This window comes from Talpa occidentalis, unplaced genomic scaffold (assembly GCF_014898055.3).
Source record: "Talpa occidentalis isolate TD23 unplaced genomic scaffold, MPIMG_talOcc4v2.1 talOcc4.2, whole genome shotgun sequence".
In the NCBI taxonomy this organism is placed as follows: Eukaryota; Metazoa; Chordata; class Mammalia; order Eulipotyphla; family Talpidae; genus Talpa; species Talpa occidentalis.
Window position 1 is genome coordinate 55,927,358 of NW_023602073.1, and position 140,268 is coordinate 56,067,625.

At 48.8% G+C, this 140,268-nt stretch overlaps 5 protein-coding genes across 13 annotated transcripts; 4 read left to right on the forward strand and 1 right to left on the reverse strand.

Moving 5' to 3' along the window:
- Window positions 1-10,867: 10,867 nt before the first annotated feature.
- Window positions 10,868-25,365, forward strand: KIFC1 (kinesin family member C1). The gene is given in 13 exon segments (XM_037518700.2): window positions 10,868-10,876; window positions 11,963-12,118; window positions 12,121-12,243; window positions 18,236-18,376; window positions 18,542-18,641; window positions 19,165-19,218; window positions 19,335-19,385; window positions 19,587-19,987; window positions 20,554-21,333; window positions 21,911-22,201; window positions 22,291-22,364; window positions 22,498-22,573; window positions 25,174-25,365. Coding segments are annotated over 13 exon segments (2,301 nt in total). The 3' UTR covers window positions 25,219-25,365.
- Window positions 25,366-26,286: 921 nt separating this feature from the next.
- On the forward strand, window positions 26,287-31,381 carry PHF1 (PHD finger protein 1). 3 transcript variants are annotated; one of them, XM_054698722.1, is made up of 15 exons: window positions 26,288-26,486; window positions 27,226-27,402; window positions 27,490-27,571; window positions 27,683-27,778; window positions 28,168-28,268; window positions 28,362-28,510; window positions 28,689-28,784; window positions 28,995-29,063; window positions 29,198-29,321; window positions 29,434-29,501; window positions 29,657-29,761; window positions 29,886-30,075; window positions 30,164-30,258; window positions 30,519-30,596; window positions 30,754-31,381. In XM_054698722.1, the coding sequence occupies exons 2-15, from the start codon at window positions 27,244-27,246 to the stop codon at window positions 31,037-31,039; spliced, it is 1,698 nt and encodes a 565-aa protein (XP_054554697.1). In that variant the 5' UTR covers window positions 26,288-26,486; window positions 27,226-27,243; the 3' UTR covers window positions 31,040-31,381. The 3 variants fall into 3 exon arrangements, with proteins under 3 accessions (XP_054554698.1, XP_054554697.1, XP_037375422.1); XM_037519525.2 differs by having other exon boundaries at window positions 26,289-26,486; window positions 30,516-30,596; XM_054698723.1 differs by lacking the exons at window positions 30,519-30,596; window positions 30,754-31,381 and having other exon boundaries at window positions 26,287-26,486; window positions 29,897-30,075; window positions 30,164-30,234.
- Window positions 31,382-31,452: 71 nt separating this feature from the next.
- On the reverse strand, window positions 31,453-32,986 carry CUTA (cutA divalent cation tolerance homolog). 3 transcript variants are annotated; one of them, XM_037519527.2, is made up of 6 exons: window positions 32,788-32,986; window positions 32,316-32,524; window positions 32,116-32,175; window positions 31,979-32,024; window positions 31,810-31,859; window positions 31,453-31,693 (listed from the first exon to the last, which is right to left on the reverse strand). In XM_037519527.2, exons 1-6 carry the CDS (start codon window positions 32,827-32,829, stop codon window positions 31,567-31,569), a joined length of 534 nt encoding a protein of 177 aa, XP_037375424.1. In that variant the 5' UTR covers window positions 32,830-32,986; the 3' UTR covers window positions 31,453-31,566. The 3 variants fall into 3 exon arrangements, with proteins under 3 accessions (XP_037375424.1, XP_037375423.1, XP_037375425.1); XM_037519528.2 differs by having other exon boundaries at window positions 31,454-31,693; window positions 32,923-32,984; XM_037519526.2 differs by lacking the exon at window positions 31,810-31,859 and having other exon boundaries at window positions 31,453-31,674; window positions 32,788-32,943.
- A 1,854-nt stretch (window positions 32,987-34,840) lies between these two features.
- Window positions 34,841-66,246, forward strand: SYNGAP1 (synaptic Ras GTPase activating protein 1). 5 transcript variants are annotated; one of them, XR_008553199.1, is made up of 21 exons: window positions 35,027-35,108; window positions 38,276-38,397; window positions 40,524-40,629; window positions 46,704-46,795; window positions 47,227-47,348; window positions 49,119-49,272; window positions 49,493-49,591; window positions 51,094-51,720; window positions 51,854-51,998; window positions 52,211-52,355; window positions 53,825-54,061; window positions 54,205-54,406; window positions 54,527-54,705; window positions 55,311-55,352; window positions 55,741-56,815; window positions 57,530-57,703; window positions 59,177-59,388; window positions 60,526-60,616; window positions 61,470-61,549; window positions 62,830-62,942; window positions 64,305-64,342. XR_008553199.1 is itself a non-coding variant. In XM_037519530.2 (19 exons), the coding sequence occupies exons 1-19, from the start codon at window positions 35,042-35,044 to the stop codon at window positions 64,449-64,451; spliced, it is 4,038 nt and encodes a 1,345-aa protein (XP_037375427.1). In that variant the 5' UTR covers window positions 34,841-35,041; the 3' UTR covers window positions 64,452-66,246. The 5 variants fall into 5 exon arrangements, 3 of the variants coding, with proteins under 3 accessions (XP_037375427.1, XP_054554701.1, XP_054554700.1); XR_008553198.1 differs by lacking the exon at window positions 64,305-64,342 and having other exon boundaries at window positions 62,830-64,174; XM_037519530.2 differs by lacking the exons at window positions 61,470-61,549; window positions 62,830-62,942 and having other exon boundaries at window positions 34,841-35,108; window positions 64,305-66,246.
- A 1,067-nt stretch (window positions 66,247-67,313) lies between these two features.
- On the forward strand, window positions 67,314-70,788 carry ZBTB9 (zinc finger and BTB domain containing 9). The gene has a single exon (XM_037520865.2). It carries the CDS (start codon window positions 67,404-67,406, stop codon window positions 68,787-68,789), a length of 1,386 nt encoding a protein of 461 aa, XP_037376762.1. The 5' UTR covers window positions 67,314-67,403; the 3' UTR covers window positions 68,790-70,788.
- Window positions 70,789-140,268: the final 69,480 nt, after the last annotated feature.

Below are 140,268 nucleotides of genomic sequence, written 5' to 3' on the forward strand. Positions count from 1 at the left end.
TCCAGTTTTGTTGCTGTTACAGTCTGGCAAGTAAGGCAAAGATGCGAAGCTGGTGGCTCACTGAGCTGTGTGAGTGTGGCCATTTGTTAGGTTGTTTGGCCACTGAAGCTTCTGTTTGAGTGTCGCTTGTCTGGTGCTGCACTACGTCATCTTGGCAGCTCCGGGGAGCATCTCCTGTTGTATCTTCTACTTGCGTTTTTGATTTTGCTCCTTTAGTCCCAAACTTGGGTCCCTCTGTCCCTTTGCTGTGGTTTCCTACCAGAAGGTGCCTTAGACCTGTGGCAGGCTTTTAGGCCTCAGTGGTCCTGCTTTGGGCCAACCCTGTTTGGCTGGTCTTTACTCACAGGGCATGGGTAACTGGGTGTTTAATAGAAAATTATTTTAAACTGTATTTCTTTTTATTTATTTATTTTTAAAGATTTATTTATTTATACAAGCACAGTCAGAAGCGCGGGAGGGTGAGAGAATTCACCAGAGCCAGAGCGGGGAGCAGAGCAGGCAGAAGGACCGAAGTACACTGCTGAGGGGAGCAGCGGGCGGCAGGAGAGGTCTGCGTGCCATGTGGGACATTCCTCCGGTGGCCGGGAAGCAGCCGGGGATGGAACCGGTGCTGCAGAGGCTGCGAGCAGCTTCAGCGCTCAACCGCTGCGCCACCGGGGAGGCCCTAAACTGTATTTCTTTTTCTTCTCGCTATTGCACACTGAAGGGTAAATGGTTTTCAGGCTTTTCTGCTGTCCCACATTAGGATTGCCCTGCCTGAGGGGCACCTGCAGTTGTTACATTGTTGTGTTGTTTTCTTCTGTGGGCCATGGGAGTAGTATTGATACAGTCACCAGGAGAAGGAGAAGCAGAAGCAGAAGGGAGGCAGAAGCGAGAAGGGGAGAAAGAAGGCCAGAAGAGAGAGAGAGAAGCCCGGAGTGAAGACTTGCCAGGCGCTAGGAGGCTTGCTGGCCTCCTGGCCTCCTGGCATCCCCGCCTGCCATGTACTTGGTTGCTGCAATACATGTAAAGCTCAATAAAAGCCTGAGAAAACCCACTGAGGGCTCTGGGACTTCTCCTTTACCCAGTCTGCTCAGATCATAGATATCCCACTCTGTGCCAATCCTGCCACTACAATTTCTTTTTCTTCTCTCTGTTGCACACTAATTGTGTTAAAGTTCTTTCCTATTGAAGATCTCGCATACCAGAGTATGTTTTGTCTTGATGCAGTGGATGGCAGAATCTATTTAGAGCAGACAGGTTTGGGGGTCTCCGGGTACCTACCCCTCACCCTGCCCTATAACAGGAACACTCTGTGAAGAGCTGAGGCCTTCCTCTCCAAAGTAAATCACAGGGTCCCCTCCCCAAAACTGTGAAAGTGAATAGGTAGCAGACTGGTGTCTATGGCAGTGTATGCCTGTGGGCGCAGGATAGGCACAGAGCAGGATATCTAGGATCCCAGCAGAACTGGTAAAGGAGGAGTCCTGGAGTCTTCAGTGGGTTTCTCAGGCTTTTATTGAGCTTTACATGTACTGCGGCAAACAGGTGCACAGCAGGCAGGGGTACCAGGGGGCCAGGATGCTGGCAGGCCTCCAAGCCCTCAGCAAGTCTTCACTCTGGGCTTCTCTGGCTTCTTTCTCTCCTCTCTCCTGCTTCTGTTTCTCTTGGTGACTATATCAATACTCCTCCCATGGCCCACAGAAGTAAATAAGATAGTTTGCAATAATGTAACAACTATAGGTGCCCCATCAGGCAGGGGCAATTTTAATGGTGGGAGAGCAGAAAAGCCTGAAAAACCATTTACCCTACAATGCCTTAGTTGTGTTATTGTTAGGGGGAAAGGATGTCCTGAGTGAATTCCATACAAGCTTTGTGGATGCCACCCCCACTCCATCAAGACACTGGGAACTACAAATCCCAGGATCCCCAAATGGAAGTTGCAAGTGTTATAGGACAGGGAGAGGGGCACCCCAGACCCCCGCAAACTTGCCTATTCTAAATGGGTTCTGCCATCCGCCGCATCAACACAAAACATATGACACTTTAATGGGAAGGGACTTTAATAAAAACTAGGAAACAATACAGGTAAGGCAAAGAGTCTAGTTTCTAAATGAAGCACCCAAAGTTACCCGTCCCCTCGTGGGTAAAACTCCATCCATATGGGGTCGGCCCAGAGCAAGGCCCCAAAGCCTGCCACAAGTCTAAAGCATCTTCCAGTGGGGACCCACAGAAAAGGGTCACAAACAACCGGACAAGCCCGGAAGGAAAAGAGCAAAATCAACATCCAGATAAAAGCTGCCATTGTCACCTCCCCACGGGTCTCACCCACATCTGTGTCACCCAGTCCACGACCAAAAGACAAGCTCAGTTTCTTCACATGTCTCTAGGCTCCATGAGCCTCCTCCAGGTCTCCTGGCTCTATCCTGCTTCCTTCCTCAGTCTCTTCTGCAGCTTCTCCTCTTCCTGCTCAGCTCCACCCTCCCTTGGGTGGGGCAGGGAACCTCCCCCTTTCCTGGGGACCACCCTGTTGCACAAGGACCTAAGGTGGAGTTAAGCAGCCATTTTCTCTGTTTGTAAATAAAAAACAGCCATGTTAGTGGGGCCTGGGACACTTGGCTCTTGCTGTTGGCTAGGCAGGTTTGGTCTTGGTGGGTCATTTGGGATTCCAAGTTGGCAGAACGGGTAGAATGCATTTAAGAATTTATCTCCCTCTTTTCTCCTTGAGTTGTACATTTCCTCATTCCCCTTCCCTTGTAAATAAACCTTTTGTTAACCTCTTGTGTGTGCCTACAGTATAAGTTCCTTTAAGCACTCTGGTGAGGACCCACAGTCAGGCAAGCCAATTTAGAGCGGGGCTTGCCTTATAACTTTGTCAAATGCAACTTGAGATGAAGGGACTTGCCACTATTGTGGATTTAGAAAGGGATTTAGTAATATACCCTGCATGCCATGGTATTGTTAGGGGAAAAGGATGTCCTGAGCTAATTCCATGCAGGCTTTGTGGACTCCACCCCGACTCCAGACCAAAGCCATCAAGACAATGGGAAAGACAAATCCCATCACCACCAAAGGGAAGGTGGCTGGGACCTGTGGGTGGAGTTAAGCAGCCAGGTTTGGTATAAAAACCAAACACGTGGGCCTTGGGGGGCTCGCTCTCTCGCTCGCCTCCTGGCTTCACGGCTCCTGGCTTGCGGCCAGCTCTCAGAGTACCATTTGGGATTCCAGATCGGTGGATCGGGTAGGACGCATTTAAAACTTTGTCTCCCACTTTTCTCCCTGAGTTGTACATTTCGTCACTTGCCCTTCCCTTGTAAATAAACCTTTTTTTAGCCTTTCGTGTGTGTCTGCAATAGAGTATTGATAAGTCCTTTTAAGTGTGCAGGTGAGGACCCACAGTCAGGCACCCCATTTTGTATTGGGGCTGCCCTATAACAGTTTCATTACTAAATTAAAAAAAAAAAAAAAACTGAGCCCTCAATCCTTGCCCAGCAGGCAAGTTTGGGAGGCTTGAATAGATAAAGGGAATGGAAGGAACTGCCATGGGAACTGATCTGTTAAGTTAATGATCTGTATCATGAGTCAGGACACACCCAAGATTAGTCACCCTAACCAAATCACTCATGCCTGGGGTTTAACAGAGAGCCTTTGGACCTCCCTCTCTCTATGCCCATGGCCCCTCTGACACCCGCCACGCAGCAACATATTTTAATAAATCCCTCTTTTCTGTTTTCTATTCTGTCTCTGGTGAATTCTTTCACCCCCATGCCTCTGGTCTATGCTCTGATTCTTTCCTGCAACACTGCACATAGCCCATACAATTGTCCAGTATGGCCAGTAAGAAAACCTGAAGGACTGTGGAGAATGACTCCGTTATTAAGAACTAAATAAAGTGACACCACACACTACATGTCGTGGCTTGCAATATAGCTGATCTAAATAAAATTTTAGCAGCTCTAGGGTTATAGCATAATGTCTTGGTCTTGTCTAATGCTTTCTTTAGCATCCCTTTGGATGTCTCAGCTTAACATCAACTGGCCTTTTACTAGAAGGGAGGAAGGAGACTTTTCTTATGCTCCCACAAGAGCATTTACACAGTCTCACTATTTGCCACAGTCTAGTGGCTAGAGTTCTGGAAAGGTGGTTGGATCTCCCCTGGTGACTATTTCTTTTTCTTTTTAGATTTATTTTTTATTTATACAATAGCTGGACTACAGGCCATGGGCGTGGGAGGGTGAGAGGATTCACCAGAGACAGAGTGGGGAGCAGAACAGGCAGAGAATGAACGAAAGCACTGCTAAGGGAAGCAGTGGGCACGACAGGAGAGGTCTGCCGTGCCATGTGGCAATCTCTCTGGCTGGTCGGGAATCAAACCTGTGCTTCAGAGACTATGAACAGCCTCAGAGTGCTGCACTCAACCCACTGCGCCACCAGGGAGGCCCAACAATATTTCTTTATATAGATGATACAATGTGAACCTGGGATGATTTGTCTTTACTGAGGCTACCATTAACCTGCAAGAGTTCCTAGCTCAATGAGGATAGGCAGTGAAAGCCAACAAGATCCAGGGACCAGGACCATCAGTAATATTCTTGGGGGTTGTCTGGTCAGTCAGGACTAAGGTCAGGACAGCTGACATATTAGAGTTTGATCCCCTGCCAGGGAGGTGACCCACATGGCACAACAGACCTCTCCTGTATCGCCCTCTGCTTCCCTCAGCAGTGTATTTCAGTCAATCCACCTGTTCTGCTCCCCACTCTGTCTCTGGTGAATCCTCTCATCCTCCCCCCTACCTCTGGCCTACACCCCAGCTCTTGTATGCATAAATAAATAAATCTTTAAAAAAAAAAGAGAGACATTTTGAAGAAAACAGCATTGACTGTTCTCTCTGGGGGTAGACACAACAATTGAATAAAGCTTTCAGAATGCCCTAGTGTAGGGTAAATGATTTTCTGGCTTTTCTGTCCTCCCCGCATTAGGATTGCCCTGCCTGATGGGGCACCTGTATTTTGTTTCATTGTTATAAGTTATGTTGTTTACTTCTGTAGGCCATGACAGCAGTATTGAGATATTGGCCAAGGAAGCAGAGGCAGGAGAAAGAACGCCAGAGAGCCCAGAGTAAAGACTTGACAGGGACTTGCCCTGGCACCCCTGCCTGCTGTGTACCTGGTTGCTGCACTATGTGTAAAAGCTCAATAAAAGCCTGAGAAATGGGCCTCCCTGGTGGCGCAGCGGTTGAGCGCTGGGTTGCGAAGCTACCCGCGGCCTCTATGGCGCCGGTTCGATCCCCGGTTGCTCCCCGGCCACCAGAGGAGGGTCCCACATGGCGCGCAGATCTCTCCTGCCGCCCGCTGCTCCCCTCAGCAGTGTACTTCGGTCCTTCTGCCTGCTCTGCTCCCCGCTCTGGCTCTGGTGAATTCTCTCACCCTCCCGCGCTTCTGACTGTACCCAGTGCTTGTATAAACAAAAAAATAAATAAATAAATAAATAAACATGCGTCTATATTTAAAAAAAAAAAAAAAAAAAAGCCTGAGAAAGCCACCGAGGGCTCCAGGACTCTGCTGGGGCCACATTTACACCTGGTCTGCCAAATCATAGAAAACCTGCTCTGTACCATCCAGCCCCTACGCCAAGTTTGGCCCCAATAACTGCCTCATATCAGCATATGACAAACTCCAGAGTTCTTCCGGGCCTAACCACAGGCAGTTAGGGTTCAATTTTCAATAAATGGACTTGAGCTCTTTATTTCAGATGAGAGGCTAGGGTTGAGATTGCCTGTAGCACCAGTTCTGCTGCCTCAGATCGTGGGCTGATCCTCTCTAGCCATCTTCTCCTCCACTTGAGGTCTCGTCCCACCACTCCTGGACCTTGTCCACCTCCTGTGCTACCATGATGCCTTCAGCGTTGTAACAGGTTCAGTCTGCTACTCAATCCCTCCTGAGTCTTTGGAGAGCGCCACACCCATCTGCATCAGATCCATCCTGCCAACTACACCAATTGTAGGGGCAGGATGAGCACAGAGCAAGTTTCTATGATTTGTGCAGACTGGGTAAAGGAGAGTCCTAGAGCCCTTGGTGGCTTTCTCAATCTTTTATTGAGCATTTGCATGTAGTACAGCAACCAGGTACATGGTAGTCAGTGGTGCCAGGGGGCCAGGAGGCCGGTAGGCCTCCAAGCACCCCAGCAAGTCTTAACTCTGGGCTTCTCTGGTGTTCTTTCTCCGTTCTCCCTCCTGCCTCTGCTTCTCCTGGTGAATACCTCCATACTGCTGCTATGGCCCACAGAAATACACAACATAACTTACAACAATGTTACAAATGCAGTTACCCCATCAGCCGGGGTAATCCTAATAGCAGGAGGGCAGAAAAGCCTGAAAACCATTTATCCTATATTGCCACATACTTTATCGTTAAGTGTCACACATTTACACCGAGGCCTAGCCTGGAACTTTTTCTCCACTGGTTGGGTATTTTACTTCTCTGGGATGTAGAGAAGGAGGCATAGGTGTGTTTTACAACCATGTGTTACAGATGCAAACATACAACCCCCACATCACCATGTCACTAAAAACTGACATGCAGAAAGGAATAAGGTATGGTATTCACTCCCTGGGAAATATCAAAATTAATAACACTGATTTTGGGGTTTGGGGCATAGAGACTGTAACTATCTTATTGCATGGAGAAGACTTACCTATTCTGGTTTCCACTAAACACTTGTCTTATTGTCCTTAATTTCATTCTCCTTCTGTTACATCATCACTGTCACAGGTGTATCTTCCTTCGAAGGGCCCAGACCTATGCTGAAATACACAACTGATCCAACTATTGGATTTTCAGTTCTTTCTTTCATCCAGAGCTGTAGCATGGCCCTGACTGTGAGACCCTTCATCTATTTAGAGTGGGGGAATTAGGCCTAAGACCCATTATTAGCATTTTCTATCATAATTTTTATTATTTTTTTTCTGGTATTTACTATTGTGGCCTAAACCTACAAATTATTTGCTCCTTGCTAGCAAGCTCTGGTGAAGCATGGAGCACCGGCAGTAACATTGTACAGGCAGCCTTTCAGCCCCAATCACCATCTTCTAGTAAATAGCCAAAATGACCTCCACAAAAGAGGAAAGGCACCTGCTGTTTTCTAGGCTGTTTAGAAAACATGGAGTTGTTCCTGTGGCCACATACATTTGAATTCCTGAGAACCATGATGTTATAGACATCCAGGTGACTGGCACTGTTCAAAAAGGAGTGCCAAGTAGCAAAATGGGAAGAGTCTACAATGTTACCAGCATGCAGTTGTTGTAAACAACAAGGGCAAAATTCTTGCCAAGAGAATAAATATTCCTATTGAGCATATTAAGCATTTAACAGCCCAGGCAGCTCCCTGAAACATGTGAAAGAAAATGATTAGAAAAAAGGAAGCCAGGGCCTCCCTGGTGCAAGGGGTTAAATGTCAGCACTATGAAGCTACTACCAGCCACTGTGGCATGAGTTTGATCCCCAGCCAGGGAGCTGTCTGACATGGCTCAGCAGACCTCTCCTGTCTTGCCCACTGCTCCCCTCAGCAGTGTGTTTCAGTGGATCCTCCTGTTCTGCTCCCCGCTCTGTCTCTGGGGAATTCTCTCATTTTCCCCCTACTCCGCACCTCTGGCCTACACCCGGGTTCTTGTATGCATAAATAAATAAATCTTCAAAAAAAAAAAAAAAAAAGGAAGCCAAAGAGAAAGGTACTTGGGAAGGAGCCTGGTTGTTGGGCCCCAGCCCCTATGACTTCATGGCAGGATAGGTGTGAAAGAAAAAGAAAAACCTCTGAACTGTTTAAAAAAAAAAGAGTCATACAGGCAGAAGATGGCAGGGGTGCACTGCAGGGTAACCAAAGTGACTCTATTTTGTAACAACACCATCTTAAGCCCATGACTGGTAATTGCCCTCCTGGGAAGACAATTTACCCCTCGTTTCTTGCATATGTATTAACCTGTACTCATGGTCTCTATTCAGTTCAATCTTAGTAGAACTAAGGCACATGTGACATATCCCCTGGGGATATCTGGGGTTGTTATTCTTATAAAGAGTTTTCACACTCTTATGTGTGTTAGGTTATAAGAAAGTATAAGACCCCTGTCAGGGTAGGTGGCATGGCTCCTGCCTCAACCTAAAGTCCTGTTCACCTGCCCAGTGCTGAGGACCCACAGAGGTAAGTTGCCCTTAATAATCTTGATGTATAATTAATGGATGTGCCTGTTTCATTCTTCAGACTCAAATTACTTTCTCTATTTGCGGAATTTATTTGTTCCTGCAGCCACATACAATTATATTCACACATGTATATGTATGTAGTGTGCATATTTTTTCTATATTATATGCTTTCTGGGACTTGGCTATAAAATTGTTTTTTAAAAACAGCACTATAAGCTAAGATTGACTAGCAAAGGGGTAGGCAGGAGAAAAGGAATCTACCAGAAAAGCTAGGGAGAGAAGGAGGAAGAGGGGATGTGGAATTCAGAAATGTGATTCCCAAGGTAAGAACTTTTTCTTGCTTGCAGGAGGGGGGAGGTCTCTGGGGAAGACAAAGGGACCACAAGGATTGTCCCACTCAGCCTTCTCGTGACACGGACATGTATCATCAAGGGCCAGGCATCAAGGACTGCAACATCCCTTTATCCTAACACTAAGACTTTGGAGAGAATTGATGTCTTTACAATATCAAATCTTTTTCTGTTAGTACATAATATATATTTTCATTAATTTAGAATTTTTTAATGTCTATCAATAAGGTTTTCTCATTTTCTCCAAAAAGATTGCAGATCTATTGTTAAATTTATTCCAGAGGACTTGTGTTGCAATTGCCAATGGTATTTTTTTTAAATTTTATTGAGGTTTATCATAAAGTGCACAAATGAGATTTATAATAAATAGACTTTTATATGTATATATTCATGTAACTAAATGGTACATTTTAAAAAGCTAGGCATTATTACTAATGTTTGCAGATGATAAAACTATAATACATTTGGGGCCTCCCCGGTGGCGCAGCGGTTGAGCGCTGGGTTGCGAAGCTGCCCGCAGCGTCTGCGGCGCCGGTTCGATCCCCCGGCTGCTCCCCGGCCACCAGAGGAGGGTCCCACATGGCGCGCAGACCTCTCCTGCCGCCCGCTGCTCCCTCAGCAGTGTACTTCGGTCCTTCTGCCTGCTCTGCTCCCCGCTCTGGCTCTGGTGAATTCTCTCACCCTCCCGTGCTTCTGACTGTATCCAGTGCATGTATAAACAAAAAACAAACAAACAAATAAATAAATAAGCATGCCTCTATTAAAAAAAAAAACAAAAAAAAAAAAAAAACAAAAAACTATAATACATTTGTATATTGATTTTTTCTATATTAATTTTATATAGACAAACTCCTTATACTCATCAATTCCATCCTGACTTTTTTTGGGGGTTGCTACGTGTACAATAATTTCATCTGTGAATACTGACATTCTTGCTTCTTTTCAATCTTTATGTATTTATTGTTCATTGGACTAGCTAAAATTCCATTATTGTATTGACTAGGATTACTGAGAGTACACAGCCTTGCCTGTTCCTCAGTCTTAACTGGAATGCTTTCAACATTTCACCATTATTGAGATGTGCTTTACAGAACTTTTAAAGATGTCCTTTAACAGGTCATGGGTCTTTAAAAAAAAAAAAGAACAACTATCAATGGGGGCCTCCCTGGTGGTGCAAGGGGTTAAATCTCAGCACTATGAAGCTATGCGCAGCCACCGCAGGACTAGTTGGATCCCTGAGCAGGGAGCTAACCCACATGGCACAGCAGACCTCTGCTGTCTCACCGGCTGCTCCCCTCAGCAGTGTATTTTAGTCAATCTGCCTGATCTGTTCACCACTCTGTCTCTGGTGAATCCTCTCACCCCCCCACCCCATACCTCTGGCCTATACCCCAGCTCTTGTATGCATAAATAAAATAAATCTTTAAAAAATCCTATCAATGTATGTTGACTATTTTCAGCTGTTTTTCTGCATCAATTGAGATGAACACCCCTTTCCCTTTAATTTAATGGGTTTATATTTCTCCTAGTCTAATATTTATTTTCTAACTTTGTAAATGTCTTCTGTTATACATATCTTTTCAGGTTTCCCTTGTCAGCTTTCCCTCTTTACGCATACATTAAATGTTAGTCTTCTCTAGTTTCTACCTTTACTCCTCTTGTCACTCTTTTTTTCAAGCTCCTACTTTTTTGTAGGTCTCCTAAGATTAAAAAAAAAAAATAGTTTGGAGATAACAGGGTTTTCAGATACTGTGTCTCCCCACAATCTGTTCAAGCAGGCTTGAATCCAAGTCAAAGCACTGACAGATTGGTGGCTTGAGTTCTGTTCTGTCAAGCTGCAATTATGCACCAAGACAGATCCCTTAGGGTCCTGCCTTTGAATGGCAAATAAAATCTCTGTCCTGAGCCTCCCTGGTGGCACAAGGGGCTAAGCACCGCACGAAGGAGCAACCCATGGCCTCTGGGTCGTAAGTTTGATGCGGCGTGAGTTCTATCCCCGGCCGGCGAGGGAGCAACCCACATGGCCTGGCAGACCTCTCCTGACAAACCCGCTGCTCCCCTCAGCAGTGTATTACATTCAGTCTGCCTGTTCTGTTCCCAGCTCTGTCTCTGGTGATTCCTCTCACCCCCACCCCCCACCCCCGCCTCTCACATCTGGTCTGTACTCTGGTCTTGTATGCATAAATAAATAAATCTTTAACAAATTAAAAAAAAAAATCCTCTGTCCTGCCCACCCTCAGGATTGGTTGGAAACTCAGAAGAATAAATATGGTAGAATAAAACTCTCAAATTATTCACAGGTAAGAAATCGTTCTTGTTACCAGGATTGTTAGGGGTGGTGCGATAATGGAGATGGTTTGGATTTTGAAGATGATGGAATCTAGATCCACTTCCAAACCAGCAGTGTGACCTTGCACTTGTTACTTAACATTCAAATCCCATCTCTTATCTAGCGTCGCAGATAAAATCGGCAAAGCCCTTGACAGAGTAAGAGTTCAGTGAATTTAGTGATTTTTTTTTTTTTTAGAGATTTATTTATTTATGTACACAAGAGCTGTGGTACAGGCCAGATGTGCAGGAGGGTGAGAGGATTCACCAGAGCCAGAGCGGGGAGCAGAACAGGCAGACTGAGGAAATACACTGCTGAGGGGAGCAGTGGGCGAGACAGGACCGGTCTGCCGCGCCACGTGGGTTTCTCTGGGCTGCGGACAGCTTCATAGCGCGGTGCTTAACCCCTTGCGCCACCAGGGAGGCCCGAATTTAGTGATTAAGCGAGGAAATGCACGCGCATATGATCTGAAAAGCATGAAACACTCCATTAACCAAAGCAGTAAACCTTCCGCGCTCAAACATCCTAAGCCAGTTCCCCAGTAACAGCTTCAGGTACGTAAAAAAGTGGATGAAAAGGACTAAAACATTCTCTCCCCCTATTCCGCAAAGCCCAGCGCCAGGATTCCACGGACGCCAAGTTGCGCCCAAGGGCCCCAGGTGTGGAGAGAGCCGCCGGAGTGACGGGCACGCCCAGAGGCAGGCACGCTCCGGCCGCCTGGGGGCTCCAGCTCCCGCTTCCGGGACCGGCCGCGCCGGGCGGGGAGACGCCGCGCCGGAGTCGCTCCCAGGGGTGCCTCCGGGCCCCCCGAGTGCGCTCCCCACTGCGGTCGCTAGGGGCGCTTGCCCTCTTCTCGCCCTGCACGGGTTCTCGCTGGCGCACGCGCGATTCCTTCCTCCAACTTCCCCGCCCCCCAGCCAGCGACGTGCCTGCGGCGCGTTCCCGTCATTTTTTGACAGCGCGCGCGACAGCGGCGAGGCGAGCGGAAGTCCAGCGCGGCCGCGGCCAGAGGAGGGGCGGGGCCGAGGGGGAAACGCGGAGCCGGAAGTGTAAGTAACTAGCCTGCCTCCCTGCGGGCGCGGGGGAAGCGGGAACCCCGAGCCTCCCGGCAGGCGGGGTGTGGCCTCGGGAGGCGGAGGGCGCTGCGATTGGCCCTCGGCGGTGGCGACGGCGACGATTGGCCCCGGCTGGCGGAGCGGGTGAGTAGGTGGTGGCAGTTGAAATTCAAAAGTGGCGGGTGTGGCGCGGCGCTGGTGGCGGCCGGGGCCCGGAGCGCGCGCGATTTGCGTCGCCAGCGGGCGAAAGAACGCCGGTCCTGGGAATCCCGCTGCCCCGGCCTCTTGCACTGCACCCCCCTGACGTGTGTAGGTCCGAGCTGGACATGGATCCGCAGGTGAGTAGGGACGGCGCGCGTGTCCTGCCGCGGGCACCCGGGGTCACCCCCGTGCTGACGAGTCCCCTGCGCCCGGCCGGTCTTGGTCCTGCCTGCCTGGAGGGCGAAGGTGGAAAGGGGTGAGGGAGCGAGAATGGAGAAGGTGGGGAGCAGCCGGAGATCGGAGGGCAAGTCAGTTGATCCAATTCTGGGACTCGAGAGTCCCCACCCCCTTCCTCACTTTCCTGTTTCTGGGAGTTCCCATTTGAATTCCCAGGCTGACACGTCCCGGCCTCTCCGTTCCTACTCACGATTGCAGTTTGTGATTGAGAAGGGAGAGCTCTGAGATGAGCTGTACCACTGGGAAAATGGTATCTGAGGCCAAATCCCTGCCCGAAATATCTTTTGTCTCCTCATTGCTCAGGGTGTAGGAGGAGGAGAGACGATAGGGGGTAATCTAGACTGAAGGACTGCTCATTTTCTCTCCTTTCCCAGGTTTTGCAGGAACATGGGACAGGTTGACTTAGTTTCTTCTCTAGAACAATTTTCCTAAGAGTTGTACAGAAAAGCTGAGATGGAACGAGCAAGGGGGAAAGTTGTGGGAAGGGACATCAGATCATGGAGAATCTGGGATTGTTGATCCCACTGCTTGTAGGGGCCATTGTGAGCACTTCGACTTTTAGCCTGAAAGAGCTAGGGATCACTGGATGATTTTAAGCAGAGAAATAAGACTTGTTTTATATTTTAGGGGATTATTCAAACTGCTGCATTGAGATTATACTGTAAGGGCCAAGAATAAAAATAAAGAGAATAGTTAGGAATGTGGCAGATTTTCTGGACTTTTGCACTATTGAGCAGGGGCTGTCCTGTGCATTATCTGATATTTAGCAGTTTCAGTTTTCCTGGCCTCTGCCTACTAGATGCCTGTGGCAATCCCCCCATAAGCATAACAAAATGCTTCCTGATATTATCAGCTGTCCCCTGAGGAATAAAATCACCCCCAGTTGAGAATTAGTGGAATATGATGGTCTATGTGAGAGAGGATGGTGACTTGAATCAACATAGTAGCAGTGGAAGTTGTAACAAAGGATCTGATTCTGGATACTTTTTGAAGATAAAATCAGCTGATAAGGTGTAGAGGACTGAAAACTGGGTGTTGTGGCTTCAGCAACTGAACAATGGTAACTGACATGGAGAAAACCCTAAGAAGAGCAAATTTGAAGGCAATTGCATATCAGGAGGTCAGTTTGGGTGAGTTAAATTTGATGTGTTTATTAGACTTTCAAATAGAGACTTCTGGTGGTTCCATACAAGTTCAGGAGCGAGATGTGGGCCTGAGATAAACATTCAGGACTTGTTAGCATGTGAAGTCCATGGGAGTGGACTGGAATGTAGATAGAGAATAGGAATGCCACCATTTAGAGAGATGAGGAGGTAGGAAAACCAAGAGGATGGTCTCCTGGAAGTTAAATGAAGAAAGTGTATTAAGGAAGAGGGAGTGATGAGTATCAAATGCTGCTGTTGGATCAAGAAACAAGATGAAGATTTGAGTTAGCAACAGGTGGTTACTTGTGACCTTGAGAGCAGTTTTGATGGAGTGATGGGATGGAAACCTGATGGGGATAGGGTTAGGCGAGAAATAGCATACAGTAAATACTATATGAAGAACATTTTTGAAGAACATTTTGCTGCAAAGGTCATCAAAGAAAAACAGTAGTAGCTGGCAGGGAAAGCTGAATCAAGAGACTCGAGGTTGGATACTGATAGAAGTGATCCAGTAGAGGATAGAAAATTTGATAATATAGAGGAGAGAAGGAAGAATTGCTGGAGCATTGTTCCTGAGTAGAGAAGTTGGGATCTGATGCATAGGTGGGGTACAGGGGGGAGTGGTGTTGCTTTAGGAGGACATCCATCTCTGATCTTCTGAAGTGGGCTGGGGACAGGGAGGGGTTGGTGAATATCTGTTGTATAGAAGGTTAAGTGCTTATGCTTCTCATTGTGGAAAGTTGGAAGTCACCATGTATAGCTTTATAGATGGGAGAAAAATAAGTTCTCTTTGGAGTTGTTTTGAATAAACCAAACTTTGAATACATTTTCTGAACTCACACAAATTCTGGGGAGATGGGTCATTAGTAGATCCACTCTGGTAGTGCAGATAGAACAAAGAGCATAGTTTATTTAAAAAATTGGTGTCTGGGCCTCCCCGGTGGTGCAGTAGGTTGAGCGCAGTGCTGTGAAGCTGTCTGCAGCCTCTGCAGCACGGGTTCGATTTCCGGCCAGCCAGGAAGATACCCACATGGCACAGCAGACCTCTCCTTTCTCGCCTACTGCTACCCTCAGCAGTATCTTCGGTCTGTCTGCCTGTTCTGCTCCCTGCTCTATCTCTGGTGAATTCTCTCACCTTCCCGTTCCTCTGGCCTGTACCCCAGGTCTTGTATAAATAAAATAAATCTTTAAAAAAATAAAGAAAGAATTGGTGTCTGACCTTGGAATAATGAAAAACTTGCCTTTCACGCTACATTTGGTTAAATTATAGTAGATGTTCTTTGTACACGTTTCTGCAGGTGGAAGAAAAAAAATGCCACCACTTTTCTTTTTTCCTTCTCATTTGTTTAGAAATCAGTGATTTGGATATATCACAGTTGATTTAAGTATTTCCTTTGTGGTGGACTTTTAATTTCATTCCTTTAAAAATGTATCCTGTAGTGGCAGACATTGAGTAGAAGCCATTGTACTGGGCACTCTGGATATGGAGTTGTGAACAGAACAGACGTGTCCTTATGATGCTCATGACCTAACGTCAGGAAAGAAAATAAACTAAAAATTTTAAAACCAGGGTATTAAGTTGTTTCCATTTTCTCTCTAGTGACATTCTGTGAACATCCTTGACTGTACCTCATTGTTTCACAGATAGCTCAACTTACTTTCCCAAAGCTGAATTTAGCATCTCTTAAAAAAAAAAAAAGACCCTTTGGGTAATCTCAGAACTCTCTGTATTATTTCTTACAACTGCATGTGAATCTTCAATGCTTGTTAAATGAAACTTTAGTTAAAAAGCAAAAGAAAACAAAACCATGGCAGGGATCTTGGAGTTAGCATGCCCTCTACCTACTGCCCCATACCAGCTCCCTGAAGATCTGGTCTTGGTTTCACATAATCCAGCCACTCTTCATCTTCACTGCCTGACCTCTTAAATTGATTTCTTTTTTTTTTAAATTTTTTATTTATTTATTTTTTTTTAATAGAGGCATGTTTTTCTTTATTTATTTGTTTGCTTGTTTGTTTGTTTTTTTGTTTATACATGCACTGAGTACAGTCAGAAGCGCAGGAGGGTGAGAGAATTCACCAGAGCCAGAGCGGGGAGCAGAGCAGGCAGAAGGACCTACACTGCTGAGGGGAGCAGCGGGCGGCAGGAGAGGTCTGCGCGCCATGTGGGACCCTCCTCCGGTGGCCGGGGAGCAGCCGGGGATCGGGGATCGAACCGGCACTGCAGAGGCCGCGGGCAGCTTCGCAACCCAGCGCTCTACCGCTGCGCCACCGGGGAGGCCCTTAAATTGATTTCTATTAAGCCCTCAGACTCCTAAACAGCTCTCATGAGTTGTGTGGGAATTAAGCTCTAATGCCCTAAGGCATCCTTCTTATCCATCCAGTGAATATATACATTCTCGGGAGAATTGAGATTTGAGAACTAAGATAATTGTGTGTAGAGATTAATTATTTTACAGTACCCCTGCTTGGAAAGACAACCCTAGTGAAAGGTTCGGCGCGGTAAAGAAAGGAGAGCCAGGCTACATTTCTCAAAGGGAGGGAAAGTTTATTGCGCCCCGGGCGGACCTCACAGACCCAAGGCGGGGGTCAGTGGAGTCGCGCCCGTTGTTAGGGGGAAGCAGGGTTTTATAGGGCGAGGAGAGGTCAGGTGGGTAGTTGGGCTCGTATGGCGGGAAAAGTTTGTAGGGCAGGTAGAGGTTCTTTGTCTGAGATGAGACTCAGTAGGGGGAGGGGGGAGGCTCATTGTCTGAGTCCTCCAGGCGGGTATCTGCATTCCTGCCCCCCAGGTGGGCTTCCTGGTTGGCTCCTGCATTCAGGCCTCCTGCATGGACCTTTCACCTAGAAAGCAAACTTTGGGAAGCCAGAGACTTTATGTTCATTACTCTTGCCCCAGCACCTAGAATGTCTGGTACAGAGACAGAGTAAATGTTCAACAAATCTTTGTGCCACAAACCTTGTTGCATGGGTGAATGAAGGGATGATGCAGTCTTTCTGTCTGTGATAGCCCTGATCGACTTCCATTTATTCTAAACATTGTTCACAGCTCACTTTCACTACACATCTGGCTATATTATTCTCCTGAAGGTCAGAGAGAGATTGACCTTGGAATTAAGTTACTGCAGTCAGAAGTTGAGCTATATACATGGTGCTTTCCTGATGGTGGGATAGGAATAAGGTCACCAGATGTCCCAGTTTGTGTAGGATTGACCTTGTTTTAGCACTGAAAGTCCTGTGTCCCAAGAAATTCCTCAACCTGGGCAAACCAGACTGATTGGTCATCTAAAATAGGGGCTGGGCATCATCCCGAGGCACTGAATTGGGCTGCTTAAGGAGAGGCTCTCTCTTTCCCACCCCACTACCTCATACCTGTAGCTTGGAGGTTTTCGAGGTCATGCTATTTCCTATTCTTCCCCCTGCTTGCCAGCCTACTTCCAGCTCATTATTCTTTGTAGTAGGTTCTTTTGTATATTTTCACATGCTTGATCAGAAATTGTACCCAACTCTCCGTGTATGCAGCATTGAGGCATAGCCTAGCACCAAAGCCCTACCAAGCAGGGAGGTCTATGATTGAAAACATGGCCTCCAGAAACAGACTATCTAGTCTAGCCTGGCTCTCTGCCTTTTACTCACTTCTGACCTTAAATAAGCTATTTTACCTCTTAGTTCCTTCCTTCCCTCATGACAAAATGAGGCTAATAATAGCACCGCCTCAGTGGGCTGCTCTGAGAATTAAGTAAATGGATACAGATTTAAAATGCTTCTACATTTTCACTTCTGGCTTATTTTGCTCAGGAGTGAGGCTATTACACAGAGGACATAGATATAGGTTGTTATAGGTTGGCAGCGTATCTCAGGGTGAGAAAGTGCTACTCTGGTGTATTGTAACAGCTCCTGAGGCCTAGAAGTTGAGGCTGTGTAGCACTGGAAGCTGAGGCAGCCTCCGGAACTTTGGGAAGAATTCTGTACTTGCTATGGGAACTTCATCAGCCTGCCAAGATGGCAATGCCAGCGGCCAAAAGGGCAAATATTTGACTTCCACCTGCAATAAATCAGATTTTAAATGTAGAAATTTGCCATTCAAAGTCACAATGGAAGACATATAGATATATTCTGGAAAGATGGACCTGTGGTGAAATCAGTAGGGAACACATCAGAAAAGAAAACAGCTTCTAAGAAGCCATCTTTGACGCCCCACGAACCATGTCATCACCATGGGAATTCAATATTTGTAACAACTGCCTTTTAGTTTTGTACTAATAATGCCAACAGGGCATTTCAGGACACAAACAAGAAGGAAGAATAGTTGAAATTTCTCAAGGAGAAATAGGGCATAAACACAAAAGCCCCTCACCTGGTCTTTAACCTTATCTGTCTGTCTGCACTCTCCCATGTTTAAGATCTTCAGCTCTAGCGAAAAGGACCCATTGGTTTCCCAGCCATGATCAGTGCATATTTGAATTTTTGCCTTTTAAGAGGTCTGTCCATTTCTCTTTGCTTATTTAAGTGCTACCCTAAAAGTAGTACTTTAGGGAATTTAGTCGAACCCTAATATAGTGCATTACATCCCACTTCTCTGGGCTTTTCATTACCATGTGATCTGTGAGCTCTGGTTTGTGGCATTAGAGGTACGCAGTTCACACTAGTTGGTAGTCATGTTGACATTTAGTCTGGAGATATCTGGAAGGGGAGTTCTTGGGATGTTCGGACATCAAGGTATTTGTCTTAAGGGTTTCTCTTTTTCCAGCCGAGATCGCCCTTGCTGGAAGTAAAGGGGAACATAGAACTGAAGAAACCCCTGATCAAGGCGCCTTCCCGGTTGCCTCTCTCAGGACACAGGCTTAAGAGGGGGCCTAAACAGATGGAGGATGCCTTGGAGCCTGAGAAGGTGAGCTGGGTTTGGAAAGTGGTGTGTGTGTGTAGAGCGAGAACTAATCAGGGAAGGTAAAGCGCTCTGTGTGTGTGTGTGTGTGTGTGTGTGTGTGTGTGTGTGTGTGTAGAGCGAGAACTAATCAGGGAAGGTAACTATGACCTTATCCTTGTCTTTTCTCAGAAAAGGACACGAGGACTGGGCACAGCAACTAGAACTGCCACATCTTGCCCCAGAGCATCTATCCTCACCACAGTGCCACAGACACAAGGCCAGACCACAGGTGGGCTCTGGGGGTGGACAGAGAGCAAGGATATGGAAATCCAGTGCTCATTTCCTTCAATTTTACCTTATTTTGACTAGGTAATAAGTTTCACTAGGCTCAAAATTCTTAAGGTACAAATTTGTTATACAGTGAAAGGTCTCCTTCCTGGTAACTTCCACCAACTAATTACTTTCCCTCTGTGGGAGCACTTGTCCTTCCAGGGATACTGCGGATATTCAGACAAATCTGGACATGTGTTCCAGTATTTTTAATACAAATGGTAGTGTACTTTACACATAATTCTGCTCCTCTACTCTTTTTGCTATCTTGTTCCAACTTGTTTCCTGGCATGCTGAGTAATTTCAGGCCCCAAGAAGGGCATCTCTGAGCCAGCTGATTTGGGAGAAGAAGGGAGTTCTCTTATTTCTAATCAAAAAAAGCAACTCCCCTACTACAGCCCTGCAAGAATGCAGCCAGTAGAGTGCATCCTTCTACAGTTGAGTGATCCTTCTACTTTTTCCTCTCTCCCATCTTCCAGCAGCTCCAAAACTTCCCAAGAAGACAGGACCTCGATGTTCCACAGCTGTTGCTACAGGTAACAGCACTAAGGAGCTGAGCTGAGCAGGGATTTGGGAGTGTGTACAGGGAGAATGATGGAGGTGGAAGGACACGGGTGCTATCATTCCTTATGTCAACTTCCCAATTGTCTAGTGTTGAAGAATCAGAAGCCAGGCCCTGCTGTACCTGCTCAGAAGCCAGGCAGTAAGTGACAGACATAACCATTGGGTGAGAGACTGGGATAGGGAAGAGGAGTTGGTGACTATCTAGAAAAGTCCATTTGTTCTCTTCCTCTTTCGAGGGGAAGGAGATGTAGCATTAGGTGTGGAGGCCCCCAAGGCTAGGAGGGAGGAGATAGCCATAGCCATGACTTCCCTGACCCTCATCCTTCTGTGCCCACCTTAGCAGCTGCTGCTCCTTCCGTGCCAGGAGGAAAGAGACCCAGCAAACGTCCAGCCTGGGACTTAAAGGGCCAGTTATGTGACTTAAATGCAGAGCTGAAATCCTGTCATGAGAGAACTCAGACTTTGGACCGGGAGAACCAAAAGCTGCGGGATCAGCTCAGGGTGGCCCAGCAACAGGCCACTACACTGGGGACTGAGCGCAGGACACTGGAAGAGGAGCTGATCAGGGTGCGGGCCCAGGCTGAACAGGGCCAACAGGAGCTGCGGAACTTGAATGCCCGGGTCCTGGAGCTGGAAGAACGTCTGGGCACGCAGGAGCACTTGGTGCAAGAGCTCCAGAATGAACAGTTGGGATTGCAGGAGGAGCGGAGGAGACTGACTGCCCGGCTGGAGGAGCAGGAGGTAAATGGAAGATTCTCCTTTCCAAGTTGTCCTGCAGTCTCTTTGGGCTTAGCCCTGACCGCCTCCCTCTAGCACCTCTGTCTTCTAACCGTCTGTACCCCAGGACACTCCCTGCTCTGTCTTGCTTTTTGCCCCACTTCTTATCCTTGACTCCGTTTTCGTAGTTTCCTCCTGGATCCCTTTTATATCCCTCCCTATGTCTTTCTCTTCTCTATCAACAATCCCATGGCATTCTTTCCTTCGAGTGTCCATTTGACTCTTGCCCTGCACCAACTAGATTGAATTAGTTTCTCAAGTCACTTCAATTCTCGCTTCAGGGCATTTTGCACATGTGCTTTGCTCTTCGTGGAATGCTATTTCTGTATTTCCTCATGCCCTTGGTTTGCTCTGGACTTTTCATTATCGGCCCAAACATCATCTTCTTTGTGCCCCTTCTGGATATTCCAAGTAGTCCCTATCCTAGTACCATGATTCCTTGGGGGCAGACAACCTCCCCCTACCACCCCATCATGACTTGTTCTCATTCTTGGTTATATCACAACCTCTGTGTCTGTTCTGTCCTTCAGAGGAGGCTGCAGGCATCAGAAGCTGCTCTCTCTAGCAGCCAAGCGGAGGTGGCATCTCTGCGGCAGGAGACTGCAGCCCAGGCTGCCTTACTGACTGAGAGGGGAGACCGTCTCCATGGGCTAGAGATGGAGCGCCGGCGCCTACACAACCAGCTCCAGGAGCTCAAAGGCAACATCCGTGTATTCTGCCGGGTGCGCCCTGTCCTTCCGGGGGAGCCCACCCCCCTCCCTGGCTTCCTCTTGTTTCCCTCTGGCCCTGGTGGACCCTCTGATCCTCCAACCCGCCTCAGCCTCTCCCGGTCTGATGACCGGCGTGGGACCCTGAGTGGGGCTCCAGCCCCCCCCACCCGCCATGACTTCTCCTTTGACCGGGTATTCCCACCAGGAAGTGGACAGGATGAAGTGTTTGAGGAGATTGCCATGCTTGTCCAGTCAGCCCTGGATGGTTACCCAGTATGCATCTTTGCCTATGGCCAGACAGGCAGCGGCAAGACCTTCACAATGGAGGGTGGGCCTGGGGCAGACCCCCAAGGGGAAGGGCTGATCCCTCGGGCCCTGCGGCACCTCTTCTCTGTGGCCCATGAACTGAGCGGCCAGGGCTGGACCTACAGCTTTGTGGCAAGCTATGTGGAGATCTACAACGAGACTGTCCGAGACCTGCTGGCCACTGGGACCCGAAAGGGCCAGGGGGGTGAGTGCGAGATTCGCCGGGCAGGACCAGGGAGCGAGGAGCTGACTGTCACTAATGCCCGATACGTTCCTGTCTCCTGTGAGAAAGAGGTAAGCACTGATGGGCACTGGGACTGGAAAATGGGGAGGGGTGAACACTGACACCAGATGGGAGTAGATGGGAGCGGGAGAGAGTTGAAGGCTGAAGGAAGGATAGGGTAAGTTGCCACGTTCAGGTTTTGTCTGATGGGCTACAAGGACTGCCTTGGTAGGAGCCGGGAGTGGAGAGAGTGTTGCATCTGCTGAAGGGGGAGGTCTCTGGCCTCCAGGCTGTTCCTCTTTTCACTGGGCACACCGATCAGGGCCTTTATGCTTACTGTCTCCTCTGCTGGAATGTTCTTCTCCTGGAATGGCTTGTCCCTCACTTGCCCTGTAAGATCTTAAAGCAATAAGGCTGCCCTGGCCATTCTGTCTAAAATTGCAAACCTCACCCATCCTCACACATGCCTTATTTTTCCATTTTATCTTACTCTTTAGTACTCTCAGACATACAGCACATTTTCCTTATTTTGTCTCTTCACTAGCCAGAAAGCAAGCTCTAAGAGGGCTGACTTTTGTTCATTGCTGTAACTGACGTCACTCTGTACTGACCTTCTGGCCTTTATCCCTTGTTGCTCTCCACCCCCAGGTGGAGGCCCTGCTTCATCTGGCCCGCCAGAACCGGGCTGTGGCCAGCACAGCCAAGAACGAGCGGTCATCACGAAGCCACAGCGTGTTCCAGCTGCAGATCTCTGGGGAGCACAGTGGACGAGGCCTGCAGTGTATGGCCCCCCTCAGTCTTGTGGACCTGGCTGGGAGCGAGCGGCTCGATCCTGGCTTAGCCCTTGGCCCTGGGGAACGAGAACGCCTTCGGGAAACACAGGCCATTAACAGCAGCCTGTCCACACTGGGGCTGGTCATCATGGCCTTGAGCAACAAGGTGGGAATCGGGTGAAGGGCAGGTGTGACCTGGGGCTGGCCACACTGAGCCCTGTCCTGTCTGATCACCTGTCCTCTTCAACCCTTTAGGAGTCCCACGTGCCTTACCGGAACAGCAAGCTCACCTACCTGCTGCAGAATTCTCTGGGCGGCAGCGCTAAGATGTGGGTGGGAGGGCTCTGGTGGGGGGACTATGATGTTGGGTTCCGTGGTGGGAAAGGGGAAATATTAGAGACCTGGTCCTGACTCTGCCCGGTCACTGATGCTGGGGTTTGACCCCATCTTCTCTCTCCACAGGCTCATGTTTGTGAACATTTCCCCCCTAGAAGAGAACTTCTCTGAGTCCCTCAACTCCCTACGTTTTGCCTCCAAGGTGTGTTTACCACCAAGCCCAGGCCCTTTCAGGACCCCTGAGTGGTTGGCTTCTCCACCCTGGCCCCCTCTGTCTTCTAGGTCAGGGGGCACATTCATCCAGAAAGGATTGATATTTGCCAGGCATCTTGGGCACTACCCACTTAGATCCATTTTTCAACTCTTTTGCGACTTTTTAATTGTTTTAGAAAATAAGTAGTTTAAGGTTAAAAAAAAAAAAGCTATACCCAGCACAATGAAGTTTTCTTACTACCTCTGTCCACTTCATCCTCCCCACCTGCCCTAGTAGAGGAAGTCATTTCTATCACTTATCTTTTTACTTATTCTTTCCATTGTTCTTTTTTACAAATACAAGCAATATGCATGCTTATTTCCCTCCTTCTTATAGAAAAGACACCTCTCTGCCTCACATGTATTTTTCTGTGTTTTGTTTTGCTTAACAATACAGCCCCAAGATTACTTCCCACCAGGAGGTAGAAATCATTGTTATTTTTACGTCCTTCCAGGACTCCATTCTGTGAATGCAGCAAAGTTTATCCACCAGTTCCCTCTACTGGACACTTGGATGGCTTCCACCTTCTTTCTATTACAGACAAGGCCATGTCGTCTAACTTTGTATATAAGTGATTTTGTATTTGTTTAGTTATATCTAACCGACTAGGGAGAGAGTTCTTGAAATGGGATTATGGACCAAAGGAGACTTAGAGGTTTTTCAGACCATTTCATATTGTCAATTTGGGCTCTAAACCTCACAAAGGTCAGTTGTGACTATGGTGATTTCTCCAGGAGACTTAAGCTCCTCCTTCCATTGGAATCAAATCAGAAAATTTCTTTCCTGTCTTCTCTGGAGGGTAATTTTTTCTCTGGTTACTCCTTTTCCTGAGGGGAAAACCCTACCATGGATTTGGCTTTATACAGGGTCTCTCCTAAGGTAACCCTCCAATCAGACCTGGTTGCTGCCATGGAAGTAGTCAGCTATCTTAGCACCTTGCCGTATTCTTCGCCTTTGATCAGCATTTTCCTGCTCTCCTGCAAGTTTTCGTTGTATCAACAGCATTAGCATCTAACGACATGAGTTCTTTAATATGCTCGTACCCAGTTTACCTTAAATTTCACCTGATTGTCTTAAAAATATCTTGTATATCAGTTTTGTTCCCATCAAGAGTGAAGCAAGAGCCACCCACCTTACTTGATTAAGATGTCTCTTAAGTTTGCTTTAATCTATTATAACCCCACCCCCTTTAATGCTTTTGTTGAAGAAATTGCCTCATTTGTTCTTTTTTTTTTTTTTTTTTAAAGATTTATTTATTTATTTATTTATGCAAGCACTGGGTACAGTCAGAAGCTCGGGAGGGTGAGAGAATTCACCAGAGCCAGAGCAGGGAGCAGAGCAGGCGGAAGGACTGAAGTACACTGCTGAGGGGAGCAGCGGGCGGCAGGAGAGGTCTGCGCGCCATGTAGGACCCTCCTCTGGTGGCCGGGGAGCAGCCGGGGATCGAACCAGCGCCTCAGAGTTCCGCAGGCAGCTTCGCAACCCAGCGATCAACCGCTGCGCCACCGGGGAGGCCCTCATTTGTTCTTAATAACATACCACAGTCTGGATTTTAACTAGTTGATTTCTCTCCCCGCATCTTTTGTCATCTGGTAGTTTGATTTAGAAGCTTGATTAGACTTGAATTAGATTCAGCTCTTTAAGAAAACTTAGGTGATGCAGTATACTTTCAGTAAGCACCTACTATCTAGTTGTTCCCATTTTTAATATAAAAATTGATCATTTGGTTTGGATGTTGTCAGCCTGATCTATCCATTTAAAAACTCCCTATTGACTTTACTATCTAGTGATTTTATTAATGATCATACCTGGATCTTTCACTTCATTAGGGAATTTCAAATTGGTGGTTTTCTAATTTTCTTGGTCATTCTACATTTATTAGTCATTGATTTCTTCTTTAAAGAACTTCCCTTTGAAATCTGTTTAGTTCATCTGAATTTCAGTCCCTATCGGAAAGGCAGATTAATGCTGGATTCTTTATCAATTTTTCACTATTATAAGTTGATGTCCTGGCAGCTTCCAAACTTGACCTGTTAAATGTTTATCTGGGGGATATCACTTTACAGATACTTAGGTTTTTGACATATAATCCTTTCCATTGTTAATTCTTCCCAGCTCAAATTTTTCCTGTTGCCAGTGAGCTCCTTCAAGTTGACTCGATGTCCTTTAGATAGGACCCCTGTATTCTTTATTCCATATTGATCTTGTACATTTCCTGCCCTAGACTTGGGATCATTCATTTTTTTCAAGAAGCATTATTCCCTAAATGATTGTTAATATTTTATTGGCTTATTACGTAGTTAAGCGGTGGGAGGGCTCTGGCGTCTCTAGTCCATGCTCCTGTGTGGGGCTTCTGTCCTTTCTTGTGCTTTTTCATTTCTGCCAGAGCTACTGTGCCATAACAGACCTCTTTAACCTAACACCAGAGCCTTTATTTCAGTATACGCTGAGGGGCAGCCCTATTATTGGGGGTTAGGCGGGGAGGCGATTTTGGGGAAGCTTGTTTGGTTATTCTGAAAACTTTACCCTGTCTAATCCCCTGCCCGCAGGTGAACCAGTGTGTTATTGGTACCGCGCAGGCCAACAGAAAATGAAGATGGTCCAGATCCTCTGAATATGGGTGTGGGGGGGAGGTGCTGAGGGATGCTTCCTTGGGAGGGGGGGCGCTGTATTTACCTGGGCTTATCAGATGAAGTTTTATTGTTTTTTTTTTTCCTAAATAAAGATTGAATTAGCAGCTGCCAAAGGAAGCAGGTTTTTTTCTTATCTGTGTAAAGGTGGGAACTGTGGATCTGTCCACCCTGCTAAGCACTTTGTTTCTGCGGGGCGAGGGACTTAAGGCTGCCCCGGCCCCGGGCAGATACCCCCTTGAGTGGGTGCGGGGAGTGCGGGGAGTGCGGGAACGCGAGCCCAGAGCCGAGGCCAGCACACCCGCCCATGCACCGCTGGCAGTTTCCTCCCGCCCTTTCCCTGCCTTCCCTTTCGAACCGCCGAGGCTGATGCCCCCGCTGCCCATTGGCCGGCCGGGCGGCGTCACGGCCCCGCTGACGGCCCTCCAGCCCGCGCGCCCGCCGGCCCCCGCGCGCCCACGGCCGGCGCCCGCGGAGGAGGGGCTCGTTCCTCCCAGGTGCCGCGGGCGGGAGGGGTCACGCGTGCGCAGAAGTGCGGCGCTGGGCCGGGGCAACTCGTCGGGGGAGGGCGGGGCCGGGGGCAAAGACGGGGGCGGGGCATCGAGGGAGGAGGGTGTGGCGGGGGCAAAAGGAGGGTGAATGGAGGGCGGGGTCGTGAGCCGGGGCGGGGGGCGGGACTTGGAGTGACCCTGGCGGGGGCAGTTAACGGATGTGGCATGGGGCTGGGGGCCAGTCCAGAGGCGGGCTGGCGGGGTGGGGATTCCCTCCTGCCCCGAGGGCGGGTCTCCCTACCCAGGCGGGGGCTGCGGGGATTCCCTCTCTCGCGGGGTCTGACTGTCCGCCCGCCCCAGCCGCAGGGAGGCTGCCTTTAGCTCGGCGCCCTCCAGGCCTCTCGGAGGTGAGGGAGGTGGGGTGAGGTGGTGCCCGCCCCCCCACCCGGCTCCTCCTTCCCCCCAAGTCCTCCCCTCCCACCACCCTCCCCCCGAGCCGGTTTGTCCCCCTCCCCTCCCCTCCCCTCCTTCCCCCAGCCGCCTCCTCCTGCCGCTGCCGCTGCTTTGGCTGCTGCGTCATACGCCCCAGAGCCGCCGGGACGGAGGGGCTGGGCCTGGGGACCTCCCCAGCCTCTGCCTGCACGCCCCCCGACGCCCAGACGTGCTCTCCCCGCGCGGGGGGTTCGCCTCGGTCTCCCACGTCTGCCTCTGCCCAGCTCCCGGCGGCCCCAGCTGTCACTGGTAAGGAGGCGGCGGGAGGCGCCCGTGGGGGGGCAGGGAGCCGGGGGTCGGCGCGCAGGGCGCGGGCGGGAGAGCCTCGCGGTGCTGACATCGGGCCGGGTTGGGCCGACTCAAGTCCCTCTCGGACTCGCCGCGGTCTTGGGGAGTAAAGACTGGGACTGGGACACGCCCCCCTCCCGGGGCACTCAGGGAAGTTATCTAACCCCAAGGCAGTGAACCCCGAATTTGAGGGTGACCTGACGTAACCTGGTGCCAGGATGATTGTTCTGAATGGGACACGCGGGCCTGGGGAGGCAGCCGTTTCTACTCTAGAAAACATTTCTAGAAAAGCTCCCAAAACACATATCTGGGTAACAGAACACGCCAATTATGACACCTCTAAACAGCAGAAGGTGACAGTAGAAACTGAGTGTTAACCTGTGCTTCTGCAATCATCATTTCTGCTAAAACCTCAAGGCCAGGATATAATATCCCAGGAGAGCTCTGGAACCTTGAAAACTAGAGAACTAGATTGGGGGGTTGGGGGATGTACAGAAGAGGAGAGCAAGTCTGCAGAGTTGGAAGAGCTGGAGTTCAGAACCTCTTTAAGGGGTTCTGAGTGGTTTCCTTTCCAGGTGTCTCAGGGATTTGGAGAACTGGGGGTGCAGCTGCTTGAGTCCTTGGCAGAAAAATAGGCAAAGAAAATTGGGATAGTTTCTCAGCATTCATAACGTTATTCTTTCACCCCATTTCTGTCTAGGCCCCCCCCCAGGATGCAATGGCACAGCCCCCCCGGCTGAGCCGCTCTGGTGCCCCTTCATTTTGGGACCCAGCTTCCCCTACTCCCACCTCAGGCACCAGGCCTCGACTTTGGGAAGGTCAAGATGTGCTGGCCAGATGGACGGATGGGCTACTATATTTGGGGACTATCAAGAAGGTAAGACCTTTGACCTCTGACCTGTCACCTTTCTCCCATCCCCTTTGTTCTGGTTCCCATTTCATCCTCTGTGCTCTCCCATTCTAGGTGGACAGTGCTCGGGAGGTGTGTCTGGTCCAGTTTGAGGATGATTCCCAGTTTCTGGTTCTATGGAAAGACATCAGCCCTGGTAAGAAAGACCCTAGAGGCCTGAGTATGCATCCCATGGAAAACAGAAGTCTGACTTGGGGGACAGAAAGGAGCTTAAGAACAGGCCCCATGACCCTGTGTTCCTTCACAGCCGCCCTCCCCGGGGAGGAACTCCTCTGTTGTGTCTGCCGCTCTGAGACTGTGGTCCCTGGGAACCGGCTGGTCAGCTGTGAGAAGTGTCGCCACGGTGAGAGGGGCAGGACGCCTAAATGATCCAGGCTGCCTCTGGCCCTTCCCCTCAGCACTAGTCCTTATGCCATCTGTTCTGGCCCGAGTCCCCCCTGCTGCTGCTCTGGCCAGTAACTTCACCGCTTCCAGCACAGGGAAAGGCAACCATGGGATGGGGACGTGTGTGTATTGCAGGCAGAAGGTGGTTCAGGTACATCCTTTCTAACCAGGGGCCAATTCCAAAACCTCTGAGAGTCTCAGTTCTTGCATGTGTAAGAAAGTCATACACCCACCCCAGCAAGGCCATGGTCAAGAACTGTGCAGTGGATACAACTCTTCTATCCCAACACCTAGTGCGCACGGGGGTGTGCAGCGTGTAAGCGGTCTACCTATATTATCATTATTCAGCTTATCACCAGGACTGCCACGTTCCAAGGGCCCCAGCCCCCGGAGAGGGAGAGGGCACATCCTGGGTCTGCCGCCAGTGTGTCTTTGCCATCGCCACCAAGGTACAGGCGCCCTCCTGTGGGAAGCTCTCCCCTATAGCCTCCTCCAAACCCTTCTCTGCTCCCCTCTAAGGCTCCTGCTTGTTCTCTCTGCAGAGGGGGGGTGCGCTGAAGAAGGGCCCCTATGCCCGGGCCATGCTGAGCATGAAGCTCTCTCTGCCCTATGGACTAAAGGGGCTGGACTGGGATGCTGGACATCTGAGCAACCGGCAGCAGAGCTACTGTTACTGTGGTGGCCCTGGGGAGTGAGTAGTGAAGGGCTGGGGGTAAGGAATGAGTGATGTGGCAGGGGTTTTCCCAGGGAATGCAGGAGGAAGAACAGGGTGAGGGGAGTACTGCAGGGATGGGAGGAGGTAAGGAGCTGGGTATGGGCAGTTAAGGGGAGGAGTGTCCCGAGGCCACTAGTCCTGTGTTTACACTCAGGTGGAACCTGAAAATGCTGCAGTGTCAGAGCTGCCTGCAGTGGTTCCATGAAGCCTGCACCCAGTGTCTGAGCAAGCCCCTCCTTTACGGGGACAGGTGAGTCCAGGGGAGCCTCTCTGGGAGCCCAGGGGGCCAGTTTGCTCTGCTGCACACTCTCAGTTCCCTTTCGCCCATCTGTCTCTGACCCACTCTCTTGCCAGTCTCTGAAGCCGTCCTCGCCTGTCGCCCCATTCTTGTTTGAGTCCTCCACGGTGTGGGGTGGTTTTCGTGCATGAGGTGTATTCTCTTCCTCTTGCCCATGTCCAGGTTCTATGAGTTTGAATGCTGTGTGTGTCGGGGAGGCCCTGAGAAGGTCAGGAGGCTGCAGCTGCGCTGGTGAGCTGGGTCAGGCATGACCCCAGTGTATCTCCTCTCCCAATACTCCGTACCCGACGCACCCCAGCCTCTCACCCAGGGACTCTCCTGGCTTTTGTAATGCTTCCCAGACTGACAACTCTATGTGTCCACAGGGTGGATGTGGCCCATCTTGTCCTCTATCACCTCAGTGTTTGCTGCAAGAAAAAATACTTTGATTTTGACCGTGAGATACTCCCCTTCACTGCTGAGAATTGGGACAGTTTGCTTCTTGGGGAGGTAAGGGGTAGTGAAGCTTTGGGGGTTAGTGTGGAATAGGAAGATGTGAAGCAAAGGAGATGGGAGGCCTCACTGCTTCCTAGATTGCATTGTCCTTCCTCCCCTCCCCCAGCTCTCAGACACTCCCAAGGGAGAACGTTCTTCCAAGCTCCTCTCTGCTCTCAATGGCCACAAAGACCGGTGAGTTGAACGGAGGCCCCCAAAGAGATGGAGACGTGGGTGTGAAGCCTGGGAAGGGCTGGAACCCCAGGGAAGATAATCTCTGCAAGTTTGAGTGATGGCATGAGAGGGGGTCTCTCCGCAGCACGGATCCTGTGTCACTTCTCTCATTCCAGTTTCATTTCGGGGAGGGAGATCAAGAAGAGGAAATGCTTGTTTGGTCTTCATGCTCGGATACCGCCCCCTGTGGAGTCCCCTACTGGAGACGGAGTCCCCACCAGGTCACTGGTCCAGGAGGGATGGGGAAATTCTCAGGGCAATAATCTGGGGGTAAACTTAATGGAGATGGGGAGGTCTTTGGGGGCATCAGGGAGGGGGCTGGGGGGATAAGGAGGCCTCTTACAGCTTCCCTTCAGGGCAGGGCCCTGGGGGAGGGGTCTCACGTCCCCTGGGGAAGCGCCGGAGGCCGGAACCAGAGCCCCTGAGGAGGAGACAGAAGGGGAAAATGGAGGAGCTGGGGCCACCCTCAGCAGTGTGCAATCAGCCGGAGCCCCAGGACCAGAGGGAGCGGGCTCGTCTGCAGAGGGCACTGCAGGTACAGGAGCAGGGGGATCCCCATGGGGCAAAAGGTGGTGGGGGAAGGAGTCAAGAATTCTCTCTCAGTCTTTTGCTCCTCTTTCTAGGCCTCAGTGTCTCCACCACCCTCCAGCCCTAACCAGAGTTACCAGGGCAGCAGCGGCTACAACTTCCGGCCCACAGATGCCCGCTGCCTGCCCAGGTCAGTACTCCTCCACCCTCCAACCAGATAGGCTCCCTTGGAACCTGCAATTGTTTCCAGCCTCTGGACTTTATCACTCAGAATTCTCACCCTTTGGCTACACAATTCTTATTCTAGAAACTTCTAGAACCAATGTCTGGTCCCCAGTATTCCGGGGATGGCTGTTCCTTAGGGGTAGCGTTTGAGCTCTGCCCTTCTCAGGGGGAGAGGGTCTTGTTTCCTGCTTCAGGTCCTGACTTTCCCTTCTTCAACCTCAGCAGTCCCATCCGGATGTTTGCTTCCTTCCACCCCTCTGCCAGCACCGCAGGGACCTCTGGGGATGGTGAACCCCCAGATAGGTGAGATTCTGCCCTTTTACCTGTAACGCCCCCCTTGCCTCTGTGTTCTTAAATCCTCAGCCTCGAACCATTTCTTGCTTCCTCTGATCCACACGTGGCCTCCATTGCCTGTCAGTCCTTTTTTGCATCTGGACTCACAGTTGTCTTCTCTCCCTAGGTCACCCCTGGAACTTCACATTGGTTTCCCCACAGACATCCCTAAAAGTGCCCCTCACTCGATGACTGCCTCATCTTCCTCAGTCCCAGCCCCCTCCCCAAGTCTTCCTAGACGTTCAGCACCCCCTTCCCCCCTATGCCGTAGTTTGTCTCCTGGAACTGGGGGAGTCCGAGGTGGGGTTGGCTACCTGTCCCGAGGGGACCCCGTCCGGGTCCTTGCTCGGAGAGTACGGCCTGATGGCTCTGTGCAGTACCTGGTTGAGTGGGGAGGTGGGGGCATCTTCTGAAGAGCCTGCCCCTGCCCATCTCTCCATTCACACACACCGGCACTTTCAATACCCTGACCTCTGACCTCACCTACAGCTGGGATGTACCTGGCGAGGTAGGGAGTAATTCTCCCTACTGTCCAGGCTGGAATCCAGATGGGGAGTTGGGGAAGAGACTCTCTTCTCTACTCCCTTCATGATTCCTGACCCCTCCCCCATCCCTTTTCCCATTTCTTTTGATGTTATTTTGTTACAGCTTTTTAAATATTTTTTAAGATTATTTAACCCCTGGGGACAGAGACTGAGGGGGGGGGGGAATGATAAAGGATCCCAGACTCTATGATTGAAATAAAGATACATAAATAAATTTAGTAGCTCTGAGTTCATTCTGAAAGATGAAGACACAGGGACTGGAAACAGTCTCATCTTCCCCACCAATTCACAGACGTGCAATGAAAAAGGCAAAAGGAGAGAGAACCAAAGATAACATTTATTAGGGGCCATCACCTGGAAGTCGGGGGGCATGGACACGGCAGACGCAGGGCTCATCATGGCAGGACTGTGTTGGAGTCAGAAACTGACTCTGTAACCTGGCGCACCCAATGCAGGTACGGGGAGTTCCCCTGCTCCACGGGCAATGCGATCACCTCGGCCACCTCGTAAGGGTGCACAGAACTGTGGAAAGGATGGGGGGAGCACCCGAAGATTGACCCAAAGAAGGCCACGCCCTCAGACTGCCCAGCAAGTCCCACCTCCACAATAGGTACCCTCACCCATCTACAAGTTCTTACCGAACAAAATCTGTCAACGCGGGAACCAAGGAACTCTGGGTCTTAATCATCTAAGGGACAAAGAAACATGGCTAACTACTAGGTGGGGTTGATTTTAGGATCACCGATGAGGGACGAGGGACAAGGGTCAGGGAACTGAGGTTTTCTGGGGTTGGGGAGTGTTTCTCACCATCAGCACCTCACTGTCTTCCTCAATCTTTCCTTTCCACTCATAGCTGTAAAGGTTAGGAGAGTGTGTTTCCCCAAGGAAAAAGGCTGCCAGTCAGCCCCGAGTGTGAGGTGAACCCCCCAACTCCTATGACTCACATGGATGTTATCTGAGGAATGAGGTTGACACAGGCTGCCAGCCGCTTCTCCACCACAGCCCTGGAGGTGAAGAGACAGCCCATTCAGAGCGCTCCATGACCCGGATTTTTGCACTGGAGGCCCAGACTCAGGCTGGCAGGAAGCAACAGCTCCGCCCCCAACTCTCCACGCTCATCCTTGCGCCACACCGAGGTCCCCACCTGGCAATCTCCTTAGCGACCTTCTCATTGGGGCAGGTGACAAAGGCTGCAGACACCGAGCCGGGAACATAGCCGGAGCCCGAGGCCGGTGAGGGCTGGGGCGGAGGGCTTCCTGAGGCCATGGACAGCAGGGCTCGGGGTAGCAATAGAAGGCGGGAGGTCACAGGCAGCAGCGCCGGCATCCAAAGAAGCGACAAGAGCAGAGCGGCCTGAGAGCAAGAGGTGAAATCGGTGTTTCCCACAAACACCCCAGGAAACTTGCACCCCGGGAAGACTTCGCTTGGACACTCAGGTTCTGCCCTCCCTCTTCGGCATCCTCAAGGAAAAGGTCCTTGAAGCTCTGAGAGAAACTTGAAAAATTAAGGCAAAGGCATGATTTTCACTCGCTCTTCGGGGGCCCAACCTCTGAGAATTGGGGTACGGGTAGCGGTCGGGCCTTTGAGGACCGGAAGGGGCGGGGCCGGTCACTCACCCCTCCGCTGAGCAGGAGTACGGGAGCCCGTCCCCCTCTCATGCAGCCTGCGCAGGTAGAGGAGGGCTGAATACCAAGCGCCACAAGTGAGGCGGAGAAAGAAACCCACACCCAGGCAGAACGGCCTCTTCTTACCTGGGCGGCAACCACGTGATAAGAAACCAGCGCGCACCACGTGACGGCCGAAACCCGACCACCCCAGAGCCAGCCAATCGTGGCCCTCACGTGGCTCCGCTTGCCCCGCCTCCTGGTGAGGAGGAGCGAGGGGGGGTTGGACCAATCAACAAACGGCTCTGCAGACGTGCCTGGAAATGGCACGCCCAATGCCGTGTAAACCGGAAACGGCCCATTGCAGACTTGAGAGGCGCTGCGGCTTTCCACTGTCACGTGAGGGGGCCGGGTCCTCCCCGGGCGGCTGTAGCTCAATGAGCGACGCGAAGCAGCCAATCGCCGGCCTGTCCCGCACGCCACGTGACGAGCGAGAGCTGGCGCTAGGGAAGGGGGGCTGGAGACCCCGCCGAGTCGATGCGTCAGGTTGTGGAGTTGGGCATCATCTTTAAGCCCCAAAATGTGCCTGTTGACAGGCTCTGTTCTCGAGGCCCTAAAGAGTGGGAGGGTCAGAGGAGATTAAACCTCAGGGAGTGAAGAGAGCGCCCCCTGCCATTTTGGTTAGCACCCATGTTTGCTGGATTTGGGAATGAACCAAGATAGCTGAGAAGCCAGTTGTCCCTGGGTAGGGGGAGGTGACTGGGCAAGCACGGCCATGGCAAGATGATGGCTGGTCATGGAAGATGCGCCCTGTCAATGGCATAGAGGGTGATGAAAATGGGTCTGAGGGCGCCTCAGATTTCTTTAAGCTCCTGAGCTGGAAACAGACCGGTGAATCCGGGGAAAGGAGAAATGAGGGCTTGTGGTTGGGGATATGGCGAGAACTCCGGGAAGTAGTGATGGCAGTTTGTCATTTATCCCTTCCTGTTTCATTCTCCAGGACAGGTCTACTACCCCTCAGTCTTGGGTCTCCTTCCCTTAACCCATCCCCCTAGGAGCCAGGACCTGCCCTACATTACTTCCCTAGGGCCCAAGCACATCCTCTGACCCAAAAAATGGAGAGAGGGGCCAATGAGAGGAGATAGAGGTGGGACAAAGCAGCAGCGAAGAAGGCTCTTGTGCACCCCCTACCCAGTATTCCCCCTTCCTCCAAGGGCTTTTACAGGCTGATGTGAGTTCTCTCATACCTACCTGTCTGGGGTTGGGGACTCCTGGGAGACCTCTGTCTTTGGTTTGGGAGTTTGTCTCTGAGATAGATCTCTGTGGGGTCTCTCAGTATTTACATTGGAATCTTTCTCAGGACTGAGTTTCCTTTTTACTTTGGGGAGGGGTTCTGGGTCCTTCTCCGAGGTCTGTCAACCTCTTGAGTTTTGTGTGTGTGTGGGGGGTCTTCTGAATTTTCCATCCTTGGGATCAGTCTTCTTTCTCTCCCTCCCCCCAAGTATGGAGTTTATCTGTCTCTGGATCTGCAATTTCTTTTCTCTGAGATCTAAATCTGGGGTCTCTAAGATTCCTCTCTGCGTTTGAGTTCTCGAAGACCGAATTCCAAATCTGGGTTCTTTCTGAGTCTGGGTCTCATCTTTTTCTTTGGGTCTAGGTCTCAAGTCTTGGTCCCTGGAATCACCACCTGAATCTTGTGTCTCAGATTTCTGTGGTGATGGAGAACCTTCTTGAGCCTGGAAGCTCAGATTTTCACCTTTGACCTCTGGGGAGGACTTGGGGTATTTCTGACACTGGGGCGTTTTTTCCTCTAAATTTTGGGTTTGTGCCTGAGATTACCCCCCCTCCTCCGGGGGAGGGGGACGTGTCTTCCTCTGTGGGTCTGGGGTCTCAGTCTCTGGGCCGGTGGGCTGCATCTGCACAACTGCGCTCTTTCTCTTGGGTGTGTTTGAGTCAGGGGTCTCCTTCTCTGTGATGCTCACCGAGTAGGGGTGGGGGCTGCAGTGTCTCTCTCTCCTCCTCCTCCGGCTCTCTCCTCTCTCGCTCGCTCCCCCGCCCCCCTCTCTCTCTCTCCCGGCTGCCGCTGCTGCCGTTGGCTCCTATTCTCCTCCTCCTCCTCCTCTCTCCTCCTCTCTGCTCCTCTCAGCTCCTCTCTCCTCCTCTCTCCTCCTCCTCCTCCTCCTCCACCTCCTCCTCCTTCTCCCCCTCTCTCTCCCCCTCTTTCTTCTCTTTCTCCCCCGTCCCCCCGCCCCCTCCCCCAGGCCTGATGAGCAGGTCTCGCGCCTCCATCCATCGGGGGAGCATCCCCGCGATGTCCTATGCCCCCTTCAGAGGTACGGTGGTGAGGGGAGGGGGAGGGCCAGATGGGGGGGCATGAGGGGGAGGGGCGGGGGGGGGTGGGGGGCAGAGCTGGGGCCAGGGAGGGAGCAGCTGAAATGGAGGGAGAGAGGCGGACCGGGAAGGCAGGGATGGGAGCTATAGGAAAGGAGGGATGAGAGGCCAGAGGATAGTGATAGATGGGGGTCGGGGGGCCAGGAAAGGGTCCTTGACGGTGGGCTGGTAGGAAGATGCTGAAGGGAGGGAAAGAGATCGCCAGAGAGGGTGGGAAGGTAGAAGGACAGGGTGGGGGAAGAGATGCAGAAATAATTTGGAGGTGGGAGCTGAGAGAGAGAGATGAGGAAAATATACAGGAAATAGAAAGACTGTGTCTTAGGAAAGGGGCTACAAGGGGGAGAATGAAACCATAGGGGTGAGAAGAGAAGCCAAGAAGACGGGGGTTAGAATACGGGGGGGGGGGGCTCAGAGTGGTAGGGGGTTGAAAAAGAGAGGAAGATGGAGGGAGAGAAGAAGGGGCCAGATGGAGAGAGAGGGAGGCAGTGGGGGGGGGGGACGGAGGGTCCAGATGGAGGGAAGAGAGGAGAGTGAGGGAATGGGTTGGGGGAGGAGAGACCAGGGCAGGGGGAGGGCCAAAATATCTATGTTTGTTGAGGGGTAGGGGGGAGGTGGGCAATACAAGTAAGATTGAGTGATGGGAATGGAGGGGCAGGTTAGAACCCTGCCCCAGACTCTAACCCTCATTAAGGCCCTTGACCAGTGAAATATGCGCGCCTGGGATCTTATCTGCTTCTTTCACTTCATCACTTTTACCCCCTCCCCCACCTCCAATCCTTATTTCCATTACCCCTCCCTCCTCTGGTGTCCATCACCTATATCTTTCCCCCCATATGGTGTCCGTTCCTTATATGAGTCCCCCTCTGTCCTTCCCCTATATCCGTCCCCTCTCTGGGGTCCATTCTCTCTCCCTCCTTCTCTTCTATCTGGAAGCTCCCCTGTATCTCTACCACTCCTCCACCCCCTCCTTCTTGATCCCCTGTTCTGGTTCCCCTGTTAAGTCCACCTCATTTCCTCTGCCCCATGTCCAGGAACTTATCATTTCTGCTTCCTTTTCTCTTAGATCCATCCCTGTTATTTGTCCCCTGGCCCACCCTCTATTCTCCACAACGTTCCCCATATCTTGTTACTAGTCTGTCCTACCCATGTTCCCTTAATAATCCAACTCTTATCACCCCTTCCATTTCTGTTTCCTCTGCTTCCTGGAGTGTTGGACATCTGGGGTGCACAGACACAGTTGTTGATGGCTGAAACTGGGCCTTCACCAGGTCCTCATCTGATCCCTGTGGGATTTCTCATCCTAGTAAATCTCCTTTCTCAGCTGTGTTCCTCTGTCTCTTGCATCTGCCTCCTAGAATCGTCCTTATTTAAGTCTAGACAATATGTGTGTATGTGTGTGTCCAGAGTTGCTTCTAAGTTAAGTTCCCTGTGTCCTTCCCTGCTCCCAGAAGGAAGGTACCTACTTCTCCAAGTCTAATCTGCCTCCCTGTGGCTGCAGTTTAAACCAGCCTCTCCCATAATGAACATGTGTATTGATAAATTTCTCCTCTGGGGTTGCTCAGAGTCTGAGTGGTGGACATGTTGCCTGCAGTGTCTGCAGCCTCAGAGCCTAGATACTGGTGATCTCCTATCAAGAGGGTACTGGTTATGGCATTGAGATAGTGAGAGTTTCAAAGTGCTGAGTGTCTAGTTAACTAAATTCTGGGTGTTCATTTCTGACTCCAGCCTGCAGGTTGGCTAAGTTGAAGGACCTGCTTATAGACAGAAAGGGACTAGATTTTTTAGCCTCTGTGGGGCATTCAGTTGCAATGAAACTCGAAGACATGGCACTTGCCCTGCATATAGCTATGTTTAATTATTCTGGAAAGATGACAGATTTTGGTTTGTCTTCCTCTACACACTCTCTCACTCTGATACGTTGAGCCGAATTTTTATCATTGTTGTCAATTTGACTTTTCTTCCAAAGGGCTTGTCCCCTGCATTCCTGTGATGGAGTGTGACATCAATATTAAAGGAGGGACAGTTTGCAGGGATGGGGGCAAAAGAAGAATAGCCAGGTTGGGGAAGAGAGACCCTGGGAGATGTCTCTGAGCATGGGTGACCCTTAGTCTACTTCCTCTTCTGGAAGTTTTGTCCCAATCCCCAGGTTGAGTCTTTGGAGGCCCCCCTCTATGTCACGAACCTGGATCTTTCATTCTTCCCTCCCTTCTTTCCTTGTCAGGCTCCCCACTGTGCCTGGTGAGGTTCCTAACCTATGGCGTTGGTGTCCATCCTGTCCATGGAGACTAGGTGGGGAGGGGGGCAGCATAGAATCTTTGCTCTCTGGGCATGGAGTGGGGGAAGCAATCAGTTCTGTCACTATTCATTCAAACAAGGGCATATTCCCTACCTCCTCCCTCCCTGGCTCCTCCACAGCCAGATGCTGACAGGATCCATCCTCCCCCTACCACCAGAAGAACTAGAACTTTCCTTAGAGGATGAGCAGGGTTGGGCTAGGGGAGGAGGGGGTGGGGGGTGGAGAAGAGGCAGGAGGGGAGGCCCTCTCCTGTCTCTGATTCTGTGAACAGGTAAGCTTCCTCGTTTCCTTTACTCCAGATGTTTGGCTCACAGCATCTCATGACCCAAATGTTCCTGCCCCAGCCCCATCCTTCTTCCTCACAGTCTTGTAGCTTCCCTGCTACTCTTGCAGATGGGTGCTGCCACCTTCCAAGACCTTGTTTTCTGCAGTTATTTGGATGCCCTCCCTCTGTGTGTTTTTCTTCTGCCAATGGTGCCATACCCTCCACCTCTTAATTTTTCTGAAGTGGATGGAGAGCACCTTCATCTTTTTCTGCCCCCAAACTTGTACACTTTCTGTTATGCTATAATTCCCCTCCCTGAGCCACCCCCTCTGTATTTATTCCCCCAAGTCTGCAGAGCCCCTGTGATGTGATCCCCCCCCAGATATAGAGGCTTATCTTTTGTTCCTTTTACCAGGTGCTTCAGCCTCATCTGTGAGTTCCTCAAGGCGGGTAGAGTCTCCTCCCACTTTTATGGACTCTTTTGTCATTTTAGGCCTCCCAACTGCCTAGAGTTTCCCTTACTGTTTCTGTGTGTCTCTGTCCCCCAGATGTACGGGGACCCCCTATGCACCGAACCCAATACGTTCATTCCCCATATGATCGTCCTGGTTGGAACCCTCGGTTCTGCATCATCTCGGGGAACCAGCTTCTCATGCTGGATGAGGATGAGGTGAGCAGGGGAAAAGAGAAGCTGGGGAAAAGACCTCTGGGTCCCGTGGGAGAATGTAGGAAGATAGATGGAGAGAATCCTCAGTGAAGGGGTGAGAGACAGAGAAGGCACAGACGAGAGAAACTCTTGTAAGCAATGGGAAGAAGGTGGCCACTGATACTCCGGTTGGGATGTGATAAAAGGGGCATGCTCGCCTCTGCTGGGGGGATCTCTGAAGCCATGTAGTGTTTGGGGGGCAATGTGGTTCTGAAGATTTGGGAGTGTCTCCTTTCACCTGATTATGTTGTGGGATAGGTTAGAATGGGAAAGCAAAACTAAAGGGCTTGGAGAAGGGTGAAAAAATGGGGATCACTTTGGGGGATCACCTCCAAAATGATCCTCAGGACCCCTCTCTTCCCCCACTGAGCAAGACTCATCACTCCCAGGCCTTCTTCCCAGAGTGCAGGGAGGGCAAACTGACAGACTCTGAGAACTAGTAAGGGAGAGTGGGCTCTTTGGGTAACTTGGGGAGGGGGTAAGGGGAAGGGGGGGTGCTGGAGGGAACTGGGAGAAATAAGAGGTCAGTGGGCCTTGGCGTGAATGAGCAGTGCCTGGGTTTAGAGAGAACTGAGAAGACTTTTCACCCAGGATTGGTTGGACATTAGGAAGGACTGTAAGAGAGGAGATGGCTGGGGATGAGGTAACGGTAGGGGTGTGGTTAAAGGAGGAGGCGGGAGGAGACTGGGACCGAGAAAGAAAGTGGTGGTGGGCATGTGAAAGATTAGAGCCAGAAGTGTGGGTCAGCAGAGGAGGTTCCATCAGAGGAAACGGGATTCAAATGTGAGGGGTGGATGCATGCCCAGAGGTGTGATTCAGGGAGTGGGGGTGGCTTTGGAGACTGCATTTACAGAGTAATAGGGTAGCTGATGAGGGATGATGTTCCCCCAAAAGCTGTTGGGGAGGGTGTGGTGAGGCAGGGCTGGAATTGGAGTTGGGACTAACCAGGGCTTCTAGCGACCAAGTGAGTGTCACCAGGAACCAGGGTTTCTGGGGGACAAGTCAGTGTGTGGAGAGACCTTCCCAGCCACAGAGTAAAGTCTAGGTGGCCAGCAGAGGCCACGGTAACTTTAAAGGGAGAAGTGGTTTGGGAGTCTTACGTTTTAGTTTTAGGCACTGGGGGGCTTTTGAGTGATTCACTAGTGATTACTAGCCTTGCCCTAGGATTTGGGTTCTGTAGGATGAACTGGGGGAAACCAACAGGAGTGGGCACTGTTGTGAGGAAGAGGAGGACAATGGTGAGGAGAGGTCCAGGGGACGCGTGGCCAGCAAGCTGAGGGGCATCAGTAGTAGCCAGAGGTGGGCGCAGGGATCCTGAAGAGTTGGGGGGAGATGGATGGAGTTGGGGAACTGAGCAGTGTGCGGTGCCACAGGGAGTTTGCATTGGATGGGCAGTGGAACTCTGGGGTAGGGACTGGTGGAGGGGGCTGGGGCCCCAGTAGAGGTGGGGATGGGGAAGGAGGTAAAGGGGTAATTGGGGGTGAGGCTTAGAGAGGGGTCAGGGCTACAGGGAAGGGATAGGTTGAGTGGGGGAGGGGCGCGGGAAGGCGATGAAAGGTGGGGGGAGGTGACCAGGCCCTCGGGGAGGTGGGGAGGTTGGGTCCCAGGCTGGCCGCAAGCCGGGCCGTGGGAGGGAGACAAGCTGTGGATCCTGATTATAAATGCAGCTTCTGCTACCCCCGTGACAGGCACGGAGGGAGGGAAGGGGGTGAGGGAGGTGGGAGGTTGGGAGGAAAGCAGGGAGAATGGAGGAAGTGAAGGTCAAGGGGAAAGTGGATTCAGGGAGTAGCCAAGCCCCGAGGGGTTGGGGAAGAGCTGAGTGGGGCTGGGGGGGGGCGTGCTCTGGACCGGGTTTCAAAAGCGAGGGAGGGGGGAAAGGGGAGGGTGGCTTGGAGGGAGCCAGGAAGAGGGGCCGGGGGAGAGAGGGAAGGAGGCTTCGACTCGCCCAGCGACGCGGGCAGGGTGTGGAGGGGCCGGGGCCTACGGCGGGCGGCCCGGCGGAAAGGGAGGCGCCCCCTCCCTCGGTGGGGGAGGGGACGAGGAGGGCCGGCCCGGGCCAGTGAGGTCTGACACACCCCCGCATCCCCTAGATACACCCCCTTCTGATCCGGGACCGGAGGAGCGAGTCCAGCCGCAACAAACTGCTGAGACGCACGGTCTCCGTGCCGGTGGAGGGGCGGCCCCACGGCGAGCATGGTACGGCGGCCGAGCAGGTTCTCGAGCCCCGAACAGTCGCGGGGAGAGGGCCGAAGGGGGACCGGGCTGCAGGGGCGGCGGGGAGCCGGGGAGCCGAGGGAGCTGTCAGGGGGTGGGAGGGGGCGGACACCAGGTCTCGCACCCCGGGAGCGGGAGCCCGGGAGGAGAAGGCGCCCTCCTCTGGGGTGTGCCGCGGGGCGAGGCGCTGTGGGTGAGAAGCCCAGTTGGGTCCTTGCTCGCTCGCGCTCCCTTTTTCCTCTCCAGCAGCGAAGTTTGACTGCTTTCCTGGCGCTTGCAAAAAATAGTCTCCTTAGATCTTTCGCTTCCTGTCCGAGTGTTCCTGTCCCTGCCCCTCCCGGGCATGGGTCTGGGATTTTGGCGTTAATGACCCAGTTTCTGTCCTCCCCCCAGACCTCTGCCCCACCCCCGCGCTCTGGATTCTTCTTCCAGACCTTCTGGACTGTGGAAGTCCCTCTTTTCTTGTCCCCCCTTTTTCCTTCTCATGGACTGCTTCTATTTTCTGCGATTGTATCACCCCCTTTCTTTTTCCTCCCCTATTTCTTTTATCTCCTCCTCTTGATTCCTGTCTTTCCCTCTGCTCCCGGTGGAACTCCATCAGACCCCCATCTCTTTCTGTCTGTCTGTAAAGCTATCTGCTCAGTTTGTCTCTCCAACTCTCTCCCTCTCTCCATCTGTCTCTTCCCCTCCCTCCCTCTTTCTGCCCCCCCTCCACCCCCCTCTTTAGTCATTTAAAAAAAGATTTTTGTCTTCCTGAGAAGTTCGCTTAAAAGGTTTCCATGGGAACGGTGAGGGGAGATGAAGGCAGAGAACAGAGATCTGCAGCCAAGGTGCAGCGAGATGCCCTCAGCCCCCGGAAACCCCCTTGTCACTGCCCCCTACCACTGCATCCCCCCTCCAGGACCAGTGATCCAGACCTTCCATTAGGCCCCCCGACCCCTGGTGACACCCCTTCCATCAGCGCCCTCTCCCCTTAGGGGTCCTAACATCCAGTGGTTCCTTTCAGCCTCTTCTTGAGAGGCCCAAGCGTCCCCGCCCTTGGGGGCCAGCTCTGAGACCCTGGGTGGGTGGCGGGTGCTGTGGTGGGAGCACATCTGTGTGAGGCAAAACCAGTTGGTGGTGTGGCGTGTACAAAGTGTGTGATGTCTGTCACATCTGTGTGTGTCGTGTCCGTGTCTGGAAACGTTTGCGTGTACACGTGTACACATGTGCACGCCTGTGTGTCCAGGCCAGAATGGTCACATACTCACGGAGCATGGCTGTCCTATGTCCTGCGGTTGGCTGGATCTGCTCTCATAGTCACCGTCTTTCCCCTTAGCCCAAGGACTCAGGGTGCAGGGGCTCCGGCACGGATCGCCTGTGTTTTGGGTGGGGGTACCCATGTGTGTGCACTTGGGGCTGGTATGTGGAGCCTGTGTTGGGGCCGCTAGGGGTTGAGTCCAGGAGCGTGTGTGCGCGCACATATGTAGGTCTCTCTATATGTATGTATATATGGGGGAGGGTGTCGTGCAGGAGGTGAAAGTTGATAGCCGGCGACGTTTGGGGCTCTCAGGGGGCGCACGGAATGCGTAGAGAGCAGGGAGGATGCGCAGGGGTCGCGAGGGTCCCCGGGGCCTGGGGGCCGGGGCCGCGAAGGCGCGTGCCGAGGCCGTGGCCGCCGGAGCCCAGGAGAGGTCGCCGGACCTCGGAGGGGCACTGGCGTTCCGGCTCCTCCTCTGCTGGGTGGAGCCGCCGCCCCTCGCTGCCGCCGCGGCTTCTGGTGGTGGGGGTCCTGCTCCGGAGGGGATGGTAGGAGGCCCGGCGGCTTTTGGGGGTCCCTTCGCCCCCCTCCCCCGTCTCTCTCGCTGTCTCCGGGCGACGGGGCTCGTGACAGAGGCGGCCACGGCAGCAGCGGTCGCCTAGCAACGGCGGCGGGGCCCGGGCAACGGCGGCAGCGGCGGGAGCGGCGGCGGAGGGAGCCGTTCCCGCGGCCGTCACCGCGCGGCCGTCCCGGCCGTCCCGGGCCCCGCCGCCGCCCCCACCGCGCCGGGCGCGCGAGCCGGGCCGCGCCGCCCCCTCTCCCGCCGCACCCGCCCCTCCCCCGCGCGGGGGGAGCCCCTCCCCCACCGGGGACACCCCCGACCCCAGGGGGCGGCGCGAGGTAAGGGCGGGGCCGGCGGGCGGGGCGCGCGTGGGGCGCGCGTGGGGCGGGGGCGCGCGTGTGCGGGGGCGCGGGGGGTGGGGAGGCCGCGGCGGCGGCGGCAGCTGCTCCCTCCGCATGTTCTCGCTGCATCTTCCGAGTGGGGGGAGTTATGGTAACCGGAGGGGGGCGTCGGAGGTCGGAGGGTGGGGGTCGGGGACCGGCCGCGGGGCGAGCGCGCGGGGGCGGCCGGCGCGGGGTGGTCTTGCCGCCCCTCGGTGGAGGCGGCAGCCGGTGTGTCCTCGTGTGTGCCCCTGTCCGTGCCCGGGTCCCCTGTGTGTCAGTGCCATGTGCACATGGGACACAGTTCCTCATGCACACATGTGCAGCCAGCCGCGTGCAAGCCTGTCCTGTCTCCTCCTGTCTCTTCCCGGTCCTGCCTGGGGGGCTCGGGATCAGCTGTGGGCCAGTCCGTGCCGCTACTGAGACATGTCACCTCTGACCCTTGAGCATGCATGTCCCTGTCTGGGGCTCACCTCCCGGCCTGTCCTGTGTGTGGGGATGTGTGGCAGCGCGAGCAGGATTTTGTGTCCCTGGTGGCAGGTGTGTGTCTTTGCATGTGTGTTCCATCGTTGGCCTGGGTATCTGTGTCAGTCCCAGCATGGGTGTCCAGGGTGTGTCTGGATGTGGGTGGTGTGCAAGTGGGGGCAGAGAGTAAATGTGTGTGAGAGTGTTCCTTGGAATCCTATCATGTCATCGAATACCTTTGAGCTAAGCAGCTGTGACCCCCTGCTTGGTCAGGGACAGGAGCCAGAGAAGCTGAAAAGGGAAAGAGTGGGATAAAGAGGAAAAGTAAGGAGAAAGGGGGAGAGGAGGAATGAGAGAGGCTTGGAGGGAGGGAAGAGAGCCAGAGAGAAAGGAAGGTTAGCTGGAGAATCAAATGTGGGAAATAGTTCAGCCAGATTTAGAAAAGAGAGGATGAGGGAGCTTAGATGGGGAGGAAGGGGCTTAGGAGCGGTGGGGGGAGGGGGAGAGAGTGGAGTTGGGCCTTTGGGTAAAGAGATCTCTGAGAGAAGAAAGGGGCAAGGTGGAAGAGGGCACCAGGTTGGTGTAGGCTGCAGGCGCTGTAGGAAGGCCACTCAGGCGTGGAGACTGGCTCACGTGAGGTCTGTCACTTCAGGGACTGTCATTAGAGGTTCCTGTCCCCAGCATAGTTTTGCCCCCCATTTCTCTGCTTTCTGTGCCACTCTGTCCCTCATCCTGCTCTGGCAGCCTCCCTCCCCTGCTCCCCTTGAGAATGCCAGCTGGGTGTGACAAGGAAGAAAGCCCAAAGGGAAGGTTAGGGATTTGGGGGGTTCGTGGGGAGGGGGGAGATTCTGTGGGTGATGGCATGATTAGAGAGGTTGGAGAGGCGGTAGTCAAACCCTTGCTCTGTGTGTGTGTGTGTGCGTGTGTGAGTGCGGTTGTGTGTGTACACAGGGTGTGTACATGTGTGGGTGTGTGCACAATGCCTGTGTTACGGGTCTGTGTAGGTGGCTGTTATGTGTGTGCATGCGTGTATACATCGTGCAGGGATGGGACAAGGAGACTCAGGATCACAGTGTATGCTTATCAGGTTTGCTCTGTGTGTACACACGGGTGTGTGCTGTTTTCTGTGCATGTCACTGCATGCAGCACTAATAGCAGGATGTCCTGTGTTTCTGTCACTCTGCCCCCTTTTCTTATGTGTTTCTGCTTTTCTTTCCCTTGCGGCAGTCTCTGCAAGCGTCTGTGTATGTGGCCTCTGTGTACCTGTGACTTATGTGTGAGTTCATGGATCTTAGTTCCTGGTAATATGTGTAAGATTATACTACTGCCAAGAAGCAAGTGAAGCAATTAGCAAATTTGTACTCCTTCTGTTAATTTTTGAGTTCCAAAGCAAAATTTTGGTGGATTTAAAGTTAGACTTTGTCTTTATTAGAAGAACTTGCATGTGATAATAGTGACTAAGCCAGGATCCTTGGAATGAGAGTGAAGCAGCCATACCTGAGAAATGCAGAGAGTAGGAGAATGCTATTCTGAGCCTTCAGATGCATTGTTGAGTGTGTAACAGAAAAATAATGAGCACATTTGCTCCCGAATTTTCTTTATGCTGGTAATGGTCATGGAGCCTGTGTTGGCATCAGGGAAGGGCTGGGGGGAAAGCGGTTGTCCTGAGAAAAGTGGATGTGGTTGGACATTTCATGTGAATGAAAGATGCTTGTTCTTTTGGAATCTGGGGATTCTTGGATGTGGTGGGGATTGTGTTCTACTCAAGTATGTGTCTTAGAGGTTCACCTGGCTGCCCCTGTGTGGGGGCCATGTGTGTGTTTCAGGGTTAAATGTCCATTTCTGTAGTGTGCTGCCCGTGTGATTTCCCAAGACAGCTCTTATGTGGGTGTCTGGGTCCAAGTATGTACTCCTCTGTTGCAGTGTTCACATGTGCCTAAGCATGTACCCCATGAGGTTTGGGGCTCTCAGGGTCTCAGAATGTGGATCCATTGCACCCCTGTGCTCACAGTTGTCTGTATGTCTCATAAGCACCTTGACCCCAATTTATTTTTGTATTGTGGTTCTCATATAAATGCACCCCCCCCCCGCCCCCCAACAGCTCACTGTGTGTTTCTGTGCTCTATATATCATGTTCCTTAGGGACTGGCAAGGAATCCTGTGTCATATATGTCAGGGGATCCACATTTTTGCGTGCAGAACTCTTAATACCTAGGTTTTAGAGGTAAAGAGAAGCTGGGGGTTGATTGTAGGGCAATTTGCTGGCAGTTTGCAATTCTGGAAGCAGACAGTAAAAAATGGAGCTGTTCCTTGTTCAGGAACTGAGAGGGTTAACAGGCAGCTCTTCCGGTCCACCCCCCCCTCCAGCCTGTAGCTTCTTGTTGCCATGGAGATGGTAGCCCCGCCCCTGATGCAGCACCTGCCCCCCCATTGGCTGCAGTGGTGACTGTGGTGCTGAGGGGGGAGCCCAGGCCTGGGCAGCCATTCTGGAGCTGGAACCGGAGCTTGGCATCCCCCCACTTTCATTCTCCTCTAGCCCCTCGGCCCCTCTAAATTCCCTGGCAGCAGAGCCTCAGCTTCCTTCCTCAGAGCTGCCACCACTCTAGGCTCTTGGCAGTCCCAGCTTCATCCGCATTCACCTCCCCTCCTCCTCCTCTCCCTGCCCTCACTTGGGAGTTCCCCCAACCTCCACTGCCCATCCTCCCCACTCCCTGCCCACTCCCCTGCATTCTTCTCTTGTCCCCCCCTCCCTCTGAGTTCCTGCCACTGCAGTGCACGTGGAGCCGGGTCCTTTATCTCCCCTCCCCCCATCTGTCCCTTCCTTGAATGTCTGTCCCCAGGATTCTTTCCTAGTCACTCCTCACTGGTCCTTCCAAACTTCCCCCTCCAACCCAGGGAGGGGGTCATGGGAGGCAGCCTGGGCCCTCCAGACAGACAGACAGGTTCTAGGAGGGGGGAAGCTGGTGGAAGATGTGCCCAGCTGAGGAGAGAGGAGAGCTGGCCTTCGGGCAATGACCTTTAACCCAACTCCCCTCCCCCAGCTTGCCTAGCTCCTTCCTGGGGGGGTGGGCATCGAGGGCCCAACTTCCTAGGCTCTTTGGCGTCCTTTATTACGGGGGTTTCACTGACCGTCTCAGCCATGCGCCTTTGCTGACTGCCAGCCTCAGTCATGGGCCTAAGGCCACCTACCCCGTCCCCCTCAGGGGGCTCCGGCTCAGGTTCCTTGCCCCCTCCTTCCCACCGCCAGCCTCTCAGCCGCCGCTGCTCTTCCTGCTGCTTTCCGGGGGGTAGGTGAGGCTGGAGCTGAGGGGCAGAGGGAGGTGGGCAGCTGTGCTGGGGCCAAGGGTGGACACCTGGTCTAACAGCGACCCCTTCCCAACTTCCCTTGTGGCCCTTTCCTCCCCTCCAGAATACCACTTGGGTCGCTCGAGGAGGAAGAGCGTCCCAGGGGGGAAGCAGTACAGCATGGAGGCCGCCCCCGCTGCGCCCTTCCGGCCCTCGGTGAGTGAGTGAAGGCAGGCGCCTGCCAGATGTGGCTCAGCTGGGTCCCCTCCCCTCTAGCCCCAGCTGGAGTCCCAGGATTCAGAGAAAGGGGGCAGGAGGGGGAGCAATTGAGAGAGAAAGAGTGTGAGAGTGTGTGTGAGAGTGTGTGTATGTCTCCCCACCTCTTTGGTTTCCCCCTTCTTGGCTCTGCCCCCCTGCTTCTCAGACCAGCCCTCCCACCTTCTCCAAGCTGGTGTGTGTGTTTGTGTGTGCACTCGCACCCGTGGGAGCACAGGAAGACAAACTGGTAGCGGGGCTCCTATCCCCTTTCCTCGCCTCTGGAGACTTCCCTTTCCCCCACCTCACCTTTCTTCAGGGACTCTACCCCTGAGGGGTGAGTAGGTAGAATTAACCTTGCCCCAACCCACCCCTCTCCCCCCCCCCCCCAGCAAGGCTTCCTGAGCCGGAGGCTAAAAAGCTCCATCAAACGCACAAAGTCACAACCCAAACTTGACCGGACCAGTAGCTTTCGCCAGATCCTGCCTCGCTTCCGAAGTGCTGACCATGACCGGTACAGGGGCTGGGGGGTGGGGGGAGGGCAGGGTGAGTTGCATGAGATATAGGGGGCTCTGGGGTGAGATGGGGAGGTTTGGGGATTATCTGAATGCAGAGGTTGAAGGCCTCTGGTTGGTTGAGGGATGTGTGGGGCTGGGGACCATACTGAGAAGAGGAAGCAGGGGGAGGACAGCAGAGGCAGGAAAGGAACAAAGGTGAAGCCAAGGAGGGACTCTTCAGGCTGGCATCAGGATGGGCTCCAGCTCAGTATTAAAGGAGCTGGACAGAAGACTAGAGAAGGAGTGATGAAGCCTGGGAGGAAGATTTAAAAGAATTTGGGGAAGGGGTGGTAGGTTGCCGGGAGAGGCACAGTGTGATGCAGGTGGAGGGGCAGCTTGAAAGGCAGCAGGTTGGCAGGGGCCGGCAGGTACTGCTGGATGAAGGAGGGCACAGCATAGAGCAGGAAAGAGAAAGGAGAGGCTGGCACAGGTAGTCAGGCTGACAGAAAGGGGAGGGGAGGCTGTAGGGTTAATCCATGGACTGAAGCATGAGGAAGAAACATTCAGAGAGGGCCAGAGGGTCTCCGAGGCCGGGTTTGAAGATCTCTGATCTGTTGTCTGCTCTTGGGGTCCTTCTCAGGGTTCCCCCCTCCCCCAATCACTTCCCAGGTCGATTCCCGTTCCTTCCTTTCCCCCCATGTCTGGCCGCCCCCAGGATTGGGCAGGTAGGGAGGTTGGGCTAGGTGAGTCACACCTTCCCCTGCCCCCCTCCCCTGTCGCCAGAGCTGGATTTGGGGCCAGCGGGGGGTGAGGGCCTGGTATTCCTGGCCGCGGGGGCGGGGGGCCGGGGGAGCGTCGCGCTGACGGCAACAGAGCCCGAATGACGGGGCTGCTATAAATAGCTTCATGGAGGCTCCCACACCCGAGCTCCCCCTCCCGCTTTCCTACTGCTCGCTACTCTTCATCCCCTAGCCACCTCCATGCCTCTGGCTCACCACCTCGTTCCCCCTGCCCTGTGCCCCGTCCTCCATCATCCTCAGCCCCTCGCTCCGGGCTCTCCAGCACGGCCCGGCCCGTATTCCCTCACCCTCGGCCCTCTCGCCGGTTGCCCCTCCTCACCCTCCCCCACACAGCTTTACCTCCCCATCCCTCGTCTTCCCCAGGCCCCATTTTTAGTCTCCGGCCTTCATTCTCAGTCTTTCCTGCCCACAGCTTTCTCTTATTTCTTATGATTTTTACTCACTCTTTTGTGATTCTGCTAAAACTTTTCCTCTCACTTCACTCCTTCTTTCAGTCATTAAGTGTGTTTTAGGCACTAGCTGTAAGGCTGGCCCAGGGAAGTACCTCACCTTCTTTGTACTTTCGGTTCTTTACCTCTGTGCTCCTCCTTTTATTGAGGTTCTGGTTTGGGGAACCACCTAGAAGCCCCACCTAGAAGTATTCCAGGCCCACCTTGTGTTGTTTTTTTTTTTTTTTTTTACTGTCATGGTCCATCTCAGGGTTGAGATATTTCTAGGTGTTTCCACTCCAGACAACCCCTCCTATGTGAACTGGGGTGGGGGAGGAGGGTGTTTCTTACAGGGTTCTGGTGTCTCTCACATCCCTCATGTCCTTTTCCAGGGTAGCCTGGGTTTCTTTGTGTCTGTTTCTTGCTGGGAGGGGTGTTAGGGGTGTTCAGGAGACTCTTCCCCCAAGTTTCCACCCTAGAGCCAGGTTGATGACGCAGAGCCCTGGGTGTGTAAGAAGAGTGGAGGGCCCTGATCCCTTCTGAACCTTCCATCTGCCAGGGCCCGGCTGATGCAGAGTTTTAAAGAGTCACACTCTCACGAGTCCTTGCTGAGTCCTAGCAGTGCGGCTGAGGCCTTGGAGCTCAACTTGGATGAAGATTCCATTATCAAGCCTGTGCACAGCTCCATCCTGGGCCAAGAATTCTGTTTTGAGGTACTAGGTCTAGTGGGCAGGGGTGATGGAGGGTAAGGGCAGAAGGACCTGTAGAAAGCGGCACTGGTGGGGATTTAAAGGAATCAGAAGCCTCTGGGCCTTGTGGAAAGGAGACTAGAGGACTGGCATGGAAGGGGTGATGGTGGAGTCTCCGGTCCTTAAGAGTCACCTCCTTTCCTCCGGTCCTAGAGCCTCATCTCAACTCCACACCCCTCTCTAGGTAACAACGTCGTCAGGAACAAAATGTTTTGCTTGTCGTTCTGCGGCAGAAAGGGACAAATGGATCGAGAATCTACAACGAGCAGTAAAACCTAACAAGGTATTGGAAATAAAGGGGACACAGTATGGGCAAGGCAAAGTTTAAGGGGAAGCTAGGGACCAGGTATATGTGCTGCTGAAGCAAACACTGTAGGGACCTAGGGAGGACAATGAACTAGAGGAGGGGAGGTTTGGGTGAGGAGGGGACCTGAATGAGCAGGAGGTGACCACATTTCTCTGAGTCCCCAGTTCCTTTTCCCTTTCTACCTTATGATCTGTCTCTACCATGGCTATCAGAGAGCGTTGATAGGGCGCTGGGAGTCCTGGCCAATCTTCCCTGCTGCAGGAAAGTTTCACTGATTGTCTTGACAGGGGGTGGCCCAGCTCCTGCTTACAGTGTTTCTGTAGAACACAGTTGTCAGGTAGTCATGGCTCTCAACCAACCTTGGTTTCTTCTGTGAAATTGGTGGGGATGGAGTTGGGACTAGATGATCTCTAAGGTCCCCATGGCTCAGACATTCTCTGAGTCTATTCCCTGCCAAGACTTCTACTTCCCAGGAGAAATGTTCCCAGTTTTGTCAGCTATTCTCTGCAGTCCAGTTTCTACTAAACTCGCAGTCTTGATGATCCCCCTCTGGGGAACCCTTCTTTATTAACGTCCTTCCTAAAGAATTAATCCAAGATGCTAGATGCAATCTAACTAACCCATGCAGAGTCCAGACAGGTTCCTCCTTTCAGCACCCTGTATCATCACCTGAAACTCACATGAGCTTGTGGTCAACTGTGTCCTCCAGGCTCTGTTCACACTAATAATTTAGCCTCATCCATCCCATATTATGCAGTTTTCTTTCTCATTTCAATTCTGATTGTCTTTGAAGGACTTCCCAGTCCTCTCCTTGATACTTTTGTTATTTTACTCTAGCATTTACAATCTTTCCCAGTACTGAATCTGTGTCTGAGGTGTGACCTGCCCTTCTGTGTTAGTTTCCTAGGGTTGCTGTAACAAATCACCACAAATTGGGTCACTTAGATAGCCCTGTGTATCTGCTCATAGTTCAGGACAGCAGAAGTCCAAAATCAAGGTGTGTTGGCAGGGCTTTGGTGCTTCTGAAGCTCTAGGAAGAATTCTTGTCTTTCCTTGCCTCTTCATAGCTTCTGGTGACGGCCAGCGATCTGTGGCATTTCTTGACCTGTAGCTGCATCTGTCTAGTTTCACTTCCACCTCTACATAGCCATCTTCTGTGTGTCTGATCCCTAAATCTCCCTCTCCATGTAAAGGGCAGTGATTGGATTTAGGGTCCACTCTTCTCCCGTGTGACCTCACCTTAATATGATTGCATCTGCAACGACTTTATTTCCCAATACGGTCACATTCACAGGCTCTGAACAGACATGAATTTGGTGGGGGGCAGGAGGGAGTCACTAGTCAGTCCAGTACATACATCCTCTACCTATGATTGCTGTCTCATAGAGCATCTCTCACTTTGTCACTCTCTCTCCTCTTTTGGTGTCTGCCTCTCTGCCCCGTCACCTTTATCCACTGTGCCCACCCCACCATGCCAGGACAACAGCCGCCGGGTGGACAACGTGTTGAAGCTATGGATCATAGAGGCCCGGGAGCTGCCACCCAAGAAGCGGTACTATTGTGAGCTCTGCCTGGATGACATGCTGTATGCGCGGACCACCTCCAAGCCCCGGTCAGCCTCAGGGGACACCGTCTTCTGGGGTGAACACTTCGAGTTTAACAACCTGCCAGCTGTCCGTGCCCTGCGGCTGCATCTGTACCGTGACTCAGACAAAAAGCGCAAGAAGGACAAGGCGGGCTATGTCGGCCTGGTGACTGTGCCTGTGGCTACCCTGGCTGGGCGCCACTTCACAGAGCAGTGGTACCCCGTAACCCTGCCAACAGGAAGTGGGGGCTCTGGGGGGATGGGGGGCTCAGGTGGGGGAGGAGGCTCGGGGGGTGGTTCAGGGGGCAAGGGCAAAGGAGGCTGCCCAGCTGTGCGACTGAAAGCACGTTACCAGACGATGAGTATCCTGCCCATGGAGCTGTATAAGGAGTTTGCAGAGTATGTTACCAACCATTATCGGATGCTGTGTGCAGTGTTGGAGCCCGCCCTGAATGTCAAGGGCAAGGAGGAGGTTGCCAGTGCCCTGGTGCATATCCTGCAGAGTACAGGCAAGGCCAAGGTGAGCACTGTAGCCTCAGGAAAAGTTCACCTGGGAGGGCACTCGCTTGGGAGAGTTGGTGAGGATAGGACACTTCTGCCTTCGTGAGCTTGAGTTGTACAGAGATTGACCCTTGGATTTTCCTGGGTCCCAGGACTTCCTTTCAGACATGGCCATGTCGGAGGTGGACCGGTTCATGGAACGTGAGCACCTCATATTCCGCGAGAACACGCTCGCCACTAAAGCCATAGAAGAGTACATGAGACTGATTGGTCAGAAATACCTCAAAGATGCCATTGGTATGGCCCACCCTCAGGTCATCTTCTTCCCAAACCTACCAGATGTCCACCCTAACCCCAGACCCCGCAACTCCAGACCCCAAGTCCTCCCCTTCTCAGCTTGGTACTGACTCCTGCCTCCAACCACCCGATTCTGAGATTCCCTCAACCCAGGCGGCCCCTGTCCCTGCCCTCGGAGAGTATGACCACCCCTTGTTGTACTCCCACCCCAGGGGAGTTCATCCGTGCTTTGTACGAGTCTGAGGAGAACTGTGAGGTGGACCCCATCAAGTGCACAGCGTCCAGTCTGGCAGAGCACCAGGCCAACCTGCGAATGTGCTGTGAGTTGGCCCTGTGCAAGGTGGTCAACTCCCATTGGTGAGACTGGGAACGCTGGGTTGGGGGGCTTGGGTTGGGGGAGTCGTGTGTTCATCTGTTCATCCATCTGTCCATCCTCAAAGAGGACTGAGTACCAACTATGGGCAGAGTGTTATGGAGCAGACAGACAGGGATGGGGCCTGAGCAGTGTCCTCAGAGGGCCTCCACCGGAATGAATAGGGACAAGTTGCATACACACAAAGCCATAGAACAGCTGCAGTATGTGTTATGCGCCAAGTATGCAAGTATATGGGCCTCCCTTTTCCCCTCTCCCCGCCATTCAATATAAGGTCAGAGCAGACAGCTTTGGTTGAGGTCATGGAAGGCTTCATGGATGAGGTGCCCCTGGGCTTTGAAGTCGGGTCATGCTATATGGATGTTGTGGGCAATGAAGACATTTCAGAAGAAGACTGCGGGACAGGAACATACACGCAGGTTGAAACCCAGGGGCAGCGGTTAGCACAGGCTTAATGGAGCGCATGGCTCGTAATGGAAAGTGGTAGATGGTGTCTAGACAGGAATTGGAGTTAGAATCTGCGAGGCCTCCACGGGCAGGTTAAGGAGTTTATTGGTAGGAATGTTGCTGGTGCCCGGAAGTGTCGTGATTGAGAGATTAATCCCTAAGTAGAGTTGGGGAGGGGATGACTTGAGCAGGGAGAAGGAAGCCCAGGTTTGGGGGCAGTGGGGAGGGCTACTGTGATGGGACATGCGCGGAAGTCAGATTCTGCAATCAGGATGGCGGCAGGAAAAGTAGAGGAGGCTGCTGCAAGGACCTCTGAGAAAAGGACCAGCTGGAGTTGTCAACTGATTGTAAAGGAGGGGGTGTGTCTGCAGGGAGTCTGGGATGATGCACGAGTTTGGGAGACCTGCGGCCTCATTGACAGAACCAGGGAAGTCAGGAGGAGCCCGTGGTGGTGTGGGGGCGATGGTGAGCTCCACTTTACAGAGTCAGAGTTTAAGGTGTCAATGGGACATTGACGTGGAACAGAGAGTGGGGGAGTGACATCTGAGCCATTCCAGGGACTGGGGATCATGCCTGGGCACCTCCATCCCCATTTCCCTGGAATCCAGAAGAGTTGGGGGGTCCGAGCTCCCTGTAACTCAAGTGACCCTCCATCTCTCTCCCATCTCTGTCTCTCCCTGGTGTCTGTTTTTCTTCTCCTCCTCTCCTTGCCTCTCTCACACACCCCTCTGTCTTTCTCCTGCGTGTCTCTCTCCCCTCACCTTCTCTCCCTCTCCATTTCTCTCCCCCTGATCTGTCTGGCCCCTCTGTCATAGCCCTCTTCTTCTAGCAGCCTCCCGTCTTCCTCCTGCAGTCCCGCCCTCCCTGTCTCTCTCACCTGTTTCCACACCTTCACCTCCTACCACCCCCCTCAGCATGTTTCCTGGAAGCTGAGGGTCTCTGGGGCTCAGTCCCGGTCTCTCTCTTTCTTTCTCTCTCTCTCTGTCTCCCCACCCCTTCCCCCCAGCGTGTTCCCGAGGGAGCTGAAGGAGGTGTTTGCGTCTTGGAGGCTGCGTTGTGCAGAGCGGGGTAGGGAGGACATCGCTGACAGGCTGATCAGTGCCTCGCTCTTCCTGCGCTTCCTCTGCCCAGCCATTATGTCGCCCAGTCTCTTTGGGCTCATGCAGGAGTACCCAGATGAGCAGACCTCACGAACCCTCACCCTCATCGCCAAGGTCATCCAGAACCTGGCCAACTTTTCCAAGTGAGGGAAGCCTCAGGCAGGGCGGGGGAGGATAGGCTGGGAGTGGCTGGGAAGGGTTTCCTGAGTCCCCAGAGACCCTGAGACAGGGTTGGGTGTGAGGCCTTCTGTGTATGTGACCTCTGCCTTCTGGATGCCTTGACCAGGTTTACCTCAAAGGAGGACTTTCTGGGATTCATGAATGAATTTCTGGAGCTGGAATGGGGTTCCATGCAGCAGTTCCTGTACGAGATCTCTAACCTGGACACGTTGACCAACAGCAGTAGCTTTGAGGGTTACATTGACTTGGGCCGAGAACTCTCCACATTGCATGCCCTCCTCTGGGAGGTGCTGCCCCAGCTCAGCAAGGTCAGCAAATGCCCCCAGAAGGGAACGAGTAGTGTCTCACCACTACTGCCCCAGTTCAGACAACTGAGGCACTCTTAAAGCTGGGGACTTAGTCTCTAGCTAACAGCCTTACTCTTTCAGGAAGCTCTCCTGAAGCTGGGTCCATTGCCCCGGCTCCTCAACGACATCAGCACAGCTCTGAGGAACCCCAACATCCAAAGGCAACCGAGCCGTCAGAGTGAGCGGCCCCGGCCTCAGCCGGTGGTGCTCCGGGGCCCATCGGCTGAGATGCAGGGCTACATGATGCGGGACCTCAACAGGTGAGCGCCATGGGACTCCCACCCCTGGGCTCCATGTGCAGCTCTCTAGGGCTAGAAAGAAAGGAAAAAGGGGCGGGTTCTCAGCGAAAGTGGTAAGGAGACAGGAACAGTCAGCGGTTAGACTGAGAATCCTTTAAAGCTAAAGTGAACAAGAAACTGAGAGGCCACAGGACAAGTGCAGGGGCTTCTGCAGCTCTGGCTTGCAAGCCATGGGGGTCTGCCTGCCAGCTCTGCCTCGCCCCGCTGCCTGCCCGTGCCCCTCCCAGAACTGAGCTCAGCCAGTACCTGCTGGATCAACCAGGTGGTATTAAAACATTCAAATCTCGGTACTGGTTGGTAATAAGCAATACCCCAGCTCTGACCAGACCCCCTTGGGCCTTCCCACCATCCAGTATGAGAGAAGTAACCCCTGAACCTTTGGGGGCGCCGTGCCTCACTGCTGCTCATTGTTTTGATGACCTCCCTGCTTGTTCCTCTGCCCGTGTCTCTGCCTCCATGACGCTGTACCCATTCCACCACTCCCACCTCCTCCCATTCGTCCATGCCTTTGCCCACCTCTCTCCTTCTCTCTGTCTGTGCTCGCCCCTCTTTCCATCTTTCTCCAGCTCCATCGACCTTCAGTCCTTCATGGCTCGAGGCCTCAACAGGTGAGGGGCTTTCCCCTCCCCCCACCCTCAGCTCCTCTCCTGTCTGCTCCCACCTCCCACTCCAGTGGCCTTCACCTTCCTCCTCTCCTCTTCTCCTCCATGCACCCTCATCTCCTCCATATCTGCCCAGACCTGCCCCTCATCCCTTCTTTGGCTGCCCCATCTCCCTTCCTCTGGGCCTCACTCCCTTCCTGGAGGGGGCTTGTTTTCTCCTTTTATCCCCTCCCATCCTACCTGCCTCCCCTTTGCAGAGCTGCCACTGCCAGCTCTCAGCCCTTCCCTGTGGGTCCCACCTTTCACCCCAAGGCCTGTGCTGGACCTTAGCGGACTCACTTGCCAGTAGCCTTAGCTTGACCTCCCATTTGTGTGCCCCCTTCCCTTCCGACAGCTCTATGGACATGGCTCGCCTCCCTTCCCCAACCAAGGAAAAGCCACCCCCACCACCCCCTGGTGGGGGAAAAGACCTGTTCTATGTGAGCCGGCCACCCTTGGCCCGTTCCTCGCCAGCATACTGCACGAGCAGCTCGGACATCACAGAGCCGGAGCAGAAGATGCTGAGTGTCAACAAAAGTGTCTCCATGCTAGATCTGCAGGGTGATGGGCCCGGTGGCCGCCTGAACAGCAGCAGTGTGTCCAACCTGGCGGCTGTTGGGGACCTGCTGCACTCAAGCCAGGCCTCCCTGACAGCAGCCTTGGGGCTGCGGCCTGCGCCCCCTGGGCGCCTGTCCCAGGGGAGTGGTTCGTCCATCACGGCGGCTGGCATGCGCCTCAGCCAGATGGGTGTCACCACGGACGGTGTCCCTGCCCAGCAACTGCGCATACCCCTCTCCTTCCAGAACCCTCTCTTCCACATGGCTGCTGATGGGCCAGGCCCCCCAGGGGGCCACGGAGGGGGCGGTGGCCATGCCCCTCCCTCCTCCCACCACCACCATCACCACCATCACCACCACCGAGGTGGAGAGCCCCCCGGGGACACCTTTGCCCCATTCCATGGCTATAGCAAGAGTGAAGACCTCTCCTCAGGGGTCCCTAAGCCCCCCGCCGCTTCCATCCTCCACAGCCACAGCTATAGTGATGAGTTTGGACCCTCTGGCACTGACTTCACCCGTCGGCAGCTCTCACTCCAGGACAACCTGCAGCACATGCTGTCCCCTCCCCAGATCACCATTGGTCCCCAGAGGCCTGCCCCCTCAGGGCCCGGAGGTGGGAGTGGTGGTGGGGGCAGTGGTGGGGGTGGTGGGGGCCAGCCACCTCCGTTGCAGAGGGGCAAGTCTCAGCAATTGACGGTCAGCGCGGCCCAGAAACCCCGGCCATCCAGCGGGAATCTATTGCAGTCACCGGAACCGAGTTATGGCCCTGCCCGTCCACGGCAACAGAGCCTCAGCAAGGAGGGCAGCATTGGGGGCAGCGGGGGCAGCGGTGGCGGAGGGGGTGGGGGCCTCAAGCCCTCCATCACTAAGCAGGTAGGTGAGGGTGAGAGGAAGGCCAGATGAGTGAGGACCAGGGAGGGAAGAAGGGAATGGGTTGGGGAGGTGGGTATAGAATAGTCTGTGGTTTGAAGTTACCATTTTCTTCCTTTCTTATTTTTCATTTTTCATTTTTTTTTAAGATTTATTTATTTGTACATACAAGAGCTGGGGTACAGGCCAGAGATGCCGGGGTGGGGGTGAGAGGATTCACCAGAGACAGAGTGGGGGGCAGAACAGGCAGACTGACTGAAAACCACTGCTGAGGGGAGCAGCGGGTGAGTCAGGAGAGGTCTGCTGCACATGTGGGTAGCTCCCTGGCTGGCCGGGGATCAAACTCATGCTGCAGAAGCCACAGATTGCTTCATAGGGCGGTGCTTAACCCCTTGCACCACCAGGGAGGCCCTCTTATCTCCTTTCATTCATTAAATGTGGAGTATTTAATGCACTGGAGATGGCACTGCTATGTGCTGTGTGCTGTTCTCAGCATTATGGATGTGGCAGCGTACAACAGACAAAAATCCCTGCTCTCATGGAGCTCATATTCCAGAGGGGAGACACAACAAATCACTCACACAGCACTCACAAGGTTATCAGTGCCAGAGCAGGATTGGTACTAGCATCTCGTTTGGCAATGTTACCTCCCTCTAAATGCACCCTGCCTTTTCCCACTTTTCCTCTCTCTATTTGTTCCATCTTGCCTTATCCCAGCATTCGCAGACGCCATCCACGCTGAACCCCACAATGCCAGCCTCTGAACGGACAGTGGCCTGGGTCTCCAACATGCCTCACCTGTCGGCTGACATCGAAAGTGCCCACATCGAGCGAGAAGAGTACAAGCTCAAGGAGTACTCTAAGTCGATGGATGAGAGCCGGTTGGACAGGGTACGCCTTGCCCTCCAAGCCCCAAGCTCCTGTCCCTTCCTCTGTGCACCGGTCACTCCAGTCATTTCCAAGGGGAACATCCAGGGTCAAGTGGTTATGGTGGAAAGAAGAGACAGACCTGGCCCCTAACTCTCAGAAGACGTCAGTCTGTTATTAAGGGAGAGCACATACAGTCAGTCTGTCGAAAAGCCTATTTCAACTTTTGTGGGTTATACTTATCCCAGCCTATCTGGGAGGAAACATGGTCTAGATTAGGCTTATCTCCAGGTCTTCTCCAGGGAAAATGTAAGCCCTGGCTTCTGGGATTGCTCCAAAAAGGGAAAGTTCTTTGCCACCAGTGTGAGCTGATCAGCTAGGCAGGGGCAGAGGGGTTGCAGTTGGACTACTAGTGATACCTGCTTCTCCAGTCACTGTCCCGTGGAAGAGGATGTGTATTGCCCTCTGTGTGGAAAGGACATCCAGACTCTTGGCTGGTGGTGGCCCAGAGCAAAACACAGCAAGACCTCTGGGGCACACATGTATAACTTAATAGAAGGTTCCTTGGGTAAGCCGTTGCTGCCAGGACCCTGAAGAGGGTGGCTATAAGATTAGGTTACATGTAGAGAAGGTTATGAGTCCAGCTTGGGATAAAAGAAATGTGGGGGTCATGAATTAATGCATCACCTTCGCATCTAGAATGGGTCAATTATGCATGTACCCTCCTTGGAGGATCAAAGGGTAGTCTCAAATAATATTTCCTGCTCTGTGATTCAATGAGGAATTTATTAAGGAAGACTCTAGACTAGTACTGTGCAGTAGAGCTTTCTGCAGCAATGAAAACTTTCTGTGATCTGCACTAATGCTATAGCCACTGGTCACATGTGGCCAGGGCAGTCAAGGAATTCTAGATAGCTGCATGTGGCTACTGTGTTGCATAGCACCGCTAAGGATTTGTGAGCCAACAGGGAACATAAAATGATTCTAAGTCCTTCAAGGCCAAATTACAGTCACTATCAACAGAAAGGCATTCCTGGAGGCTCAGCTTGGGCCTCACTTGAAGGCCTAGACTCTGATCTCTAGGACAGAGTCTTCTCCCCAGCCAGTGCCTTTTCTCCCTGGGCCAACTCCATGTGCTCTGGAACCTGGGTTTGGGCTGCAGAGTCATCTTAATCTTAAATTTCTGGGTGCAGTCGCTTAAGGTGTGCTCATGACCTGCCTAGCTCCCCGTGTGGGACCTGTGTGTCCAGATGCACATGTGAAGGCTTGTAAATGTCTCTCAGGGTGTGGGAGTCTGACCTTGCTCCACCATGAGGGAACCTCAGCTCGATGGAAGGGCCTTCTGAAGTGTGTGTGTGAGCACCAGGCAGGAAAAGGGCTAGCAAAGATGGCTGGGATGTCTGTCATACTTGGCTATGCTTGGCAGGGAGGGATGGAGGCTGAGTGGGTCGGGGTGAGGCGCCCCTCACAGTGCGGGGTCTTGTGCCCGGCGGGCAGGTGAAGGAGTATGAGGAGGAGATCCACTCATTGAAGGAGCGACTCCACATGTCCAACCGGAAGCTGGAAGAGTATGAGCGGAGGCTATTATCCCAAGAAGAACAGACCAGCAAAATTCTGATGCAGTATCAGGCCCGACTAGAGCAGAGTGAGAAGAGGCTAAGGCAGCAGCAGGTGGAGAAGGATTCACAGATCAAGAGCATCATTGGCAGGTGAGGGGCGGCCCGGGAAGGGGTAGTAAGGGGGAGCCTGAGGTTGACCAGAGAGCTCCCCTCCAGCTCCAGCTCCTCTCCCCAAACTCCGGACACCACGGGGAAAGCTCACTGCCCTACTCTCATGGATGCCACCCACTCGCCCATCACCAGATGGGGAGCAGCCTCTTGCTTAGTGCATTAAATATTCCCTTACTGAATCCTGACCTCCCTCCTGATAAAGTAACTTCTTGCGCCCTTGGAAAATGTGCCTGTTGCTGTCCAGCCATCACTGTGGGTTTGGACCCAGCCCAGGCTGGTGCTCCCACTGACCATCTCGACCCAGCCTATGCTGTTTACCCCAAACCTCAGCGGGGATCCCTAAACACAGTAGCCAGTGACCATCCCCTTCCTCTCCAGCCTTGGAGAGGTGTCCTGTGAGAAAGTGAATGACCCTCATTTTAGTCTGTGCACATTTTCAATTATTCTGCCAAGACCTGGGCTCCAAGGAGGCATCTCCACAAAGGGGTCAATTATCTTGAGAACTGATTGGGACCCTATACCTTACTCCAAACAGAACCAACTTCATTTTGATCCATTCTAAATGTGTCTTGAGGTAAGATTAATTAGAAGAAAAAGACTTGACTTGAAACTTTTCTTACAAACCACTGCTCTAATTTATATCCTTTAATTTTGATATCCTCTAATTGAAGTCACCTTGAGAATTTTCATCAAAGGCCAGGAGATGCTGGAAATAATAATGATCGTAGAGACCCCTCCGGGCTAAGGGGTACCCCGGGGACTGCACTGGAGATGGCTGAGGTTCAGTGAGGTGGAGTCGGGGATGGAGAAGCCAGGTCTTGAGCCATGCAGGGTCTGTGCGAGGGCACCGTGGTGAGGGGGAGGCTAGAGGGCTGGGATGCCTGGGTGGTAGAGGTTTTGGGGTACAGAAATACCTCCTTTATAGGGACATCCGAAAGCCTCTCGAAATAGTTGAGTAACAGGGAGTCTTGGGTGACCATGGAGGGATTTTGAGGGAAGGGGAGGATGCCCGAGGCTTTTCCAGAGAGCTGAGGGGGGTCCCTTGGGATCAGGAGTCCCATAGGCAGGCTCGGAGCCCGTGCCCGCCACTAACCCCACTGAAGCCCGTCCCTTCAGGCTGATGCTGGTGGAGGAGGAGCTGCGCCGGGACCACCCCGCCATGGCTGAGCCGCTGCCTGAACCCAAGAAGAGGCTGCTCGACGCTCAGGTGGAAATTACAATGTCATTTATCTTCTCCGTGTCCCATCCCCATCCATCCCACTGTCCTTCGTGCACTCACGGCAACAGCCACCCTAGCCCCATCACCATCTGTCTCTCCCGTTGTCCTCCATTTGTCCACTGGCTGCTGTTGACAGCCCCCCCCAGTTACCCCCATCTTCATGCCATCGTCTGTGCCTTTGTCACTCCTGGCAGTGTCAGCCCACCCCTTGTGCCTCCAGAACCCCCCTCCCCGGTCTTTCTTTCCTACTGCTCTCTACGTCTCAGGACCTCTACCAGAACCTCACTCTCTGCCCAGAAAGTTCCTGGGTCTCACCCATTTCTGGAAGACCTACCTCTCCTTTGTCCGCTCTGTTCAAGTCAGGAAGTTCAGCTGCCCCTGAGCCCGTGGCCAGGAGGCCTAGAAGCTGCAATTAGCTAGAGTGGAGCACAGGGCAGTATGACTTCAAGTTGCCCAAGGCTCTGGATGACGCCCTGGGTACTTGAGGTCCCCTCACTGCTGTTCCCTTGGCTTCCCAGTTTCCCTAACTCCTTGGCAGCTCCCGCATAGCTTCCTCTTCCTGACTCTTCAGATCTTGAAGGCCTCTCTCCCTGTAACCTCCCTTTCCCCTCACTGTGTAAGCGCAGCTTCTTTTGGCCCTTTTCTCCCTCTGGTCCTCACACCTGCCTCCCTGTCTTCTCACCAGCCAGCTTGTAGGACCCCTGCCTGCACTCTCACCCTCGCTCTCCCAAAATTCTGCTCACTTTCCCACCCATGCTCCTCCTTTCTCTGCTCTGACCGCCAGGCTTCCCCACCACCACCAAGGCTCCTGACCCCATGACCCCACTCTTTCCCCCTGCAGCTCCTCATCAGGTAATTCTCCTGGTTCCGCTTTGACCACGGGCGGAGGACACAGGGGGAGGTGACTCCGGACCACTGCAGGTTGGTCGTGAAGCCCTCTCCCCTCGACTCTCTGGAGCCTCTCCCCTCTTTCACTGCTGCCCTCCACACCCGAGAGCCACCACAGACCCTACCTCCTGACACCTCCTGCTCAGATGCATCTCCCAAGGCACTACCCAAAGAGAGCACTTCCTGCTGCCTCCAGACTCTGCAGTGACACCTTGCCAATACTGAGCAGTGTACCCGAGAGGGGCCCAGCACACTCCCAGCTCACAATCCTGTTCGTACAAGACCCACCCCCAGCCTCCTCCTGACTCAGTCCTCTTCCTCTACCTCTCCAGTGTATGTCTGTCACCCCCCATTTCACCAGAATGTCCTTGGGGGTTGGGACACTGGGGGGATGGGGTTTGTTAAAGGGGTGGAGGTGATGAAGGGTTGGGGACCCTGGCTATGGGGGCTGTGCTGCAGCAGGTAGGTTGGAGTTTCCTCCTCCTATCCTAACCTTGGTTCTCTACCCCTCCTTCCTTCCACCCCTCACCTGTTTCTCTCTTCCTCCTCCCTTACGTCTCTGAGGTAGAAGGCGTCCGGGCCATTTAGCCTCATGGGAAGGAAATTAGGAGTGTGTAGTTAACTTCAGGAGGCTTTGCAGGGGCCCTGGCACAAAGATTCAGGACAGCAGGCAGAGTGAGTAGAACAAGGAGAAGGAGCAAGAAGTCAAATGTTAGGGAGTGGACTGGCCCATATGGTGTGAGTGTTGGAAGTGAAGTATCTTCCTAGATAAGCTCATGGTGCTCGGTAGCCATGTTCATTCCCAGGCAGAGATGCTGGAACAGCATGTTAAATCACCTCTTTAGTCCTCTTGTCAGAGCTCACATCCTGGGGTTACTCATGCCACTCACCCCCCCCCCCCCCCCCCCCGTCACCCTGTGACCTTGCCGGACACATAATCCTACCTAAAAAGCCAGTAAATGAGAACCTGTCAGCTACTGACATCATTTCTGAGATGCTTTATTTTCTGTGGGGTTGATCTGCAGTGGGCAGTGGCTCCTCACACTGTAATTTTAACTCTCTGCCTGCCCAGCCTCTCTGTCAAAGTAGTTAGTGATCAGTAAACAGATGCGGAAAGGCACCAGGGGACCTCACCATTTAAAGGACTCCTGCAGCGAATTCTTTTGTAAAATGAATAATGGCACCCTCATTTATCTACTTTCTAAATTTGGGCCCATGGGGGTGTAGAGGGCATGCCTGTGTGCTGTCGCCAGCAGACAAGCAGAGGGAAGGGAATCTGAGGTTTCCTTCCCCTGCTCTCATGCCACACTCAGGATCCCCTACCATACGCAATTTCCTCTCGCTGTCGTGTGGAAAGCGTTAGAGATGCTCAGCACGCTAAGAGGGCGGCTTTGCTGAAGGCGGGGCTCTGGTGACCTACTGAGAGGTGAGCTCTTTGACTTGGAAGGCAGAGCCGATCTGGGGACCTCTGCTTGGAATGTTTTGTATCCTTTAGAGATACGGTCAGACATCACTACGTTGCCAGGCCAAATGTGCTGTGGCCCAGGAAGTAATCTGGGCAGTTTTTCTAAACCACTTTCAGGTATTTGTCCCTCTGCCGCCCAGCCATTCCTTTAAAAATGAATCTTCTGCCTGTATTTTAAAAAGCCAAGTGAGCGATTAGAAATGTAGTGTGGGCAGCTTTCTTCTCCTCCAGCAGAGGAACGGGAGCTAGGGCTGAGGGCAGGAGCCAGAGGTTGGCCCAGGAGCGGCAGGAGGTGGCAGAATAGGACCATGGGTAGGAGCAGGGTCTGGAACCCCTCACCCTCTAACTGGGAGCCCAAGGAGAGGGGCTGAAAGGAATGTGGGGGTGGGAAGGAATGAAGCCAGTTTCTGCTCCCCGGGACACAGATCACAGAGATCGGAGCATGCTGTGTCTCCACAGAAGCTTCTAGACATTCCTGCCCTGAGCATTAGAGAGGCAGCCCTCCCACAGTTCTTTCCCTTCCCACATCACTTCCCCGAACCCCCTTCCTTTCCCCCCAGTACAGTTAAACCTCTGTAATTTGGAATGTTATATTTGAGAAGATGGCCACTCTGAATAAGTGACAAAACTGAATGACAGTGTCTATTTAATGAAATGCATGTCTTCAAAATATATACAGTAAGTAGAACTCGATGAATAAGGCCCTCAGGGAGCATGTGTGAAAGAATAGCGAGCTTTGAAAAATCTGTTTTCTAGCCTAGGTTAAATATCCCCTCCTACAGACACATTTTCACTATTAATTTGTTTAGTACACCCTTTCTTCACAGATAAAGGAAAACTCGAGCCCGGTTTTTGTTCAAATTATGACAAAATTCCAAATCCATGGGGGTTTGGATTAATGAGGTTTTGCTGTACTGCCTCCCCTTGTTCCCTCAACAGGAAGTTTCTACCTCGGATTGGGGGTGCTCTGGGAGGGGTTCAAAGAGGAAGGTGGGCTGAAGGTGGGCCCGGGATGAAGGGTTAGGTGGGGGGCGAGGCTGGAATTTGCTTCTTTTGAACTGGTTTCCTGGTGTGACTGGGTTGAAGGCCCTGATAGGAGTCTGGGGTGAGGTTCTCTTCTCTCTCTCGTCCCAGAAGATGTAACTTCTACTGCAGGTGAGAAAAAAAACAGGAGGATGGGGTGGGGGGATGTCTGGGAGGAGGAGGTGGGATGTGGGATATGGAATGGGCTGGCTAGAGGGGAGGCCATACTTAGGGGGCTGGCACCCAGGCCCCCGCGAAGCGTCTCAATAAGTCCGCGCTCTCCTCTTTGGTGTCTTGCAGGAGAGGCAGCTTCCCCCCTTGGGTCCAACAAACCCGCGTGTGACGCTGGCCCCACCTTGGAACGGCCTGGCCCCCCCAGCCCCACCCCCCCCACCCCGGCTGCAGATCACCGAGAACGGCGAGTTCCGAAACACCGCGGACCACTAGCCCACCCAGCATCAGACCTTCTCCCTCCCCATATACCCCACCCCGGAACAGCACCAAACCACCAGGACTGGACGTCACCGAGGGACAGCGGGATTGCCTCCCTGAAAGCCTCCTTGGGGGGCACCAGTCCCCCACACCCACTGCACCATTTCCAGGCGGGAGATTGGGGACCGTTAGTTGTCCCCTTTTCCTTCCTGTTGGGGTGCTGCCCCCTGTGACCCCCAGGGACCCTTGCCCCAGGACACCACCTACCCCACACAGACCCCTTCACTCCGGGGTGCTATCCCCATCCTCTGCCTCATCGTTCCCCTGAGCACTGGGGGACAGACCCTCGCCCCCACCCTGGGGGTGTGGCACCTCCAAACTTTCAACTTCAGGGTGATTTTTTAGCAGTAACCAGAGCTGACAATCTTAATTCCCCTCCACCGCCCCATTTTGGCCTCCCCTGTCCCCCTTGTTATGGGGAGGGGACCCCAGGTGAGGGGGCCCTATTACCCCTTGATTTCTCAGGAGCGTCTGGGGGGGCTCAGCACGCACAAACTCCTTCTCCTCCTACCACTCTTAAATTTACGCCCTCCCCACCCAGAACCCAGATGGGGTGGAGGGGCCACCGGGGCAGGGAGGGGGCGGCAAGGGAGGAATGGGAGTTGTCTCCCCTTCTTCCCATACCTGATCTGCTCTTGGCTGGTCCCAGAGCGGGGTGAGGGGGCTTATGCCCCCCCCTCCCCCAGTGTGTTGGGTGGGGTGGAATTGAGGTTAGGGTGAGGGGTTAGGGTTTAGGAGAGTGTGTGTGTTGGGGAGGACAGACTCCTTGATCTGTGCTCCCCTGACACACGCAGTCCCTCCTGCCCCTCCCCTCTCTCTTGGTCTCTACTCCCAGGGGGAGGGGGGAATTTACTCTAGGAAAAGCCATGTCTCTCTCCCCCAGGGTGGGGGGACCTGTGTTGGAGGAGGGGTGTTGGGGGCCCCCTTCCATGACTCTGTTCCCTGGGGGAGGTAGGACAGGGCTGGGCTTCCCTCTCATCCTCCCCCCACCCCCACCCCCAATCTCCCTCCACCTCCCTCCCTCCCGCCAGCTCCACAATTTTTTTCGGTGTTTCTCTGTACATAGCTCTCTGGCGGGATAGGGGAGGTAGGATGGATGGGGTTTGGGGTGGGTAGGTCATGGGAGGGGAGAAGCCCCTCCTTGGAACCCCCTCTTCCCTGACTGCTGTCCCCTACCCAGCCATGCCCCCTCTCCCTTCTTGCGTTTGGTATTGAGATTCTTCCCAGACTCCACCCTTCTTTCTTTTGTATGGACAGTTCCCCTTCAGTCCCATCCCCTACACACAAACACCCAGCCGGGGCCAACTTTATACTTATATAAAAGTTGTAAATATGTGAAATTTTATCCCTGTGCCCTTTCCTTGCTTCCCCAACCTCAGGCCCTATCCCGGGATCCCCTTCCTCCTCCCTTCTTTGGCTGTTGTAAAATTATCTGGGGTTTGTACTGTACATATCCGGGGTGTGTGTGTGTGGGCTGGGGGCAACCCCTCTGTACAGAGCTTCCTGGCCCCCCCTCCCCACCCGACGGCTCCCTCCCCACCCACAACCCTAAGGGTAGGGAGAATATCTTCCTACCTGTTTTATTTTGTTTTCTCGTTCTCCCGCCCCACCCGACCCCCAGCCTTCTCAGCCCTCCATCAGTGTCCCGTTTTCTCCACTCCCAGCCCCAGTTCCTTTTTTTCTGGAGTGTGTGGTGAAACAGAAAACTCATGTTTAATAAACGGAGATTGTTCTTTTATTGCTATGCTGACTTTGCTCGGCTGGGACCACGGGGTGATGGGGTCAGCTTGCCGGGGGGAATCCGTGTCTCCCGAGCATCTCCCGCCCGCCGGGGAGCGTCTCCTGTCGGGGCGGGGCCCTGCCCCGGCCACACCGGCCGCGCTCTCCCCGCGCGCGCAGCAGGAGCGGAGGCCGGGGCGGCGGCGCTGTCCGATGCCATCCCAACACCGGCTTCAAGCAGCCTGGTGAAGCCCGGTGAGGAGGCTCCGCGCAGGGGGAAGGGGATCCGGCACCTGGGCTCACGCGGGCTCCAGCCCCAGCGCTGCCGCTCGCCGGCCTCGGGTCCCCGGGAGCAGGGTGGGGCGCAACCCCTGCCCGCGGGCGGGGGGCGCGGTGATGCGGGCAAAGCCTAGCCCCCCACACACAGTAGGTGCGGGTTACCCTCGGCCTCTCCGCGCTCGCTGGGGAGCAGGCGGGCCCCGCCACCCCGGGTGGCTCGCGGGGCGCCCCGCAGCCTCAGCGCGAGCTCCCGAGCCAGCACCCGCCGCGGGCCGGGCGGGCGGCCTCCCGCCGGCGCCGCCCCCCGCCCGCGCAGCCAATCGGCGCGAGGCTTGTAGAGCCGCGCCTTCCGATTGGCCGCGGCCGAGCCCTCCCGGCGTCGGTGTCCGGCGGGAGGCGGCGGCTTCCGGCCGGGACGGCGCGGCCGCGGCAGAGGCGCTCCGGGGCCGAGCGCGTGCGTCCCGGCGAGGGTGTGGCGGCGAAGGGCGGCCCGCCGGCGCTTGCGGCCTCCGGCGCCCGCGGCTTCCCAGGGGCCGGGCTTGGCGGGCGCGGCGGGGGCGACGAGCGGCGGGCAGGAGCGTCCCGGGCGGCGCGGTCGGGGTCGTGGCCGCGGGACCTCCCGCGCCTCCGCTGGACCTGGACGCGGCGCCGGCCGGTGTGTCGTGTGGTTGGTGGTTTCGCTTTCTTGGCGGGGGCGCGCGCGGGACTGAGCGGCGCGGCCACCACTGACGGAAAAGTTTCCACATTCCGGGGTTCGGGGAGGCGGGTGGTGTTTGAGAGACACGGTTCTCCGAATCCAGGGCTGCCGTGACACACCCCCGTCTGTTTCCTCCACAGCCTTCATTCCGCGTGGAGCCCGCCCCGCCCCGCCACTTGGTCCCCCGGGATCCCGCTCTTTCGGAGAAGGCCATGGATACCTCGACGCCTCTGCCTCCCGTAACCCCCTCCCCTATCGGCTATCCAGCCCCGCGGACCATCCAGATCGAGTTCCCTCAGCACAGCTCATTGCTTCTGGAGTCCCTGAACCGCCACAGGCTGGAAGGAAAGTTCTGTGATGTGTCCCTCCTGGTGCAGGGCCGGGAACTTAGGGCGCACAAAGCGGTGTTGGCAGCTGCCTCTCCTTACTTCCATGACAAGCTTCTCCTGGGAGATGCTCCACGTCTCACTCTGCCCAGCGTCATTGAAGCTGATGCCTTCGAGGGGTTACTCGAGCTTATTTATTCAGGGCACCTCCGCCTGCCACTGGATGCTCTCCCTGCCCACCTCCTTGTGGCCAGTGGCCTCCAGATGTGGCAAGTGGTAGATCAGTGCTCAGAGATTCTCAGAGAACTGGAAACTGCAGGTGGTGGAATTTCCACCCGTGGAGCAACACTTCTCTCCACCACAACGTCTGCAGGAGGCTGGTGCATTCGCTCTTCCCCTTTCCAGATCCCAGGGCAGTCTTCTGCTTCTACTGAGAGCCCAGCTGTAGGGGAGGGCAGCGACCTGGGAGAGATTTTACAGATTAAAGTAGAAGAAGAGGAGGAGGAGGAAGAAGAAGAAGATGAGGACCAGGGGTCGGCAACACTCTCTCAGACTCCTCAGCCCCAGAGAGTACCAGGGGGTCTTCCCCACCCTCATGGGTCCCACCCACTGCCCATGTCTACCACTCCCCACAGGCTTCCAGAAGGTGAAAATGCACCCCTTGAGCAGCCTCCTCCTACACTGACCCCCAAAATCTTCTATATTAAGCAGGAACCCTTTGAGCCTAAGGAGGACAAATCGGGAGGTGAAACTCAGTCTGGAGGTGTAAAGGAGGAGACCAAGGTGTTTCCTGGAGGGTATACAGAAGGAAATGGGGAGCGAGGGTTCTTATTGCCCTCAGGAGCAGGGGCCACCGCTGGGGGAGGTGGGCCATCCTGGAAACCAGTGGATCTTCATGGAAATGAAATTCTGTCAGGGGGTGGAGGACCTGGGGGTGGGGGGCAAGCTGTACACGGACCTGTGAAACTAGGGGGGACACCCCCTGAAGATGGAAAACGCTTTGGTTGCTTGTGTGGGAAGCGGTTTGCAGTGAAGCCAAAGCGAGATCGGCACATCATGCTGACCTTCAGCCTTCGGCCATTTGGCTGTGGCATCTGCAACAAGCGCTTCAAGCTGAAGCACCACTTGACAGAGCATATGAAGACCCATGCTGGAGCCCTACATGCCTGTCCCCATTGTGGTCGTCGGTTCCGAGTCCATGCCTGCTTCCTTCGCCACCGGGATCTATGCAAGGGCCAGGGCTGGGCCACTGCTCACTGGACTTACAAATGAAGACTTAGCCCATACACTAACTTCTGGACAAACAAGCTACTGTGGCTAATGGGTATATACCCCTCACTACATGTCACCCCAGTCTTGGATATTGTGATCAGGCCAAGAGGATAGATAAATGATGAACCTCTTGTTCTGGGCCATGGGGCTCAACTTGGTAGATTTGGAAACTCAGATTTCTGATCTAACCCCAGGTTTTGCTGATTACCCAGCAGGAAAGTGGTTTACGGGCTGTCCGTAAATTGATCATTTGCCCATAGTAGACCTGTTCGTATAAGAAACCTAATTTCAGATTAGAAGTTTATTGGGTGAGAGAAGAGTTAGAGCAAAAAGACATAATGGCAGATGTTTCATTTAGTCTCCGCAAGGAGTTAAAGGAGCTGGTCTCCATCTAGGGGTGTGTTTAGTTTAGCATTCTAATAATTCAGAGACTAAGCTGTAAGCTCTGCACGCGCTCTCCACTGAAATAGCGTGAGCAGCGTTCTTTCTATGTACTTTCGTTGTATTTTTCTGAAGCCCCTCAACGTTATAACTTCACCAGTAGCTTCCTTCCCAACACCTTTACTTTTTATGTTGTAGTTGAGCACTTTAACAAATTGGACATTCCACCTGTCATTCCTAGGACCCTCTTACTAGAGGGTATTCCCCCTATAGCCTGTGCCTCTTGTCTACCTTTGACCACCACTGATCACTCACATTGATCATGGTGACTGGACAGCATCCAGTGAACTCAGGAGATGGCCACTGACCTCAGTGCTCTCAGGGTAGCGCCACTGCTCTGAATGCGTGGCCGTGGTCAGAGGGACTCAGGGCTGAGGCAGCACATGCGCAGTGGGACCACCCCCCCTCCCTGCCCACCGCCACCCACACATGATCGGGGATAGCCCCTTGTTGAGAGGTGAAAGGGTAGATAATGAATAGTGAGATTGTTGCAGGTTACTTAACTTCTTTAAATAAACTTTGCCCTGGAATCTAAGCTGACAATGGATTGGATTGAGTAATTTGTATGGGAGAGACAATATCAGAACAGAGCTGCAAAGAACTGGGTTGTATTGATAGGAGAAGGATGGGATGGTGTCACACGGGTGCACATAACACTGTCCTGGATATCAGTGGGCCAGTTGCTAGGCCCTGACCTTTCACCAAATAATCTCAATCCTCAGTTCAGGGTCTGAACTGTTACCTTTTATTTTTTGGTTTTGGTGTTATGCATCTACTGGTTCTCTCTTTTTTTTTAATTATCTGGGGTTGCTTTCCATGATCTTTACCTGTAGTATTACTAACTTCATTTTTATGTATTATGGTTGGTTTTGCTTGGTTTATTCTACAAATATTTAGTGCATAGCACTATACTAAATGCTGATTTGTATTCTGCCTTCAAAAATTTACAGCTAGTAGCAGAGCTGCAGCTACTAGTAACAGATAATGACAATGTGGTGTAAATCCATGATAGTACAAGCTACTGTAGTGGCACAAAGGAAACCAAGCAAAGTCTCCCATTATGGGACAGCTAAATTGGAGTGGAGATGTTGAACATAGGAATTGAAGTCAAAGCTTTCCGAAGTATCCTTTCCAAAGTATCAAAAATTACCAGGTATGTTTCCCAGAAGGGACTGAAAAGTGGGACTTTATGACTGAGAAGGTGAATTCTAGCTGGATTTTGTCAGCCTCTCAAAAGCACCATGTGTAGTCCCATTCCTGTGGTAAGGAACACATTGAAAAGGTGGAAGGGCTGCCAATTTTGGATCCTTTATGGTCCCACCCACCTGCCATTTTTGACACACAGTCTGTAGGTGGTTGTATTCATTGGCCGGGATCCTTTGGTTGCAAGCAACGGAAGCTGGCTCTGACTAACCTTATCAAAACAGGAACCTATGGAAGGATGTGGGCAGACTCCTGGAATGAAGAACCAGCCTTTGGAAGGACAAGACCTGAGTAAGTCGCAGGGTTTCGAGGAGCAGAGGGCCTAGGGAACCTAAGATATTTGCTTGGGGATGGTGATCCAGTCATTCTTGTGTTACTCAGGAGTACCTTGGTCTTATGTACGGTGAGACAAAGAGGGTGTGGAGTCCTCAGGGGGAAATGCAAACCCTGGGACAATAGAGTGGGGAATGGGTGCTGGCCAGCTCATGGGAACAGAGGCCCACCCCAGAAGAACACATGTACCCATCTTGAGATCCTTAAACCTCAGATATACCAGGCACTTGGTAAGTGTTCAAAAAATGTTGAACCTGCCCAACTTCTACCTCTGCCCTCTGAACTTAAGGCAAAATTGCTCCCTCCCTCTCCTTAATAGCCAGCCCTGTGCTATTCTATAAAGCCAATTAAAATACCATGTTAGAGGGTATCTAAGTTACTAGATATTATACAGAAAATGAGCTCCATGATGAAAGATTTTGGTTTAAACAAACTGTAATTCTCTGCCTCAGTCCTTGCCCTCTTATAGTGGAAAAGATGTCCCTCCTACTGTCCAAGGCTAGCCCCTTACTCAGAGACTTTGCTCTGTTTAATTTTCCTCTGGCTGTACTTTTGCTTTCTCTGTCTTTGTAGTTCTCATTAGCATTTCAGCATGCTCATGGAGTTGTGAGAATTCATGCAAAATGGGTAGAAAAGTGCCTTACACTCAGTAATAAATAAATGCTATTTACCGTGAGTGAGAACATTGGTCAGGTCTCAGGAAGGGATCACATACATAAAGGGAAAATATTTTCAACAAAAGGAAATAAGATAATACAGCGCTCAGGTTAGAAGTTATCATGGTCACTAATACCTTTCTCATAAACTTAGAGTTCTCTAGGGTTCTTTTTGCCCTTTTCTAACTTTGTACACTCCTAGGTGATTTTATACATTCTTCTGAATTACGCCTTTTAAATACTGATGTCCCTTAATTTTACATCTCCAGTTTTCCTGACCCACTTCTTTCCTTTAACAATAAGTGCCTGCTGTGTACCAGGCACTGATGAAAAGAGCAGAAGGCATCATAGAGGCTTGGGCTCTGGATTGTTGCTTTAAGAGACAGATGTTTAAACCAGATGCATAGGTACTTCACAGACACTCAAGCTCAGCACCCCACCTCTAGTCATCTGCTCCTCCATTATTTCCAGATTTGGTAATGGTTCCACCAATCACTTAAAAGTCCAAGATTAAACCCTGGAGTGCTGCTGGTCATCTGTTTCATCTCCCATACCTCTCCCACCAATACTGTCTTCTAAATATATCAAATTGCTACATTCCTTCATTCTCAATGCTGTAACCTCCTAATTTGTTCTGTGTCTTCTGTCTTATTTCCCTCCATATGTCACTTCGTGTCGTTATGGCCAGTCCAATCTAAAGTAAAAAAGTACTGTTTCACTCTCCAGTTTGACCGTGTCACTGGCTTCCTCTTTGAAGCTCAAATGACCTGGTTTCAATGACTATGGTTTTTCCACTCTACTGTCTCCCCTAGGCCTCTGCTTTTTCTACTTTCCATGCTCCTTTCTATCTAGAATAACTTTCTGTCCCTCAGTGGTCTGCTTCGGTCCTATTCCTCTCAGAGTGGGAGAGATAATAGTAGGAGAAATTAACGGCCTAATTCTTACTTGCTTTAGATAGCAGCTTAAATATCATTTCCTTTAGAAATTGTCCAACCATTATGCCAGGATCAGACATCTCCAGTGTGCTTTATTTCCCCACATCATATAATAAGTTGCTCTTATTTCCCCATATTATAAAACTTGCAGTTTCCTTTATTCCAGGAATAAAATGCCAGGTACACACTATTATCCTTTGTATGTGGGTACCGTTTTAGTCACGATGAACACTCTTTGCCTATAAGCTTATATTCCAGTAAAGGAAATTACCTGTAAAGGAAATAAACCAGAGGGCCTCCCCGGTGGCGCAGTGGTTGAGTGCTGGGTTGCAAAGCTGCCTGCAGCCTCTACAGCGCCAGTTCGATCCCTGGCCACCAGGTGAGGGTCCCACATGGCGCGCAGACCTCTCCTGCCGCCTGCTGCTCCCCTCAGCAGTGTACTTCGGTCCTTCTGCTTGCTCTGCTCCCCACTCTGGCTCTGGTGAATTCTCTCACCCTCTTGCGCTTCTGACTGTACCCAGTGCTTGTATAAATAAATAAATAAATCTTAAAAAAAGAAATAGGCATTCTCTTATAAAAAAAAAAAAAAAGGAAATAAAACCAGATAATAAGGTGGAGAATAACAGAAAAGGATGCTTACTGTATACTTTGATCTATTGTACATGAGAAAACAAAGTCCCAATGTGTAAAGCAGGGCAGGGGAGATGGGTCCAGTTAGGAGTTTAGCAGATGCAGAAGTCTAGAGTGAGAAAGAGACTTGCATGTTTGATGAGGGAAACCAGTGGACCTGGAGCTCTGGGGGAGTGAGATGTGTCTCAGATCTTTTGGGCCGTGCCACCAGAGACCAGCAACTTACAAGCTGCAGAAATTTCTGAGTGGTCTGGAGAGTGGCAAGGCCAAGAGCAAGATGCCAGCAGATTCAGTGTCTTATGAAGGCCTGCTTCCTTGTTAACAAGTGGCATACTTGGGTTAAAGCTGCTTCATTTAGGGCCTCCCCTGGTGGCGCAGGCTGTTGAGCACAGCGCTGTGCAACTGTCCGCAGCCTCTGCAGAGCTGGTTAGTTCCCGGCCAGTCCGCAAGGGTCCCACATGGCGCGGCAGACCTCTCCTGCCTTGCCCGCTGTTCCTCTCAGCAGTGTATTTTGTCAGTCTGCCTGTTCTGTTTCCCCTCTGTCTCTGGTGAATCCTCTCACCCTCCAGCGCATCTGGCCTTATATAAATAAATAAATAAATAAATAAATAAATAACTGCTACATTTACAGGTAGGATCCACACAGGACATTCTAACGAATTAGGTTTTGGGGAAGCAAAGCAAAGCAAAGCAAACACCTCTAGTGTTTTGGCTTGAGCAACTAAATCATAGGCCAACCATAGCAACTAAATCATTGAGCAACTAAATCATTTTATTAGTGGACTAGAACTTAGTTGTGGAGCAAGGGCTTTGTTTGACCAGAAGTTATCCAAGTGGGTGGCTGGATGTGTTTGTAGAGGGTTCTAGACCAGGGGATGGCACACTTACTCTACAAAGGATCAGATAGTAAACATTAGGCTTGCATGCCTAGGAACAAAATCAAGGTTTGCATATATAAGTACTTAAAAAGTAAAGAAAGCAAATTTCCAGTTTTTTTTGTTTTTGACACAATTCAAAATAAAATAATTGACTACAATTTTTGATGATATAGGTCTACCGTTTAATTAGGGCTGAAGTTAGTGTTCCTTATCATCAAAATCAATTGCAAATGTCCATCTGTTAATGCCGATCTGTAATGAGCTTTTACATATTTCATCTTTGAAAATGTCTTCACACAGAGAGTTCTGCCAAATACAGATATCAATCAAAGAACATATGATTTTAATTGAGCGTATTCATCACTTGAAAGGCATTTATAGGATTCTATTATATTCTTCTCTTGATACTTGCCTTTTGTCACATCATTATTTGTAGATTAATCACACCCAGTTGAAGGTTAGGTTGAAGTCCTCAATTGTACAATTAAATGAAATATAAAAATCTCCTTTGAACTTACACTGAGGTCCAAAAACCACTGCTGGAATTGCACTTCGAGCTTAGAAAATATATCTCTGCAAATTTTTGGAGGAAGTACTTCCTTTTAAACTTTTGATAGCACAGAAAGTATATATGCAGTTTGAGTTTACCTGGGGTTCTTTTGCTACAATGTAAGTTTTGCATTATATTTTAGGTTAAATTTGTTAAGGAACATTATCACTTCTGCATCAAATTTCCACCAACAGAAGAATGGAAAACAAAATGGAACACATGCTTGCAGTGGAACATTATTTAGCCTTGGAAAAGAAGGAAATTCTGATACATGCTACAACATGGGTGAAACTTAGCACATCCTAAGAGAAATAAGTTAGTCACAAAAGGATAACTAGTGTTTGATTCCATTTATATGAAGGACTTCGAGACTTAAATTTATTGAGTCAGAAAGTTGAACCCTGGTTGCCAGGGGCTGGGGAAGTGAAGAACGTGGAGTTAGTGTTTAATGGGTGCAGTTTCAGTTTGGGAAGATGGAAAAGGTTCTGTGCATGGATGGATGGTGGTGATGCTTGCCCCAGTATGAATGCACTGAATGCTGTACAACTAATAATAGTAAAAATGGTAAGTTTTATGTATATCTTACTATCATAAATGAACCACTAATGGTTCTAGGCATTGAGCATCAGTGACTGCTAACACCACAAAAAAGAAACAATCAGAAACACTACGTGTTTCTTATGGAAAACATCACCACCTATGAATTAGTCTTGCTAAAATATTGAGCTTATATGTGATCAAGTCTTGAAATATAACTATCAATTTATAGAAAAGGCAGAGGGAGAGAAATGTGTTAAACCATATCACAGTGGTATAATCAACAAAATTGAGACCGTAAGAAATTCTAAGGAATAAATGACTCATTTTCTTCACCAAAAAAATTATAAGGGTAAAAAAGAGATGGCGGGGGCCTCTCCCGTCGTGCAGCAGGTTGAGCTCAGTGCTATGAAGCTGTCTGCAGCCTCTGCAGCGCAGGTTCAATTCCCAGCCAGCCAGGGAGATTCCCACATGGTGTGGCAGACCTATCCTGTCTTGCCTGCTGCTCCCCTCAGCAGTGCTTTCTGCCTGTTCTGCTCTCCACTCTGTCTCCTCTGGTGAATGCTCTCACCCTCCTGTACCTCTGGCCTGTATCCCAGCTATTGTATAAATAAAAAACAAATCTAAAAAAAAAAAGAGATGGTGGAAAACCTGTAGTTTAAAAGACTTTAAATGACAGATTAATTGATCATAATATGTGAACCTTATTTGAATCATAGTTTTAAAAAAATATTAAAAAAAAGCATTTATGACCTTTATGAAACAACTGGAGACTCAACCATTGACTGGACATTTGATGATAGTAAGGAGTTATTTCTAAATTTTTTAATTGTGATAATAGTATTGTGGTTAGATTTTAAAAAAAGACCCCTGGTCTTTTGCTGGCATTGGCTATTTATGGATATAGAAGTTTATCTATAGTTATGGACTGAATAAAAACATCAAATACACAGATGTATTTTGTGTCTATAGTTATATAAGTAAGTTATGATTTGTGTGCATATAGTTAAATTTTTAAAAGACAGAAATTTTGAAGTAGGCATATACTTTAAAAATCTCTCATCAGAAATTTCATCTTACATATACATACTGGTTTGTGTTGTGTCCCAAGTTAATAAAACTTTTTGTTCAACTCTTAAAGTAATCAATTGTTCTCTGTATTGAAGGAGAAATATCTGCAGCTTATGTTGTTGAGTAAAAAAGCAAAGCGCAGAACCATAGGGAGAGCATACCATTTTCTATGAGAAACAATGGGGCGGGCACTGAAGTTAGTCTTTTTTGTGGCCTCCTGCCTTTGGCATGGATGCCCCGGGCCGAGGGGTGTGGGTGCAGGGCACGCGCCTGAGATTGTGGACACTTGGGCAGAAAGAGCAGGGAGTGCATGTGTAAGTGCGGGCGCATCAGCTGTGAGGCCAGGGGTAAAAGGGTCATATCACTCAGACAAGACTATGCTAAGGGAGGGTCAATGTGAGGCAAGGTCATGGATCCACAGGAGACTGAGAATGTCCTCAGGCCCCTGACTGCCTCCTTGCATGCCAGCCACCCAGCCTGGTGTGCCTGGGTACCTGGTGCCCTGAGAGAGCATTAAAGGCCTGTAAAATCTACCAAGGGGGCCTCCTTGGTGGTGCAGGGGTTAAAGTCTCAGTGCTATCAAACTATTGCCTGCCACTGCCTGCTACTGCCAGTGTGTGTTCCATTCCTAGTTCTTGCATGCATAAATAAATAAAAATAAATCTTTAAAAAAAAATCCACCAAGGGCTCCAGGACTCTCTTTACCCATCTGCCTGAATTGGCAGGGAATCTGCCCTGTGCGTGCTTGCCACTACAGGCAGAAATCAGGAAGGTAAAATATTTGCAAAAAGAGGCATTGCTAGAATAAATAAGAAATCAATAAAAACAGGACAAGAAGGGCCTCTCTGGTGGACCAAGGGGTTAAGACACAGCCTATGAAGCTGTCTGCCATCACTGCAGCATGAGTTCGATCCCCGGCCGGCCAAGGAGCTACCCACATGGCGCAGCAGATCTCTCCTGTCTCGCCTGCTGCTCTCCTCAGCAGTGTACTTCGGTCAATCTGCCTGTACTTCGGTCACTCTGTCTCTGGTGAATCCTCTCACACCCAACACCTCTGGCCTACGCCCCAGTTCTTATATGCATAAATAAATAAATCTTTTAAAAAAAACAGCAGGATAAGAAGTTGAAGGGCAGAAACAAGACTATATTTTAAGACTCCTCCATGTATACTTTGACTCATGTAATTCCATCACCTAATCAAAAAATAAAAGTAAAATATTTTAAATTGTTTTGAGAACAAATGAACTGAACTGTATCAACTTGGCAACATAACATTTCATTCTAAAAACTTTATATCCTTTTCTCCCCCACAGCTTTCATTTTATTTATTTATTTAAAGATTTATGTATTTATGCATATAAGAGCTGGGGTACAGGCCAGAGATGTGGGGGGGTAAGAGGATCCACCAGAGACAGAGTGGGGAACAGAACAGGCAGATTGACTGAAATACACTGCTGAGGGGAGCAGTGGGCGAGTCAGGAGAGGTCTGCCTCGCCATGTGGGTTTCTCCCTGGCCAGCCGGGGATCGAACTCGTGCTGCAGAGGCTGTGGATTGCTTCATAGTGCGGTGCTTAATCCCTTGTACTACCAAGGAGGCCCATTTTATTTATTTGTTTAAAGATTTATTTATTCATGCATACAAGAACCAGGGTACAGGTCAGATGTGCAGGAGTGTGAGAGGATTCACCAGAGACAGATTGGGGAGCAGAACAGGCAGACTGCCTGAAATACACTGCTGAGGGGAGCAGCAGGCGAGGCAGGAGTGGTCTTCTGTGCCGTGTGGGTATCTCCCCTGCAGGATGGGATCTAACTTGCGCTGCAGTGGCTGCCAACAGCTTCATAGCGCTGTGCTTAGCTGCATGTGCCACCAGGGAAGCCCCCACAATTTTCATTTTAATAGGATATTTGGGTTTTATAAACACGAGACTTAAATGCAATTCAGTAGTATAATGAAAGCACTCCTGGTCATTTAGAAAAAAAGTGTGAATTAGATAAAATACCTGATGTGATCCATATTATGATTAAATCAAGGTTCAGGGACAAGGAGTAGAGAGAAAGGAAGTTGAGAATTATAAAATCAGACTTAATATTCATTCACATTCACAAGCACCCATAAAGCCAGCACACATAATAACTTTCCCATTTTTGTAGATGAGGAAATAGATTCATAAAAGAATTAATGCCCTGGGGCAAGTCACATGGCGATAAGGAAAATCTTATGAGAATTTAGAGACAGTATAGTGTAAATTAAGATATACTTAGTATCTACAGAGTGTTGGAGACTGTCGTAGAGGTCCAAGATAGAAAAAGCTAGTAATGCAAACAAAATTCCTGATGATCACAGAGTTTTAGTCCCCCCACCCCTGCCCCACCCCAGGAAGATAGGCAATAAGAAATCAGCAAATAAAAAACTAGCATAACTTTCAGAATGATGAGAATGTTGGTATTAAAACTGGAAGAGGGAATAGATCATGATGAGGGAAATGTGTATATTTTAGATAGTTTATATAAGAAAAGCGTTTCTGGGCCTCCCTTGGTGGCGCAGCGGTTGAGTGCTGGGCTGCGAAGCTGCCTGCAGCCTCTGCAGCACCGGTTCGATCCCCGGTCATTGGCGAGGGTCCCACATGGCGCGCAGACCTCTCCTGCCGCCCGCTGTTCCCCTCAGCAGTGTATTTCGTCAGTCTACCTTTTCTGCCTGTTCTGTTCCCTACTCTGGCTCTGGTGAATTCTCTCACCCTCCCGCGCTTCTGACTATACCCAGTGCTTGTATAAACAAACAAACAAACAAACAAACAAATAAATAAAGCTTTTCTGAGATGTGAAATTTGAGCATTATCCCAAAGGACGTGAATTTTTTATTTTATTTTATTTATTTATTGTTTTTTTTAAATTTAAATTTTATTTTTATATTCCCCATACAATTACAACCCCCTTATTTTGACCCCCAGCCCTCCTTCCCCCCCCCCAGTAGAGTGTCTCTGGTTCATAGTTGTTTGTTTATTTTGATATTTTCTTCCTTATAGTTATTCTTTTCCCTGGTCCCTTATTTAAGTTTTCTAGATTCCTGCTATGAGTGAGACCATCCAGTATTTTCCTTTTTCTTTCTGGCTTATTTCGCTGAGCATGATCCCTTCCAGCTCCATCTATGTTGCTGCAAATTGCATGTGTTTATCTTTTTTTTTTTTTTTTTTTTTTTTTTTTTATAGAGGCATGCTTTATTTATTTATTTTATTTGTTTGTTTGTTTTGTTTATACATGCACTGGGTACAGTCAGAAGCGCGGGAGGGTGAGAGAATTCACCAGAGCCAGAGTGGGGAGCAGAGCAGGCAGAAGGACTGAAGTACACTGCTGAGGGGAGCAGCGGGCGGCAGGAGAGGTCTGCGCGCCATGTGGGACCCTCCTCCGGTGGCCGGGGAGCAGCCGGGGATCGAACCGGCGCCACAGAGGCCGCGGGCAGCTTCGCAACCCAGCGCTCAACCGCTGCGCCACCGGGGAGGCCCCCTGTTTATCTTTTTTGAATGCTGAGTAATATTCCATGGTATATATGTACCACATCTTCTTGATCCAGTCATCTACTTTTGGGCATTTGGGCTGTTTCCAAAGCTTAGCTATTGTAAACAGTGCTGCTATAAACATAGGGGTGCAGGTGTTCTTTGGAATTGATGTTTCTGTGTCCTTTGGGTAAATACCTAGGAGTGGAATTGCTGGATCATATGGAAGCTCTATGTTTAGTAGGTCCAGAAATCTCCACACAGCTCTCCATAGTGGTTGGACCAGTTGGCACTCCCACCAACAGTGCAGGAGAGTTCCTTTTTCTCCACAACCTCGCCAACATTTGTTGTTGCTAGTTTTTTTTTAATATGTGCCATTCTCACTGGTGTAAGATGGTATCTCATGGTAGTTTTGATTTGCATTTCCCTGATGACAAGTGATGTTGAACATTTTTTCATATGCCTGTTGGCCATTTGCATTTCCTCTTTTTTTTTTTTTTAATAGAGGCATGTTTATTTATTTATTTGTTTGTTTGTTTGTTTATACAAGCACTGGGTACAGTCAGAAGCACGGGAGGGGGAGAGAATTCACCAGAGCCAGAGCAGGGAGCAGAGCAGGCAGAAGGACCGAAGTACACTGCTGAGGGGAGCAGCGGGCGGCAGAAGAGATATGCGCACCATGTGGGACCCTCCTCCGGTGGCCGGGGAGCAGCTGGGGATCGAACCGGCGCAGCAGAGGCCGCGGGCAACTTCGCAACCCAGCGCTCAACCGCTGCGCCACCGGGGAGGCCCTTGCATTTCCTCTTTAGAGAAGTTTCTTTTTAGCTCTTCTGCCCATTTTTTGACTGGATGATTTTCTTTGTTTTTGTTGAGTCTCATCAGCTCTTTGTAGATTTTTGTGATCAGTCCTTTATCATTAGTGTTGTGGGCAAAAATGTTCTCCCAGTCGGTGGGGTTTCTCTTTGTTTTTGTTATTGTCTCTTTTGCTGTGCAGAAGCTCTTTAATTTGATGTAGTCCCAGCTGTTCATCTTTGCCTTCACTATCACTGCTTTGGGTGATGTGTCTATAAAGATGTCTTTGATGTGCATATCATGGAGTGTTTTGCCTATATTTCCTTCTATGTATTTTATGGTTTCAGGTCTTATGTCTAGTTCTTTAATCCATTTTGAGTTGGTTTTTTTGCATGGTGTTAGGTAGTGGTCAAGCTTCATTCTTTTGCATGTAGCGACCCAGTTTTCCCAGCACTGTTTATTGAACAAACTTTCTTTGCTCCAATGCATATTCTTTGCTCCTTTGTCAAAGATTAGTTGACCATAAATCTGTGGGTTTATTTCTGGATTTTCTATTTGATTCCATTGGTCTGTGTGTCTTTTCTTGTTCCAGTACCATGCAGTTTTGATGATTATGGCTTTGTAGTATAGTTTGAAGTCTGGGAGTGTGATGCCTCCATTCCCTTCTTTTTATTTTTCAGAAGAACTTTGGCTATTCAGGGTTTTTGGTGATTCCATATGAATTTCATCAATAATTGCTCTATTTCTTTGAAGAATGACATTGAAAATTTTATTGGAATAGCATTGAATCTGTATATTGCTTTTGGTAGGATGGCCATTTTAATAATGTTAATTCTTCCAATCCATGAGCAGGGGATGTCTTTCCATTTCTTTGTGTCTTCTTCTATTTCTTTTAACAGTGTTTTATAGTTTTCTTTGTATAGGTCCTTTACCTCTTTTGTTAGATTTATTCCCAAGTATTGATTTTTTTTGTTTCGATAATAAAAGGGATGTTTTTTTTTATTTCTTCTTTTTCAGATTTATTGTTTGTGTATAGGAAGGCTACTGATTTTTGTGTGTTGATTTTGTACCCTGCCAGTTTACTGAACTGATTGATTAGTTGAATTAGTTTTCCTGTGGAGTTTTTGGGGTTCTCTATGTATATTATCATATCATCTGCAAATAGTGATAGTTTGACTTCTTTTCCTATTTGGATTCCTTGTATGTCTTTCTCTTGTCTTATTGCTCTGGCTAGGACTTCCAGTATTATATTGAAAAGCAGTGGTGAGAGTGGACATCCTTGTCTTGTTCCAGATCTTAATGGAAATGCTGTCAGCTTTTCATCATTCACAAGCTGTTGGCTTGTCATATATGGCCTTTATGATGTTGAGGTATGTTCCAAAGGACGTGAATTAGAATGTTATGAGAGGGCCTCCCCTGGTGGCGCAGGTGGTTGAGTGCCATGCTGTGAAGCTGTCCACAGCCTGCAGCGCAGGTTTGATCCCTGCCGGCCGGCAGGGGTCCCAGATGGCGTGGCAGAACTCTCGTCGCACCTGCTGCTCCCCTCAGCAGTGTATTTCGTCAGTCTGCCTGTTGTGTTCCCCACTTTGTTTCTGGTGAATCCTCTCACCCTCCCGTGCATCTGGCCTGTACCCTGGTTCTTGTATAAAGTAAATAAATAAATCTTTAAAAAAAAAAAAAGAATGTTATGAGAAACCCTATGTAGGTGTTCTGGATTGTAGCCCTGGGTAGACATGAACTTGACATGTTTCAAGAATTATAGGACCAGTGTGTTTGGACAAGAGTGAGCACAGGAGTTGGTGGGAGGGGAGTAGGGAGGAAGTAATGATAGGAATTGATTAGAGAAACAGGCAGCAGCTGAATCATACATGACCTTACAGGGACTTTCAACAATTTTTTTTTAGAGATTTATTTATTTATGCATACAAGAACAGGGGCACAGGCCAGAGGTGTGGGCAGTGAGAGGATCCACAGAGTGGGGAACAGAATAGGCCGATTGACTGAAATACACTGCTAAGGGGAGCAGTGGGAGAGTCAGGAGAGGTCTGCTGTGCTATGTGGGTGGCTCCCTGGCCGGGGATTGAACTTGTAGTGCAGTGGCTGTGGTTAGCTTCATAGGTTGTGTCTTAATCCCTTGTGCCACCAGGGAGGCCCTGAGACTTTGAACAATTTGATCTAGAGAGTAAAAATAATCTGATTTCTGTTTTTAAAAGATGAAAGGATCATTGCAGATAACACAATTTCTTGTGATTTCAGTAATTCTTATATTGCTAATTATATACTTCCTGACTCTTAAAAGAAACACCCCTAGGACCTCCCTGGTGGTGCAAGGGTTTAAGTACAGCATTGTGAAGCTCTCCCAAGCCTCTGCAGCATGAGTTCCATGAGGGAGATCACCAACATGGCAGCAACAGACCTCTTCTGTCTCATCTACTGCTCCCCTCAGCAGTGTATTTCAGTCAATCTGCCTGTTCTGCCTGCTACTCTGTCTCTGGTGAATCCTCTCGCCACCCCCACACCTCTGGCCTGTACCCCAGTTCTTATATGCATAAATAAAATCTTAAAAAAAAAAAACCCAAACAGTTACTTGGTGAAAGGAAGATTTATAGACATTTGAATTGGGCTAAAAAAAAAAAAAAGCCATGGTGAATCTTCAATTGTTCTTAATGTGAACCCTTGGTGACTTTGTCTTTTTTCCTAAAATATAGATTTCCATTAATTAATACTATTAGAAAGAAAGTGTGATAAGCTCCCCAGTATATTCAGTGGGTTTCAGATATTTGCTCCCACAAGGTAACTTCTGTTGTATAATTATTGACAAGTATCTGGGTTAATACAGAGAATCTCTCTGACTCTTGGTTTAATGGGATAAGGAGTCGCAAATGAAGAAGAGAATGTTCCATGGTTATATTCCCAGGCTAAAGTATTTTTCCATTTGGGTGCAAGACTTCTTAATTTACTGTACCAAAGGATAAAGGGGCAGGAAGCAAAAGTTTTTTCAGTGGAGTTTTAGGTGAAATAATGCCAAGCGGTTCTTGGCACTATTTCACCTAACGACTTTATGTCCTTAATTGAATATACACTCCAGGGCAAAAAAAGTCTTCAACTAAATTTTATTATTGTTATTTTTAAAGATTTATTTATTTATGCATACACGAGCTGGGGTACAGGCCAGAGATGCAGGGGGTGAGAAGATTCACCAGAGACAGTCGGGAGAAGAACAGGCAGACCCACAGAAGTACACTGCTGAGGGGAGCAGCGGGGCAAGTCAGGAGAGGTCTGTTGCACCATGTGGGCTGCTGCCTGGCCAGCCGGTGATCGAACTTGTGCTGCAGAGACTGCGGATTGCTTCATAGTGCAGTGCTTAACCCCTTGCACCACTAGGGAGGCCCTCCAATTAAATTTTAAACTTTAAACTTTTAAATAGTAAGTTCTTAAATTTTAAACTTCTCTGAGAAGTCATATTGTTTCTAGTTGTCCTACCGAAAATTCGAAAATAAAGTATTTTCTTAAAAATTGATAAAGAACAGATGTAATTCTATTACTCATATAAGGGCAACTTTTTTTTTAAGATTTATTTTTTATTTATACAAGAGCTGGGGTACAGGCCAGAGGTGCGGGAGGATGAGAGGATTCACCAGAAACAGAGTGAGGAACAGAACAGGCAGAAGGACTGAAATACACTGCTGAGGGGAGCAGCGGGCGAGACAGGAGAGGTCTGCGCCATGTGGGACGCTCACCGGCCGGCGGGGATTGAACCCACGCTGCAGAGGCTGCGGACAGCTTCACAGCACTGCGCTCAACCACCTGCACCACCAGGGAGGCCCAGGGCAACATTTTTTATATAAGAAAAAAAAGTGTAGCGGCAGGATGGGCACAGCAGGTTTTCTATGACTCTATGCAGATGGGGTAAGGAGGAGTCCTGGGGCCCTCGGTGGCTTTTGCAGACTTTTATTGGGATTTACCAGGCACATGGCAGGCAAGGGTGCCAGGGGGCCGGGAGGCTGGTAGGCCTGCAGCCCCCACCAAATCTTCACTCTTCCTGGGCTCTCCAGCATTCTCTTTTGCTCTCTTTCACTGCTGCTCCGCACTTTTTGCTCTTCTAGCGTCACCATGACACTGCCCTTATTCTCTCAGCCCAGGTGTACCCACTTACGCATGCCCACACCCCACACCGGGTGCCCGCCATAAGGCATGCATTCAGGACCACAGGGATTCATCATCAATCCTAATGGCTGGAGGGCAGAAAGCCTGATACTTTACTTATCCTACAAAAAGGTATGCAATTATATAGCCAAAGAAATTAAGTGAGAACACAATGTTAAAACTGAATTGAAAAGTCAATACAAACTCCTAAGTTTTTAAATATATTTTTTTCTGGCCCTGGACATTGAAATGGACTAGAAATAATGAACAATCCAAGTTATGATCCTTTTTTAAAAAAAAAAAGATTTATTTATTTATTTATACAAGCACTGGGTACAGTCAGAAGCGCTGGAGGGTGAGAGAATTCACCAGAGCCAGAGCGGGGAACAGAACAGCCAGACTGACGAAATACACTGCTGAGGGGAGCAGCGGGCGTGGCAGGAGAGGTCTGCGCACCATGTGGGACCCTCGCCAGCGGCTGGGGATCAAACCAGCGCTGCAGAGGCTGCGGGCAGCTTTGCAGCCCAGCGCTCAACTGCTGTGCCACCAAGGGAGTCCCCCAAGTTATGATCTTTATTTCCACTGCCCACTAGAGCAAAGTCTAGCTTCTTGGAGAAACTGCTGCTTCCATGTGTGACTGGAACATCTTTTTGTGGGAAGAAACAAGAAAGCCTTAGAAGATAAGTTCAAATCAAAAGAACCCAGGAGCCCATCTGAAGGCATCCTCACTGAGCAAAGTTGTGGCCATATAGTCGCAAGTAAAAGAATAATGATTAATTTGAACACATTGAGTCACTGAAAATCATTAGTTTATAAGGATACTTAAAATGAGAGTAAGTCAAGAAGCCTCATTTGTTACCATTTGAGGCAATAATCAAAACAACCACCTAAGGACCTCCTCGGTGGTCTAGGGGTTAAGTCTCAGCGCTTTCACTGCTGCAGCCTGAGTTCTATTCCTGGCCAGGGAGCTGACCCACATATGGTGCAGCAGACCTCTCCTGTCTGGCCCACTGTTCCCCTCAGTAGTGTATTTCAATCGATCCACCTGTTCTGCTCCCCATACCTCACTCCCCTGCACCTCTGGCTTACACCCCAGTTCTTCTATGCATAAATAAATAAATAAATAAATGAAAAATAAAAACAACCACCACTTAATTTGAAAATTGGTAACTAAGGGGAAAACATTAAATCTTTATTTTGTTCTTCCAGGAAAAATTTATTTTAGGATAACCAAATAGTCCTAGTTAATGAAGAAAACCTCCACAGAATTCTAGTTAAGCGATATGAAAGAAATAAAAGAACTAGGGAAACATAATTTCATAAATTCCAATGAAAGAGTTGATTCAGACAAGGATTAGCCACTGGTGTTAAAACCATCAACTGATTGTTGTAAACATTCCTAGAGGGCCAACAGCATTACACAGATTACTCTGTAGTTTTATTTATTTATTTTTAAATATTTATTTATTTATTTATACAAGCACTGGGTACAGTCAGAGCGAGGGAGGGTGAGAGAATTCACCAGAGCCAGAGGGGTTAGCAGAACAGGCAGACTGACCAAGTACAATGCTGAGGGGAGCAGCGGGCGAGGCAGGAGGGGTCTGCTGCGCCATGTGGGACCCTCGCCGGTGGCCAGGGATCGAACCGGCACTGCAGAGGCTGCGGGCAGCTTCGCAGCCCAGCGCTCAACTGCTGAGCCACCGGGGAGGCCCTACTCTGTAGTTTTAAGAGAGAAAAGGTTAACTTGTAAATGGAGCAAGCAGGCTGGCGCCACCTTCCCCAGGGAGTTCATCTGAGCCCCACTTCAGGGTGATCATTTGTATCTTCACATGGAACGCAACATTAAGTACACATCAGTACCATAACTACAAGACTATTATTCCTGTGCTTTGTATCCTAGTTCAGGCATCCTCAGAGGACTTGATCCACTTCTAAAGACATGTGGAATTGTGAATTTTTAGCTAGTGGAAGTCTGTATGTCATTATTTTAAATGGCAGAAAATAATAACGAATTCCCAATACGTCTAAAAACCCAAACCAATTTCCCTCAGTACTCGAAACAGTCTAAAAAACGTAGCTAGCAATCAACCAGGTTTTTCCGCTTAGTATAAAGACTTTAAAATACCATTTACCTATTTAACATTTAATTAACTCATTAGTAAGTTTATTTGTGCAGTCACATTATAGGACACAAATTATGTTTTCCTTTTAACTGTAGCACATATATAAGTAATGTAAACTAAGAGCAAAATAAGATAGGTAAGACATATAATGAAAGCAAATAATACTTAACAATAAAAATATAAAGTAGGCAAGTTGTAAACAGTTACTGCGTGTTTCCTGAGTGAGGTTGGGAGATAGGAAGGGAGGTTGGATGCTGTCGGAGACCTGTAGTTACTGTTGATGTTTCGAGGTGATAAAGGTGAACAAGATTGAGCTGCAGAAAGGAGTGAGTGAAACAGCAAGTGCTGGATGTTCCTTCATGTCTGGCCCAGAAGCTGACGCGTAGGCCTGCTCTCCTTGGCAATGGAGTCTTCAAAAGTGGCCAGTTGTGAATCATTTTCTGGAAATACTGACAAAGCATGGCAAGAAACTCAAAGTGGACACAAGTTACATTCCCTTTGCTTGTGCTGCGCAGCTTCTGATAACTCTAGACGGTACTGAAAACTGCAGTTTTGAACATGATATTCCTACGATTGTCATGGTCATGATTGGTAAATAATGGCCAGCATTCTGTCAACATACTCTGCATAATCTAAAATTTCCTTTAGGATTTGTCAAGCAGTGCCTCCCTGGTGGCGCAAGGGGTTAAGCATCGCATTATGAAGCAATCCGCAGCCTCTGCAGTACGAGTTCGATCCCCAGTGGACCAGGGAGCAACCCACATGGCACAGCAGACTTCTCCTGTCTCGCCCACTGCTCCCCTCAGCAGTGTATTTCAGTCAGTCTGCCTGTTCTGCTCCCCACTCTGTGCTGAATCCTCTCACCCCCTGTACCTCTGGCCTGTACCCTAGTTCTTGTATGCATAAATAAATCTTAAAAAGAACTGGGGTATAGGCCATAGGTGCAGGGAGAGGGGTGGGGGTGAGAGGATTCACCAGAGACAGAGTGGGGAGCAGAACCGGCAGACTGACTGAAATACACTACTGAAGGGAGCAGCCACTGTGGATAGCTTCATAGCACTGACATATAACTCCTTGTGCCACCAGCCCAATAAAATAAATCTTTAAAAAAAAAAGATTTGGGGTCTCCCTGGTGGTGCAAGGAGTTAAGTTGCAGCACTATGAAGCTATCCACAGCCACTGCAGCAGGAGTTCGATCCCCAACCATCCAGGGAGCTACCCACATGGCGCAGCAGACCTCTCTTGACTCGCCCGCTGCTCCTCTCAGCAGTGTATTTCAGTCAATCTGCCTGTTCTGCTCCCCACTCTGCCTCTGGTGAATCCTCTCACCCCTCGCTCCTCTGGCCTGTACCCCAGTTCTTGTACGCATAAATCTTTAAAAAAAAAGATTTGTCAATTATTAGGGGCCCCTTATACTAGTCTTCTAGGGCTGTCATTACAAATATTACAACTGTGTGATAAACATCCTGTGTTTCCTCCTCACAGTTCTGGAGACCAGAAGTCCGAGATGGAAGCTACCTCAGGTTTGGTTTCTCCTAGGCCTCTCTCCTTGGCTTGTAGATGCGTATGCACACACACTGCTGGTGGCTCTGTTCTCACAAGGACAGTCACACTGATTTAGGTCTCCACCCTATTACTTCATTTATTAATTATCACATTAAAGACTCTCCAAATGCAGTCACACTGAGCATTAGGGATTTGATATCTGAATTTGGGGAGACACAACTCAACAGATAACACTCCTCTTCCTCCAACTTAGTTCCTTCCAGCATGATTGCTTCCAAGTGGACGTATTTCTTGGAAAGAACATGGTAGTGCTTTCCAGAATCAACAACATTTCAGTAATTTGTCTTTATTTTCTTACATGCAGAAAATAAATTCATAGTAGATGGGAATGCACATGGCCAGTCATGTACCTTTTCATGTTTTCACCTCCTAATGCTCCTCATCACTTCCAACACGTGTTTCTCCAGTCTCTTAAATTCACCACTCTCATCACAGTTGTTCTATTTTAGTCATTTTCCTTTCTTTTCTTTTCTTTTTTAAAGATTTATTTATTTATGCATACAAGAACTGGAGTACAGGCCAGAGGTGTGGAGGGTGAAAGGATTCACCAGAGACAGAGTGGGGAGCAGAACAGGCAGACATGAAATATAAACTGCTGAGGGGAGCAGCCAGCGAGACAGGAGAGGTCTGCTGCGCCATGTGGGTAGCTCCCTGGCTGGGCATTGAACTTGTGCTGCAGTGACTGCGGATAGCTTCATAGGTTGCATCTTAACCCCCTGTGCCACCAGGGAGTCCCTCTGTGTTTATTTTGATGCATCTTAACCCCTACAGCCATCAGGGAGGCCCCCATTTTCTTTTTTAATGTGGGGAATTGATATAGAAAATGCACAATATTTGTCTGTCTATCCTTGCATTTATTATATATTGTATTATATATACTATTTCATAATATATATTATATTACATTATAGTATATATTTTATTATATCTTTATGGTAAGTCTTTTTTTAAGTGTTTTTTTTTTAAGATTTATTTTTTATTTATTTATACAAGCACTGGGTACAGTCAGAAGCGCGGGAGGGTGAGAGAATTCACCAGAGCCAGAGCAGGGAGCAGAGCAGGCAGAAGGACCGAAGTACACTGCTGAGGGGAGCAGCGGGCGGCAGGAGAGGTCTGCGCGCCATGTGGGACCCTCCTCCGGTGGCCGGGGAGCAGCCGGGGATTGAACCGGCGCCGCAGAGGCTGCAGGCAGCTTCGCAACCCAGCGCTCAACCACTGCGCCACCGGGGAGGCCCTATGGTAAGTCTTGATATCTATTACTGAGGATCTCTAACTTTTTTCTTTTACCTTTTGCTATCTTATGGCCTTTGCAATTCCCTATACATTTTAGAATCAATTTGACAATTTCCACAATACACCTTCTGGGGTTTGCCTGTGATCACATTTGTTGACAAACCTGAGAAGAATTTTCATCGTGACAATATTGAATCTTCCAGTCTATGAATATTGTATAGCCCTACCCTTATTTGTCTTTACTAATTTCTATCTCAACATTTTTATTATAAAATGCACATATTACCATGTTAACAATTTTAAAGTAATATAGTGGTATTAAGAATCTCCAGATGCTTTGTAACCACCACTGTCTAGCTCCAGAACTTTTTACATGACTCCAAACAGAAATCCTGTACCATTACGCAGTCCCTGTTCCCCTATCTACCTAGCTCCTCCATCAGCTTTCTGTCTCTATAGATTTGTATGTTCTGAATATTTCATTTAAGTGGTGAAATACATAATATGAGACCTTTTGTGTCTGGTTTCTTTCACTTAGTATATTTTCGAGGTTTATGCATATTATAGAATGTCTTATAGAATACTTCCTATATTTTTATGTCTGAGTAATTTTCCATTGCATGTAATTTTCCATTGCATGTTTCCATTCATACCAGTGTATTTCAGTCAAACCACCTGTTCTGCTCCCCTCTCACACTCTGGTGAATCCTCTTACCCCTTGTACCTCCGGCCTACACTCCAGTTCTTATATGCGTAAATAAAAAATAAATAAATCTTAAAAAAAAAAATCTTGATCATGTTTTCTGGGTATAATTATAAGTGTTTTTTTTTAAAAAAAAAGTCTCATAAAAATGCAATTTGTTTTTTAATATTGATCCAGGGATCATGTTAAACTTATTTATTCTTTCTAATAATTTTTGTTTGGATTCTTTTTTTCTTTTTTAAAAGATTTATTTATTTATTTATACAAGCACTGGGTACAGTCAGAAGCGCAGGAGGGTGAGAGAATTCACCAGAGCCAGAGCAGAAAGAAATGGCAGACTGACGAAGTACACTGCTGAGGGGAGCAGCGGGCGGCAGGAGAGGCCTGCGCGCCATGCGGGACCCTCCTCTGGTGGCCGGGGAGCAGCCGGGGATCGAGCCGGCGCTGCAGAGGCTGCGGGCAGCTTCGCAACCCAGCGCTCAACCGCTGCGCCACCGGGGAGGCCCCTGTTTGGATTCTTTTAAACAGATTCATATCTGTTTATAATGACAGTTGCATGTCTTATTATAAAGGTTAGGGCTTCTAACACAATGTTGAATTTGTTGTGGTGATATTGAGTATCCTTGTCTCGTATATGATTCCATAAGGAAAACTTTCACTAACTGATGATCCAAGTTTTTGGCCTGGAAGCTCTGAGGCAAGTTGGGGGCAAATCTTGAGGAGGACAAGGAGCATACTACAAGGGATCTGCCTCAGGTGTGGTTACACATATCAATGGACAGGGGGAAGCTGTTGTCTCCCAACAAGGGGGAGATGGAACCCTTCTTAGATTTAGTGAGTTCAGGGGAATCTGGGTTTCAAGGTTCTCCAGCATGTCCCTGCAAGTATCTCCATCCTGGATATGAGGGTGCCATGCTCTCCTTTTCAGGGCACTGATGATGGAGGATTTTAAATTTTTTTTTAAAGTTTATTTATTCATGCATACAAGAGCTGGGGTGCAGGCCCAGATGTGTGGCAGGTGAGAGGATTCACCAGAGGCAGAGTGGGGAACAGAACAGACAGACTGACTGAGATACACTATTGAGGGGAGCAGCAGGCAAGACAGGAGATGTCTGCTGCGCCATGTGGGTCTTGCTGCAGTGGCTGCCAATAGGTTCATAGTGCTGAGACTTAAACCCCAGGGAGGCTGCTGCTGAGGGTTTTTTCTTTTTTAAGATTTATTTATTTATGCATACAAGAACTGGGGTATAGGCCAGAGATGCGGTGGTAGGGGAGGGTGACAGGATTCACCAGAGACAGAGTGGGGAGCAGAACAGGCAGACTGATTGAAATACACTGCTGAGGGGAGCAGCAGGGGAGCCAGGAGAGGTCTGCTGCACCATGTGGGTCGCCTCCCTGGCCAGGGACCGAACTCATGCTTCAGTGGCTACGGATAGCTTCATGGTGCTGTGCTCAACCCCTTGCGCTACTGAACATGGATTATGATCTGGTATTTGTAGTCTTTTCTATCTCCATCAGATAGATATTCGCATCTATGTGGTATAGCAAGAAGTGTGCAGTCGTGGTCTTTCCCGGATGTTCTTATTCCCTCTCTTGCCCGCTCTGTCACAACATGGGCTAATGTGACCTTGATCATCTGAACATTTCCCAGAAAATTAATCTGATCCACTGTATGGAAAACATGTTGGACTATGGACTCAGCTCCAAATTCACTCTTTAGTGCTTGCTGTGCTGTAGTGGGCGGGACTATTGATGCATCCTCCTCCACAGTTAATATGATGTAGCAGGCACAGCGGAGACATTGCAGGAGGAAGGCAGTTTCTCTTCCTAGTTCTAATGTGCTGCACTGTGCTTTTATTGCTCGTGTGTGTGTGTGTGTGTGTGTGTGTGTGTGTTATTAGCAATAGGAGCCATCCAAGAGTGCCCTGCTCCAGTCTCATGCCAGAGAGTGCCGCCCCTCAGCTTTCACGGAGCCCCAGTGTGGGCCCATGACCACTTCACTGCTGCCTTCCCAGTGCAGATACAAAGCAGACACAAGAGCCCCTGTCCCAGAGGGCCTGACTCCACCCACCAGCCTTGGCTTGTCTCACCCCAGAGACAACCCTTTGATGGGAACACCCCTTGGTCCAGGCACCTCGATTCTCTCTGCTTGCCTGCTGACCAACTTCAGATCACCTGCACCCTGAGGGGTGGTTTCTGCTAGTCATTGTTGACTAGCTCTGGCAGCAAACTTCCCTGTCATCCAGTGGGCTAATAAAATAGAATCTGAATCACAGCCCTGGGGACTCTCCCTTAGCTCTAAGATACTATCTAGAATTTTCTTCACATCTTTATAGTTACCATCCTATCATTGTGTATTAATTCTTTTTATTAAATTACACTATTTAGTCATTATGTGGTTTCTGTCTCGCAACTGGACCCAGAGTGAAAAAGAATTGGTACTAAGAATGGCCCCATAAGGCGGGGTTTCGGTGTTGATTTTGTCCTGCTCTTGAGCTTGAGCACCCTGCTGGATGAGGAAGGCTGCTAGTAAACTAGCATGCAGTGGCAGCGCAGTTAACCAAGCTGTCCTTTGTGGTTGATCATGACTAAGTGCCGCTGAAGCTCAGCCCTTGCTCCCCTTCTTGGTTATGGCGGCTGCAGTGATCACAAGGACTGAGCTGTGGGGAGGATTCTTGTAAGCATCCTTGGGCATTCACTTATAAGGAGAAAATGACAAGTTCAAGCCTGTTAATTCTCAGCTCAACTCATGGAATGAGAACCAGGGAGCTTCCGTAATAACCTAAAGGCATTTTTTATTTTTTATAGCTCCAGAGCTGACATTGCTGAAAATCAAAACCAAAATTTAATCATGTAGGTTGCTGAATTATGATTATTAAATTAACAATCTTGCCAAATTTCTCATGTGAAAGTTAGAGCATCGATCAAGAAGAGATGGGACCCTGGCCTTGAAATTGACATGTCCAAATGAATTGACACATTCAAATGAAACTGATGGTCTTGAACACTCTGGTCATTCTGAGCTCTGTCACCAGCCCAGGTAGTTTCCTTTCTGCTATCTGAAGATACTGATTTCCTCTCTTGAAACTCTTGTGAGGACCTCACCTGTGGCAGATGCCTTGAAAAACGATGCTCATCCTCCTGCACACTCACACAGCCATCCCTGTGGCCACTAGGTGCATAAATAGTGTCAAGTCTTAGCATACTCCAGAGAGGCAGGAGTACAATATGACTCAGGAGGAAGTAGCTTAGGCACCAAAAAAATTGCAGGACTTTGTTAATATATATTAGCAGCAACCTGGGGAATATGTTGTGGGAATGGATTTTGAGGTTGGTACATCAAGGAGGGCAAAATAGAACACTGTGTCTTATGTAAGTGTGCTTACTAGAATTCAGAGTGTAATGTGTTAGCTTGTGTAGTTAGAGGTGGCTCTAACTGCTTATTTGGTTGTTTGACTGAAACTTCAACTCAATATTCAAGTTTAATGAGATCTAATTTTAATGAAGACACCAGAGCTTTCCTGCTGATCCAAGGATATAGGGAGTTAGCAATGTTGGATTGGATTTATCATGTGTAACCCATCTCCTAACTATATTCTATGTGAAAACCCAAAAAGACACTTCCTCTACTGAGGCATTGAGACATATATAAGTGAGGGAAGCACCTACATCTGGAAGGTTCTTTGGGTGCTCTGATAGGCCAGGTATAACTATAGAGGATGCCACCTTTAAGATGGCCCTAATATCATGAGGATAGTGGCATTCCACTATAGCACAGGACAAGTTCAAGTACTTAACTACCAAGGAGAAGGTGGACCTATCAACCATAAAAGTCATTAGGGATGTTTCGGTAATCAGAATACATTGGTCGGGCCTCCCTGGTGGTGAAAGGGTTAAGATGCAACCTATGAAGCTGTCTTCAGCCATTACAGCATGAGTTCGATCCCTGGCCAGCCAGGGAGCAACCCACGTGTTGCAGCAGACCTCTCCTGTCTCACTCGCTGCTCCCCTCAGCAGTGTATTTCAGTCAGTCTGCCTGTTCTGTTCCCCAGTCTGTATCTGGTGAATCCTCTCACCCCGCCACACCTCTGGCCTGTACCTCAGTTCTTGTTTGCATAAATAAATAAATCTTTAAAAAAAAAAAAAAGAATACCTTGGTCTGCAGAGATCTTTGATAGCTTAATGATCACGGTATCTCTAGGAATGAAATAATTAGCCAGTGAGAATATTGCTTGATCTATATAACATGGAAAACTCTAGGCCTGGTAGCCAACAGCCTAACTTGAGCCACCCTAGTAGGGAATGATGACCTTTCAGCCACTTTCCAAACTGAACTCAGTTGACAGACCCAGAGCTCTTTGAAAAGACCAGGTTCCCTTGAGGAAGGACCTTGCACCACTGCCAAAGTGAACACCTTAATCCTCCTCTAGCCATCCCCCAGGGGAACCTGCTGATGTTTTCTAGAGTGACTGTACACTGGGGAAAAGGAAACACCCAGACATTTCAGGGATTATTAGACACTGGGTCTGAATGGATACAATTGAAAATGCCACCGTGGCGGAGGGGTGAAGGTTGAATCTCAAGTCTGACTCACAGTGGGCCCAATTGCCCATGAACTCACCTGTGGTTACTTCCCTGGTCCCTGGAAGTATAATGGGAATAGAAATACTTGGCAACTGGCAGTATCCACCCATTGTCTCTGACCTATGGGATCATCATGGGTCATGAGGGCTAAGTGGAAGCCTCTGGAACTTTCATCTCCTGCCAAGATAGTGAATCAGAAGCAATACTGTATCCCCTAGGAGAGTGTAGAAAATACTCCCATCAAAAATTTGAAAGAAGCAGGGCTAGTGATTCCTAACCGTCCCATTTCATTCACCAGCTTGACCTGGGCAAATTTCAGGTGACTGTTAGAAAAGTGACTGTTAACTATTAAATACTTAATCTGGTGTGATTCCCACTACAGCTGCTTCCAGGTATAGTCTCTTTACTGTAATATCCTTTACTGGACGTATGACTCATCTGGAAGTTGTGTATGCATTTTAAATTTACAAAAAATACAGAACATTAAACATAGCTTTTTAAAATATTAATTTCTAACAATTGCATTATGGTTTAAATATATACTTTTGTATAATAATAACCTTTGCACCATGTTAAGATTTATTTTATATCTGAGAACATCAATTTTTGCCATTTGTGTAAAAGTCTCCTGGATACCTGACAAGAATGTGAATTCTCTAATAATCACATGCAAGTTTGCTTATCAATAATAACTAGCTAATATATTTCCTACTAACTTTTTTTGATGTAGAAATTTCTGTTAAATATCCTATTTTGGGGCCTCCCTGGTGGTGCAAGGGGTTGAGCACAGCACCGTGAAGCTGTCCGTAGCCTCTGCAGCACAACTTCAATCCCCGGCCAGGGAGCTACCCACATGGCGTAGCAGACCCCTCCTGTCTTGCCTACTGCTCCCCTCAGCAGTGCGTTTCAGTGGATCTGCCTGTTCTGTTCCCCACTCTGTCTCTGGTGAATCCTCTCACCTCCCCCCCCCCTGTACCTCTGGCCTGTACCCCAGCTCTTGTATGCATAAATAAATAAATCTTAAAAAAAAAATCCCATTTTCCTTGGGAATTAAAAAATTCTCCTTATAATTCTGTCAATGTTTGCTTCCTGTATTTACAGACTCTATTCTTTTGTACATAGAAATTAATAATTATTAATTTTTCCTTGTGAACTGTATAACCTATAATTATGCAGAGATCAGTTCATTTCCAATAATGCTTTCTTTTGGTTAGGTTTTTGTCTGACGTGTCATTTGCTGCCTTTTTATTTTCAACTTTTCTGTGCCTCTTTTTTGTTTTTTATTATTTTAAAAGATTTATTTAATTTATGCATGCATGCAAGAGCTGGGGTGTAGAAATACACTGCTGAGGGGAGCAGCAGCAGAGATGGGAGAGACAGGAGAGGTCTGCTGCTGCCATGTGGGTGATCTCCCTGATGGAACTGGTGCTGCAGTGGCTGCGGATAGCTTCATAGTGCTGAGACTTAACCCCTTATGCCACCAGGGAGGCCCCTGTGCCTCTTTGTTTTAAATGTACCCTAGAAAATAGCATCTAACTTAATATTTAATGACTATCCAAAGCAACAATCCTGGACAGATGGGAAAATTACATTTATTGTGACTAATGGCATGTTTGGATTTATACTATTATATTTTATTCTGTGTCTTTCCTGTGCTGCTTCTTTCCTGCTTGCATTTGGAATGACTGTGTTTTCTTTTCTTTTCTTTCTTTTTTTTAAATTACCTCTCTAGTGGTTTGGAAGTTATACTTCTTACTTCTAGTCTCTTAATAAATATTTTAAGTATTTGCCCATGCATACTTGACAGTCTAAAGTTGGTTAACTTCTGTACCTTCTTTCAGAACAACAGGGGCCTCTGAATATGTCCAGCTTTCCCCTGTATCTATTTTACATCCCCCATGTTGCTGTCCTTAGCATTGCTTTATACAGTCAGTGTAGGGGCACGCTTGTCATTATTTATACTCTTCTCTCTTGTATCTCCGTATTCTGTTTCCTTCATCTTGAAAGACATCCCTTAGGAATTTTATCCTAGGTGGTTTAAGAGAGAAGCTCTGAGTTTTTCTTTGGATAAAAGTGACTTAATTTCACCCTCATTTTAAAAATATCAGCTTACTTTATATTTTAGAAATCCAGAATTTTAGATGCTTGATATTCCTGTCTCAAATATTTGTGTATACATCAAAAAAAGAACTTCTGCTTACATAGCCAAATTAGCATCAGCACATCTAACAAAATGAACAATAATTTCTTTTAAGATAGTGTTTTTTTAAAATACTGTTTTTTTTTTAAGATTTATTTATTTATGCATACAAGAACTGGGGTACAGGCTAGAAGTGTGTGTGGGGGGAATTAAGAGGATTCATCAGAGACAGAGTGGGGAATACAACAGGCAGATTGACTGAAGTACACTGCTGAAGGGAGCAGTGGGCGAGTCAGGAGAGGTCTGCTGCGCCATGTGGGTAGCTCCAGGGGTGGGGATTTAACTCGTGCTGCAGAGGCTGATGATAGTTTCATAGGCTGTGCCTTAACCCCTTGTGCACCAGGGAGGCCCAATAATAATTTCTTTTTCTTTTTCTTTTTTTTACAATTTTCTTTTCTTTTATTTTTTTTAAGATTTATTTATACAAGAACAGGGGTACAGAGCAGAAGCACGGGAGGGTGAGAGGATTCACCAGACACAGAGTGGGGAGCAGAACAAGCAGATAGACTGAAAACACTGCTGAGGGGAGCAGCGAGAGAGACAGAAGAGGTCTGCTGCACCATGTGGGTATCTCCCTGGACAGCTAGGAATCGAACCCATGCTGCAGAGGCTGCAGACACTTCACAGTGCTGCGTTCAACCTACTATACCACCGGGGAGGCCTTCAACAATAATTTCTTAACATCAGCTAACATCCATTCCATATTCAGATAGTCCCACTTATCCCAGTAATGTCTGGTTTTCCAAATCACATCCAATCCAGAACTACACCCAGCATCAACTTACTAAGTTCATCAATGAAGCCTCTATTTTTTATTTTATTTTTATTTATTTTTTTAAAGATTGATTTATTTATACAAGCTTTGGGTACAGTCAGAAACGCGGGAGGGTGAGAGAATTCACCAGAGCCAGAGCGGGGAACAGAACAGGCAGTGATGAAATACACTGCTGAGGGGAGCAGCGGGCGCGGCAGGAGAGGTCTGCGCACCATGTGGGACCCTCGCCAGCAGCTGGAGATCAAAACTGGCGCTGCAGAGGCTGCGGGCAGCTTCACAGCCCAGTGCTCAACCTCTGTGCCACCAGGGGAGGCCCTATTTTTTAAATTTATATTTATTTATTTGCACGTAGAAGAACTGGGTGTAGGAAACTCAGGCTGTAGCAGTGATAGCACTGAGACTTAAGCCCTAGGCCCCCAGGGAGGTCCTGAAGCCTCTTTTAGCTTCAGATAGTTCCTTTTTTTCTGACTCCATTTAGCGGACCAGATGGGGTCAGGTGTCCTGTGGAATCTCACCTAGTCTGACCCCTTCTTTGAGGTGGTCTTTGGCATGTTTCTCTTTCCCCTGTATTTCCTTTAAACTGTAAGTTAGCACCTCCCTGGTGGTGCAAGGGGTTAAGCACAGCACTGTGAAGCAATCCGCAGCCTCTGCAGCACGAGTTCAATCCCCAGCCAGCCAGGGAGCTACCCACATGGTGCAGCAGACCTCTCGTATCTTGCCTGCTGCTCCCCTCAGCAGTGTATTTCAATCAGTCTGCCTGTTATGTTCCCCACTCTGTCTCTGATGAATCCTCTCACCCCCTGCACCTCTGGCCTGTACCCCAGTTCTTCTATGCATAAGATAAATAAATCTTTAAAATAAAATAAAATGCCATTGGTGTGCCAGTTCCATAAGCCTTGTGTACTAGGTCCTTCATTAACACTTTGTTTCAGGTTTCTCTAGATAGGACTTCTCTGTGATGGATTCTTGTGAGAACACAATAAACAAGAGGCTGGAAAAAATGGATGCCAAGCTCGCAGGGACACATATTTTTAACATCTAACCAGAATGCAATGGGGACTTCTTGACTGTGCCTCTGACATGGAGGGGAATTTCTCTAGGATATAAACTGAAAAACTAGCATTTCTTTTTTTTTTTTTTTTTAAAGATTTATTTATTTATACATACAAAAACGGGGGTACAGGCCAGAGGTGCAGAGGTGGGAGAGGATTCATCAGAGACAGATTGGGGAACAGAATAGACAGACTGACTGAAATAAACTGCTGAGGGGAGCAGCAGGCGAGAGAGAAGAGCTTTGCTGCGCCATGTGGGTTGCTCCCTGGCCGGCCGGGGATCGAACTCATGCTGCAGAGGCTGAGGATTGCTTCACAGTGCAGTGCTTAGGGAGGCTCTGAAAAAGCAGCATTTCTGGTTAAGGAAGGAATTGTATCTTCAACTTTGCCACTTGACACCAAGTTACTTTCAAATTAGACAATTTATGCTAGACATTTTTCCCCCCAGTTGCTTGGCATTTTCAGAATTTTAAAAACTTAGCTAGTATCATTGTGTAGATAATATCTGATTGTGGTTTTTTAAGTTAATACACACATTATGACATTTCACCTCTAAATTCTTGAGTATTCATCTTATGAAAATAGGACAATATCATTATTAACAAAATAAAGAAAATTCTTATGCAATCTAATAATATCTAGTCTGTATTCACATTTCTTCAGTTGTCTAAAAAATTGATATGGATTTAGTAAATCTAAGCAGGAGCTGACTGTTAACTAGGGGTTGGAGTAGCTGGGTGTGATGGTTTGTCTGATAGTCCCAATAAGAAGATAGTCCCTATAAGCACCATTCTGCTGTCTTTTTTTTTTTTTTAAAGATTTATTTTTATTTATTTATACATACAAGAACTGGTGTGTAGGCTAGAGGTTCAGGGGGTGAGAGGATGCACCAGAGACAGAGTGGGGACCAGAACAGGTGGATTGACTGAAACACACTGCTGAGGGGAGCAGCAGGCGAGACAGGAGAGGTCTGCTGCACCATGTGGGTAGCTCCCTGGCCTGGGATCGAACTCATTCTGCAGAGGTTGCAGATAGCTTCAGAGTGCTGTGCTTAACCCCTTGCGCCACCAGGGAGGCCCCCATGCTCTTTCTAATTCACCCCATTGCCCCCCTCCAGAACTATTATTGGAAAAATATACCCTTATTGGACTACTTTTCCCAGTTTCAATTTTAATTCAGGCCAATTACCCCCATGGATCAGAAAACTGTGTTAAATAATTAATGAAAAAGGAAAAAAAGCATAAAAATGCAAAAGAATTGCATTTTAAGTAGAGAAATTTTACTTCTTAATTTTCTCTCATTTTTTTCAATTTAGAATTTTGTTTATATACCAAAAAGGCAATTAACAAGAGGTTTACTTACGCAAAACCCCTAGAGCTCCCAGAAGCTAATAAAAATGTATCTGAGCTGAGCATTCCAATACAGCAAAAAAAAAACAGTGTAAATTTAGTCCCTTAATAAGGAGTTTGCAAATGTAGCTTCAGTAGAAAGAACTTTACACCAATAAAGCAGGAAACATTAAAGTTGATTGCTGGCAATCATTCCACTAGTCAATCCTTGGATTCCAGGCCCAGGCAGGCAGCTGGGATGTGCCCACTGGGAATACAGGCTGTCCTGTTTTATTGCTCTTTGCTTTATTGTGTGCCCCAGATATTTTGCGTTTTACACAAAATAGACTATATCCAGCAAGTTTGTCTGTCAGCGCCATTTTCCCAACAGTATGTGCTCACTCGAAATCTCTGTCACACTTGGGTAATTCTCACTAAAGTACAAGCTTTTTCATGATGGTGTTATGGTGATCTGTGATGTCTGATGCTAATTATTTTGGGATGCCATAAACTGTACCCCTGTAAGATAGTGGACCAAATCAATACATGCAGTGTGTGTTCTGACCCCTCCACCATCTAGCCATCCCCTGTATCTCTCTCTCTCCTGTGGCAGCCCTGTTCCCTGAGACACAATGATATTGAAATTAGGCCAATTAACAACCTGCAATGGCCTCTAAGTGTTCCAGTGAAAGAAAGAGTTGTTTGTCTCTCATTTTAATTCAAATTAGAAGTGATTAAGCTAAGTGAGGAAGGCTTGTCAAAAGTCGAGATGAGGGGGGAGATAATCACTTGTCCCAACATTTAAGCAAGTTGTGTAAGCAAAGAAAAAGTTATTTTTAGTATATCTGCTGCTGAAGTGAGCACCAAAGAAAGTGTTCTTAAAGGAAATTAAAGGTGCTACTCCAGGGAACACATGACTGACAAGAAAGAAAAACACCTAGTGCTGATGTGGAGAAAGTTTTAGTGGCTTGGATAGAAGTTCAAGCCAGCCACAGCAGTCCCTGAAGCCTAGTTCAGAACGAGGCCCCTGAATTTCTTCTTCTTTTTTTTAAAAAAAGATTTATTTATTTATGCATACAAGAACTGGGGTACAGACCAGAGGTATGAGGGGTGAGAGGATTCACCAGAGACAGAGTGGGAAGCAGAACAGGCAGACGGACCAAAAGCACTGCTGAGGGGAGCAGTGGGCGAGTCAGGAGAGGTCTGCTGCACCATGTGGGTTGCTCCTTGGCTGGGGATAAAACTTCTGCTGTAGTGGCTGTGGATAGCTTCATAGGTTGCATCTTAACCCCTTGCACCACCAGGAGGCCCCTAAATTTCTTCAATTCTATGAAGGCTGGAAGGAGTGGTGTAGCGCCAACAAGGCACAGAGCAGGATCTCTGTGATCAGGGCAGATGGATAAAGGAGAGTCCTGGATCCCTCGGTGACTTTTTCAGGCTTTTATTGAGCTTTTTTTTTTTTTTTTTAAAGATTTATTTATTTATGCATACAAGAGGTGTGTGTGGGGGGAGGGGTGAGAGGATTCACCAGAGACAGAGTGGGGAACAGAACAGGCAGATTGACTGAAATACACTGCTGAGGGGAAGCAGTGGGCAAGACAAGAGAGGTCTGCTGCACCATGTGGGTAGCTCCCTGGCTGGGGATTGAACTTGTGCTGCGGAGGCTGTGGCTAGCTTCACAGTGTGTGCTTAACCCCTTGTGCCACCAGGGAAGCCCTTATTGAGCTTTTTACATCATTTGAGGTGCGGCAACCAGGTACACAGCAGGCAGGAGGGCTAGGGGGCCAGGAATCTGGCAGGCCTCCCAGCCCCCGGGGAATCTTCGCTCTTCCTGGGCTCTCTGGCCTCTCGCTGGCTCTTCTCTACTCTCTCTGCTGTCTCTGCTTTTCTGCTTCTGCTGCTGTTGCTGTTTCTGGTGTCCCCGAGACACCGCCCTTATATGCCCAGTCTCTCAGCCCAGGTGGGCCCACCTATGCATGCCCACACCCTACTGCAGGTATCCGCCATCAGGAACACGTGTAGGACTGCAGGGGTCTATCATTAATCCTAATGGCGGGAGGGCAGAAAATCCTAACAATTTTTACTTAACCTGCAGGTGAGGAAACTGCAGAAGACAAGTTTGAAGCTAGAGAGGTTGGCTCATGAGGGTTAAGGAAAGAAGCCATCTCCATAATATCTGCTGCACCTCCCCCTGCAGTGACCCTTAGGGCTAATGGCTTGCGCCACGGTCCCTAGGTCCGGCTGGGCAACCAGCGCGCAGGGGGAGAACAGCAAAACCCCCTGAAGATATACCTGCTGCACCTCCTCCTGCAGTGACCTCTAGGAATCCCTGGGTCCGGCTGGGCAACCAGCGCGCAGGAGGAGAACAGCAAAAACCGCCTGAAGACAGATAAGACGGAAGCCTGTTGAAAGATAAAGACCACCAGGAGCCACTACAGGAATGCTGTCCGCACGGAAACTTATCTCGCCTTCTCAAGGCCCACAAACTTTATTCTAATACAACTGTCTCTCTAAAATCTTTTCTCTTTCTCTGTTTAAAAGGTCATTGGTTTGCCGATTAAAAAAGAACATACGAAATCTAATAACTAGGCTGATTCAAATGAAACGTTACTAAACTCTGTGTATTAATTGAACTGCTAGCTTAATAATTTCTCTGTTGTATACTTAGCCTTGTTAGTATTAATCTAAATGATAAAAATATTACATTGTGAAAAGTAAAATTCACCCGTGTTAATTAATAGTAATAGTGAGTAGTTAAAACAAAAAGTAGTCATATAAAACAAAAAGAAAAATTAATAGCCTAACTACTTAGGAATGCGCCTGGGTCCAGATGTAAATCACTGCCCTGTCAATGATAAACTAAACCTATAAGCAAGCTGATTTCTTCACTGATGTTCGCCATTCCTATGCTTTTAGAAAACATATATATACTGGTCACCAACTCAAATTAAATTACACTCAGATTTTCACTCTTGAAGTGTGTCTGTTTGTCATTTCTTTAACCGAATCCCTGACCACCCTGCGCAGTCTCTCAACCCTGAGACGGCCTCATCGTTCACTGCTGTGCTGGTCCGCGGCAAATATCAAAGTATAAGGTAAAGCTTCAAGTGCTAATATGGAAACTACAGTGAGTGACCCAAAAGATCTAGCCAAGATCCCTGATGAAGGTGGCTACCCTACACAGTTTCTATGCAGAGGAAACAGCCCTCTACTGGAAGAAGAGGCCACCTGGATTTTCATAGTGAGAGAAGTCAATGTCTGACTATAGGGTAAATGACTGTCAGGTTTTTCTGCCCTCCTGCCATTAGGATTATGATGGATCCCTACAATCCTGAATGCATGCCTGATGGCGGGCACCTGGAGTGTGGTGTTGTAGAAATAAAGTCTGGCCTTTTACCCAGGCAGAGGAAGAACAAGCGGTACTTCAGGAATGGTGAGGTCAGGAGAAGCTTTATTTCTCATGCATGAGGTCCCAGACCTGGGTAACCCCGTAAGGTCTGAGCACCCATTTAAAGACCAAGGGTTCCTTTTATAAACAACTGTGTCCATATCTGTTACATTGATAGCATCGTTTTTCAGCAGGCACAACCGTTTGCGGCAAAGTCCCCAGACAAGGGGGGCAAGGCAAGGGGGGAAAGATGCAGGCATTTGGGGATGGCCTTGGAGAGAGAGACCAGCTGGTTGGCTGCCCTTGTCTACCTTTTAGATAAGAGTGCTGAGGGCCTGGCCATGAATCTTGAAAGGGGAGGAGCTGTAAGTAAGCAAACTTGTTGATGATGCCTGCATTGGAGTGTTCATTGCACCTGGGCTGGAAGTTCTGCTGGGATCTTTATTATATTCATTTGCTCAATAATATATTTTCGCTTCATTGTGGGCATACGTAGGTGGGTACACCTCGGTTGAGATGGGCTTATAAGGGCGGAGTCACAAAGAACAAGCAGAGAAGAGAACAACAGTAGCAGAATGAAAGAGAAGCAGAAGAGAGAAAACGAGGCCACAAGAGAATGCTGGAGAGCCCAGAAAGAGTAAAGATTCATGGGGGGCTGGGAAGCCTGCCAGTCTCCTGGCCCCCCGGTCCCCTTGCCTGCCGTGTACCCGGTAAACTCAATAAAAGCCTGAAAAGCCACGGAGAGCTCCAGGACTCTCTTACCCATCTGCCTGGATCATAGAGAACCAGCTCTGTGCCTTCCTGGCACTACACTGACTTCAAAGCTTCAAGGACAGGCTGACTCTCTTGTTAGGGGCTAATGCAGTCGGTGACTTAAAGTTGAAGCTAATGCTTGTCAGCCATGATGGAAATCCTAGGGTCCTTGAGAATGATGCTCAATCTACTCTGTCTGTGCTCTATAAATGGAGCAACAAAGGCGAGATGACAGCACATCTGTTTACAACATGGTTTACTGTAGCCCACTATTGAGACCTACTGTTCAGAAAACAAGATTCCTTTCAAAATATTACTGCTCATTGACAATGGACCTGGTGACCCCAAGCTCTACTGAACACTGTGAACACCGAGTACAAGGAGATGAATGTTATTTTCAAGTCGACCACACAATATCTACTCTGCGACCCATGCACCAGTGAATAATTTCAAATTTCAAGTCTTATTACTTAAGAAATAGGTTTTGTGGGGGCCTCCCTGGTGGCGCAGGGGTCAAAGACAGCACTATGAAGCTATCACCAGTCACTGCAGCACAAGTTCGATCCCCAGCCAGGGAGCTGACCCACATGGCGCAGCAGACCTCTCCTGTCTCACCCGCTGCTCCCCTCAGCAGTATATTTCAGTGGACCTGCCTGTTCTGCTCCCCACTCTGTCTCTGGTGAATCTTCTCACCCCACCCCCCCAACCCAGTTTTTATATGCATAAATTAAAAATAAATCTTAAAAAAAAAAATCCATGGAGCCAAATACCAATATTAACAATAGTTTGGAAGAAGTCACTTTCAACCTCATGGATGACTTTGAGAGTTTCAAGACTTAGTGGAGGAAACAGCTGCAGGGTGGAGGGAAGAGCAGGAGAACTAGAACTGGAGATGGGGCCTGAAGATGTGGCCGAACTGCTGCCATCTTGTGATAAACTAACAGGTGAGGAGTTGCTTGGTAGGGATGAGGAAAGAAATGGTTTCTGGAGAAGGAATCTGCTCCTGGTGAAGCTGCTGTGAACACTGTTGAAATGACAAAGGGTTTGGAATGTTACATAAACTTAGTTGATAAAGAAGCAGCAGGGCATGAAAAGATCAATTCTCAATTGATCTGAAAAGCATTCTAGTGTGGGTAATGTGCTGTCAAACAACATCGAGTACAACAAAGAAATCTTTCATGAAAGGAAGAGTCCATCTACAGGGCAAACTTCATTGTTGTCTTATTTTAAGAAAATGCCACAGTCACCCCAGCCTTCAGCCAACAACACCCTGATCAGTCAGCAGCCAGCAGTGTCAAAGCAAGACCCTCCATCAGCAAAAGGACTGCAATCCATTGAAGCTCAGGTGATGGATAGCATTTTTTAGCCATAAAGTATTTTTAAATTAAGATATGGGGCCTCCCCTGGTGGCACAGGCAGTTGAGCGCCATGCTATGAAGCTGTCTGCAGCCTCTGCAGCTCTTGTTCGATCCCGGCCAGCCAGCGAGGGTCCCACATGGCAGGGCAGACCTCTCCTGTTGCGCCTGCTGCTCCCCTCAGCAGTATATTTCGTCAGTCTGCCTGTTCTGTTCCCCGCTCTGTCTCTGGTGAATCCTCTCACCCTCCTGTGCATCTGGTCTGTGCCCCGGTTCTTGTATAAATAACTAAATAAAATATTAAAAAAAATTAAGACATGTATGTTGTTTTTTAGACATAAGTGCCATTGCACTCTGAATAGACTACATTGTAACTTTTATATGTACCGGGAAACAAAAAAATTGTGTTATTTGTGATACACTTTATTGTGATGTTTGCTTTATTGCCGTGGTCTTGGACCAAACCTGCAGTATCTCTGAGGTGTGCCGGTATGACACTCTGGGCCAGCCCCCCACATCTGTGAGGCTCTTCCAAGGATGAACCAGGGATGTTCAGGAACTGCAGACCATTTTAAATATTATCAGCATAAGCTGCAAACATGGTTTGGAGTTAGGGGTTTTAATAAGGTAGATTCATGTCACTATTTAAAACATATGGTATGAGTTTATTTAAAGTACTGGTTTGACTGATTTGATCAATTTTCCTCAAAAAGTGAGAACTTGTTATTTGATATAAATTTAATACATGATCCTCCTATCTTGGATTTTGCTCTAGGATACATTTTATCATATGGACTTAAAATTATTTTAACTCTAATAAGTAGTTCATTAAATAATTAAAGTTAGTCATTAACTTTGCAAATATACCCAAAGAAATACAATTTTGTTAATCTACTTAGCAAAGACAGATGACGCAGATAATTGGAATCACTGGGAGATTAACTGTCTCCAACTTATTGATCAATTTTACATTTTGGCTGTGAGAGTTCTATGAAGAGATTAACAACCATTGCAAATATATACTGACATTATAAAGCTATTTTGTTTTTCCAAAACAGGCATACCATATAGATCTGGATTATTTCTTATATAACAAATGTGTATTGACTCGAACAAAATGAAGCCTGTGATTCTAATACCATGACATTGATGCAAGTCACCATTCTTCAAATCCAGTCTCTTAAGCATCTCAACAGGAAATACCACTTTGGCTTCCTATGTAGTTAAAGCCCCTCAAAGATAAGCTCTTTTTTTTTCCAGTTTCTTCAGGCTACAGAGTGAATTATTCCAAATGAAAACATTCTTTCCAAAGCTGCCATAAGAAAGTCACTGCCAGAGGCACGAGGCTGTTCATCCCAGAGGCCCTGCATGAGGCAGGGATGAGGGCCCATACTCACCTTGCACCTGCGCAGGGGTTTCTAGGAGCTCTAGAGGGATTATTAGGTTGGGACTATTAGGTGGCAGCGGTCACAGGTGCACAAAGCACTGCAGGTGCCTGTCCAGAGAGCGATGCCCTGGTACTCGCATGCATTGCCCAAGGATTCTGGCTCCCGTGCTGGTACTGTTACAGAGCAACACTGATGTGAAACCATTACCTGACTGTGGGACCTCACCCGAACTCTTTTTTATTTAGAAAACAGGATTTTTTTTTTTAATAGAGGCATGTTTTATTTATTTATTTATTTGTTTGTTTGTTTGTTTTGTTTATACATGCACTGGGTACAGTCAGAAGCGCGGGAGGGTGAGAGAATTCACCAGAGCCAGAGCGGGGAGCAGAGCAGGCAGAAGGACCGAAGTACACTGCTGAGGGGAGCAGCGGGCGGCAGGAGAGGTCTGTGCGCCATGTGGGACCCTCCTCCGGTGGCCGGGGAGCAGCCGGGGATCGAACCGGCACCGCAGAGGCCGCGGGCAGCTTCGCAACTCAACCGCTGCGCCACCGGGGAGGCCCTCACCTGAACTCTTAAAGGAGACTTATTAATGCTAAACTGCAGGCACACACAAAAGGTGAATAAAAGGTTTATTTACAAGGGAAGGAGAAATGAGGAAATGAATAACTCAGGGAGAAAAAGAGGCAGATAAATTTGTAAATGTGTCCTACCTGTTCTGCTGACCTGGAATCCCAATGACCCTCTGAGAGCTGGCAAAAAGCCAATCGCTGTGGGGCCAAGAGGGTGACCCCTGGCCACATGGCTGGTTATATACCCAAACAAAAAACATGGCTGCTTAACTCAACCCTCAGGTCCTCACAACCCTCCCTCTGGTGATCATGGGATTTGTAGTTCCCAGTGATGGAGTTGGGGGTGGAGTCCACAAAGCCTGTATGGAGTTTGCGCAGGACATCCTTTCCCACTAGCAGTACTGCTGGGCATTACCTCAACACTAACTTCTGTCTCTAATAAGTATAAAGTGGTTGTCTTCTTGATGTGAATTTTTCATTTCACTTCGTTGCATTTATCATTTCTAGAAGTTCAATTTGATTCCTTTTAAAATCTGCTATCATTATTTTTCAATCTCCCACCTACAGTATATTCAACCTATTTCTGTAAGATAACAAACTTAGTTATTAGTTATTGCAGAGTCTGTATCAGAGTTCCAATAGAGAAGGCTTGTCCCTTCTTATAAGGCTTGTCCCTAAGCCACTGGGTGTCTTTATGCAAATCAGGAAAAGTGACCCTTCTTCAAGCATATTTTTTGAAAGTTAGAATACTAGCACACAACTTGACCAGCTCTACTAAGATGGACCTTCCAGCACGCAGGTGGCACAGTGTGCCCACAAGATCCCTGCATGCTGGTGATTGAGGATAAGAATAGAAAAACTGGAAAGGAGATACAAGATCAAGAACCTAACTTACACAAGGAGGTGGGGTAGAGGGGATTAACATAAGCCATTATCCCAGTTACAGAAACCAAGACCCTTAAGCATCAACACCCAGATCAGGAGGCGCAACACTGAGAAACTATCAGACTGCTATAGGGAGTGTCAGGAGCACAGACCATCCACCCACACTGCCCCACAATGGGGCAGCAGTCTTTCTGCCCACCTGTGACTATGCAGGTGCTTCCTTTTACCAACTCTGTCCTTCTGCAGGGCAGCAGCTTCCTGCCTGCCCATGACCTGTCCCATGCCGGGACTTCTCCTCATTGACCTCCCTCAGCGGAGGCAGCTCCCCTCAAGGCCGCCCACCTGCAACCATACAGGCCTTCTTAGCAAACCTGTCCCTTTTGGGGCAGCTCTTCCTGCCTGCTTGTTTCTATGCAAGTATCCTTTATTCTTCTGTCCTTTTCTATTAAATCTGCTTTTTAAATATAACTAACGTCTCTGCCTCATGGAGAAACTCGCCTGGGAAACTCACCACGTGCCCCTGAAAGGGGAGCTCTGGTGAAACTGTTACAGAGCAGCCCCCATATAAAACAGGTTGCCTGGCTGTGGGTCCTCACCCGCGCGCTTAAAAGGGACTTATTAATACTCCACTACAGGCACACACAAAAGGTTAATAAAAGGTTTATTTACAAGGGAAAGGGAATTGAGGAAATGTACAACTCAGGGAGAAAATAGGGAAATAAAGTCTTTAATGCGTCCTACCGGATCCGCAGACCTGGAAACCCAAAGGCACTCTCAGAGCTGGCCTGATGCTGCGAGCTGGCGGGGAGCCAAAAAGGGGATTCCCCAAAGCCCACGTGTCAGGTTTTATACCAATTTGGCTGCTTAACCCCACCCTCAGGTTCCAGCCACCTTCCCTTTGGTGGTGATGGGATTTGGAGTTCCCAGTGTCTTTGGCTTTGGTCTGGAGTTGGGGTGGAGTCCACAAAGCCTGTATGGAATTAGCTTTAGGACATCCTTTCCCCCCTAACAAAACCTTTCTCAGAGTGAACCCAAGGACCCCGCACTCAAAACTCCGAAAACCCCATCACTGAGGGTACACGGCTGCTGACAGCCACACCCAGAGCCACCCCGCCCCAGAATTGACTGTAGCAGCTGCAGAACTGGGCTCCTAGGCAGTGGCTGGAGACTAATTTCCTAGTTATCTTTAACCATAGGCTGGTCATCATATTTGAAAAATTATTTGTAGGCTTAATTTGAGGACCAGGATGACAGTAACTTCCTCACATAGAATGTGTGTTTGCTTCTTCCAGGGGCCTAGGGGCCTAGTCAGCGCTGAGTTATCCAAAATCAAGGCTTGAGGGGTCTCCCTGGTGGTGCAAGTGGTTAAGTTGCAATGTAACAGGGTGGTGCCCACTGGAACTTCCCCTTTTCCTGGGCACCATCCTGTTACAGCAGCACTATGACACTATCCTCAGCCACTGCTGCAAAATGCGAGTTCGATCCCGGGATATCCAGGGAGCTACCCACACGGTGCAGCAGACCTCTCCTGTCTCCCCCACTGCTCCCCTCAGCAGTGTATTTCAGTCAGTCTGCCTGTTCTGCTCCCCACTCTGTCTCTGGTGAATCCTCTCACCCCCCCCACCCCCCACATCTCTGGCCTGTACCCCAGTTCTTGTTTTATCCAGTTTAGCTGTTATCAGCAGAAGGTTGCTGCAGTTACCCAGCTAGTCCCAGAAAGAGAAGTCCTGTTGTTTTAATTTGCATTTCTTTAGGTTGAATCCAGCTTTGCTTCTTGCACAGGGAGCAGTTCAAGTTTCCTCTTCCGTGAAAGCCTGCTCACCCCCTGTGCCCCTTTTCTCATGGTTTCCTGCCTTTCTCTTGTTGATTTGTTCCTTAAATACTCTAGATATTAATTCCGTGTTGTGGGGAAAGCAAAGTGATTCCATCTTATAACAGCAGCACCTTAGGCAGGGACTGATAACTGCCCGACCCTGGGAAGATGGCCAATTTCCCTTGTGTTTCTGGCAAGTATAGACTCACAATTTATACTCAGTTGAATTAATCTTAATAGAACAAAGACGTGTGGGACATGTCCCCCCCCCACACACCTGTGTATTAGTCTTACGCAAGAATGTGCACATTCAGGGTGTGAAAGGGTCTAGAAGTCCCCTGTCAGGGTGGGTGGTGGGGATCTGAAGTCCTGTCCGCCTGCTTGTGTTGAGTCCCCCTGTATGTAAGTTGCTCTTAATAATCTTTAAGTGTGATTAATGGATGTGCTTTGTTCTTCAGACTCCAATTACATTCTCAATTTGGGGAAATTTATTCGTCCCCCAAGTCACATGTGTTCACTATGTTTATTATAATATCTTTTTCCAGTCTTTATCCATCTTGTACCTTTATGGTGTTCTTTGCTAAACAGAAATCCTTAATTCGATCAAGGGAAAATTCAATATATTTTCTTCCAGAAGGTTTACCAATGTATTGACATCATCCTTAATAACTGGTTCAGACAAAGCCCCTTCTTCCAGTATCATTTTACCTGCACGAAGTAGAGGGGTTTTGGTGCCCTATTTATTGTTCACTAAGCATGTATCATCACAGACTAAGTCTGCAGTGTCGGCAGCCTGGTCACATTGCTGCTTCGTTTGTTAGCTTGCAATAAAACCCATGTGTCCCTCACACGTGTTGCTGTTAAATCATACCCCACTCCCCACCCTGTGCTTATGAAGTTAAGTTTTAGACCGACAGGCAGAATACAGGTCTGTTATTTTTCATCTTGATTCAGCCCACCATTCCAGGCTGCTAAGTTATTTTTGGACCTGGATTTTGTCATCCAGTGCTTTAGCTGTCCCAGTTTTTTGCCACCTGAAACTTTGATAAATATGTCATCCATTCCTGTGTCCAAATTAGTGGTAAAAATGTTGACCATGAGAGGACTAGGGCCGGAGTTGTGGTTCATATTCCTGAAGTTCTCCTTCTGCCTGATCTTGATGAATGAATGATAACATCCTGCCAAGGGTTATTGGGGGAACATCTATTTGCCTGAGCCTAGACTAAGAGCTTGGACGACAGAGGTGGCCAATGAAATAATATCTCCACTCCGAGGGTTCACATCCTAGTGGGAACAGCCAATTAAATATATGAGATGAATGCTCAGAACTCACACTTTTTCAGTGCTTCTGTTCTGACAAAGCATCCCTCATAGATGGTTTCGTCTGAGCGGTCTTTGGGATGGGCCATCAACCAGGAATAAATCCCCTTAACCACCAACCATCCCAACCTCTTCCGGGTATCCTTAAGTCTACCAGGAAATTAGTCATATACCTTTTTTTTTTTTTAAAGATTTATTTATTTTTATTTATACAAGCACTGGTTAGTCAGAAGCGCCGGAGGGTGAGAGAATTCACCAGAGCCAGAGCGGGGAACAGAACAGGCAGGCTGACGAAATACATTGCTGAGGGGAGCAGCAGGCGAGCCATGTGGGCCCCTCGGAGGGCCGGGGATTGAACCGGCGCTGCAGGGTCTGCGGGCAGCTTCGCAGCCCAGCGCTCAACCGCTGCGCCACCGGGAAGGCCCTAGTCACATACTTTGCTGAAATTCAGGCGTACTGTGTCTATAGTGCTACAAGTAGTTTAAACTGATCGACAGAGGTCAATCTGGCCAGAATCGTTTCTCAAACGCTGGCAGTTCCCCCTTAAAGGTTCTTGTTAATGATTGTTCATAATTCAGGGCCAGTGACACCCATGGCACTTCCTCCAGCGTCTGGGAGGCAGGATCTCTCACTGAGCTGGGTAGGCTTCATCTGGACTTGCAGATTCAAGCAGAGGCTCTTATACCCTTCAGCGCAGCAATTCTGGGGAGCCTGCTAAAGCCCCTTTCTAGGGTGACCACCCCTCCAGTGCAGGGAGGTGGGAATGACACGTTTATCCAACCCCCCAGTTCCCGCCCCACTAACGAATTATGAAATGCACATAGCAGGTGGTGATCAGCACTTCCTTTAAAATAAAATAGAAGGAGCAGAATAGAAAGTGTGGTGAGCGCTGTAGGTAGTAAGTACACGTTGTTTTGTGAAATTTTCCTTTCAGTTCCATATTACATTGTGTGCTCTGGGTTAAGATCTGAAATGCAGTTCTTACTGCGGATCTTAGTCAAGAAAGTTTGCAAGCTGCTGGCAGAGTGATTAAACACACTCACGCCCGAGTCTGCCAGGCTGGGGTGAGCTGTGGGACTTGGGGCGAGTTAGAACCGACGGGCATCCTCGCTGCTAGAACAAGAGTGTAACACCCATCTCGCGGGGTGCTGTGCGGATTAAATGAAATAACAAGTGTAAATTGCTTAGTTCAGCACCTGGAATGTAATGTGTTCAGAAGATGCTATTTTCTGGCTTTAAAGACATGCACTCAGAGCCTGGTTTCTCTCTCATCCCCAGCACTATTAATTTCACTTCCTGCTTTCTATTTTCAGCAGTTTGGAGAAGCAAGTCTGCGGCTTTCTAGCAATCCTGGATCTTATGGATATTGTCTCTCACATCTCAGAGGGTTTCGAGGCTCATAAACCTGCCTCCTCCGCGCCAGGGCCCGGGCTGCCTGCAGATCAGATGAGAAGAAACCTCCGCGCCCCAGCCCCGCCCTCTGCCTTCAGGGCCCCTTTGGTTATGGGGGTCGGGGGATGGGAAGGGGACGATTTTGTTTGTAAAATCGCCTTTAACTTCTCGCCTCCCTTTTCCTGGGAGGAAGGGAACCCTTTTTCCTGCCTGTCCCCAGCGTTCCCTCCCGGGTTCGATGCGCTCCCACCCGCGAGTGCCTCGTCTTCCCCTCGCCCGGCACCCCGGCTCCTAGGCTGGGGTTGGGGGATACGGCCGGGCAGAGACGCACTGGAGCGCCCCAGCCCCGCCTCGTTCCAGCTCAGCGATCCAGTTCTCAGACCTCTGCCCGCCGGTTGTGGGGGGACGGGCAGGCAGCTGTGACACCACCCCCACCCCGCTCCCGCCCGCCCCGTCCTGGGTCTGGGGCAGGGAGGGCGCCCAGGACCCCACCTCCTCCCAGAAGGAGGCAGACTTGGCAGATTCAAGGCGATGTGAAGGCACAGCTGGCCTCGCTCATTCAATCCTCATCCAATCCTTCATGCAGATCAAGTTCTGGAGACAGCGTGATGACTAAGAAATGATCCCTGCTTTCAAAGAGCTCCGTCTCCTTTTCTGTCTTTAATGCCAACCCTCAAAAAAGTCCCTATCAAGCAGCTGGGATGGAGGTGGAGGGGGTCTAGGAAATTGTCTAAACAATAAAACTTAAATTCAAATATGTCAGACTTTATAGAATGGGGAATTGAATCGAGATCAAAGAAACTTGAAGGATGAAAGTAAGTTTGTTGTAAAATAAACTTTCCCATTTCTTGTCCACTAAGAAATAATCAGGCTATAATATAATCGAAAGAGGAAGTTTCCAAGGATCAGGTGGGGTGATGACAGCCGGAGAGTAGGTCATTTGGGTGAAACTTTTGGGTTGGCTGGCAAGTCTCTGTGTCTGTTTTTGATGGGTGGGCACAAATCTTCGCAGGAAGGCTGCAGTGTGAGGATCTCTTGTTTGTTTTCATGGTTGCCCAATGGCTCAGTCAGGCCATTTGATTTTCACCTAGAATTCTCGACATGGCAGCTGAGAGACAAGATGGAGTCTGTTCCACTCAAAACAGGTTCCACACTCAACTGTGTGTAAAATGAGAGCCATCTTCATTCCATACTCAGTGTCATGTGTTGGGAAGGCAGCAGCTAACGAGTATCACACCAAGAAAACCTTGGGTTGTGAAGAAGTCTGCTCTCCTGCTGGGCACAGGTCCCCTGTGAATGCCTGTGGGACATTCCCCTGCTTCACCAGGGAAGCACAAAAAAACCTGTATAATTGTTATCCTAGTAAGCAATGAAATGGATACTTCTCTAGTACTCCAAGATTATGCCCTCTTCAGTAATTCCATTAAACAGGGTTTTAATCTTTAGAAACAACTATTTTATTACAGCCTCTTTTAGCCAAAAATAGGTTGAAATTTTTTTTTAAACTCTGCTTTATAAACCAGGTGGGCTTTGTGTCTTTTTTTTTAAAAATTTTTTAAAAAGATTTATTTATACAAGGGCCTCCTCTGGTGGCACAGCGGTTGAGCGCTGGGCTGCGAAGCTGCCCGCAGCATCTACAGCACCGGTTCAATCCCCGGCTGCCGGAGAGGGTCCCACATGGCGCGACAGACCTCTCCTGCCGCCCGCTGCTCCCCTCAGCAGTGTATTTCGTCAGTCTACCTGTTCTGTTCCCTGTTCTGGCTCTGGTGAATTCTCTCACCCTCCTGCGCTTCTGACTGTACCCAGTGCTTGTAAAAATAAATAAAGAAATCTTTAAAAAAAAAAAAGATTTATTTATACAAGAACTGGGGTACAGTCAGAGGCGCAGGAGGGTGAGAGAATTCACCAGAGAAAGAGTTTGGAGCAGAATAGGCAGACGGACCGAGGACACTGTTGAGGGGAGCAGTGGGCAAGATAGGAGAGGTCTGCCTTGCCATGTGGGTTGCTCCCTGGCCAGCCAGGGATTGAACCCGCACTGCAGAGGCTGCGGACAGCTTCACAGCACGGCGTTCAACCCACTGTGCCATCGGCGAGGCCCTGTACTTTGTGTCTTATTTCAAAAGAAATAAGATGTTATAGAAAGATCAATTGAGCAGAACCCTAATCCTGAAAATATTTTTTTAAAAGTTTTATTTATTTATGCATACAAGAACTGGGGTACAGACCAGAGGAATGGGGAGAGGGGGGTGAAAGGATTCACTAGAAACAGAGTGGGGAGCAGAACAGGCAGATCTACTGAAATACACTGCTAAAGGAGCAGCGGGCGAGACAGGAGGGGTCTGCTGTGCCATGTGGGTAGCTCCCTGGCCGGCCAGGGATCAAACTTGTGCCTGTGGATAGCTTCATAGTGCGGTGCTTAACCCCTTGCACCACCAGGGAGGTCCCTGAAAACATTTCTTGTAAAAGAGGCTAATAACTAATAAATAAAGAAAGTACACTTTGTTAGCAAGCAGAGTGCATAATTTTTTAATATTTTAATTTTTCATTATGATTATAAAATGCATTAGCAGCCCATGACAGAAAGTGAGCCTCTCCAGTACTCCATTTCCAGTGACAAACTTCAGAACAGTTGAGGGCCTGGCTCACCGGCAGTGAGAGGCCTGCATGTCAGCCTCTCCCAGTGTCTGTCAAGTGAGTAGAGAGGTTCGCTTCCGTCTGCTGGCTTGAAGTGTGGGAGGATGGAGTGGGATGGAGGGGCTTCTGCTAGTGTTGGGGTGGCACACTGCCAGGCCCAGCAGAAAGAGACAGAGGGAGGCCACTCAAAAGAAACACTTCAGTTTGGCATTCTTCAGTCTGGGGCTAAGGACAGGCATGGGGAAGAGCTGGGAGGTGGAAACCAGATCGCTATGGTGACAATAGAGGAGGCAGGGAGGGAACATACTTTGGGAGGGTCACACGCACTCATTCTCAGTGACTGCAGGAGAGGTCTCTGCTTTCCCTTCCCCTCTCGCACCTGCACCAGGCAGGGGTCCCGGAACAGCTCCTGCAGGGGATAGGGTGGGGGGAGGGGGGCGCAGGGGGCGGCAGACCTCCGGGGGTGTCCCATAACAGCCCTCTCCCGGGGACACGTGGGGCACTGTGGGTTGTTATTTCCTACCCATCCCCTCTTTCTTTCCGTGTCGGTTATGATAGGCAGAGATGCTGGGTCTGTCCTTGATGCTCTTGAGCCACCCTTGTAGGCTGGTGATGGACAACGAACAACTTACTTAGAGGTAGGTCAAGGGAAGTTTTTGTGGAAAAGTTATGTTTAAACTAAGACTTGAAATGCATCCTCTGCCTGAACAATCTTCTTCCCGATGCTGTCCCCTTCCAGGGAATTTCACCCTGGCATCATTGTCTTTGCCTCCCTATGGAAAACTGGCCAAGACCCCTTCCTAAGGCCTTCTGCCTAGTTCTTTTTTGTTTGAGGGTAAGACCACCTCAACCCACCATTCCCAAAGCACACCACTCTGTGTCCCTGTTTAAGAAATCCTATGTAAAAGTGTTATAGGACAGGGAGAGGGGCAGCCCAAACCCCGCAAACCTGCCTATTCTAAATGGGTTCTGCCATCCGCCGCATCAACACAAAACACATGAGACTTTAATGGGAAGGAACTTTAATAAAACTAGGAAACAAAACAGGTTAGGCAAAGAATCTAGTTTCTAAATGAAGCACCCAAAGTTACCCGTCCCCTTGTGGGTAAAAGTCCATCCATATGGGATCGGCCCAGAACAAGGCCCCAAAGCCTGCCACAAGTCTAAGGCATCTTCCAGTGGGGACCCACAGAAAAGGGTGAGAAACAACCAGACAAGCCCGGAAGGAAAAGAGCAAAATCAACATCAAGATAAAAGCTGCCATTGTCACCTCCCCACGGGTCTCACCCACATCTGTGTCACCCAGTCCACGACCAAAAGACAAGCGCAGTTTCTTCACGTGTCTCTAGGCTCCACGCGCCTCCTCCAGGTCTCCTTCTGGCTCCATCCTGCTTCCTTCCTCAGTCTCTTCTGCAGCTTCTCCTCTTCCTGCTCAGCTCCACCCTCCCTTGGGTGGGGCAGGGAACCTGGAACCTCCCCCTTTCCTGGGGACCACCCTGTTACAAAAGGACAGCAGTGGGGGCTTACCATCCGAGACCTGGGCACTGGTCTGAATCCCAAGCCTAAAGTAGGTGCCCTGCATACAAAGCCTCTTTGCCCAGAAGCCTGGAAAGTGGGCTTGGTGACGTGAGGACAAGTTTTGTGTCATGGATAACTGCAGCAGTGAACCCAGTTTCTGCAAGACCGTAGTGCAGCCTCAGGGCTTCAGGCGTGGCCCACGCAGCACGGCCTTTGCAAGTTTGTTCCCTTCTACCTCCTGGCCTCTGGCCTTGGTGGTGCTGTCCCCTCCACTTCCCTGGTCAACCTCATGTGGCCTCTAGGCATCTGGCAACCCTGGTGTCATGTGCCCACTGCATGACTGACTCCAGAAAGTCAAAGCTGTGTAATACAACTCCTTCCCTACCTCCTCCTCCCCAGCCTTCTGAGAATGTGTGTGGGGTGCTGCATCCGACGCTGAGGGTTGGGTATAATAGGATCCTCGTTCCCATCAGGCAAGTGTGACTCAGTCTCACCCTCCAGCTCTAGACACGCTTGCTGTCTGCACTCCTCTGCCCCCATTCTCCCAGAACCACTCACATCTCCGTTACCATCGCTGCACCGCCAAAAGCTGTGGTGGGTTGAATGGTGCCCCCACAGAAGATAAGTCCACGGACTCACCCCCGGAGCCTATGAATGTGACGTGATTTGGGGAGCGTAGATGGGAAAAGCGTAGATATAATTAAGAGTCTTGAGGTGAGATCATTCTGGGATGAATCCTAAATCCAAGGACAAGTGTCATATGAGACACACAGAGGGGGGACGGACGGAAGCTGTGTGGAGGTGGAGCAGAGGATAAACTTCCACAGCCACACACCAGGAAACATCTGCAGCTACCAGGAGCTCGAAGAGACAAAGGATTACCCCCTAGATCCTTCAGAGGGAGCACCTCCATGCTCGCCCCAGATCTCAGACATCTGGCCTCGAGAATGACAGAATATGTTGAGCCATCCAGTGGGTGCTAATTTGCTTGGTGGCCCTAGGGAACTAGTAAGCTGTTCTCGACAAATCAGCCGTCTGCTCCCAGTCCTGCTCTCACTAACTTCGGTGGTGCTTGGAGGTGACCATCCCACCTTTAGGCACCTCCTGCACTCTGCTTTCCAGACCCCCCACAATCTTTCATGCTGGGTCCCTCCCTCCTCCTGTCTTCTAGGTGTGGGGCCTGTACCTCGATCTCCACAGCCCCCCTGGGAGAAATCCTCCAGTCCCATCTAAACACTGTCTCTATGTTGACATGGGGACTACCCCCCAGGAACCTAACATGGACGGAGGAGGGGCTCAAGAGTACTTTGGAGAAAGACTCTTTTCATTTAAATAATTTTTGTCATATTTACCATATTTCCTTTGGCAGCACTTGTAGATACAGACTCTTGCTCTTCTCACAGAAGCTCTGTGGATTTGATGACTGGGCGCTAGCTAGACCTTCAGTTCATTTGTGGTGGAAGCCAGAGTCAGCCCAGCCCCTGGACCTTCTCTATGTCTCCCACTGAGCCTTGGCTGAGTGCCCAGAAGGTTCTCCTCTGCTCATCACCTCTCGTAGGATGTCTGTACGGAAAGGCTTGGTGACTAAGACTTCTAGAGAAGCTCTCTGAAGCAGGGATTGGCAAAGTATGACCCATGGGTCAAATCTGGCTGGCTGCCTTTCAGTAGAGCATTTTACTGGTGCACATCCACATCCCTCATAGTGCTGCCTTCGTGCCTCAACAGCAGAGCTGAGGAGCCTCGACAGAGACTGTGAGGCCCGAGGTCTACCAAATTTTCTCTCCTATCCTTCACACAACAGCTAGCTGAACCCCGCTCTGGAGTGGGCTAGCCCCAGAAAGGAGTTGCCCGCCTTGGTTTGCCCATACTATTTCTTTCCTTTACCAATTTTGGGGTATAGTAGGGGGTGACCTTCTCCTCCTTTCCCACTCATCACTTTTGTGGAGTTCAAAAGTGCATGAATTCCACTACATGAAGAAAGGATCCATGACCATTAAACCTTTCTTCCCTCTTCCCTTCTGCCACCGCCCCCCCCACCCCAGAGTGGAGCCTGTGATGATTAATAATGTTGGTATTCCTGGTAAAGGCCTTCCCACACTACCACCAGTTTTTCTGCTAGGTGGGCTCTTGGGTGGGCCCTGAAGACCTTTCCACACCCCTGGCCATTTTTTTTTTTTAAAGATTTTCTTTATTTAAGCATACAGGAACTGGGGTACAGGCCAGAGGTGTGGGGTGAGAGGATTCACCAGAGACAGGGTGGGGAACAGAACAGGAGGACTGACTAAAGTACACTGCTGAGGGGAGCAGCAGGTGAGTCAGGAGAGGTCTGCTGTGCCATGTGGGTAGCTCTCCGGCTGGGTATCAAACTTGTGGTGCAATGGCTGCAGATAGCTTCATAGGTTGTGTCTTAACCCCTTGCACCACCAGGGAGGCCCACCCCTGGCCATTCTTAAGCCTTCTTTGAAATACAGTAGGTCCCCTTATCTGGATCTTCTGTGTTCTGAAGCCCTGATGAACAGTGGGGGTTCCTGATGCTTACTGCCCCCCTCAGCAATCAGGAGACTCTTCCTGCGGGCTGCAGGCTGGGATGGGGTAACATTTTGCCACATTCCTCGCACTCACAGCCTTCGCTCTGCTGTGGGGCTCTGGGCACAGTGATTCTCCATACCCGCTGAGTGCTGACATTCAAGGATGATATTCGAGGGCATGCATCTAAGTTTCAGTGCTTCCTCACACGCATGCATCTGCTGGGTCTTTTCCGCCAAAGTCCTCTGGGCTGTGTGGGTTTTCTTTTCTTCTTCTTCTTCTTCTTTTTTTTTCAAAGATTTATTTTTATTGGGCCTCCCTGGTGGCACAGGGGTTAAAGCCTCAGTGCTATCAAATTTTTGCCAGCCACTGCAGCACAAGTTCAATCCCTGCCAGGGAGCTAACCCACATGGCACAGCAGACCTCTCCTGTCTTGCCTGCTGCTCCCCTCAGCAGTGTATTTCAGTCAATCCACCTGTTCTGGTCCCCACTCTGTCTTTGGTGAATCCTCTCACACCCCACACCTCTGGCCCCCAGTTCTTATATGCATAAATAAATAAAAATAAATCTTTTTAAAAAGATTTGCATAAAGAAGTGGGGTGTAAGCCAGGGGTGTGGCGGGGGGGTGGTGGTGGTGAGAGGACTCACCAGAGACAGAGTGGGAAGCAGACTGACTGAAATACACTGCTGAGGGGAGCAGTGGGCGAGTCAGGAGAGGTCTGCTGCGCCATGTGGGTAGCTCCCTGGTGAGGATTGAACTCATGCTGTAGTGGCTGGTGATGGCTCGATAGCACTGAGGCTTTAACCCTTGTGCACCTGGGAAGGCCCTGGGCTGCATGGGTTTTCTGACAGGCAGCAAGTTGTGCCATCCTAGTGGCTCCCTCACTGTACTCACCACAGCTGAAGGAGCCTTTACTTCCAGACGCCTTGTGGTTTCTTGGGACTTATGAGATTCTATAACATTTCATCTTTGGAGCCCAGCCTGTGGGGTTCTCCCAGTGCCTTCCCTGCATACCAGCATCCCCAGAACCGCTGTGCTCGGAGATGATTCCACTGCCTGTCTCTGCTCTCACCATCTGACAGCTAAACACGCAGCCTGATCCCTATTATGAGCAAAAAACAACCTGAGGCTGGAATAATCAAGCACAAGGAGAGAAGGGTAGTAGGGTGCAGCTGCGTTATCTTCACAACCCTTCAGGTAGGGGCGGGGACGGGACCAAAAAGGAAACCTCCAGAAGCCAGCAGACAAAGAAGGCAGCTGGTCTGGGAAAATGGAAGAATGAGAGGGAGTCAACAAAGGGCAGGACAGACACCTGGGGAATGAGAGGGAAGTGGGCTGGCTGACGCACACACCCCAGCTGGGAAGGAGTGAGGAAGCACAGCAGCAGGTAGAGGGGGCCTGGAGAACAGCCGGCCCTGGTGTCCTCCCCACAGGCAGACAGACCAGGCGAAGCCACCCATCCGGCCCTGGGCCTCTCTGTGGATGGCCACCCCGGAGAGGAGCAGGCCCTCAGGCGTTTACGCGGACAGTCCCCTCTCATTTCCACCTGGCAGTGTGGAGACCACGGGAACACCAGGAGTCTTTGGATCGGCCTTCTGCCCCGGGTTCTCCAATATTCTAAATGTTCCCAGGGAAGGAGCGGAGGGCTGCTGCCCCCTCACCTGGCCCGCAGCGTCTGTCCTCCGCTATCTGCACCGCTGAGCCTCGATGCTGCTCTTGCTCCAGAGGATGATCAGATCAGGCTGGAAAAAATGAAACTGTCATAACTCTGAAAACAGGAGAGGGGACATAGGGGGCCAAAACTGGCCTCAGTCCTTTCGTCGTGTGCGATAGCTGAGAGTCTGCTTGGGAAGCACAGCCAGCAGCGCTGCTGTCTAAGGGAACGCTCTCTCAGGACAGGTGGCCGGTCTCAACACGAAGGTGGGCAGGAGTGCTGGGGGGAGCGGGGAGGTCCGGAGCAGAGGGAAACTGTTCCAGCCGGGAGGAACCATGCAGCTTGTGAGGATTCAGAAACCTTTAGACCATGCTCTTGCTAACAAGTGGGTGGGAGCAATGACTTGGCAATGGATGAGTTTAGAGTCAGAGGGTCCTGGCCAGGCTGTCCACAGTCATCGCGGCGTGCTGCTAAAGACTCCTCTCAGAGGGGTGAGATGTCACCAGCCCTGTGAGCAAAATGGGTGGCCATGTCCTCACACATACCCTCAAGGTCACCTAGTGGCATGATTCTGATGCCACCAGAGGAATAACCCCTGATGGGCACAGCAGATTCATCAGGGTAAGAGAAGCTTTGCGTCTGTGTTCATGTCTGATGAGCAAGAAGAGCTGTGGAGCAAGAGACTGGGAGGGCCAGGTCAAGTGTAGGAAGACCCGCCCCAGCAGGGAAGAATGGTCTGGGCTGTTGTGTCAGCAAGTGTCACAGTAAGGGAGGCGCAAGGAGAACACTCTATTCTCCTCCGATATTCTCAGTACTTCTGTTTCAGTGTGTTTTGGGGGGTGGGTACAATTTTCAGCAAGGTGCCCCTCAATGTAACTCAGTTCCGGCTCTGGTTACACAGAGGCGGTATCCAAGAGTTTCAAGAGCTTAATATCAGTCCCTCCCCTCCCCCCCTAGCCCCCCATCTTTGCATAGTTTGGTGGGTGGGGCTGAAAGTTTCAACCCTTAGCTCACTTGCTTTTCTGGTGCAGGTCCCATCCCGAGGCTGCCTAGGGGCGGACCCTAAGCCCAGTAGTCAGCATGAGCTCCTGTGTGCACAAAAGGGGCGCCTTATGAGAATTCCTCCTATCACTCAGGAAATTCCAAGGGTTTTTAGGAGGCTGTGCCAGGAACAAAGACCAAATGTATTTCTTATACCACAGGAAGGAATGCAAACATAGTCTGGGTGGCGATGGGAGGTCTTGGGAAGGGCGGCAGAGGGAGCCAAGGCTTACCAGAACCCAGAAGGGCTGTGGCTGCCAGGACTGGCCTGGAGGCTTTCCTCTGCACAGGATGGATAATTCCAGTGGAGCGTGACAGAGGCTAAGGGAAGTCTGAGTTAGGACAGATAAAAAAGCTGCAGTCCCCCACTGATCAACGTCCAATACACACACACACACACACACACACACACACACCAGAATATTTACAAAGGGGTTGGAGTGGGGGGCACATGGATAACCCTGCATTCTGAACTTGTACCAAATCTACTTCAGAAACCGGGCTCTAAGGGTAAAAATGAACCCAATATCTCTTATGTGGGAGGAAAAAACAGGTAAGCTTCATTCTTAAGAATTTTAAATCATACCCATATATACCCTCACCATCTTAACTTGGGCTGCTAAATAAGTAAACAACTCAAAGTACTTTAAGTGATAAATTCCCATTGGTCATACAGATATGGCACATCTACATAATGAAATATCATGAGCTATAAAGAGAATAAAGTAGATCTAAATGGAACAACTTGGAGAAATTTTTATGATGCAGTAAGTTGCTGTAAGTGGAAAAACAAGGTTCAGCTTGATCCTTTTTTAAAGATTTTATTCATACATAAAATCTGGATGAATTTATTCTAAACTCTTGAAGGATTATGAAAAGCATTCACTTTCTACATTTTTTTACACAATGAACTTGTATTACTTTCATAATAAAAAAGTTTTCTTTCAATTTTTTTTATTACAGTAAAATGCAAACACAAATTTATTTTGTTAACAATAGTGAAGACTTATTTTTCATCACATTACATGAGAGATCGTTTGGCAACGGCTTGGCTGCACAGCATTCAGACGAAAAGAATTCCAAACAAAATTTGCTGAGCCCAACTAGCACTTCTTTTGTTAAAATGTGGCAAAATGTACAGAAGAAAAAAATTACCATTTTAATAATTTTTAGGCAGTCTGTGGCATTAAGAACATTCATATTGTTGGGAAACCATCCCCACCTCTCATCTCCAGAATCTTCTCATCATCCCAAATTCTGCACCCATTAAACAAAGACTCCCTATCTCCCCTCTCCCAAACCCCCAGAAACCACCATTCTACTATTTTTTTTTTTGAAAAATTTACTTTATTTATGCATACAAGAGCTGGGTTGTAGGCCAGAGGTGTGTGTGTGTGGGGGGGGGGAGGTGAGAGGAATCAAAAGAGGAAGAACAGGCAGATTGACTGAAATACACTGCTGAAGGGAGCAGTGGGTGAGACAGGAGAGGTCTGCTGTGCCATGTGGGTAGCTCCCTGGAGGGGATTGAACTCGTGCTGCAGTGGCTGCGGATAGCTTCATAGTGCTGAGACTTCACCCCTTGCGCCACCAGGGAGGCTCTCCATTCTACTTTCTGCATCTGATTTTTATCAATTTAGGCACTTCATGTAAGTGGAATCAAACAGCATTTGTTCTTTTGTGTCTGGCTAATTTCTCTGGCATGAGGTCTCAAGTTTGTCTGTGTTGATGCATGTGCATGGTCCTTCCTTTTAACAAAGTACTATTGTATGGCTGTACCACATTTTATTCATCCATTCACCCATCAGTGGACACCTTGTTGCCTCTACCTCTTGGCCATTGTGAGTAATGCTGCTATGAATGTGGAATTGCCAGATAAGGCAATTCTGAAATTTTTTGAGGAATAGCCATACTGTTCTCCATAGCAGCTGCATCGTTTTTCATTTTCACGAGAAACATCCAGGGTTCCAGTTTCTCCCTAACATCACCAACACTTTGCTGGTTTTCTTTCTTTGATATTTGGGAGACCAATAGGTGTGAAGTGATATCTCAGTATAGTTTGAATCTACAATTCCTTAATAACTGCTGATATGGAACCTTGCTTCATGTGCTTGTTGCTCATTTACATTGCTTCTTTGGAAAAATGTCTTATTTAGTCATTTGTCCATTATTTAAAAAAGGTTTATTTATTTATGCATACAAGAACTGGGGTACAGGCTAGAAGTGTGGGGGGTGAGAGGATTCACCACAGACAGAATGGGGAACAGAACAGGAAGACTGATTGAAATACACTGCTGAGGGGAGCAGCGGGTGAGTCAGGAGAGGTCTGGTGTGCCATGTAGGTAGCTCCTTGGCCAGGGATCAAACTCGTGTTGCAGTGGCTGTGGATAGCTTCATAGGTTGCGTCTTAACCCCTTGTGCCACCAGGGAGGCCCCTCCTTTGCCCATTTTTTAATGGAGCTGATTTTTGTTGTTGAATTTTAAAAGCTCTTTATATATTCTAGATATCTTTCAGTTTTCATAAAATTTCTAAGAAAGTTTTAGAAAGTTTGCATGGAAAATTTATAAATTTAGACATTTATATCTTAAGTTAAAATAGCATTACAGGCTAAATGCTAAGGGTGAGCATATATGTAAGGCCAAGAAGAACAGCTGATTCTCTTAACCTTCCCAAAGGCTATTTACATCACAAATCGGAATGTAAAAGCTGTAGTAGAGAGAAACTGTATCTGGGAAGAATGACAAGGTCCAGCACTTAATATAGATTACGAGTTATTTTGGCTTCATGAACAATGTCCCCGGAAAAAAATTTCCCTAAAGGTGGACAGCAGAAATCATATTTTCTATCAAAAATGAACTATGATTGGGCCTCCCCGGTGGCACAGCAGTTGAGCGCTGGGTTGCGAAGCTGCCCGCGGCCTTGCGGTGCCGGTTCGATCCCCGGCTGCTCCCCGGCCATCGGAGGAGGGTCCCACATGGCGCGCAGACCTCTCCTGCCGCCCGCTGCTCCTCTCAGCAGTGTACTTCGTCAATCTGCCTGCTCTGCTCCCCGCTCTGGCTCTGGTGAATTCTCTCACCCTCCCACGTTACTGACTATACCCAGTGCATGTATAAATAATAAATCAATCTTGAAAAAAAAAGTCGTTTAAAAAAAATGAACTATGATTATTAACTGGACAGGTTTTTATCAAAAGCTTTTCCAAATTCCTATGTACAGTACATGTGATCTGGGCACTCTGGCAGGGGCTGCCAGTCACCTACCAACACCACTTTCCCGGCCTTTCCTAATAGGAGAGACACATTTGTATTCAGGCTGACAAAGTGCTCTGCTAACAAGACCACAACTCTGGACTCTCCGGCAGCCAAGGCTGCTTACAGGAAACAGTTCTGGCCAAGGAAATGAAAGCAGAAGTCACTGGACAGGCTTTTGGAAAACTCTTTAATACGTGTTATTCAAAATGTGGTGTTTTGTTAGAAATGCTGAATCTTGGGTTCCAGCCCACCCCTACAGGATCGAGATGTACATTTTAATAAGATCCCATACAGATTCACACATGCGTCTTAAGTTATGAGAAATTCTGCTTTAAGGGGCGCTGACTGAGCTACCTCTTTCTTCCAGCCTGGAATGTGAATTTGATGCCTGGAGTTACAATGGCCAACTTTTGACTGTGATATGACCTTGAGGATGCCACAGGCTAAGTCTGCTAAAGTTAGCAGTGGGGAAAAATGGGGAATCTGGGGTATTAATGCCATCATGAGCCATCATTTCTGCCCAGGATTGCCTGCCTCCAGACGTTTTAACAGGAGAGAACCACCTCTACCATGCGCATTTGCAAACAAGAGGAACTGCTACGGATGGGCTGCACGACTGAGAGAGAAATCAGAAAGGTCTGAGTAAGATAGAGCCCAGACACCCTGCAGGCTGAGCTGTGGGCTCCATCACTCCTGGGGTTGTAGCCAGTGCCAATCTACCCTTCCCCTATTTTATTAAAAAAAAAAAATTTTTTAGGGCCTCCATGGTGGTGCAAAGGGTTAAGCACAGCACTGTGAAGCTGTCCTCAGCCTCTGCAGCACCAGTTTGATCCCTGGCCAGTAAGGGAGCTACCCACAAGGAGCAGCAGACCTCTCCTGTCTTGCTTGCTGCTCCCCTCAGCAGTGTATTTCAGTCCATCCACCTGTTCTGTTCCCCACTCTGTCTCTGCCCACTCTGTCTCTGGTGAATCCCCTCACCGCCCCCCTGCACCTCTGGCCTATACCCTAGTTTTTTTTTTAAGATTTATTTATTTATGCATACAAGAACTGGGGTGTAAGCCGGAGGTATAGGGGAGTGAGAGATTCACCAGAGACAGAGTGGGGAACAGAACAGGCAGACTGGCTAAAATACACTGCTGAGGGCCTCCCCGGTGGCGCAGCGGTTGAGCGCTGGGTTGCGAAGCTGCCTGCAGCCTCTGCAGCGACGGTTCGATCCCCGGCTGCTCCCCGGCCACCGGAGGAGGGTCCCACATGGCGCGCAGACCTCTCCTGCCGCCCGCTGCTCCCCTCAGCAGTGTACTTCGGTCCTTCTGCCTGCTCTGCTCCCCGCTCTGGCTCTGGTGAATTCTCTCACCCTCCCGCGCTTCTGACTGTACCCAGTGCTTGTATAAAAAAAAAAATAAATAAATAAAATAAAATACACTGCTGAGGGGAGCAGCAGGCATGACAGGAGAGGTCTGCTGCACCTTTTGGGTCAGCTCCCCGGCAGGGGATCAAACTTGTGTTGCAGTAGCTGCCCATAGCTTCATAGTGCTGAGACTTAACCCCTTGTGCCATCAGGGGGGTCCCTCTTCCCCTATTTCAGATCAAGTATCCCAGTAAATGAAAATTCAGTTGTTATTATTGCTTGATGTGTTTTCTAAAATGATTGATAAATAAAATGTATTGTCTTCTTATTATTAAATATTTGCTGCTCTATGTGACATAGTATTATTTTCTGATTTTAGGTAATCCTGGGCATATTTTCCAATGATACAGAATGTCAGCTATTTAAGATGTCCCATGAGTCACACATACTTACACTGTTTTCTTTAGGCATTATGCTTTTAAGATTTGTTTATTTCTTACAATACCTTATGTCCCATATTACAAATAGTTTCTTATATGCCAAACAATATGTATTTTTAATTACTGTGAGATTTTTTTTTGAAGTTAAGATTTCTAAATCCTGGAAGCATTCTTAATCTGGAATAGGTCAGAACCCCGGCATATTGAATAAATAATGCTGTATTTTTAGAAGTGATTTCAAATATTTGTTATATAAATAAATCCAGCCAACTAAGAATAGAAGGAAACAAAATCTTTTAGTTAGCAAAGATTAAATGTCAAAAACCTTCAGAATATATCATATTTAGTGAAAAAGTTTCGGCCACATCCCCTTTAAGACAAGGAACAAGAAAAAGAACAGCACCTGCCACTATTTAACTACTTCTAGGGATGCCAGTCAGTGATAGAAGGAAAGAAAAATAAAAAGATCTAAGGTGGTTTTGGAAAAGCAAAATTCACTTTCTGTAGAGGATGTAATTATCTATATGCGAAATCAAAAGAAAAACTATCAAAGCTAACAGGAGAATTCAGCAAAGATCAACCAATAGCATTTCTCTCTATATCAGCACTATCTAGAAAAAAATAACCAAAGAAATTGTAATCACTTTAGCAAAACTAATGTGAAATTAACTTAACCAAGAATATACAATATCTCTGTAAAGAAACCTTAAAGCTCTAATAAATGATACAGAGAAGAATCTGAATAAAGAGGGAGACATTTCATGTTTTTGCATAAAACCACTTATTCAGATGTCGATTTTTTTTTTTTTCAAAATAACCTGCAAATTCTATGCAGTCTAATCAAAATTCCAATTGGATTTTGAGAAACTATCTATGCTTATTCAGAAGTGGATATAGAGAATAGCTAGGTTAACCTTAGAGAAGAATAATAAAGAGGGGGGCCTCCCTGGTGGTGCAGAGGTTAGAGTCAGCACTATCAAGCTACCGCTGGCCACTGCGGCTTGGTGGAACAGACCTCTCCTGTCTCGCCTGCTGCTCCCCTCAGCAGTGTATTTCAGTAGATGTGCCTGTTCTGCTCCCGGCTCTGTCTCTGGTGAATCTTCTTACCCCCTGCACCTCTGGCCTACACCCCAGTTCTTGTATGCATAAATAAATCTTTTTTTTTTTAAAGTGAGAAAGGATTTCCCCCTGCACCTCTGGCCTATACCCCAGTTCTTGTATGCATAAATAAATCTTTTTTTTTTTAAAAAAGTGAGAAAGGATTTTTTAAAAGATTTATTTATTCATGCATACAAGAACTGGGATAGAGGCCAGAAGTATGGGGGTGAGAGGATTCACCAGAGACAGAGTGGGGAACAGAAAAGGAAGACTGACTGAAATACACTGCTGAGGGGAGCAGTGGGTGAGTCAGGAGAGGTCTGCTGTGCCATGTGGATAGCTCCCTGGCCGGGGATCTAACTTGTGCTGCAGTGGCTGCAGATAGCTTCATAGGTTGTGTCCCAACCCCTGCACCACCAGAGAGGCACCAGAAAGGATTTAACTAGAATTGCAAAAATACATATTATAAAGGAAAGTAAGTTTGATGAATCTTATTACCTCAACATTAAGGATCTGTGTTCAATGAGAATATCATGAAAAAGTTATTTCATGTCAGAGGCACACCAAGGGCCTCTCTCCCCTTAGCTGTCACTGGAGCTGGGGACATTCTGCCAGAGCCAGAGAACTAGGAGCCACAGTTGGGGGGAAGTGAGGGGCAAAAGAGGGGAATCTTCTTACAATTCAGCCAGCAATACTCATCAAACTGGTATATGCAGGCATTAATTATTCCTTAGAAAAGAGTTAATTACTTGTTAACAAACTATGTATAATCATTTCATTTTAAGTTAATATAGGCACACAGATATGTATAAAAATGTCTGGAAGGTGGAAGTATATACATGAAAATGCTCAGTGTTATACAGTGGGATTATAAGTAAATTTAATTTTCTTCATTATACCTTCCTTTCTTGACTGAATTTTTTTATATTTTGTATGAATTTTACAAGAAAAAATAATTTAAAGAGAAAATACAAGTATTTTCTTAAATAAATGTATACCTTTCTTAATGCAGACAAAAAGGCCTATGTTGAACAGATAAAGAATTGCCTACTTTGGGGCCTCCCTGGTGGCACAGGGGTTAAAGACAGCGTTATCAAGCTATCACCAGCCACTGCAGTACTAGTTCAATCCCCGGCAGGTCAGGGAGCTACCCACATGGTGCAGCAGACCTCTCCTGCAGATCTCTCCGATCTCAGCTGCTGCTCCCTCAGGAGTGTATTTCAGTAGATCTGACTGTTCTGCTCCCCACTCTGTCTCTGGTGACTCCACTCTCACACACAAACACACACACACTGCAACTCTGGCCTGCACCCCAGTTTTTGTATGCATAAATAAATAAATCTTAAAAAAAAAAAGAATTGCTTACTTTGGGGGATAGCAGTGGAGTAAGGGGAAAACTACTTGACCAGTGATGACAATGAGCCTCCAACTGAGCACACTCTGCATACATTCCACTACTAAGGTCCAAAAAATTCCCAGGGCACATCACATACACTTGATTAAACTCACTAGCTGAAACAGTCCCTCAATTTTCAGACACTATTAAGTAAGTTCTGGCTACATTTCAAAATAAAATAATCCGGGCCTCCCCGGAGGCACAGCGGTTAAACACTGGGTTGCGTAGCTGCCTGCAGCCTCTGCAGCGCTGGTTCGATCCCCGGCTCTGCTCCCCGCTCTGGCTCTGGTGAATTCTTTCACCCTCCCGCGCTTCTGTCTGTACCCAGTGCTTGTTTAATAAATAAATAAATAAATAAATAAATAAATAAATAAATAAATAAATAAATAAATAAAATCTTTAAAAAACAAAAACAAAATAAAATAATCCTCAAGAGGTAAAGGCTTGTCACATCCAAGGCCTAGCTGCTCTGGTTTGTGCATTAAGACCAATAAAGTGATGTGAACTTTACAGCTTTTTACAGAGTTCATCCCACACAGTGCTCCAGTCTCTTCAGGGTGTTTACAAGTAGGTTTCAAATGTTTTTAGCGTTTCTATGTCCAGTAAATGTTCAAATGTTTTAATGTACAGTAAATGTTCAAATGTTCAAATGTTTTTAGCGTTTCTATGTTCAGGCGGAGGGCAATGAGCAGTTTTCATCCTCACATCTATCAGTGGCCATAGTGATATATACATGTATTAACTGGAAGGCAACTCCAAAGCACAACTTAAAGTACAGCTTTCCAGGATCCTGCTTGTTTTTTTTTTTTTTTTAAAGATTTATTTATTTATTTATACACAAACCAGGATACAGGCCAGATCCACGGGAGCATGAGAGGATTCACCAGAGACAGAGTGGGGAACAGAACAGGCAGACTGACAAAATACACCACTGAGGGGAGCAGAGGGCGAGACAGGAGAGGTCTGTCGCACCATGTGGAACCCTCGCCGGCCGGCCGGGATCCAATCCATTCTGCAGAGGCTTAGGACAGCTTCACAACATTGCACTCAACCACCTGTGCCACCAGGGGAGGCCCCTGCTTGTTTTTTTTTTTTTTTTAAGATTTATTTATTTATGCATATAAGAACTGGGGTGTAGGCCAGAGGTGCGGGGGTGAGATGATTCACCAAAGACACAGTGGGGAGCAGAACAGACGGATCTACTGAAATACAGTGCTGAGGGGAGCAGAGGGCAAGATGGGAGAGATCTGCTGTGCCATGTGGGTAGCTCCCTGGCCTGGGTGCAGATAGCTTCCTAGTGCTGTGACTTAAACCCTTGTGCCACCAGGGAGGCCCTCCAGGATCCTGCTTTTAAGGAAAAATTCTCAAATACACACAAAGTTTAAGAAACACTATAACATCCTGTTGCACATACTTCCTTTTTTCTGTCTTGTTCTACTCTCCACATGGGAGAGATTTTCAAAAATTATATGTGAGAGATTTTCAAAAATTAAAAAAAAATTGAAGCTCTCTTTTGAATACAGCCAAAATTGTCCTTACAACAATCCAAACTGCCAAAACTCAAGCTAACAATCTAACAAGAGAGTATCTGATCAGATACTAGTATGCTGATACCACACACTAAAATCCATTACCAGACCTCCCCTGTAGTGCAGCGGGTTGAGAGCTGCGCTGTGAGGCTGTCCGCAGCCTTTGCAGCGCAGGTTCGATTCCTGGCTGGCCAGGGAGAAATCCACATGGCGCAGCAGACCTCTCCTGCCTTGCCTGCTGCTCCCCTCAGCAGTGTCTTCAGTCCTTCTGCCTGTTCTGCTCCCCACTCTGTCTCTGGTGAATCCTCTCACGCTCCTGTGCCTCTGTCCTGGACCCCAGCTCTTGCACAAAAATAAATAAATCTTAAAAAAAAAAATCAATTACCACCTAAGCATGCCAGAAAGACTGTATACAGCAAGTCTTTGCTTGCGCTTAAAAATTACACACACAATTAAATCAATTTGCAAGTGTCTCTAAGAGAAAAGAAGACTGATTAGTTTCCCTCAACTATGCATTCATCCAATAGTGCACAAAGCCAGTACTCATTACTAATACACAATAGTTAGATGTCACAAAGATATGGATTCTCTCCACACAAGGAAATGAGAGGTTGAAAAGAGAGATCACAAGGTAGCATGTTATCATGAAGGACAGTCATGGAAGGCATTGGGAATGCACTGGGTCCAGGGTAATGGAGCGACAAGACCAAGCCCCTGTATAACCTATTCACTCAGGTTACTCCAAAGGTGTGGACACCCTGACACGCACAATTTGGACATTGTCTTTGGTGTAACTTGGAAAGCTGTGATGCAGACAGTCTTACTGGAACATGTGCAAATATGTATCAACAGGCTATTTAGATACCTTGGTGGCCCTGGTTATTAAGATCAATGACCCCTTTTCTTGAATTCTATGATCTAGTTTAATTTCCTACGTTCTTTCCTGTAGGGAAAAGATGCGTGACCAACTTGCAGAAATAGTCTTGTTTGCTTGCCAGATATGTTCCTCATTGTAAATTTGCATCCTGGTTAACTATAACAGCTTGGAAGTTACATAAATGTCCAACAATAGGGAATCAGTTAAGAACAAAATTCATTACAGTGCATATGTATAAGACTATGCAGCCACTAAAAAACATGCTGTAAGTTTTGCCATGGGTAAATGCTCACAATAGGGGGCATTTAAAAAAATCAGGTTATAAAACACAAGTATCGAATGACCCCGGCTATGTTAAGAAATATATGTATTTGGGGGCCTCCCTGGTGGTGCAGCGGGTTGAGTGCCATGCTGTGAAGCTGTCTGTAGCCTCTGCAGTGCGGGTTCAATCCCGGCCAGCCAGTGAGAATCCCACATGGTGCCGCAGGAGAGGTCTGCTGTGCCATGTGGGTCACCTCCCTGGCCAGGTATTGAACTCGTACTACAGTGGCTGTGGATAGCTTCAGAGTGCTGTGACTTAACCCATTGTGCCACCAGGGAGGCCCCTCAACTCATTTTATTTATTTATTTTTAAAGATTTATTTATTTATGCAAACAAGAGCTGGAGTACAGGCCAGAGATGCGGGAGGTGAGAGGATTCACCAGAGACAGAGTGGGGAACAGAACAGGCAGAAGGACTGAAATACACTGCTGAGGGGAGCAGCGGGCAAGACAGAAGAGGTCTGCTGTGCCATGTGGGTTTCTCCTTGGCCGGTCGGATATCGAACTTGTGCTGCAGAGGCTGTGGATTGCTTCATAGTGCGGAGCTTAACCCCTTGCGCCACCAGGAAGACCCCCTCAACTCATTTTAGAACCCTACCCTGGCCTAATCATAGCAACTCTGATCTGTGCATGAAGACCAAAGTTGGGGGCGGGAGGGGAGGGATTGGGGTCAGAATGGGGGGGTTGCAATTGTATGGGGAATATAAAAATAAAATTTATTATAAAAAAAAATGTATAAAGAGGGTAAATCTCCTATCAAGGGTTCTAATGAAAAACAAAAAGCACAAAACTAAACTAAAAGAACACAAGGGAACTCCAGGAGGTATGGGATTATGTTTTTTACCTGATTATGGTGAATATATCACCAGTGTTTGCAGATATCCAAATTTATCAAATTATATATATATATATTAAATGTTTCATTTTTGTGTGTATCAATTATGTTTCAATAAAACTAAAAACTGCAAAAAAAAAAAAATAAAGTGGTGTGAACTTTACAGCTTGTTGCACAGGACAGCCAACTCAGCGTTCCTTTCTCTTCTGGGTGTTTACAACAAGGTTGCAAATAGTTTGAGTGTTCTATGTGTAGGAAGTTGTTCAGGCTATGGCAATGAATAGTTTTCATCCTCACACCACATCAGTGGCCAATGTAATGACAGAGACCAACAGACAACCGAAAGGGATTCCTGGGTTGCACAGTTGAGGGAGCCTGTAGGCCGGTTAGTCTCACTGGTCTCAGAGAAGGATGGCAGGGGAGGGAATTCAGGGATAGGAGCTGATACTGGAGCAAAAGTGACCTGCCCTAGAGCCGCAGGGACAATGATTTATTGTCACAATGGAGATATTTCTTAGTTCTGAAAGGGCATGCTATTAATAATTACACCAGGACTTCAGTACCTGACTGGAGCTGTCTCGAATTGGGATGCATGGCTGGCCACCCTATTAAAATGAAACTGTTCCCGAAGGTCAAGGGTAAACTCTCACTCTTCACCTGAAAACTATTTACTTAGGTGACAGGAAAAAACCTCTTCAAACCATTGTGTACTGACTACTCCAGAAGACAGAGCTCAAGGGCTTACCACACATAAAAATTTGGGATCTTCCTCTGGCACCCAGGACAGAAAGCTTCCAGGGGCAGGTGGGAGGGCAGTGACTCCCAGAGTTTAGATAGTGAAAAATGTTGCAGGAGGAAATGGAACAGAGATTAGTTGATCTCTGACTCTCAATTCTGGGCCCCTCCCTGGACTCCTGACACTGTGCCAGCCTTGAGGTGGGGGTGGGGCCATGTGAGCAAGGGCTCCACAAGGACTCAGTGGGGTCAGGCACTGTCCCACCAGCTTCCTTCTGCTCCCAATGTAAATTCAACCCCAGGGGTTACTGATCAGTCCCTGGCTCAAAACCCACCAGCATAGCAGTGATGGAGATCCTGATTATAGATCTGAGACCATGCGAGTGGCTGGCCCCACTGGGGTTTTTAATATGATGTGCATTCTACCTAACAAGCATCCTCCAGATGGAAAACGAACTTCATTACATTCCTGTGTTCTGTTTGACAATTATCCTATTCAGCCCTTTTCCTCTTTATGTCGTGAGTTTTGAGCTTCTGAGATTTGCCCTGCTTTTCTTCCTCCTGTAAGAATGGAATTCCATGTCTGGCTACCGAACCACAGGCCTTCCCAACTACTGGTGAATAAAGTCTCAGTCCTAATAAAGACTAGGAGAGAAAATGTCCTACTGCAGGAAACAACTACAGTGTGATAAAACTGCTCTCGCAAGGGTTATTTTTTTATTTTTTATTTTTTTAATTAAATAATAAATTTTATTTTTATATTCCCCCATACAACTGCACATGCCCCATTCTGACCCCAATCCCTCCCCTCCCGGCCCCCACCCCCCAAAAAGTGTCTCTGGTTCATAGTTTTTTGTTGATTTTGATTTTCACTTTCTTATAGTTATTCTTTTTCCTGATCCCTTATTTAAGTTTTCTAGATTCCTGCTATGAGTGAGACCATCCGGTATTTTTCTTTTTCTTTTTGGCTTATTTCGCTGAGCATGATCCCTTCCAGCGCCATCCATGTTGCTGCAAATTGCATGTGTTTATCTTTTTTGAATCGCAAGGGTTATTTTTAAGGAATCTTTCCTTAAAGACTTCAGTGATTTGTACTGAGTCTTGGGAAGGTGATCTTTAACCTTTAAAGTCTATAATTCTGATTAGTTACTTAATAATTTGTCCAGGCACCACTATTTAAATAAATATGCTAGATTTTCTGGAAGGTGTGATTTTTTCTTTTTTAAGCCAGGAGCAGGTCATTATTAGCAACCTTTCTCCTGCTCTCCTGATAAGAGCCAGGAGGTAAGGATGAATAAAAATAACCACTTTATTGGATTTAGTTTTAAAACAGAAAGTGACAGCCTAATATTTAACCCTAACAGCAATAAAGCTCCAACTGTTTAAATGGCTGGTGGCTGAGGTTATTATTTTGCAAACCCGGGGAGACCACAGCCCCAAATTGTCTGAATGTTAATCCTGCCTTGGGCCAGGGCCCACTCCTACAGCAACCAGGAGACCGCTACAACAGACATGAGCTCTAGGCACTCCCAGCACCAGGGAAGATTGTCATGGGGCAAAAGAGTCTTTCCTGCCAATTAAACTCTCCCTGTCCTCTTCCCAGTCCAGGATCAGAAGTATCCAAGATTACTCTGAGAACAGCTGAGGAAGGACGTCTGGAGGTCCCAACAACACTCTCCCAACACAGCGGGTAATCAGGAACTCTATAACCCTACCCAGCAGCATGTTTGCCAAAAGGGGGCTAGCCCAACCAATAGGAACAAAGGTAAATGCCAGTCCTTTTGTCTGAAATAAAAATACATAATATAAACTAGCAATAAATACTGATTTAAAAAAAAAAATGAAACAGGGCCTCCCCGGTGGTGCAGCAGTTGAGCGCTGGGTTGCGAAGCTGCCCGCAGCCTCTGCAGCGCTGGTTCGATCCCCGGCTGCTCCCCGGCCACCAGAGGAGGGTCCCGCATGGCGCGCAGACCTCTCCTGCTGCCTGCTGCTCCCCTCAGCAGTGTATTTTGGTCCTTCTGCCTGCTCTGCTCCCCGCTCTGGCTCTGGTGAATTCTCTCACCCTCCCGCGCTTCTGACTGTACCCAGTGCTTATATAGATAAATAAATAAATCTTTAAAAAAACAAAAAGAAAAAGAAACAATTTGAGCTCAGAGGTCAGACATCTTCTGTAAATTCCCCAATCCCTGGAGCCTTCAACACCACACGAGAGGGTAAAGCGGAGGGAGATCTCAGGAAGACACTACAGTTAAGCCTTCCAGTCACACCGACTGTGGGCCACAGGAAAGTCCTCAATGCCACGAGTAGTTCACAGTCTTGAGCATCATGACCCAGCATAGAGCCTTGGTAGGGTGCCTAGATGCTTCCACTCTCCGCCTCTGCCTCCAATAACGCTCCTGTGCACCTATTCACTCTTTGTGCACCTTGAGCAAGAGTCATCCTTGAAGGATAAGCAGGACTGGGAACTTGAAGTGGGGGTGGATGGGCCGAGAAGAGGTGCTGGGACACTGAGGTTGCCATGACCAGGAAAACCCTGTGCTTGGGAAGAAATGGCCACATCAGGTCTTGGGACCCGCACCTACTCACCCGGGGAGCAGGTGGCATGAGTTGGTGAGGGAAAGGGTAGACAGAGGGCAAAGTGTGACACGTCCAGCATCCCCCTCATGCTTCCGATCCACTCTCGGGGAGCGATTGTAACAGGGTGGTCCCCAGGAAAGGGGGAGGTTCCAGGTTTCCTGCCCCACCCAAAAGGAGGGTGGAGCTGAGTAAGGAGAGAAGAAGCTGGAGAGGAGACTGAGGAAGGAAAGAAGCAGGATGGAGCCAGAAGGAGACCTGGAGGAGGCACATGGAGCAGAGAGACACATGAAGAAACTGTGCTTGCCTTTTGGTCGTGGACTGGGTGACACAGATGTGGGTGAGACCCGTGGGGAGGTGATAATGGCAGCTTTTATCTTGATTTTGATTTTGGTCTTTTCCTCCCAGACTTGTCTGGTGGTTTCTGATCCTTTTCTGTGGGTCTCCACTGGAAGGTGCTTTGGACTTGTGGTAGGTTTTGGGGACTTGTTCTGGGCCAATCCTGCGTGGGCGGATGTTTACCCATGAAGGGACGGGTAACTTTGGGTGTTTGATTTAGAAACTAGATTTCTGCCTTTCCTGTATTGCTTACTAATTGTATTAAAGTTCCTTGTCATTAAAGTCTTATATGTTTTGTGATGATGCGGCAGATGGCAGAACCCATTTAGAGCAGGCAGGTCTGGGGAGTCTGGAGTGTCCCTCTCCCTGCCCTGTAACATGAGGACCCTCCACACCTCCACTGCCCACGAGGCGCAAGGAGCACCGCCCCCAGCGGACTTCCATGTTCTCTCTAGGACTCTGGAGGCGCCTCGTCTGGGGGGACCTCTCCCTGGTATCTGGGTACCACCCCTGGCTTTTACCAGAAACGTGAGGTCCTTGGCATCTCGCTCCGGCTGCCAGGCGTAGCCTAGTCGTGTTCAGATTTCATGTGAATGATCTTTCAAAATACTTTTTCCCTTTGGACATCGAGAAGAAAATAGAAAAAAATCAAACAAACAAACAAGCAATGGTACTAGTAATGCAAGAAATAACTATTAATAGTGTAGTAAATTTCATTCAGATATCTGCAGTTTGATTTTTTGTGGATTTTTGTCATCTCTAATTTTCCTGCTTAATTTGGTCATGCAAACCCACCCCCTCTCCTTCATACTATGGCATTCATGTAATAGCTCATTAACTGATTTATGATCATTGATTTTTATCACCACTTATTTATTTATTCTTTGTAAGATCTGGATTAAGTCCAGGAATAGCGACCTTCCCTAGAATGGTACCACCAGATTGTGTCTCAGCTTGTGGTTGGGAGATGCTGTCTGGTTTCTGTCCAAGGAGCTTCTTCATCACACAGTCCCTCTAATCTCAAAGGGGAACGTTCTTATAGTCTTGCTATCAAGAAGAGTTTGACTTTGCTAGAGAAATTGGTTAATTTATGAATTGGAGTTGAGTTGGCTACTAGAAAGCTTCGAGCAAATCTTACAGGCAAGGATATTTGATGGTAGAATTACTATTTTCTTTTGGTATTACTAATCTACTCCCACTTCGTTTTCCCTTTGTCTTTCTTGCTTGTTATAAATGTATCTTTTAAAAAGATTTATTTAGTTAGTTATGCATAGAAGAACTGGGGTGCAGGCCAGAGGTGGGTGGGGGTGAGAGGATTCACCAGAGACAGAGTGGGGAGCAGAACAGGTGGATCTACTGAAATACTGCACTGAGGGGAGCAGCAGGCCAGACAGGAGAGGTCTGCTGAGCCATGTGGGTCAGCTTCTTGGGGGGATCTAACTCAGGTCATAGTGGTGATAGCGCAAAGACTTAAGCCGTAGGCCACCAGGGAGGTCCCAGTTGTAAATATATTTTATCTTGCTTTTTGGTGTAGGCCTCCCTAAGTCACCTTAAATCGTTTTTGAAACAAGGTGGTAAAAGAAAAATAAAATTGCTCAACCATTTTTGTTGGCTTGGAATAAACAATCCTAATGTTTAGCTATTTGAAATTTTGCCAGAATGAGCAAACTTTTTTTTTTTTTTTTACCAAAACATACCTTATCTATTCAGGTTTTCTTATAAGCCAAATTCCTAAAAAATGCTGGATCAAGGGCCTCCCTGGTGATGCAGGGTGTTAAGACGCAACCTATAAGCTATCTGCAGCCACTGCAGCACAAGTTCGATCCTTGGCCAGGGAGCTACCCTTAGGGCGCAGCAGACCTCTCCTGACTCGCCTGCTGATTCCCTCAGCAATGTATTTCAGTCAATCTGCCTGTTCTGTTTCCCACTCTGTCTCTGGTGAATCCTCTCACCCCGCCCCCATACCTCTGGCCTGTACCCCAGTTCTTGGATGCATAAATAAATAATAAATCTAAAAAAAAAAATACTGGATCAAAAAACAGCATATTCAGTGAGTTTGTGGATGCTCTGGGAGATAGAGGGGATAGGGAGGGGGGAAGGGAATCTAACATTTATTGAGAGTTTACTTCACAAGGTGCTTGGTAAGCTATTCACATGGATCCTGCCCTCAAAATATTCAGACAAAAATGTGCATTCTTATAAAAGTGAAATAACCATAAAATACGGGACCCAGTTCCCAGGAATGAACACTATCAATCAGCTAAGCGAGATGGAGGTGGTCAGTCGACAAGGAAGCAAATATCTAGGGACACATCTGAGAGCAGAAAGGATTATTTGCAGTTGCTTGTATTTAATTTTCAATTAACTAAAACTATACATTTACGAACAGCTTTTAAGTTTTTAAGTTTAAATTGCATAACTTTAATGTTCTACTTAGAAATCTTGTAATTTTTTCATAAAAATAAGAGCAATAATTTGTTTCTTGATTAATGTTCAATTAGCCCATGGGCTTGACATATTAAATTTGCTTGAACATTACTCATGCCATTTACAAACTTAGTTAATTAAATTCTCTTAAATATTTAAACTGCATTTACAAATTTAATATACATGATTTTTTCCAAGTACTTTAAATTCCTCATAGGGCAGATTTACAAGTCAAACAAGAAAAAATCTTCTTAAGCATGTAAATAACTCCTAAACCTAATAACTCAAGCTCTAAATGTGGCAAATCAAGTTAGCGTAAAGATTTCAGTACTGTTTACAAACGTAATCAAATTATCTTATATCTTTCACCTTCAAATCACGAGTCTAAAATAAATTACACAATTCAATTGGAAATCACAAGACTAATGTCAGATTCTCTAATGGGCAAATTCTCTTAAGAAAACACACACACACAGGGCCTCCCAGATGGCGCAGCAGGTTGAACGCTGTGCTGTGAAACTGTCCGCAGCCTCTACAGTGCGGGTTCGATACCGTCCAGCTGCAGATCTCTCCTGTCACGCCCGCTGCTCCCCTCAGCAGTGTATTTCTGTCAGTCTGCCTGTTCTGCTCCCTGCTCTGTCTCTGGTGAATCCTCTCACCCTCCCCCGCATCTGGCCTGTACCCCAGCTCTTGTATAAAAAAAAAGAATAAATTTTTTTTTTAAAAGAATATACACACACAACATCTCAACCTTCCAAAATCTTTTCCCTAACCTTTACTCAAATGAAGTAACATTATGAATTTGTTTTTATTCATTTCCATTTTCATTCCAAAGGTGGTAGAATAA

Coding starts and splice junctions, on each gene's coding strand:
- PHF1 (XM_037519525.2), top strand. CDS start 27,244: ATGGCACAGCCCCCCCGGCTGAGCCGCTCTGGTGCCCCTTCATTTTGG. Junction 28,511..28,688: donor TACTGTGGTGGCCCTGGGGA/GTGAGTAGTGAA, acceptor GTTTACACTCAG/GTGGAACCTGAAAATGCTGC. Junction 30,259..30,515: donor GATGCCCGCTGCCTGCCCAG/GTCAGTACTCCT, acceptor CTTCAACCTCAG/CAGTCCCATCCGGATGTTTG.
- CUTA (XM_037519527.2), bottom strand. CDS start 32,829: ATGAGAGGGGGACGGGCTCCCGTACTCCTGCTCAGCGGAGGG. Junction 32,025..32,115: donor ATTCCTCAGATAACATCCAT/GTGAGTCATAGG, acceptor TAACCTTTACAG/CTATGAGTGGAAAGGAAAGA. Junction 31,860..31,978: donor AAGACAGTGAGGTGCTGATG/GTGAGAAACACT, acceptor TTTGTCCCTTAG/ATGATTAAGACCCAGAGTTC.
- SYNGAP1 (XM_037519530.2), top strand. CDS start 35,042: ATGAGCAGGTCTCGCGCCTCCATCCATCGGGGGAGCATCCCCGCGATG. Junction 55,353..55,740: donor ATGGCTCGAGGCCTCAACAG/GTGAGGGGCTTT, acceptor CCCTTCCGACAG/CTCTATGGACATGGCTCGCC. Junction 57,704..59,176: donor ATGAGAGCCGGTTGGACAGG/GTACGCCTTGCC, acceptor CCCGGCGGGCAG/GTGAAGGAGTATGAGGAGGA.
- ZBTB9 (XM_037520865.2), top strand. CDS start 67,404: ATGGATACCTCGACGCCTCTGCCTCCCGTAACCCCCTCCCCTATCGGC.